The sequence below is a fragment of the Atractosteus spatula genome, chromosome 21 (assembly GCF_055471065.1).
Source record: "Atractosteus spatula isolate fAtrSpa1 chromosome 21, fAtrSpa1.hap1, whole genome shotgun sequence".
Taxonomy (NCBI): Eukaryota; Metazoa; Chordata; class Actinopteri; order Semionotiformes; family Lepisosteidae; genus Atractosteus; species Atractosteus spatula.
The window spans coordinates 3,070,125-3,197,799 of record NC_142726.1 but is presented as its reverse complement, the minus strand read 5'-3'; the positions used below and the strand labels follow the sequence as shown (position 1 = coordinate 3,197,799).

Sequence of the window (127,675 nt, the reverse complement as noted above, 5' to 3'; positions counted from 1 at the left end):
AACTGCTACAGGAAAGCACAGTTCCAATAACACAAAGGGCATTGAAAACTAAGAAGCTAAAGGCTTGGTGATCATGTGTCATGAGCTCTAATATCAGTCACTATTGTTGTCCCCTTATTTTTTATCATCTCTGTGTTGGTGAGCTGTTCAAGGTAGGGACTTAAAAGATGTCACCAATGTCCTCTCCAGTTAAGAAAAAACTAAATCCTTTTCACCTCTTCAGAGCTAGAAAAACTTTGTTTTATTTGCTAACGAGTTAATGGAGCATTGCACATTGCTTGTTACAACACAGGTGGCAGGAGTTTTTTAACTCAATTGAATAGAACAACAGGCATACACTGAAACCGTAAGATGTGAACTATTGAGCAACTTAATTCAGAAACTGGAACTGGTTTCCGATTAGCAGATAAAAGTGCAGAGCACTCAAACTGAAACTGGAGCGTTGGGAACTCAGGACTGCATAGCTGGAGAATGGCTCCCAACATAACATCCAAACTGTGAGCCTGCCAGGGAGATCTGAGAGGAAAGATCCAGATGGACTCTTGAAAAGAACGATTCCTACATAGTTCCCAACTTTGGCACTGGGACTGGGAAGTGGAGAGTGAACACAGAATCTGTTTTGCTCTTCTGGAAGTCATGACAACCCCTGACTGTTAATTTCAGACTTCACTATACTGACAAACAACCTCTTGTGAAGAAACACAGGTGATCTGGGCTTGTTTATTATAGTCCAGCGACTGTCTTGACGTCTGAAGGCACAGTTGAGAGGGTCTTTGTGAACTTTGTATATATTTTTTCTGCTGATGCTGCGATATTTTATAAGGTGGACATACAGAACTGGTTTGAACCAGAATGGGAGAATTCTGGACACAAGGGCTACTACGTAATTCAATACTGTGTTATATAGGAACACTGTGCTATGTAACTAAGTAGCCAATTGTGTTAAAATAAGTTATTTTTGGCAAATAGGGAAGAGGAAGATGAGCGTGATCCTGGAATGCTGCCAATCTGATCAGCACAGGGAAGCATGATAGGTAACAGAAAAATATTTAACACATTTAAAAATATTTAAGCACTGCTCTAGTTCAATTGCTTTGAGAAAAATACACTGAGCATGAAATAAAAACTTCTTTTAACTTCTGAGACAGACTCCTGTCTGTCTTTTAAGGGGAAGCGGAAGCTTGTTCTTTGGTCATTCCAGGATTTATCATCTCAGTACAAGTTACCCAGCTCTTCGTTCTTTTGTTACTTACAGTACATTCTGTTCTGCAATGGGTGTCGATGGCACCGCTGGAGAACAATTACATCTGTATACTCAGTGTGCAATTACTTCACAATTGTTCCACCACTCTAAAACACTATTATAAACACATATTACTTGCCCTTCCCTAAACCAAAATATTGGTCTCTTTTCACAGTAGAAATATATCTGTTGGCTGGTCTCTCCACAGCCATAAAGAGGTAGGTGGTGCACTGTGAGTTTCAGCGTTTCTCTCTCCTGGCAGCAGCAGATTCTGTCCTCTCATCTTGACATTAGTCAAAAGGCTCCCCCTACTACTTGGATGCTGAAACCTACACAAGTGTGGATGGTGAAAGCTTGGAGCTCTGCTGCTGGCACTGTTCTTTGATTAGATGCCCAACTTATTTTCAGAGGTCTGTTAGTAAGAAACTCAAGAATGGAGTAAAGCTGTTCTCCCATGCAAAAAATTAAAATGAACAAAAAAAATGTTTGAAAAACAGAAGCAGAGGACTTTCTACCTTAACCTCTATGTAATGACAATCCTCACATCAAGAGCTACATTTCCCATCGCCAAGTTAATTTTGTGGTGCAAATAACAACAGGCATTTACACCCTTTTAGGAACATTTACTGTATGCCCAAAGGACAAAGACCAACTCCTAGGAATCCTTAAAGCAATGATTAAATTTTGATAGCTCAGAAATAGATGAGCATGTCTATCTTAGACAATCTCATCTGTATTGTAATTACTTCAACGTCACTGTAGCGGCGAGGCTTAATAATAAGGCAGAATTAAGTGTTTCTGAGCTTCCCAAATGAGGCCCCATTTCTCTGTTCATCTCTGTGGTGCAGCCACAGAGAAACTATTCATGCAAGATGATTTAAGGTTTCCTAGGACAGCTCCCAAAGGGGGATGCACTTAGCTAAGTCTGGCTATCATGATCAATGGTCATCCACTGGCGCCTATCAGTCTAGGGAGTGCCGGATGGACATCTGGACTGCATTACTAAGTGTCAGGACTAAGTGACTCATATCTCACCTTGATCAACCAATCAGGGACTGGTAGGGCTGAGTAACCCACGTGGGACTCTGATGCCCATGGAACTTTCAGCCAATCAACGAGCTGAAGTTCCTCCAGGTAAAAACAGGCAACACAGAGAGCCTGAGAGATTCAACAAGAGATTCAACAAGATTCAGATTCGGGAGATTCAGTAAGATTCTGGAGAGGATTCTGTGGACTGTTCTAAAGGGAATTCAAAGGAGAATTCCAGGGCAGGACGGCCCAGGAGCAGAAGGCTCCCAAGGGCAGGACGTTCTCGCAGCGCGCCTCCTGACCATCCCGAGACTCAGCCCGGACAACCACGGAACGGCCAGTGTGTCCGAGTGCCAGAACTTTCCTTTGTTCTAAGAGTCTAGAGTGGAGGTTGCCAGAGAGTAACCAGCAGCAGGCCTCGTGAACAGATCGGAACTGTGGACAGCTGAATCACTATTCAGAACTAGTCTTCATCAGGAACGAACCGGTCCTCTTCCTGACTTGCTGGGACCCACAGTCATCTTTTCTCCTGTGCACAAACTTTGCTAGTTAAAGCCAACACTAACTAGCCGGTCAGTGAGCATCAGCAGCGCACCGTCGCAAGCCGCACAGCACAGCCTGGCACGGAGCCAGAGAGCGCGGATTGGACAGCAACAGCCTGCAACTGTTTCTTTGTGCCCGCAGGAGATCTGAATCCCCAGAAATTGGATGAGTATTCAACTTCAATGCATTACAGCTCGAGAATTCAATTGTTATCCAAACCAGTTGATATCAGTTTAATTCCTAAGAGTTATGTACTTGTTTTGAGTATCTAATGTAGAAGTTGTAACCAAGTTCATCTATGAAACACTACATTTATATGGCGTCCCTGGGTGGGCGTGGCAAGACTGAAATGAATCAACCAAGCGGAATAATTCATATAAAACGCCGCGGGTTTCATACACGATAATACAGTGTGCTGAAAGCCGAAAGAAAAAGTTCCCCTTGCTCTTTAAGCAGTGCTTGATTGTTTTGTGATCTTTTGCAATCTACCAGGTTGATTGCATACCTGATCTTGTGGTTTTCTGTGGTAAAACTGTGATTTCGTACTTAAAAGTAATACTCTTTAAGTTTAACGATGGTTGCTAAAAGGTCTGAATTCGAGTCGCTATTAAGCACTCTCTCTAGCAGCGACAAGTCTGACCACGATCTCTTCCATATCTCCGTCAGCGGAGAAGCTAGAAGGATAAATCTCCATTCTCTGAGAGAGCTAGCGAAGGACATAGAGAGATTTGACCCCGCAGTGTCAGAGAATAATATCGAGAGTTATATTCAGGACCTCAGGTATACCCTGCAGTACCTGCCAAACGCCACAGAACAGGAGAAAGTGTTTCTGGTCAGGAAAACTACCAGCAGAGCTGTACATGAGTGGATGGCTAGGCAGATGAAAGAAGTCTGTAATGACTTTGAGCAGCTATGTCAAGCACTTATCGAAGAATACAGTGCGTTTATTGACCCGACTGCCGCGATAGCCGCCGCCCTTAACATTAAGCACGAGAGAGCAGAGTCCCCTCGCGAATATTACGAGAGACTTAGACGAACTTATTTTGCAGGGCGAAATTATGAGGGTTGCGAAGAGAACACACATTTCAAGGGTTTATTCATTGCGAATCTCCACCCGTCAGTCAGAAAGATGATCTTAATGCATACAGATGCACAGACCATGAAAATGACTGATATTAAGAGATTCGCGCAGAAAGCCTGGGAGTATGATGTCCAAAGTCGCTCTGAGCAAAAAGCTGCTAAAGCGACTGTGTTCGCCGTCAGAGCCAGCAGGGTTAATTCCCCCCTGCTCGAAGGAGCACAGGCTCCTGAGCTGGCTAAGCCCCGTTCCAAAGCACTCACACAGGACCGCACCCAGCGTCCTAAGTGCCATGAGAACACCGGGGAAGGGAAAGGGCTAGAAAAGGCTGAACAAAAGGATTCAGTAGCCGCCCGCCTGGCCAGGCTTGAACAAGCTTTATTAGGACAGGGACAACCGCTCCCCAAGGCTGCCGGAAGCGTGAATGAGCTGATACTCTCCACTGGAGGAGGCGGAGACCCGCCCCCTCCCACTCCCTCAGTCTATCTGATTGAGCGGAAGGGTTCCTGCCTGGATGAGGTCAGCCACTCCCAAGTGAGTGCTGACTCCACCCCTGAAGTCACAGAGCAGGCAGTAAAACACAGAGGAAAAGCAGGAAGCTTTTACCTCAAGGCTGCCATGGGAGATGTCTTACCCAGTGAGACACTGATTGACACTGAGGTTGAAAGGTGTTTGATGTCACACGGCAAGCTCAAACGGGTTGAAAAAGAAAAGGGCATGCGACTCAGAGTGGAACCTTTGGTGGATCACCAGAAAGGCAAAGTGTGGAAACAGGTCAAGGCTCCTAAGCCTTCTGTACAGAAGGAAAGGGGGGCCAAGAGGCAGACTGTGCTCACACAGTGCCCACCGAACACAGAAGCCTATGCGGAGATTCCTTCTGTTCCCTCTGGACAAGAAATAAAAATATTATCTTGTTTCCCAGATATACAGGGAAGTCGTGCCCTGGCCAAGGTCACAACAGCCTCCATGCCACAGGAGCGGTGCTCCAAGCAGCCGCCTGATCCACCAGGTAAAGCACACCCCTTTTACATCCCTAAAGAGGAGCAGATCTCCCCACCTGGCGATGAAAAGGAGCTTTCCCTGTGCACCCTGGCACCCAAGAGGGGTCAGGACCACCACCCTGCAGTGGTGGAAGGGATCCAGATGGCAGGAGAGCAGGTTGGTGATGTAGCCCTCACCCTTAGCCCTGAGAGGTCCTCTATCAGTGAGGATCTGCTTGAGCAGCTGTCACGGGGCCACCGCCAGGTGCCCCTGGTGCAACATTCACAGGTTAGACAGGAGGTCCAGCTGGACGCTGAGATTACTGCGCTGTGGACACACCTGATCCCAGATGCCGATTCCCTCTGCTGTGACCCAGGGAACCTGCAGTCAGGTAACATTATTTCTCACAACTACCAGGTAGTGAGTGAGACTGACCTGATTGTTCCTGCCTCAACGGCAGGGTTTCCAACACACCCAGTCCCCCAGAAGGGACAGGGAATGAAAGCCGAGCCGGTTTTCTTACAGCCACCAGCTCAGTCTGTCAGTCTGAGTCTGACCAACAGTGGTTCACCCAGACTGGAGCTGGATGGTCAAGCCACCCGCCTGCCAGTGCAGGACATCGCAAAGAGGGGTATCAGAATCCCCGCCTGCACTGACATGGGCCTGGTGGGTGATAGCGAGTTCGAAGACAGTGAACTAGCTATCCCAGTGCTGGGGCAGCTCCCTGAACCCCTAGCGAGGGAAGGGGGGAGCGAGCAGGTGTCCTACACCCACGCCCAGCTAACGATTGTAAACATGCCGATAGAGGGATTCCTCAATCAGGAAGTGTGCAGGGTGGACCTGAACAGTGAGAATGGGATAACAATCCCAGATCACTCAGGTGCTCCAGATGACCACTCAGCCGAGGGTCAGGCATGCTCCACCGCTGCACCGCCCCCTGCAGGTTTCCTAGAGCACAGGCATGAACAAATCGAAAAAGTAGATGCCCTGGAAAAGGAGGAGCAGCATCAGCAGCTGCGTCAGATCTCCCCAGATTTCCAGGATGTTGGTGCCCAAGATGCCACATGGCATACTGAGAAAGACACCATGTACACGCTGCGCCAGCTTAGAAAGGCAACAGTCACTCAGAAGGAGATGACTGGGATCAGCCACCCTAAAAGACTTTTGGGAGGACTGATTGCTGCCACCACTGTTGTGCATTTGCTCTTTTTGGTAGGTTTGTGTGCTACTGGCACTCTCACCCTGACTGCCCCAAGAAGGCAGGTGTCAGAGAGGCCAGAGGGTAGTGACAGACTGTATCGACAGCAGCAAAAGTTGGAAAGCTTAGGGAAAATCCTACAGGCAACCTCCTATGCAACAGGGTTAAACCTTATTCCCCAACCAGTGGACATGATTGTTGGTGTTATACAGTGGGTTTATGCTTGTGTGCAACAGGCCAGAATGTTGACACAAGACCTGTTAAGGGAGTTTAGTGCCACTGTAGCCAGTCTAGCTACGGCACAAATCCCAACCCACTTGATTCCACTCTTCTCAGTAGAGGAGTATGTGACATTAACCCCATCGCTCATAGCTCACCCAGAAGGCAATCCAAGATTGAATTCGGTTCCAAATCTTGAGATGGGTATGGCTACCAAAGCTATCCATTGGCTGTGTCTAAACGATTCACCAATGAAGGGTGTAAAGCTACTAATGGGCAGAGGGAGGTTAATGAACCCCATGAAGAGCAGGTGGGACGTAAATGGCTGGTCAGCACACCACGTTTAACTGACACTGTGACTTGTGACAGGCATGATGCAGCTACCTAATAAAACAGTTCCTTTAAGTTCCTGAGAAGGCCATAGTACAGCATGGTAACTTAACACTGTACGGTCTAGAACCAGACAACATAAGACCAAACTTGAGGTCATGGATGCCTTCAGGTGCCACACTAAGGAATTGGATAGAAATCCAAGAAACAGTAAGCCCTGAAGAGGTACAGGTAGTTAGTTTGCTTTAATGGAACAAACCTCCAAACCACCCTAGCAGATACCCAACACAGGTGTTCTGGTTTATCGGGGGGCTGGGAACAGGAACTGGTGTTATTGTAACACTGCTGCCGGGTAGCTGGATCATGACTGACAGTGTACTCTGAATGATGTACTCTTACATCAAGATGTACTCCGGGTAGCATGAATGAGTCAAAGGTAGCATGCCAAAAGAAAGGAAGTGACTTCTCCCCAAATATCTACCACAGAGGTATCAGATATTGACAGTGAACTTCCTGATGTGTAATTCCTAGACTTAGATAATGTCTCCTACCGTGTTTATACATACTCCAGATGTTATTCATCCTGTTTGTATCCAATGCTGGTTCCGGTATGAATTCTCGAGGAGTAATGTAGACATTTAAGATTAATGTTCTAATGGCAAGGGACATCACTTAACTCTGTTTTGTTTTGAAGGCAACAACGCCTCAGGACCTCGTGACCTTCAAAAAGGGGGGATATGTAGCGGCGAGGCTTAATAATAAGGCAGAATTAAGTGTTTCTGAGCTTCCCAAATGAGGCCCCATTTCTCTGTTCATCTCTGTGGTGCAGCCACAGAGAAACTATTCATGCAAGATGATTTAAGGTTTCCTAGGACAGCTCCCAAAGGGGGATGCACTTAGCTAAGTCTGGCTATCATGATCAATGGTCATCCACTGGCGCCTATCAGTCTAGGGAGTGCCGGATGGACATCTGGACTGCATTACTAAGTGTCAGGACTAAGTGACTCATATCTCACCTTGATCAACCAATCAGGGACTGGTAGGGCTGAGTAACCCACGTGGGACTCTGATGCCCATGGAACTTTCAGCCAATCAACGAGCTGAAGTTCCTCCAGGTAAAAACAGGCAACACAGAGAGCCTGAGAGATTCAACAAGAGATTCAACAAGATTCAGATTCGGGAGATTCAGTAAGATTCTGGAGAGGATTCTGTGGACTGTTCTAAAGGGAATTCAAAGGAGAATTCCAGGGCAGGACGGCCCAGGAGCAGAAGGCTCCCAAGGGCAGGACGTTCTCGCAGCGCGCCTCCTGACCATCCCGAGACTCAGCCCGGACAACCACGGAACGGCCAGTGTGTCCGAGTGCCAGAACTTTCCTTTGTTCTAAGAGTCTAGAGTGGAGGTTGCCAGAGAGTAACCAGCAGCAGGCCTCGTGAACAGATCGGAACTGTGGACAGCTGAATCACTATTCAGAACTAGTCTTCATCAGGAACGAACCGGTCCTCTTCCTGACTTGCTGGGACCCACAGTCATCTTTTCTCCTGTGCACAAACTTTGCTAGTTAAAGCCAACACTAACTAGCCGGTCAGTGAGCATCAGCAGCGCACCGTCGCAAGCCGCACAGCACAGCCTGGCACGGAGCCAGAGAGCGCGGATTGGACAGCAACAGCCTGCAACTGTTTCTTTGTGCCCGCAGGAGATCTGAATCCCCAGAAATTGGATGAGTATTCAACTTCAATGCATTACAGCTCGAGAATTCAATTGTTATCCAAACCAGTTGATATCAGTTTAATTCCTAAGAGTTATGTACTTGTTTTGAGTATCTAATGTAGAAGTTGTAACCAAGTTCATCTATGAAACACTACATCACTGTCTTCCTTTCAGGAACTGGAAAACATTTCCTGGAAATGACATAAGTAATGCGACATTATGTGCTGCCGTGCATGTAACAGCATGGTGTCTCAGTGTATTTTCCATCCCCATTTACAGTGGGGGCTTAACCAGTTTGCTGACTTCTTAGGGTGGCAAAAGCTGAGAGTTAGCCTGGCACAATTACCTAGCCTACCTTAATTTAGAGATAAACTGCAATTACTGCCTTTGCTACAGAGCCGATTGATCAAGGAACTGCAACATTAAAAGCAAGAGATGGAGCATATGGGTTTTTAATACCTCGCAGGAATGGCAGAAGGACAGTCATCGGTGCATTAATCTGAAGTATTTTAATAGGGGAGTTGTTGTCTTCAAGAATTATAGCTTGTGCTGCTACAATAGGCTCAAGGCATTTAGGGACCAAATATTTCATGCTAATTTTATACTATTAAACATGAGATCATATTTACGTATTAATTTAATTCCTTGCAATGGATGAAAAAAAGAGAATTAGTGTCGAAAAGAAAATCAAGCCAAGTGACAATCTGGTTTATATTTTTCTGAAAGGTTCACAGCTCACAGCAGAAGAAATATACAGGGGTGGAGTTTTGTCATGTTTCTATTGACCTTGTTTTTTCATGAAGATTGGGAGATTTATTGGCTATTTAATATTAAAAACATTATGCTTTACAAATAGTAGGATTTAAACAAACCTCAGTTCATGAAGTTTATATTTCTCAAATGTGTGAATACCACCTTGGACCTCAATAACACTACCATGTATGTCAAGGGTTTCTAAAGGCTTATTGGCTCTAAACATTTTTTTTCATTCTCAGTCATGATTGAATGGAGCTTGGTTATAAGTACCACCCTCAGAAAGCCAATAGCAGCATTAAAGAAATGCGATTGAAGGCTTTAGAATACCTTATTCACTTTAAAACACCTAATTCACTCAAGCTTTCTTCATTTTAAAGGGGAACAGCAGTGCTATTTTTATATTTCGAGGTTAAAAAGAATCAGCATTGATTAATGCATTTTAAACCACAAAAACAGTAAAAAGTACACAGTAATGTGTAAAACCTACAATTCACATCACAACAAAGACAAAAGTTCCAAATAAGTACTGGACAATATTCTGCAATTCAGAACTGGACAACAAAACTTACAGTGAAGTGATGTGGACTTATTTCATCGTAAACAAGCAGGATTGTGAATACTGTACATCTCTTTTAATCAAATAGAAATATTGCTCTCGATTTCCAGATAGTTTTGCTGACAAATACAACTTATTTGTACCTCTGCATACAGATCAGATTGGAACATCTCTGCGGTACTTACTCGCTCGTACATCACATTACATTCGTCATTACAGTGACCAGTGAGCAGGAAGGGTCCGCATCATGCCGCAGTTCGTGGGAACTCTCACTCTCTCCTGTGACGAGACCAGTGGTTTGCAACAACATGACGGCTATCCAGTACTTTCACAAAGTTCATGATTTTATGTTTAATTTGAATTTGTAAAATGTTTCTGTATCGTCAATGAATTTATTTTGTTTTCAAGATTTAATAACGGGTCTGGGCATTGGCTTTTCCACATACAGTTCAATAGAAAAATGTAAAAGTTGAACCACAATGTATTGTACAGGACAATGGAACTGTGGAACTGTGCTACTCTGTCAATGACATTTTCACTGGATCAAGGATCTCAGTAAACCTGTACTGGTAAACAGCTATTACCAATCACAGTGTACTTCTGCGATGGATTCAGTATTCCAGAGAATAATCCCCAGCACCTGGACCAGCGCTTTATGCAGCTGGAGTTACCAATTGGTAAACAGAGCTCTGAGTGGAGGTTTTCTCCATGGTAAAGTAACATAATTAGTGTTTTCAGGTCATTTTAACTATTAAATTGAGTAGCCATTATGATGAACATAATTGTGAAAATTATATGTTTCCTCCATTTAGTGCCAACTGTTTTGATGGAATTCATTAGTTGACCCTGAATAAGTAAATTATATATATATATTAATTTGAACCAACTCACATTTGGGAAACTGTGGACAGAAGAAAAGAAAGTAAAGGGCAAAATAATTATTGATTCAGACAGTATCAGTCATTGGACATTTCCTCAGTAGGAATCTCATTAAATATTTTTGATGTGTCAGATTTCACTTTCAAAGCCAAAGGAAGGTAAGAAGACACAGGCAGCGAGGATTCAAATACGTCTTGTTCGCAAATACGAATGCAGCACACCAACCTCCTGCTAGTAAGCCAGATATCATGTATTTTGGCGAACGAAGTAGTTCTTGTAAGTGTATTGTAGAAGGTCTGAGTGTTTATAGATAAAAAACACCACAGGCCTTTAGCCAGCCACATTATCTGTTGTTCTTTCCCTGTAATTGCACTAGAGAACCTGCTGGAAATCCCTCTAATCTAATTTCCTAGGTTAGCAATTAGTTTTGTAGAGCTGTTACAGAAATACTGTACATAGTTCAAGTAGAAGCTACTGTGAGAAGATCTGGGTGTTATACAATTATGAGTATTCAATATTTCCACCTCTTCCTGATAACAATCTCTATTAGTGAGTTCACCATGCAAGCAAGAGCTTTTTCTGCTATGGAAGGAATTAGCAAAGTGATTAGACAACCAAATATCACATCAGAGATCAAATTCAACCCACTATAAGGAATGGGACACAGATGATGAAGACAATGGATATGAATGAACCTACACACGGCACAAGGTGTAATCCAATAGATACTGTACAGCATACAGTGAACAGCTAAACTATATAAAAAATAAATCGAAGATAGGATTACTATCACTCATCTTAAAGTTCACTTGGGCCCCAAAACACAGCATTGAGCAGAAAAAAAATGTCTAAGTAGTGTGGGAATGCTAACCCTAACCCTAGCCGGGGTTTTCAGATGAGCAGTTCTACAACCTGTCACTGAAGAGCTCTAATCAAAATGGAATTCAAAATGTTCCCAAAACCACAAAATATTGGCCTGAAACAATCTAAATCATTACTGAAGCTCTTGGACCTTTATCTTCTTCAGTAATTCTTTTCCGTTTTGGTTGAATCTGCTGTATCTGCTTAGCAGCCTGACCACTACATCCTACAATATCTCTTCCTGCTTCTACTCACCCCTTCACACCTCATGCATCCTCCACCTCCTCTGCATGTTCTGAAACACTCACTTTTCAGCACATTTGACAGCAAATCTGGTTTTATAACACCCATCCGTCTCCTAACAGTTCCATCCAATTCAGGGTCGTGGGGGTGCCGGAGCCTGTCCCAGCAAACAAGGGGTGCACTGGACGCCAGTCCATTGCAAGACAGACACACAGACACACCAGGGGCAATTTTCCCAGAACCAGTTAACCTACCAGTATGTGTCTGGGAAGGAAAGTATGTGGGAGCACCTGGAGGACACTCATGCAAAGACAGGGAGAACATACAAACTCCATGCAGAGGACACCCCACATCCTGAATTGAACCCAGGTCCCCAGTGCTGCGAGGCAGCAATCCTAACCACTGCACCACCATGCCACCTACAGTGTGTTTTATAACATTATAAAGCAAAAAAAATGTTTTTTTCTATTAAATAAAAAAAATGAATATTCCATGGACTGTAAAAGATCACAAGAAAAAAAGGCAATACAGCACTGCATAAATAGCACACACTTGTACCGAAGGATCAAGGAAGTCTTATCACTACATATTTTAATTCTGAATCTCAAAACTAAGAACTCATACTTTAACAGCAGATAAAAATGATGGATTATTTTAGTATTTTGCTTTGGATATTTATTTACAACAATCCACATTTTAGAAGAACACTCAATGTGTAAGCTAGTACACCTACCCATTGTCATAAGCATCAGTAATGATGTGTGAATTTTATCACATAAAATCATAAGGGGACAGACTGTTTGGATTCCAGGTTAATTGCAGGAGCTACTTAATTAGCCCTGTCTTCAGAAGCAACTACAACACTCCCATTTATACATTTTCCCCATTGCGATCACCAGCAAAGCAACTCCATGTGTGAAATCGGCCTTAGAACCCCTTGTAAACAAAATGGCAAGGGGTCTCCCAGGTCAAACATTTCAATCAAATAAAAAGTAAGAATCCTGTCTGTAATGGTGGGAGTAGGTATTTAATCCCTGAACTTCTTGGCTCCCATCCACTAAGGGCCTTTGCAAAGTTCCCCCCTGCAAAGAGAACATTAAACGGTCCCTGTGGTAAAATGGGATGCTGATAATTGAAGGGCTTTAACTTCACTTGAATAATTGAAATTGTCTGCGTCTGAAACAAAATTTAATAAGAATAAAAAAATCAACGTATAAACACTACTCTGTAAAAAGGAACAGTATCACACGGTTTTTATGCCTGTTCTTTGTACTTTTCCTAAAGAGTAGATAACTTTTAATGCTGTATCATTTGATTACATTTCACATATTATATATATATATCATATTATTTGTAGCATAGCAACAGCTTATGAAGTCCTGCAAAAAACTGAGGAGCAAGGAAAGAGGAGTGAATGTGAATCATACTGGGGACACAGAACTTTCTGTCATTTTAAAACCATTTTGACTTTCAAGAAACATGTATTTTGCATGAGTTTATATCAATCATAGGATATAAAAAGTTATGCTTTTTAAAGAAATAATAATATGTAAGAAAACTACTTCAAGAGCTACTTCAGTAAAGATACTAAGACTATTGTAGCTTCAGCTATACAGTTTTGTTTTATGTCTGCATTGCAGACACATGAATATGACTTTTTATGTAAATGTCTTAAGTACAAAATGACTTATTTAGTATAAGCCATTCATACATTAATAGGGATATGTCTGTATGATTCCATTTAGCTTAAAAATTAACTAGACCCTGCACTAGGAATTAAACTCCCCATTGATTTTTTTAATTTGCCTTCTTCCTCATTGATGAATGGGATCAAATAAAGAATGTATCTGTTGACAGAAATTAACTGCCTTACAAACACAAACTGGAGAAGTACTCATTAAAATAAAATTCTAACATTAAAATTGGATAAAAAATACATTCATAACTGTGATTATTTTACAGTCATATTATCATTTGCTCCAAGGCAGTGTTTTAAATATTGCAAAAGATTAACGTTTCAACACCTTTAAAATAATACTAAAAGTGGTAGTATAGGTTTGCCCTCTCTTGGTGGGAGATGGTAGAGGTTTTTTTCTAGGGCAATGTCCAACATAGATACAAGAAAGCTAGTTTTAAACAATAAAAAATAAATTAAAGAAGTTCATAAAGAACAGAAACATGTGAAAATGTTAAAAATGACACCATTTTAAAAAAATCATGTGGCTAATACAATTTGATGTGTTTATTTTAAGGGACTTAGCATCTGGTACCTGTGCTAGTGTCCATTATTCCATACTGACTGTGAACAGTAGAATAATTAGACATTAGATAACAGTTAATTAATAGCTACCTACTATGATAATTAAGGATTTGGTCAAGTGTTTTTTAGGGGGTGGTGTGGAGAGGATGTTTGGAAACCAGCCATATATACTGTACATTGCTTTGCATATTGTATTTAAAAGAACATGTCAATTTATTGAGCATTACATAACGTTCACAGGAGAAAGTGTTGTAGTTTCACACTGACATTTTTTATAAGTTCTACAGGCTTTAGTTTATTAGTGTTTATTATGTAAAATTTATTTGGCACTTTTGTTAGGAATGATACTGAAGAGCTGCCATGAAAATGTTTTAACTGAACTCTTTAAACATGTTATTCCAAGAAACATAATATGCTACATTATTTTTCAGGGCATGTTTTGGAGTGTGTTTCTTGGCATAGTGATTCCAATTACAGTTTTAAAAATCACACTTCTGTCCATTTACTGCAAAATTATTTTCAGTCTCTTTTTTGCCTCTAATTGATATTTTTACTAATTTATAAAGAACATATTTAAATACTGCTTTAGCACATTTAGAAAAGTACATGAACATAAAAATAAATATACTTGCTTAGTCTTTATGTGGGAACAATGTGTTAGCATTTTTAGGAAAAAAAAATTCCTTGGTTAATGGGCATTTTCTTTCACAGACACACAGTAGTTGCTGAATCATAAATGCATTAGCTATTGGTCTTTGTGTTAATATGGCATATCTGAATCACAAACCATTTAACATGGTATTTACAAATATGAATAAGGGGAACATATCCTGTAGGTCAATGAAAAGATATAAATAATACGCAATTAAATAAATAACTGAAGAGGGCTTAATTTAAGCCCAGAATATATTTCCATTTGAGTACATGAAGAGTTGCGATTGTATTTAGAGTTCAGTCTCCAAAGAAAGCACCCACAAACCCTCTTTTTAATATGAAGTTACATAGAAAAGGGCATAACAACCCTATTTAATGAACTCGTGAAATGTTATCTGAAATGCCTCCTGTATTTCTGTTGAGAAATACAATTTTAATTCAATGCAATTAAAAAAAAATAACCATGATGGAGGGGTGGCAGTTTCAGTTTGTTTTTTATAAGTCTGAAAAAATATTATAGAAGTAACAGCTTGTCTGTGCAAAAAGAAGGCAATAGCAAACCTTAACTCATCCATCCTCGGCTGCCTTAATGTGCAAAGCTCGCGTTTACAGTGTGCTTGGAAATATTGTCATTTCAAGAAAAAAAATACATTTGTTCAGGCTCTGTTCTCTAAGCATGGAGGCCTGCAGTCATGCTTAATTCTTGAGAGGCTTTCATTTTTGTTTTTCGAAAAGGTGTTAATGAAAACAACCGAGCTACCTCATTTGAATGAACTAATAAACACACAAGGTACAGTCCCACTTAAAATATTATCCAAATCCTTTAAAACTGACAGAAGGCTTTTTCATCATACTGTGATGAAGGAGGGTGATGAGCACTATATTGTATGTAGATCAGATCGCTGTTATCTGTGATTTATTAGGATCTGCTTGATTTTTTCATGGATTAAAAAGTCCTTCTTAATATTCAATGTTACATTAAGGTTTTTTGTGTTCTTGTGTAAAAATATAAATGACAGAACCTCTTCTTCAAGCCTTATAAATTACCGAGTTGCTGAAGAATGGTGTTGAGAAACAATATACGTCTCTACAATGCAGAATAGCACTCACATATCACATTCCAAATGGCACTGTTAAAAGATTTCAGGGCCCTAAATTGTACCTTAGGAATTTGATGCCATAGCAACCATGCCCCTGACTAAAATAATGACCTGCTCTTCATTATGACAGTCTACAAAAAATGAAGGAAGCTCAATTCCGCAACATCTGTAACTCAACTTTTGAGAAATGGTTTAAGGAATCTTTCTGACCTGAATCTAATCATATTCAAGTGAAAAGAAATTCAGAGAATCCCTTCACAAAGCTAATAGGGGCATATATTTCTGAACAGAAAGTTTTAGTTTTAAACTTGAATCTCTGTTCAATGTTTGAAGATGTATTAAATTCACATTCTTTTCATTTCTTTGCTTTCTGGAAAAAAGAAAAAAAAACGAGCAGATTGCATTCAGTTATTTGGAAATGGACAGTTTTCCAGCCTAAGAAACACTGCAGATTGGACAGTAATACCGCTTCAGACGAAGTTTAGTTTTAAAGACAAGGAGAGAATATTAAATGGGAAGACAGGCTTATGTGATTTTGACTTTCTGTCTCAATGTTGCATCACGGCTATTTATTTTAATTTTCAGGGCATATTTGAGCTTTTATTTCTCAGTGCCACTAAACAAAACAAAGAACAAAATTATGGGTATTTTCCTTGCAAATCTAAATAATTCTGTCCTTGACCTTTTAATCAGATCCATCAGTGTCACATTTCTTTTAGTCCTGTTAATTTCCTAATGCCAATCTTCTGGAAAATACATGGTGATCTATACATATCCTGGGTTATAAAGGAATGCCACTGTGAGCTATTTCAATTATCAAAGCCACAAGCAATTTGTTGGTTTCTCAGGGGAAATTTGCATCTCAGAGTAAATGGCAGAAAGTCATCAAACTTAAATATGAAGATAATAAGTGGAAATTACTTGAAAAAGGATGATAATGAGCATTTAGCGTGCATTCTTCTCTTGAGATTTTAATTTAAAGAGCTTTCTATAATTTAACAAAAAACAAGGATAACTGTGAAAAACGAGAAACTACACTACAACAGTGAAAAAGGGCCTTCCTTTAAATTCACACCTCGATTATCAGTAAGTGCGGGGGCAAGCTGGAGTTCATTTGGATCAAGATGGATCTAAGAGCAAAAAACCAGCCACCCACTTGATCGGGGGACCAGGCCAGGGCAGGACAACAGAGATGGGGCAATTTAAAATATCCATGTCTTTTGGTAGTGAAAAGAAACTGGAACACTCTGCATAAGAAAAAATGCTAATCATCTCGCCTCTGTGCTCCCCTTTCACCAACTTCAATAACTGTACATCTACACCATGTTTCAAAACTTATGTTGGATAAATCAGCCTGTTAAGTTTTTAAATTGAAAGTCCTTCCTCTCGTGTCCTACAAAATGAAGCTGTTCTATATTTTACCACCTTAATAAAAGCAACTCTGCCATTTCAGTTCAAAATTATAATGCTACAGCATTTCTAATCACCACACTAACTGTGAAGTTTCCCACCAGTCTTGTTCGGCTTTCAACAAGCCTCACTTTAAAGAAAGCGCCTTCCCTTCATCTTTAAGTAATTTAGTAATGACTGGCTGCTCAATTACAGCTTCATGTCTGTGCCTCAAATTTGAATTTAAAAAAGTAAATTTATAAGTTTTTTAAGAGAAGACCAAATCAATGAATTCTTTGTTCTTGATTGTGCTATTGATTGTGACGTATTAAGTAAATAAAAAATAGGATTAAGAGAACTGAAGGATTGGATTTTTTTTAAGGATGCAATTATTTATAATGCAAATTCCTCTTCAACAATGTTATCACACACACAAGGGCCTCAAAGGTTATATGAACCAGAGAAAAATTTAATGCAGATGAATGTAATACAAATTTAATAAGAGGAAAGCAAAAATAAATTATTTGTTTGCTGTAAATAATCATTTCTTTGTTGAACAGTATTGTTAATTGATAACATGAATACTCACTTTAAAACTAAACTCATCTCATACAAGAGTGAGCTCAAGGTGGGATAGGACAACAATAAAATAGTCAGATTTCATATACTTACCATAGGTTTTGATTTCTTTTATGAAAAACTTTTCACTAGTTTCTGTAAATACGTCTCTTACGCAAATTTGCCCTAAAAATATCCATACACTTTGAAGACCTCAAAATGACAAATGAATTCTTGGCAAACAGCTCGCAGTCTAAGCGATCTTTTCTGAAACTACAACATGATGGGCTTCTTATCAGTAATATCCTGTTTGAGAAGACAAGTACTTTGCAAATTTACATAGCAGATGCAAACTTGTTGTGCTAATAAAAGCCCTTTCACTTTGTAATTAAGACATCCAGCAGCTCAGAAAAAACGTAATGGAAATTAAAATTCCACAGGCCTTTCACCCATACCTCATTCGACCTACACATTATTGTAGATCTGTTCAACACAACACAGATAAAATATGTCTGATGACAGGAATATATTTTAACCTATAAGATTCTACTTACCAAGTTCTTATCTTTCAAAATCTGACCTGCTCGTCTAAAGGTTACATCATTAGATGTGCTCTGCTGTACAGATCGTTGATGTTTTGAATGGTTCTACTGTTTTCATTCAATGATTTTCCATCTTCATGCAGAAACACGTCCATGGCAATCGTCTAGTGAAATTTTAGTCTGTCTTTTCAGATACAACTATATGTATTTTATGTTATAAAAGTAGTCATTTAGTTTGACAGGTATACAGATTGGAACAAATGATGCTAATGATGAGCAACACCTGATAATTAAGTCACTTACAGTAGATGCGATTAGTAAATGCCTTGAGTTTACTACAACACTTCATACTAGCTGCTCATATTAGCTTCACCTTGATTTGTTATTATTAACGTTTTGCAGAATTTGATCAATGTGAATTAAAAACAAAACTTAGATGACAAGCTTGGTGTCTTCAAATCGAAACTAAAATATATTAACAAAACTCTGCAAGGGAACAGGTAACAGGTTTATTCCATCCTGAGAAGAAAAGAAAGGAAACACAACGTTTCGGATGTGGAGCCTTCTTCAGGTCGGGAGGTAGCAGCGAGGCTGTGGCCAGGCCTAGAATTAATGGTTCAGGAACTAACAGAATAATATTTCTCGTGCCTTGGAAATCCATTAACTAGTCCACTGTTCTGATCCTCCTTAGGAATGTTTTGGAGACTGGGCTTGGATAACAAAAATGCCCCGGCATTTCAACACCCAAACCAGGACAGCGTGAACTGACATCGCCAGGGTTGACAACCGATGCTCGCTCTGCGGTTCTAAGCGGAAAGAACACTTGTACCCAAACTCCACTGGGTGTCACCTGTTATAAATCTGCTGGAAAGGCAGGACTAACCAATGAGGAATGAGATGCATGGGTTTGTCAATATCCTTACAACATCTCGACCAATCACCGTTTGTGATTTTGCACCATTCGTGATGTTCTGCTCTTGGTCTCCGAGATCCTGGCAACCTGACAATAAATCCAGTTAAGACCACTGCTGTCCAAGCCAAACCAGTAAGCTAGAAGAACTGTAGCTGGGAGGAATTGCCAGGCCAGAAGAGAGACAACGGAAAATGGAATTCTGCCCAAACCTTCCCCGGCAGTGCAAAATGGTGGCACAGTAGTTAGCATGGCTGCCTCGCAGCTCTGGGGACCTGGGTTCAATTCGTGGGGCTCTATCTGTGTGGAGTTCTACATACTCCCTGTGTCCGCATGGGTTTCCAGCAGGTGCTCTAGTTTCCATCCACAGTGCAAAGACATGCTGGTAAGTTAATGGGCTTTTCAAAACGTTGGCTCTGGTATGAGTGTGTGTTTGTGTCTGTGTGTTCCCTGCCACGGACTGGCGTCCCATCCATGGTGTATCCTGCCTTGTACCCCTTGCTTGCCAGGAAAGGCCCTGACTCCCCCACGACTCTGAAATGGATAAAGCGGTAGGAAAATGGATGGATAGACCTGCTCTGCAGGTTTGCAGTACTCTCCCATCTGTGATTTTGTCTGATCCCCTAAATAACACACTGGGACATTTGTTGACATGACTGAATATCAACACATACTGTACCCACTTTGTAACAGGTACAAAGTAAAAGCATGTCTACTGTCCAAGTTTCTCCCCAACCGTGTCCCAGTCAGGGACCAGATTATGAAGTGATCTGACATTCTGCCTGTGCTCCACTGGTGTTGAGTAATCTTCTAATCTCATTTTCTTTTTTAATCTCATCTTTCATTCCCCTCTCCACAGGACTTTCAGACCTCATCAGGAAACAGATGTTGATTGAGACAGGTACAGAACATTTAACATTCACACTTTAACACTAAAGAATTAAACTATTATTTTAAATGAGTAGAAAATTTGCCAAACTTGTGAATATGCAAATTTGTGAAAGTAATTAAACATTTGCTTGCTGTCTTTGAGTTTCTGAACGGCGACGTTTATGTTTTAAGGTTGACTTTATGAGGTTCAGCTACACTCTTCAGAGTTTTAACCCTGTATTCGTCAGATCTTAAGATCCCTAAGTCACTGAACAGTCAGTAGTGTATTAACAGTTTTCTTTTTTGGAATTTTTTATTACTCTGTTAATAAGTACTGTATCCTGTACTCTTTGAAACTGTGTGCACATCACAAATTGTTCCCATTGATTCCTAGTAGTCATAACAGTGCTCTGAATTTACTGATGCACTTTCTACTTTCTTATGTAAATTCTAACCATTACATTTGTGAATAAATCCAATAATCTGTTTACTACAAAATAAAACAATATGATCAGACACTCTAAAAACTAAGTGGTACAAAATCGTGAAAAGACAGGGATACTCTAAATCCCATCAGCATAGCCTTTTTTAACCTTGGGAAAGCCATTAATGGCTTCTTCCCTGATGACTAACAATTTACTATGACAGTCATGTTTGTAAGATTATTTATTTCATTAAGAACCTGAATCTGACTTATTTTTCCTATCAACATTATCATGTCTCAGTGACAGCACCCAAGAACCTGATTAGCTTTTGTGAGGCTCGGTACAAGTAATTAAAATTATTGTATAACTCCAAGCGAACACTGATCTTAAAAGGTTTGGGTTCTGCGATTTAGCATCACAGGAGTCATCTGCACTTGACATTTATATTTCATAATGCTGCCATAATTATATCATTTTGCTTTTAATGGTAGTCAATTATGCTTTTTGAGTGGATCACAGTTACAAATAACTTGCAGTGGTTTGACGGCCTCATTATGCACGACATTTAATTGGCAGAAAAGATCGTTCTGCCACGCGAAGTGATGATTTCTGAATTGAGGCATTTTCTAAGTCTTTCTAATATGCACAACACATTTAGAATGAGATATAATAAAATCAATTTTGTCCTATTAAATAACTTTCATTGGTTGCCAAATAGCTCTAATGGGCTAGGTTCCATTTGTCAAACCCAAGACTTGCAATGTCTCTCCATTTTTGGGAAAATTGTACTTAGTATAACAGAACTGAATAGAGCTTGCAAGCATGACTGAAATGTAGAGCTTGTTGGTTTTAATTATCAAAATCTAAAAAGCCCAGGTTCCAGTCCAATGCTTGACAAACTTTATATTAATTACATTTTTGTGATCGTAAATATTCATGCTGCTGAAATTCAACTATCCTTTGTAAACAGCAAACAGAATTGACATTGGTTTGTGTTTAATGATTTCTGAAAAGCACGCCTTTAATGAATGAGTGGATTATAGTTGTGCACAGAGGTGATTCTGACCTTCACTACACTACACTAGGTGAAAAGTTCTGTCCAAGTATCACAGATTTGATTATCGCCAACCTGAATTACAGTGTACAGGAGACACACATTAAGACCTGAAATAAGCTTAATATGAATTTATTTTCATTTGAACGTCATTTTTTTATTCTCATTCTTTACTCAATTTGTCATTCAGTTATAATTTCTTGTGTTGTTATAGTATTTTAAAATTTAAGAAGCAATGGAAGTTAACCTACACCCTGTTTTAGAAGGGGCATCTGTCTGCTATATGTCCAAAAATGAACTGCTGAAAAGTTTGCAAATTATCATATTTTTTGACAATTTAATGCCACATTTAGGTTTTAATTTAGGTCTCGGCAATTAATGTTTAATAACATAGGACTTGAAAAAACTTTACGTAGAAGGGACCCAATTGTGAGGTTACCAAATGAAACAATGCAAAGAAAAGTTTAATCTAGAAGGAAAGGCTGTTGGGAGAAGAGAATGTAGATACTAATGTTATCAACACACCAAAGACAGTAGGTATCACTGCAAAAGAGGATACTACTAAAGAAAATATAGAAATAGTGTATCTCTTCCTTGCAGTAGAAGACTGAGAACATCCTTTCTAATGTACCGTATAGAGAATTATGACAAACATCCATCCATCCATTTTTAACAACTTCTTCCGATTCAGGGTCACAGGGGAACCAGAACCTATCCTGGCAAGCAAAGAGTGCAAGGTCACCAGTCCGCTGCAGAGCAAATATCGGGATATACATACAGTACATTTGCACCAGGGCCAATTTTCTCAGAAGCCAATTAACCTACCAGCATGTTTTGGGCATGTGGGAGAAATCCTGAGCACCCACAGGAAACCCACGTGAACACAGGGGGAACAGAGTCGGGAACCCAGGTCCCCATCACCACAAGGTAGCAGTGCTAACCACTGCCACCCCTGAGATAAACATGCACTGGTCAAAATAATAGAAAAGCCTTCAGAATAATGTTTGAGGCTCCTGTCGAGCGACTAGAACAGTTTGAACAGGAATGGCACATATGCTACAGGGCTCAGAAATCTTTGCACCTTTGCACATCAGTTCCATTCCATTCTTCCAGCAGAGTTCTCTCAGTGGCGGAGGTGATCGGGGTAATGGTGTGTGGGATTGAACTGCACATCCCACTGCTTCGACCAGTTTTTCCAATTGGATTAAAATCTGGGGATTATTCCGGCCATGGATCACCTGCCACTGAGAAAGGCTATTTATTGGACTGTGAATTTCTAATATATTGGCCAGTGACTGTAGCTAATCCCCTAGTGAAGACTCACGCACCACCCATTACTGCATTCTTGGGCAATTGTTTCAAAGGAGCATTGCAATATTAAATCTTTGGATTATCAGATATTTGAGAGCTGGAATTTTTTTTAAATCATTTACATTATGCACAGTAGACTAAATTAAACTTAGATGGAATTAAATAGGAAGATACTCAATACTTTAGGTTTGTGGCTCATCTAAATATATAAAATTAACTAGTGAAGTGGCTCTGTAGTGCATAATCATTTAATATAATTATATGTATTTTACATTTTGGGGAGTGAAAGCACAGGGAATGTTTTGAAAATGTAGTTTTATTCTCCATTATGTCCTGCATTGGAGAAATGGTTGTTCAGACAGCAAGGGCGTCTAGCTCCTGACCGGAAGGTCTCGGGTTCAATCCCAGGTAGGAGCAAGCAGTGTAGCGTGCTCTAATTCCTTCCAGACAGCTCCCAGGTCCCCTCAGCCTGCTTTCCAAGTGAGTACCGAATGTTAATCCTTCTGGGGGTAACAGGCCGGCCGGAGCGTGATGCTGCCCACATCACCTCCACCTGAAGTGTTGGATGGCCAAGAAAAATGGTGCCCCCCCCCCCCCCATTCCCCCATGGGCCTTTATGGCCTGAAAAGGGGACCTAACCTACCTACAGTACCTACCTATTATGTCCTGCATTTCTGCATTTCTTAAGGTATGATAAAAAATTTTACAAGACAAGATAAACAAAAAAATGCAGTGTCCTGAAACAATAATAAAGTGGGTGAATATTTATTCAATTAACATACTTTTATAATATAAAAAAGTGTTCATTTTGAACATTCAAGTGTTGCATAAAAACTTTAAAGACACAATACATTTGTAATTCATCTAATTAAGAATGATTAGAAGGGAGTCAGTACCCGAACAAGACACGCTAAGTCAGTACATTAGTGAGTGTCCAAATGTGATTACTGAGCTGGCACTCAAAGGGGAATATTGCCTTTGTCATATTACTACAGCATAGTTCGCTAACTTATTATTGGGAGAGAGGAACGTGTGGAAGACTGGTCATACCGAATGCCTCCTCTTTTACAGCCAAAGAATTTACCTGTAACTAGATAGTCACATCTAGCCATCTTGGAAAAATGCAAGTGAATAGACTGAATACTTGCAAGGAACTGTACAGTGTGTTCCTCACTAGTACAAGTTCTGTTACTGCATTTGTAGTCTACCAGGGTTTGGACCTTTCAGTAACAGAGATACTGGGCGGGTAAGAATTTGGTGGTGAAGGTATAGTTTAGAAATAAAAATTCAGATATAACCTGGTAACAGTTCTGATTAATGACAGTAGCACATGAAGACTAAAATTGATTAATTTATTGTAAAATAGAATGTTAAACTTTCCAGATTTGTAGATTCATTGTCAAATAAAATGTATATACAAGTGACAAATTTCAATACAATTTTAGTCATGCAATATAATTTATATTAAAATCAAGCCATCATTTATTTTCCATTTCTGGATGAAGTTGAAAAAACATGAATGTATGAATGGTATGTCATTGGAGTAAAGAATAACAAAAGAATTAAAAATGAAAGTACTTGTAATCTTGAAGAGAAAGGACAAAAATATTTAAACCTCATCTTTCAGAATGTTATTTTGAAACCTCATCTTTCAAAATGATAAATTCTTAATCTAGGAAAGCTCTAATCATTTCACTGACACATGCATTTTCTAAGTGCTTAACAGCAAAATACACTCTGTCTATGGACTACCTTTTTAACAAACCTCCATTCTAAAACATCTGAAAGAGAATAAACATTTCCTGACATTTGAAGACAATTTCTTGATTTGTCAAATGTCACTCAGCACGATCTGTAGAAAGATACTTTACTAAGGCAAATTATTTTCTTCTTCAACTCAGTCTCTTTATGGTGTAGCAATTCAATTTTGTTATCAGTAGGTGCAGAAGGAGTATAAAGAAATGCATTTTTAAACCGATTTTAGACTCTTTTTAATATTCTCAATACATTATAAAAGACAGAAAAGACATTCAGTTACGATATCCAACCTTGAATTATCTTACGTGCTTCAAATTTGAACAAAACCATTTGCTGATGTGTCAAATATAGGAGAAAATATAAGGTGACAATATTTCACTGAGGCAAATAAAATGAACATCTAAAACAATGCTGTCTGTATAGTGTATCATAACCATAAATACTGAGCACAGATTTTACTTCTTTTCATCACCACAATATTTCACTCGAAAATATTTGTAAATATTCTCTGTTTGGACAACTGGCCAACAGGCAGTATTTATTCGCTTTGTTGTTTAAACTAGCTCAAGCCGGGGGCAATTCATCTCTTTACAAACAACTCTTGAGATTCGCCTTGATTATAAAAAGTAGCAGTCCCAACATTAGTCCACCTTCCAAACCACTGCTTTCCCCCAGTGTGTTGTGTGCAAGAAAAACCTTGAGATACGAGTGTGTTACAAAACTGACAATGCATCATTTAGATTCTTACTACTGCACTGTAAAGAATACTGTTAATTGCACTTAAGCCTTGTAAGGAGATACTGGAATAGAATTATTACATAGTATTTGGATTGCTGACAGAGACTTAAACTGATACTTTATGTAGCAAGGGCTGAACTCTTTCCTGGAAACTGAATTGACTCAATACGAACTTTAGCAGACATCAAAAGAGGAGCCCTAAGAGATCAATGGTGCACCCTCAGATCAAATATGTGATGAAGGGTAGATTGAGCTAAAGGAATGTTCCATAAGTAGAAAACTGACCTCGTGTTGACCAGATGTCTCACCATAAAACCTACAAAACATTTGTCCATGATCTGGTTAAAAAAAAAAATTGCTGTGCAATTGAATCCACCATCTTGTGCAGGCAGACAATTATCCAGTAAGCCGCTAGAAAAAACAGTTTAAGAACAAATTACAGATTACAGAGCGCTGAGAGAGAACCTGGAGATGACCCAGAGGACGTCTGGGAAGACCCAGATATGTATAAGGGAACTAAATAACAAGGAGAGGAAACCAGTGAGCCCAACTGCTCGCGAGCAGCTAACCGAGCCGAAAATCTCGGGCGTTTCTTGCCAAAAACCTGTGTAATCACTGTGAACATACTGTAGCGACCTGTAGGCAGCTTGTTCCATGCTCCCCAATCGTTTGTGTAAAGAAGCTCCTCCTGCTCTTGGTTTTAAATTTGTTTTCCCATAAGAAGGTAACTGCATGTGGTGACATTCACTATCCTGAACATTAATTAGCTTTCCGCCGTATATAATCCATTTGGGTAGTATTGTTTCCGTGTTACATTATAATCAGCTACCTCATACAATTAACTACATCCACTGTAATGTAATACATCTATATGATAGGCTGCAGGTTGGAAATCATATTTATTATAGCGTAAGCAGTAGGTATACCCTACAATTTGAATATATTTGAATATATTTTCCTGCTTTTTGCTAAAAGGATATCTGTGATATTAATGCTTTTCTAAACTGCGCTTGTTTAAATAACACATAGCCTATATAAAGGACAGGCCAATTTAAAGTTTGTTTTAAAATATATTACAAGGCTTAACAAAACAGAAGGAAACGTTGCTTTGTACGCACCTGGTGTCTCATCTTTAACAAACATTTAAAAAATGTCAGAAAACAAATAAAACAATTTTTTAGATCAATTAGCTACTATCAAACCGGCTAGACGGACCAAGGTTTATTTATTATTATTCTTCTGTAAGAGGTCCAGATTGGAGTCATCCTCCAAGACAGTGGAGCAGTACATGTAAACAGGGAATATTTCTATTTTACATAAGAGGGCAAGCACAAAAAGAGTCCCATTTCCAAAACACAGGAAATGTGCTCCCCAGACACAGAGAACTGGAATCTGTGTTCACAAGATGCCGTCTTTATGAGGTCAAATCCACCTGACTGTGAGGAGGCAGGATGTGCACTATCCTAAATACAGTCCAGCAGATGGCCTCATCAGCAACGTTTATGTTCCTGTTCCTAACAGTAATTGCCTCTAACGGTTTATATGACGCCTGGAATAGAAATAACCAGTCCCTCTGCATTGCCATGGGTATTGAACAGATAATGTCATAGTTGTACAGACAATCTCGCCTCTCAAGGGTCATGTTGCAGTATTAAAAGGAAATCGGACCCAGAAGCTCAAAGGTCATCCTCATTGAAAACACCTGTGAGAATATGAATCTCTTTGTCACTCCTAAGTAAAAAAAAAAGAGAAAAAATGTTTCGCCTATAAGGAGTTTGATTGTGAAAAATAAGAAAATGGGCATGTCGTGTATTTCAGCATTTTGTTAGACTTTCAATGGAAAGGCAAGGCCTTATTGTGCAATTATGGGGTCAAAATGTGGCCTACTGTGTCATGTCGAAGAGTGAAAATCAGACCTTGAAATCTGTATTGTTAATACCAGGCTTTCAAGTGAACACCCAGATACAGCAAAGCCATTGAACCAAACAGATAATGAATGCAAGCAAGCACACAAATAAAACTGAAAATTTAGCATAGACCGGTCGGTCTCCTGCAGATTTTTATGCTCTAGAGAGGAAAGCTGAATACATATTTGCATGCCATTGCACAAAAATGAGAAACTCTAAAATGCAACCTTTCCCTGCAGCCCAAGGTGGTAGGAGGATGGCGCGTTGTTGAACAAAAATATTTAAGCAAATGTTCATTTTTATCACGGAGCCGTGAGCTTTGGGAGAAAAGTGGAATTGAGTCCATCTGTTCATGTCTGCATCTGCAGGCTTCAAAAAAATATATAACAAATGTTTATCATGATGGCACATAAATTGAAACACCAAAGTATCTAGAGTGTCTTATAGATGCAGCACAGATGAATGTAGGAAAACTTTGCATTACTGTCACTGAACTCAACAGTAGGGAGAGTTGGACCAGTTAATATTACACCCTGATAAAGCAGCAAAACCATCGAAAACAGCAGAAGACGCAAGAACTGAGAAACATTGTCTGCATATAACATCTGCTATACTATACTGATATAGTATAACAAATTGCAATGCTATACTGTTTATCATTCATGACAATAGATGTGAAAATGTTAGATCAAACTACAGTACACTGAACTACAGGTTCCAAAGACAAAATAAAAAATAAAGGTGTAAGTGGCCATCACTTCACAGAACACAAAATCGTAGATTTAGATAGATAGATAAGACTTTATTGATCCCGAAGGGAAATTGATGAAATTGATTTTACCCCATGGATGAAATCTGATACCCAGGACCACATAATTAAGAACTCAATATAGATATTCTCACTGAAACCAAACACAAGCCGTTTCTGTTCCCTAATGAAATAATGGCAGAGGGGGAGAGAACCTTCTCTTTAACAAAACCTGTCTGATCACTTTGACCTCCAAGCAGCATGATAGTCCTCAGCATACAGCTTGGCTCCCAAGCATCCTATGCGTAGCACCAAGTGTGAGATCTTCAAAGATTTAAAGGAAGTATTAACATACTTCCTCTTCTGCACTGGCCATGTGTATCATTTCAAGTAAAACAGGACATAACTGGGGTTAAAATGTCAGATGAAACCCAGGAGGGAGGGAGGCCAGTGCCAGGTCATTTACCCTTTGACAGCTGTCTCTGCAGGAGAAAGACTAAGTAAATTAAGAGATTGAAGAAACCTTCTATGTCTCCCCTGATCATTTGGAATGTCCTAACTGTATAATGTAGAATAAAACATGCAAAATGTGGAGTTCTCTACCTGTACAGCATCTGCCAGTAATTCCCCCTGTACCTGCCTAATGGCATGAATATCTGCCAAATGCTCATTACTACAGAGTTAGCGTTTGCTAACTATGAAACGGGCTTAAACGGGGTGATTGGCCTTCTTTCACTTGTAACCTCTCTTACTGTATATTCTATTGTTCACTCCTAAAGAGAAAACCCCATGGAGAGAAAGGGGAAGACCAGTGACTTAAACTTAAACTGCATAAAGACTGTAGCTAATTCACCTCATTTAAAATCTTCAAACTTCTCATAACTTCTTCTGCTTACATTGTACCAGACCTACCAAATGCAGAGGTACTCTGTAAATGAACACAGAAAACACCAAGTCTTTCAAGTCATTTGTGAGTATTGTATCTGAAGAGGCGTCATGGTTGCGCAGCGGTTAGCTGGTTCAGATCCTGCCGGGAGTTTGTATGTTCGCGTAGGTCTCGTCTGGGCACTCCAGTTTCTTTCCCCAGTCCAAAGACACAGTTAATGGACTTCTGCAAAACTGGGCCCTGGCGTGAGTGTGTGGGAGTCTGTCTGCCCCACGAGGGGCTGGAGTCCTGTCCGGGGTGTACCCAGCCTTGCTCCTGTTGCTGGCCTGGAGAGGATCCGGCTGCTCTGCGGCCCTGTTTGGATAAAGCTATTTATTTGGATTATAAGCTTTCTAAAGGTTAGGAAATGGATGGATCTGCAGGAATGGCCAGGAACTGAACAGTCAAAAACACTTTAGTTTTATCACAGAGCTCTTCATGTAACACTTCCTGGACCACAAGATGATTTGAAACGTTCCAACATCCTGTAAGGCAGCTATTGCCTTGAAGATGCAGTTCATATTGTGTTCATATAAGTTCCTCTCACACTGTTCAATACTAAAATCTTTACTAGAGTAAATGCAGAGAGATCAACACCAGAGAAATCAACAGATACCAGTAGCAATGCAGGAAGAAGTGTGTCAAAGCAGCATGTGGTTATCTGCCTATAAATGGACATGAACAGGAACTATAAAACATGTTAATTTCACACACATTACTTGGCAAAATAAGAAATACCAGATCCATTATATTTAACAGCCATAGTAAAGTTCTATGGAAAAACATCCATTGGAGACAAAATGAACAGGAAAAAAACAAAATGGATCACACTGCAGTAGGAAGAGTTTTTGCCCTTCAAACTATCACACACAAGCTCATTCACTCTATAGGAGTCATTCAGCACAGTTCAACCATTCCATTGCTGTAACCAAGTACGCATTAAAAAATGAATCTGGTTACAGCCTATGCAATACTTAACAGTTGCTCTCATATCAGATTTGCTAAATAAAGCACTTCTGGGAATTAGTTAAGGTCTGATTGCCATCAGTGTAACTCATACCCAAATAGAGGCCCACAGATGTTAACACAGAAACGGAAAAGCCACAGTGTCAGGAGCACCTGTTTTCTAGAATTAAATTAGCTCTGTTTTCACTCAAAATAATGATATTCTATTACAAAATTGGTGCTGTTCCCTGGTCGAGCAGTGTTTATCATCCCATCATACCATCAGGAACCAGAACAATTCACTTCTGAATTACATTACTGAGAAGAGCACTTTCTCGTATTATTCAATAATTCTGATACTGGTTCTGCTCTCTGCAGGCGCTCAGCAATTACACAACACATGAAGCGCAGTATCGTCTTTCTTCAAAGCCGCTAGAAATAGCGCCTGAAAACTGCAGCTTTTAAATATTTCATTTAATTGTTATACTTCTCAAGAAGCCAACACTTTCTTCGCACATTCTGCTGTCTTCAGCAGGAGAACAATCCCAGTATCTCTTACCACAGGCACTTTCCCACTAGGAGAGAATCATTCATCAGAAATGTGGGGCTGACAATGTGCAAGACGGGCCGCATTCAGTAGTCTCGGAATATTACTGAAATGGTCCGCATTCTCAAGCCTCATTTCTGCGTTTTTGGTTTTCCCTGAAATGTGAGTTGAGGATCAAACCTGTTATCATTCTATTTCTTAACCTAAAGAAAATTGCTCAAGATGGATATCCATTCAATCTGCAACACAACATTCAAAGAGAGAGCTGGCTGAAATGTAATAGTCGTGTAGATTAATGATAGAAGGAGCAAAATCCATCTGTGCTCGAAATGCACAAATACTTAAGCAACATGGATATTTCAGCTCATGTGTTATTTTGATGTACAAAGAGGTCTGACATCCAGTCTACAGAGATTAAACATTATACTAGTGGAATGTACTGAAATTATAAGGTATGTCAATGGAACTGTATTATCTCTACACTTGTAATTCTGTTTGTTCTCTGCTTCTGATCATTTTTAAACAGGAATGTTTGTGTTCTGTAAACATTTTTCATTCCTGTTTTATTCATTTTGCTCAGGTGCAACCACAATTACCTCACAATTACAAGATGCTTTTCAAACGGCTCATGGCTGATAAACCCACACTTCCCCAGTCCTTCTAGTCTACCAAGAGCACAGAATGCCGCAGAAAGATCACATATCTATCCTGTGTTCCTTAAGATCTGGTTTTATTTCAGGAATTTATTGCTGTCACTGGAGTTTCTGGCTCTGAGGGATCAAACTGTGAAATAATTTTACTAGAGGGGGTAGAAAAGACTGCGACATCTTACCACTTCATTCTCTCTCGTACTGTAGCGAATGTACCAAAATCATCGTTTCTACCTGCAGTGCATTGAATTCCCTTTTAATAATCCAGACAATCCACAGCACACTGTAGATATAACCTAATTCAGAAAAAGACAAAACAACTCTTCTCATGCTATTGGCATCCTTTTATCAAAATAAAACTTACTACAATACTTACAATATGTATAGTACTAACAACATCATTTCTGCAATGTCAGGCTGAAGGAACTGGACCTTTTTAGTCTTGAGCAGACATTACAGGCAGATCTGACACAAGGCACTTAAAAAGTTAGCCCAGCGGGATTTATTCAGAATAGATCATGAAAATCGAGCCAGAGGGCACAAGTGTAAACTACATGAGTGGAAACTACATACAGAAACATTTAAAACCAAAAACACTTCTTTACCCGAAGGGTTTTGAGAGTGTGGCACAAGCGACACAGCCATGGTGTTGGGTAGTACTGGTGCACTCTGGCTGCCATTGCATCATCCAGCTGCTACACACTGATGGTGGTGGAGGGGATCCCCATTATCTGTAAAGCGCTTTGAGTGGAAACTACATGCAGAAACATTTAAAACCAAAAACACTTCTTTACCCGAAGGGTTTTGAGAGTGTGGCACAAGCGACACAGCCATGGTGTTGGGTAGTACTGGTGCACTCTGGCTGCCATTGCATCATCCAGCTGCTACACACTGATGGTAGTGGAGGGGATCCCCATTATCTGTAAAGCGCTTTGAGTGGAAACTACATGCAGAAACATTTAAAACCAAAAACACTTCTTTACCCGAAGGGTTTTGAGAGTGTGGCACAAGCGACACAGCCATGGTGTTGGGTAGTACTGGTGCACTCTGGCTGCCATTGCATCATCCAGCTGCTACACACTGATGGTGGTGGAGGGGATCCCCATTATCTGTAAAGCGCTTTGAGTGGAAACTACATGCAGAAACATTTAAAACCAAAAACACTTCTTTACCCAAAGGGTTTTGGGAGTGTGGCACAAGCGACACAGCCATGGTGTCGGGTAGTACCCTGGCTTCTTTGAAGAAAGGGTTGGATAAGATCCCTGGATCAATCAGCTACAAGCTACCAAACAAGCTAGCTGGCAGTAACAGCCTCTTCTCATTTGCAATCTCTTATGTTCTCCACGTTTTGAAGCAGAGGAACAACAGAAAGAGGAGTATTGTCTTTTCTCTGTTCTCTCTGCTGCTCCTTTTGTTCAGCCAAGAGAAGCTCCTGCTACACCAACACTGTCCCTAGTTTACGGTATAAGATATTATACATCTTTCATGTCACATACAGTGATCAGTCAACCATTGCAACTTTTGTTCTTTCTCAGGAGTGTACACAACAGCAGAGCATACAACTGAGATCAGTTTAAAATTTGCTGTTCGCAGTGTTCATTATTTAAAAATTAGGTCAAAATAGATTTTTAATCTAGTGTGGACAAGGAAAAAGGCACAAGACTATTATATTCTCTTCACAGAAAATATTAAAAAAGACGCTCAATTTAACAGCTCGGTTTATAGTTGCCTTTTAATAATAGCTTTCATTTGAGATCATGGGTCAGACCGATACACCAGTGTCTGCAGCACTATGGATCCCTGAGGTTTCACTAGCAGTGATAGCTGAGGCAGGCTGAGCAGGGACTGTAATGCAGAAAAGAGAACCCAAGCTGTTACGTTTTTGTATGTTTTCCTATCTTTAAGGTCATCCTTTGAAAGCTGTATCACGCACCATTTCTGCTTGACTGCTTAACACAGGCTTAACTTCTCACACTATCCCAATCTCTAGTCCTATTCACAATAAGAGCTCATTTTTAATACATTCTTTCACTTATTTCAGTGATGTACAGTACTTCTTAGCCATGGTAGCTCAGATGACAAGGGCAACTTGCTCGAATTCCTTCCACATGGCTCCCAGGTCCACTCAGCCTGCTTTCCAAATGAGTACTGGGGGTTAATCCTTCTGGGGAAACAGGAGTGTGGCCGGAGCGTGATGCTGACCACATCACCTCCACTTCCAGTGTTGGATGGTTGAGGAAAATGGTGGCCCTTGCCCCCCATCCCCCCTGGGCCTTGATGGCCTGAAAAGGGGACCTAACCTACCTACCTACAGTACATCTCGCTCAAGGTGGTTAGCATTGATGCAATTTAAAGAGCTGTCTTGACCAGAATTTATTTTTGTGAGACACACAGTAATTATTGTGAGCCACTAACCCAAAATTCCACGTTCTTCTCAGTGCCTGTTGTCAACAATGAAAATTGCCACTTATAACATTGTGAATATCTCTTATTGCACCTTGAAATTGTTCTTTGCAAACCCATCAGTATAATGTTTAAACTGAGAGAGAAAGGTAACTCAAACTATGTCAAGTAAAAGGAAACGATTAAGCTTGCAATCAAATATTTATGCAAAACTATTTTGCAAAAATAAGACCAATAGAGGTTCATAACCTTTATAATGTTTTAACATTTCCAAGTTTCTATTGCATAACATAGAATAATTATGCCTTTTAAATATATCTAAATATTAATTCAGACTACAGGTTGTTAACCTCCATGGAGCCAATTAATTCAAACAAGTTAGAAACAGCATCAGCCATTAATGGTACATAAGCTTGTTATAACATCCCACTCTGGGGAAGCCACACTGTGTCTGCCACTTGTCTCGAGACCAAGCACAGGAATGTTGAAACCTACAGTAATGAGGGTTTGGAGTTTTGGAGCTAATATTCTACAGCAGGCTAGTCTGCATATGTATCCTACCTACTGATCTCTTTCCTCCGCTACAGTGTCAAGCAGACAGCCCTGTAAAAATACCCTTTGGGCTGCTGGCAACTTCCAAGGGCTCCGATTAAAGTAAGTTAGAAATATCTTTCCCTGAGTCCCTCTCTGAGATGCCCTTTCATTACAATACAGGGGGAATAAGAGCAGGAAAACCACCTGAGAAAGAAAATTGCCTCCAGTATTCCATATACCTCTCTAATAGACCTAATAAAACCAAATTAAAGAAAAGGAATGTCCACAGCCTCTCCAGGCTCTCTCATTGGTATTTTGTCTCTTACCACAAATTTCACTGGCCTCATCAGGACCTCCAATGCATTTTTGTAAAACCACAACTCTTTTTCATCCACTGGGATTCCACAGAAAGCTATGTGTAGCTTTCTGTGGCTTGTAGCTTGTAAAAGCTGCTGAACAGCAGCCATATCACCCTGCAACTCACAGCTAGCAGCCCCCTGAAGCTCAACGGGTGTGAGCCTGGTCAGTACCTGGATGGGAGACCTCCTGGGAAAAACTAAAGTTGCTGCTGGAAGTCCTGATGCTCCAGTATAGTGATGGGGACACTATGGTGTAAAAAGATGCTGTCCTTCAGATGAGATGTAGAACTGAGGTCTTGACTCTCCCTGGTCATTAAAAATCCCAGGGTGTTTCTTGGCCTCCTAATAATCCCCATCTTTAAACTGCTTCATCACTCTGCTCTCCTCCCCACTGAGAGCTGGTGTGTGGGGAGAGTACTGGTGCATTCTGGCTGCCATCACATCATCCAGGTGCTGCACACTGATGGTGGTGGAGGGGATCCCCATTATCTGTAAAGCACTGTGAGTGGAGTGTCCAGAAAAGTCCCATATACTGTAAGTGTAAGCTATTAATTATTATTATTATTATTATTATTATTATTACCTAGAATTTGAAGTTGGGAGCTGTGTCAGCGTACAAGTGGCAAATGGACAAGCACAGGTAAATTCCACACAGGAGAGCAAGTTTTTTCTTTCTCTTTAGTGTTCAGAATGATAGAAACCTCTACCTGTTACGTGTAGGTATCATCAATCTGCTATATCTGAGCTCCTTCAGTTTAACAGCATCATGATTCAGCTGCTCCACTACCTTTAATTGATATTTCTAGCCAATTGAACAAATAATTGAATCACTCGCTTCACAAACGGGCACTTTCTAATGAAAAGAAGCCTCATGGGATGTAAATGTAGTGAGAACATAAACGAGAAGAGAAGAAGGGAGAAGAGCTTGTTTTTTTCAGTACCTAATCAATGAAAGCCACAGTAACAACAAAGGCTGGGCAGCTTGTTTCATACTCCCACAACACTTTGTGTAAACAAGAGTCCCTCCTGTTCTCAGTTCAAAACATACATCTGCCTGCTTTCCACCTGTGCCCACTGGTTCATGACTCCCTTTTCATTATGATTTTGAAAATGTCAAGACCTTCGAGGATGTGGAATGTTTGTATCAGGTTCTCTCATACTCATCTCTGTTAATAAAAATCCAGAACAACAGTATCTCTTATATCCTGGTGCCTACAATTATACATCATATTCTAATGAGGTCTTACTAATTCTTTGCACAGTTTTATGTTTAGAGAATGTAATAATTCCTTACTCTTAAATAGTGCTTTTCTGGACTCTCCACTAAAATTGCTTTACAGGTAATGGGGACTCCCCACTGGTGCAGCCCCACCTGGATGATGTGACGGCAGCCAGAGTGCACCAGTACGCTCCCCACACACCAGCTCTCAGTGGGGAGGAGAGCAGAGTGATGAAGCAGTTTAAAGATGGGGATTATTATGAGACCAGGGGGAAATTTGGCCAGGACACCAGGGTTATCGCCCCTGCTCTTTTCAAGAAACACCCTGGGATTTTTAATGACCACGGAGAGTCAGGACCTCAGTTTTACATCTTATCTGAAATATGGTGCATTTTTTACAGTATAGTGTAACCCATCACTATACTGGGGCATTAAGACCCACACTGACCACAGGATGAGCATCCCCTACTGTTCCCACTAGCAACTCTTCCAGCAGCCTTTGCTTTCCCAGGAGTCTCCCATCCAGGTACTAGCCAGGCTCACACCTGCTTAGCTTCAGTGGTTAGCCGGTTGTGAGTTGCAGGGCGATATAGCTGCTGGATGTATGCAGGATTCACTGTATACTTACTGAATTGACTGGGATGAGGGATGATTTTTGCATTGCAGTAAGATTTGGCCTGCAGATCTAAGAAGTGCTAAAAGCTGCTGAACAGGCAATAGCTTAGCAACGGCAGCCCCCACATACAGATATTATCCCAAGATGAGTGTCAGATGGGCCAGAGAGGCAATGCTTCAGAGCTAGAGTGAAACACAAACCAGAGGACACAAGTGGAAACCATGTGGAAGTACATTTAAACCTGAGAATAGGAGGCACTTCTTTACACAAAGGCTTGTGGGAGTATGGAACAAGCTACCCACCCACAGTTGCAGAAGCCGGAGTGAGAGAGAAAAGGAAAAGGAATGAGAGTAAGGCAAACTGACTAGCTGTGGAGAAGGGTTAAGGTGAATGTAGCACTACTGGTGTGGATACAGGATCCGAAAGGGGAAGGGATCTTCCTAGCACAGATGAAAATGGCACACAGCACCCGTGCCTTCCCAACTTCATAACATGACTTGAGTGGGTCCCTTCAGACCAACTTTGTAGAGGGTTTCAGGTTTCATCAGGAACAAGGCTCTTCTCACTAGTAATGTCTGCTTTCCAAATTGCAAATGAACCTTATTTTCTATCAATTTTTCCTTTTTTTCCCCACAGCTTTGTACTGTTGCCTATCCACTCTGAACTACCTGTAGGGTTTCCAAATGCACAAATTCACACACTGTACATACACTATTCAATTAAAAGTGTAATAATTAAAACTTTTAAAAATCTCTAAATGCTGGCACACACAATGGCCTGTGGCTTTTTGAATAGGCAATTTTTAACAGCCTGTAAGGAAAACTCAACTGTGACATTCATTCGACATGATTGTTATTATTTGTGAGCTGCTGCTATTAACATGTCACTCACTTCACAATGTTATAGATTGGCAACAGGTGCCTGAAACAAATTATACTGGAATTCACAAAAAACAGGCAAACCAAAACATGTTTAGCACAGGTGGACAGAAGCAGGAAACCCTTAGAGCCTCCGTCTGACCTCATTTTCAACTATTCAGAAGTTCCTATTATTTTTTTGCATTTTCTCTTTTGCTCAATTTCAGCTGCAAAGTAAACATTTAATCACCATGCAAGCACTGCAGCCCTTCACATGTAAACGCAGGAACAAACAATCTGTCATTCATATTTCCATTAATCCCTTTACAGCAGGTCTAAAGTACCTACATTTATAAAAGTCATACACAGAAAAAAAATTATAGACTAACCTAAGGGACTGCACTGTAATTTCAGGAGACAACAGGCTGAAATGTCATTTCTTTGCTGTCAGCTGCTATCCATTAAGTAATATTGCTTCTAACACCCTGCATTTGAGATAGAAAGGGGTGTTTAGTGGCACTTTATGTTAGCATGCAGTACTTTAAAATATTTTAATTCTACTGCAAGCCTCTCTGTTGAACAGAAACCAGAAGCTTCAGTGTCCTTAAAATCCTGTGCACCAGGAGAGAAACGGGCTAATTCATCCAACAAAAAAATCTAGAAACAGTTTTCTTCAAGGCATACTGACAAATACTCTACAACGATTCCAAATCTACTTGTCATGCATTGAAAGCCAAGACCCATAACGTTTGTATATATTTGGTATTGTATTGTCATATCTTCATTCTTCCAGAGCGGTTAAAGAAAGCAATTTCATTGCTAGCGCCAGAGATTTAAACACACCCTTCAGCTTTCATCTGGAGAATCTGTAAATTTTAGTTTTTTTTAACATGGCATCTATTCACGCATCTGTTTATCAGAACTTTGAATGGAGAAGCATCGGGCAGGAACAATCCTTAAAATCCATTACAAATCACCACTTTCCTCTTCACTAATCAGCCATTGTGATTCCAGGGGCTGGAAGGCATTTCCATACTAATGAGTGCGAGCACCATTTGCAGTCGTGTAAACTATTAGAATTGTATTACTACCCCCCTTTAAGTTAAAAGATAAGACTAATTCAATGATTAGTTCATTTCAGTTGTGCTGTAACGGAAGGTTTTGTTCTTGGCAGCCTGTCAATCATTTTTCCATGAGGATTCTTATTAAAAAAAACTTTGCAATCCAACTGATCAAAAAATTGAAGCATGTCATCTGTTTGAAGCAGTCTCAGATTGCTATTTAACTATTTTCCTCAGAACCAATTTTTTCTGATCACATCAATTGGCAGAATGTAAATTTAGACTCAATCCACTGACATATTATACATCATAGATCCCACTTTAAACAGGTATCCAAATATTAGTAAAGGAACAAGTAATAGGTTTATTCCATGCTGAAAAAAAGAAGAAAGAGAACACAACGTTTCGGCCGTGGAGCCTTCTTCAGGTGTCACCTGAAGAAGGCTCCACGGCCGAAACGTTGTGTTCTCTTTCTTCTTTTTTTCAGCATGGAATAAACCTATTACTTGTTCCTTTGCAGCCTACGCATGCTGACGCAGCTACCCACCTCAAATATTAGTAATATCATTCTACACCTCCAAAACTCAGGAATAAAACTTGAGATGCTAAAGTTCAAGGCACTTTAAAATGCACAAAGGATTCAAGCACAGAAAACATATCTCCAGGAGACGGAACACCTGATTAAAATATTTTTCATGCTTGAGTGCACATGACCGTCATTTTGATTCAGCACCTTTGATCAATGTATGGAAAATCAATGTTGTCCTACATTACGAATGGATACTTCATGCCAAAAGGAGAATAAAGCCCCTTCACACATACATTCAAAATGATGTTGTGATTTTCAACACCAAGCCACAAATTAGAAGCTTTTTTAATATGATGGAGAGGGATAAGGAAGAAAATTCACATTCAAAAGGAGCAGCACACTGGGGAAAAAAAGTTTTCTACCAATGTATGTAAATGTAAGCCCATTAGTTATTCCCAAGAAAGCAGTGGATATGAAAAGAGAAATTTGCCCCAACAGGAAATGTTTTTTAAACAACTGAATAATTTTAATTTGGTATAATTTCAGAAGAAAGATCTGTAAACTAATCTTTTCTTCACTTGGTTCTTCCAACAATGTATTCAAGGAAAACATTTACAAAAATATTTTTAGGAAGTCGAGGTAAATATCACAATGGAACATTTGAACCTGTAGCAGGAATACAAGGCAAAAACATTTGCTATTCCTCCAACAAGTTTTGAGCAACAAGTTGGGCACCTCACATGTCTAAGACTAATAGCTTCCCAAAAGAGTCCTAGAAAATCCAGTGTAGAGCAACAAGACTCAAACTGGGGAGTAAGGATTTGAAATTATAAGCACAGGTTGAAAGAACATAATCGGGTTTTTTTGCCTCAGTAAAAGAGGAGATAGGAAATTAAAATTTCCTTAAATTCTTAAAAATGAAAAAAAACCAATCCATAGGGCAGCACCCAAAAGTTATTTCAAGCTCAGCTCAGAGAACAGAACACAGGGACACAAGAGGAAACTGAAAGCCATTTTCCCCCAATACTTTTTAACACCGAGCCGTATCACAGACTCTGTGAACATTCAAGTCTAGGCTTAATGCTGTGATAGAATCACTTACTGTATAGAGAAATGAGTACTCATGGGCTGAACAGCCTGTTCCTGCCATTATGTTTTTATGTACTACGATCTTAAGCAAGATTGCACTTAGGATATTAGGGGAGAGCAGGTATCTGCACTGAGACGCTGCAGCCTCCAAAGGGAAATGTACATCAGAAAAGGAGAAAGATGCTAAAGTGTCACTGCAGTTCTCACTGGGCAAAATGTGGAATGGGCCTGTACCTGAAACTATGGTTAAATTCCCTACAAGATAAAAAAACAGTCTCTCCAAGAAGTTTGTCTCATCTTTATTTATTAATTACAGTATTCTTTCGCAAAACAAACAGTGCATTCACCCTTTCCATACAAAACTTGACAAACATCTCCACAGAATGCATAGAAATATGAAATATTCATTCACTCAGTCATACATTTCACACTACAAATTTCAGGACATTGACAGTCCAGTGTTTTGGGTTTTTTTTGTATTAATACAACATTCTATTTAATCTGCAGATCTCCGAGTACATAGTACCTTCTTCAAAGGTTAAATTAGAAAAAAGTGAAGACAATGTTTACAAATTCACAAAAAAGAACATGCAGCAACATACAAAACATCACTGTCCTTCAGGGGGGAAAGGAATTATTTAAGTGGACTCTGGGGTAAACAAATCAATTTATTTTTGCCTGGCAGCTAAGTATTAATAATAGAAGTCCTCACAACAACACCAAAACAATAATAAATTGGAATCTTATATTCACATATTGATTCAAGTGGTATAAGTGTTGCCAATAAAGACATAAGATGGCATTGCATTCAGACCACAAAAAAGTGGTCTTCAGTTTCACTTTTATGATGCAATGCTCTTTGTTTTGGATTAAAAAGGATATCCTGCTCCATTTCATTCTTTAATTGAATTTGCCTGGCACTCTACTAATCTTGTAACAAAAACTAAACCCATGAGGTTTAAAGCTGAACTCTTAACTCATCTTACTGCTCCTTCCAAAGTTATTACATGACAGATGGTTTTATTTCTCCAAGCAATCTCCAATCAAAATAATGATAATTTATTGCACTCCTGTGTTCACAGTCATTCTATCCGCAGTGATGAAAGTTTCTGAAAAGATCAAGGAATCTTCCTGTGGTTAATTAATCCAGCATGACTGTTATGGAGGCGGTGAACCACGACTTTTTGGTTTCATCTCCTCAGTAAAACACTAGCATATCCCAGCTTGGAGACTTATTAGTAAATGAGCAGCTTACACATTATAGCAACTAATAAGTCTGTGGGGGCATAATTTTCTGTGATGTGTTGCACAACTAAGTGTCATCTAGAACCAGTGACACTGATTAATTACCCAACAAAGTTCCAACACAACAACCAGGAGATCAGTTGTCAGGTCTTGACTTGTATGTCTTTTTTTTGTTGTTGTTGATGTTGTTACTTTCTGGATATTAAGGGTAAACCCCACAGAGACTAACGAATTTGTGTTCAAGAGAAAATGTGAAAGAAATGCATTGGAGAGCACAAATAAACTCTTTTTCAGGACCTTGATTTTCTGACATCTCTAAAGAGTAAATTGTCTGTCTCACCTACTTCTTAGTGCTGACTCAATGGTCTTACCAGGGTTTTTAACTTTCTTTAAAAAGATTAGAAGCAAAAACCCTGCAGTATTCAGCCTACAGTACTGTACATCCCTGATTAGAAAAGCTTTCAGAAAATGGAACCCCAAGCTCTTCATGTAGGAGGATGGCCTAAAATGTTTTACCTGTTTTTCTGCATGCATTAAATAGCTAAATTTGTATTTTTACATCATCATATTCATGTTATGAGTTGAAACAAGATATGCAGTATGGTAGTGTAATCAGGCATGCCAAACATAAATCAAACAACCTAAAAAGTTCCTATTAATATATTAATACAAAACAGTATTTCCTTTCATTATGGCTTAACATACCATAAAATAAAGTACATTACACACAATCCATTGAAGCCTTCCAAAGCATTCATGTTTTATGCATAAGCCATGGAGCCTACTCTGGAGACAAAAAGGCAACACACAAGCACTATCATAGACACAGAATCAATATTTCTTACTTAATGAAGGAGATATGACCCACAGAAGACAAATACCAGCTATATTTGCACTTACACATTATTAACAGATCTGTGCACAGATATCAGAACCACTTATTAATAATGGTTTGGGAACTGCAGACAAGAATTCCAAGAATCATGCTGCCAAATGAGGTCATGAGTATCATGTTGTGGTAATGAAAATGTCACTTAATTAGGAAGATTTTCCAGGCTGTCAAACTCCAGCATGCTCTTCCATCATTTAATGTCTCAAATCCAGAATCTTAAAAATTAAAAAGCTGCAAGACATCTAAGACATATATGTATATGGATAAATTGGAGTCTAGAGTGACTAAATGGCAAAGTAAAATTACTGTATAGCATAAACTGGGAAATTATTTAAAGGTGAACTGCAGACCCAATTTCTCAGACCGGTTATGAAATCTCTGCAACAAAATAAACTCATTGATGTTATACAAATTTTTTTACACATTTTGAATTAAGCACAAAATCGTGAACTTTATGCAAGTACTGTAAGGCGCCATGTTGTTGCAAACTCGCATTCAAGTTCCTATGAATAGCAATGTGAATCGGCCCTTCCTGCTCACTAGTCAGTGTAATGACTGTATTGACTAATGTATTGCGATATATGAGCAAATAAGTACAGGTTGTGCAGCAGACACGTCACCACAGAAATGTTCCAACATCATCTGCATAAAGAGTTAACAAGTAAGTAGTATTTGTCTCGTAGAGAAATATTTCTATTGGATTTAAAAAAAATGTTTGCACAGGCCTGCTTTTTTACAATGTAACAAGGTTGCATCGTGTCACCAGAGGTTTTGTTGCCTCATTCTGAATCGCAAAACATGGTGTTGCCACATACCTGGAAATGTATTCTATTTTGAGATGTAATTTGGAGATTTTATAAGTGACTGTGTACATTTACGTTTATTGTGGCTTGAAATGCACTTATTGAAACTGATTCTTTCTAACCCTGAAATATAAAAATAGCACTGCAGTTCCCCTTTAATACATATTTATGCCAATTTGTATCCAAAAGCTTTGGTCAATAAACTCACACTTATCGTGAAATTGTTTATTTAGCTTGTACAGTATATGCTTATCCATGATACATGCAATTTTGCACTCATTTGGCTTTAGCTCATGTTTTTTTAAATGTTCAATTTTATGTACATAAAACTACCAGTAATGGGACCTGGTAGTTTTGGGACAACAATTTTCAACTCATTACATGACCTACAGTATGATTTAATGTTTTTTTTCCAGAACTTATATTTTTTTTATGTTACCATGGAGCACCGAAGAAGTTATTCTATTCAAAATATTAGGTAAAGTAATTACTCCAAGGCTGGCCACATTTCCCCAAGAAAAAAATGATTAAATATCCCAAACAAAGCAATATTCAAAGACAACTTTATGAAACAATTTACAAACTCTTAGATTTATCTCACCCTCTTTCCACTTAAAAAACAAATACATTCGTCATCACAGTCTTAACAGTATCCAATAACCTCTTTTGCTCTCCCTGCTTCTACTGGGAAATAATGAGCTTGCTAAAGTTACATGCTTTGTGCCACCAGAGAGAACAAAATAATAAAAGATAAGGTTTTATCACTGATTTGTTCAGCATTATATGCAATGTAAATCTAATGAGGCCCTCCGAGAGTGAAAAAGTCTGCTTAAACTTTGTACTGGCTTTAAATTTGCACCTGAAAATGAACTTAAATTTGAAAAAGAGCAAGTAAATAATTCGGTCTTAACTGAGTATACACTACAAGATCACAGTGCCCAAAACTGTGCGTGAGTATTTTGTGTCAGAGAATTGGCCTCAATTCCAAATTACTGACTTTAAGCTAGTCTAATGTTTGATCTGCAAAAAATAAAGCACATCACCTGGCTACAACCTATGGCAAGCAAGAAAGTAATTTGGGAAAATGGCAACAAAATCCAGAATTGTACATGTTTACTGGAGAGATGATCAGTTAGACAAACAGTACAGATTTTAATGTGCATGTAAAATGCATAATGCATGTTAACAGTACTAAACAGTACTAAAACTACCAAACCACTATATCATGTGTTTATCAGATCTCACAGAGGAGAGTAGAAGTGTTCTTCTTCTTTCATGCTTATCCAGAAAATAGTTAGGGCGCCCTGCTAAGGAAGGATTTCATTCAACACAGCATGAGGTCTCACATCCATAATGTGGTCCTGTCTCTTTCCTGTCATTAACTGAAATTTGCCTACAGCAGGGGACCCAAACTCAAATCCTGGAGGACTGCAGTGTCTTCTTGCTCACTGCTCACTCAAGGTCCCAGTTACTTGTTTGGTTTAATTGTTTGGTTAAGTGAATACATGCAACATGTCTCTCCTAATGTTCAAAGGTATTGCACCTGAAATGAGCCACACGTTTTATGTAATCAAAACAAAATATTTGGCTGAGAAAATAATTCGAATAAGGTAACTGAGAACACGGGTTAGAACTAAACCTAAGAGAAACTGTATCCCTCCAGGAACCGAGTCTGAGAAGTTCTGGCCTTTGAACCAGAGGACTGCTAGACCCTGGTTCTGAAATGAATGTCATTTAGACAGACATAACCTCATCATTCATCCATCCATCCATTTTCTAAACTCCTTATCCCATACAGGGTCGCAGGCAACAAGGCAGGACCCACCCTGGGTGGGACACCAGGCCATCACAGTACAGTACACGCACGCACTCACACCAGAGGCAATTGATATACCAGTATATCTTTGGACTGAGAGAGGAAACTGGAGCGCCGAGAGGAAACCCACACAAAGACAGGGAGAACGTACAAACTCCACACAGACAGCCGCTCAGGAACCGAGCCCAGGGCCCAGCGCTGCATGGCAGCTGTGGTAACCACTGCGTAACCCTGCCGCCTGTTCCCATCACTCACACACACCAAAATATTTCTCCTTAATTAACTGGACAGGTCTCTACAGTCATTTCTGGATCCATTCGTATTGACTTGAAAGTTCTCCAAGGGAATATAGAGATGGTAAATAATTTTACAATTTCTGAAATGTTGAAAGCCCTTGCCTAGGTCATTCCTATAAATTTAGATCACATTAAAAGGCACTGATCCTTAGCTGTTTGACTGCATTCTTGCTCTCAGGTGCAAAGTCTTTACAATAATGCTGAACCTGAATTTATGTAGCTTTTGGGACAAATACATCTGTTGGACACAGTCCCTTCCGTGATGCTTGAGAATTAACCAATAAAAGAACTAAATAAACAAATATGTACTATGACAGCATCAAGCATAGAGACTTGGAGATTAAAGGAGAAATAAATATCCTTACACTTCATGAAAGTGGAGTATTTCATCCAGACTGTAAGAATACTATGTGCTATAAATCTGGAGAGCTCACAAGGAACCATCCAGCTCACCTCTTCAGCTCATTAATGATACTCACTTTCCTGACATATCATAAATATCTGGTTTGCAAAAAGGTTGATAGTGTATTGGAAATTAGTACAGGATAAATGTTTTCATACATACAAGACACATCCAATCACAATAACTGTCACAAACCCTAGACATGATGTGCAGATCACAGGTGACAGGTTTATTTATTCTTTATTCTCTGTACATCAGATTCTTTACTTATCACTAATTCTGTTTGCCATAATACTTTAACTGAGCATTTGTTTTCTCTTTGTAGGTAAAGCAAGTCAATATGTTTGTCATTAGCCTTATTTTGGTTGAATCTGCAAGAAAGTTGCTCTCCAGCTATAAAGAAATTAAAGATGGAAGAAATCTTTTTTTCACTGCACTGCAAAAGCCTCCCACCTCTCAAATGTTTCAAATACAGCCACTCTAACCATTATCTCAGGAAGTGCTCATCCATTACTACAAGCATGCTCTCTAACAGAATGTCTAATAATTCTAAAAGCAGTCTCATTTGGAGATAAACATTTTATCAGTAAGTGCTAACAAATGCTAACTTTAATCAAGACAAATGTGGAAAAGACCTTTGGTTTTTTTTAATCTGTCTAAACTGATATATGCTGATATATGTTGCTGATATATGCTCAGGCATTTTAATTTCAGAACAATGTGCCCTATTAACTTTCCAGTATGATGGTTTTCTATGCCTTGGTTCCTGCATTTATTTTCCAAAAGCACTAAAAACCTAGCAATTAGTGAATAAAACAAAACTTTTTCCATTGACAAAGTTGTAAAATTTGGCTTTCCAAAAGATTCTTTTCTGTAAGCTTCCTCTAGGGACTAGCTCAGATTCAAAGCTCCACCTCGACATTTCAATTACACAGATGGATATCTACCTAACACCCTCTCCTTCCAAACCTAGTCTTGGCATTTGTTTTGGTTTTGCTATCCTGCAGTTTAGAAGGACTTCATGAATGACTGAACAAAAGCAATCTGCATTTCTGGAACACTCTTTCTAACCAGAATCAAATAGCAACTAAAAAACACTAATACAGCATCTCTGTAAAAGGCACTGTAGTGATCCCTCCTGCTGTGCAAACTGCCACCCAAGATGCACTATCATAATAGCATGACAGCTTTAATTAATTTGTACCATCAATTTGAAATAAGTAAATAGAAAGGGATATAATATCAGGAAACAAAACCAAGCTCCGCAGTTTGTCCTTCCTGCTCAACATGCCCTACAAATAGCTGACAATGAATACCTCTGGAAACAAGGGATCTAGTTGGTCATAACATTATGATAACACTTCAGATTTGACCTAATACTACCGGAAAATACCCTTCTTTCAGTGGTACAGAAGAAACCCAAGTGTTATTTTAAAATGAGGTACTGTACACATACTTGCACAAATACACCTCTTAATGAAAAGTTAATTTGTAACAGAAGGCTCCAGTATATATACTGTATATACCACATATGAAATATCCAGAATTCAATGTATTTTAAGGAAGACCATAATTGATTCCTATTTTACATAAAGAATGCCTGTGAAAATTTAAAATACACAACCCCTTTTACATTCACATACATATCAAAGCATGATTGATTTACTGTAGGATTAGGGTTTCCCATATGTTTATTTTTATACTTTTAACCAATGCAGTCTGAACCCACTAACGTCTGGTTATGGATAGAGTATGTATACGTAGAGCTCTAACCACTACTCTACACTGCTGCCTGCTGTCCAAAAAGAGAAGTGCTACACCTCACTACTGTGACCCAAAAGGGATGGTGAGCTGAGATTTACTGTATCAGGTAATGGATGCTGTATCTTAAAGGTGACAGTATCGGTCTAAAACAAATTGACCCACTTAGCAGCACATTAATTCCTTCCTTTACTGCACTGTGTCACCACGGGATACTACAGAGATGACCTGTAAGCCTGTTAGCATTTGAGCAAAGGGAGAATTTCAGGGGATGTCTAAGTGGCTCAGCAAATAAAAATGACTGCTCCAAACACAGGTTGTTTCCTATCCAGGTGTGTCAAGATCGAATTTGAATCTTGCCTCTAGATCGCTGTGACCAGGATCCCACAAGAGATGCCACATAATTGGCTCAGCAGTATAAGGGGCAGGATTGGCCACAGCCACTCGGGGATTTCTCTGTCACAGGTTTTTCTGGGAGATTCTCAGGCCCTGCAGGCACACCGTGACATCGATGCAGAGCTTGCAAGCACGTAGCTTATCAAAAGATGGGTGGGAACATCAGAGAAGCCTGTCTGTATAACTTCCCCAAGTAGGTAGAGAGTCGATCATTGTGAGCCAAGACACAGAGACACATTTAGCAACTCCAGACCGAGTGGGTAAATTCCAAAAACTTTGTCTGAAGACAAAAAATCCACTTCAGAATCTGACAATCTCATATTGCACTGGGGTTCCTGAGAAAAACACACGAAGCTGATCAAGTCAGAGCACATGATACAGAAAGCATTCAGGTACAAGCAAGACAGCTTTACACAGCATAGACTGTAATATTGTTAATGCAAATATCACTAACAGTGCCTCCTGCAGGCCCCCTAGACTCCACTTAATCAGTGTGATTACAAACCTGTGCTCCTGTTAGGATGGAAAACTGTGGTAAAATGTATGCAGGAGTCATTCTAGCTCCCACTGAAGTCTAAGAAAGTAGAGATTTGTAAGATCACGCTTGAAACATGTTGTCTTAATTTGTTAGCACTTTAAGAGGAAACAAAGAGCACTGACTTCTTTAACTCTCCCCTTTGGCTTTAAGTAACTTTGTTCTGGTGCGATTACACATTTTTAGATCAGGGACATTCAAATTCTCTTCACCTCAGAAAAACAAAGGTAACTTCAAGGCAAAGATGAAGGTTTATATCAGGCATATACCATAGGCTTTATTTATGGTTATCTGTGATTAATTATCTATAATCAATGCAAAAGAAAAGCTGCACATCTTCAAGACACCCTACAGCCTCATTTCCTGAAGAATCTGAATTTTTACTGTTCAGGAGAATGATGCTGATTCTGCTTCTTCTCTGTAAAACTACGTTATCTGATATCTTAAACCCCTGTTGCTATTACTAATTGAAACGGATGTCTGGGGTGTAAACTGTCATTAGCAATTGGACTGGCTTAATTAAAGCTGATAACCAGAAATAGCCAGTCTGTCAATCTTTGTTTCCACAAGCTGAATGTTTTAAGAGTAGAAGGAATGGCTGTAAATAGTGGTCTATTAATCATAATAGCCTACCATATGGACACATGGGCTTTTGCGTTTGTGTGAAATATATCCGTTTTTAGAAGATTATTTTCCGTGTGTAAGTAGCGCCCTCTATGGTCCTTTAAGTGCAAGCATAAAAACACAACCCTGTGGGACAGGGACAGCACCTTTTAAACACCATGCAGTGGTTCTGCAATTATTTGGGGAGTGAAGACTGATGGACTGGAAGAGTGTTACAGTGGAGATTAGGAAGATGCAGCAAATCGATTTTTTTACCAGTTTTCCAGTAAGACATTTTGATAATTTGCCATGCAACACTGTGCACTAGCTGAAACCTGTTTAACAAGCACTAAGCTGCTTATGATGCTGTGGAAGAAGTTCATACCGCCTGATGTCCATCCACTAAATTAAAGCGGTTTTGACTTAATGTGATTGGACAGCAAGGTGTTGAGAAGGTGTAGAAAGATTCAGAGTAAAAATATCTGTATGCAAAATCACAAGTAAAATTGAGCAAATATGGCTTAAGCAGCGAGACAATAATTGGGCTAGTCTTTTAATACTAAGTCAATATTGCAATATTGCATTTTGGACATACAATTACCTACTTAATTGCCACACTGAGTTTAGTCCAAATATTCACAAACTCTCAAAAGGTTGGCTATTCCGAATCTCTTACTTTCCAACATCATTGGTCAGTGTAGGCATTTCCCCTTTTTCTTGTCCACCTTGCAGCAATAAAGGGACTGACATTCCAGCAGGTTATTTTTAACGAGGATGGTTTTCACTTCAGAACTTGCGAACTCAATGCAAGGTTCTTGGCTCCTGTGGCTTTTTCTGCTTACCCATACACCTCTGTTCTGCAATGTGTCTCTATGGCTCCCCCTGGTGGTTGAGGTTGTCTGCACATACACAATGCACAATTCATCTTTCAAATGCAAAATGAAGAGATTAGCCTCCTCTATTTATGTTGTCCTGTTAGAGGCTCAGGCGGCACGTGGTGGGTGTGATTCTGGACTTTGAAGTCTTCTGTGTGGAGTTTGCATGTTCTCTCAAGGTTCCATAGACATGCTAGCAAGGTGGACTGGTGTCTCTAAATTATGTTTGCGTGTCCCATAATGGGCTAGCATTTCACACCATACGCTTCTGTGCTTCAGCTCCAGGTTATAAGGTTTTGACCCTCATCAAAAATAAGAGGCGTTCAGATAAAACATGAAGGATGACTGTCAAGAACTGCATGAAAACCTTTAACAGTTATTATTCGGAATTTGGATTCAAAAAATTACAGATGAATTCCAACCATGGTTCTGACTTTTCTTCACAGAACCCTGTGCTAATACTGTACATAAATTAAATCTACCCTTGGGTTCAAAATGAATAAAAATGTAGAGAAGTTGAAAAACTGTTGTAAAGCCTGCTTGATTCCATATTATACTGAAACATTTCATCAAAGACAGTGTCACTCAAGCCTTTTTTCTCAAAAAAATAACTGCAAAATTTTAAAAACTGTGAATCACACATCTCTTTGATTATACAACTTAAAACCACACATTTTGCCTTTTTAGTACCTTAATCTAAACATTTAAAGAACATAACTCTTTTGCACAGGTAAAATTGAACAACATTTAAAGCACATATTGACCTTGAAAATATTGTACACATTTGTTATCCTCGACATTCCACAACAAGCTCTAAGTTATTAATATTTCTTTCCAAGAAAATGCACCGAAGTAACCTGGAAATAATTTGTTTACAGTTTCCTCAGAGCTGATTAAATTTAGGTACTAAATAAAAGGCAATCTTTCACATCTTATGAAGCCTCCAACACTAATTTTGCTCATAAAAAAAATCTTTAATTTTTTTTAAGAAACAGTGATTATCACAAAGATTGAATATAAAGGTGTTTTTTTTACCTGAACCATGTGAAACAGCTTTGATCTAATGAATTTTGAAAGGTTTAGGTGCTTCAAAGTTTCCCTATGGGAGTGATTAAACCACTTTAATGCAAACTATATATATATATCAATCAAAGAAAGCACAAAGAAAAAGTATATAACCAAATCTTTAGGTTAAATATTCATGCATACTTAGATACAATGCTTAGGAAAACAATGGTTTTAAAATTAATTAAACTTCATAACCTGAGGATAAAACTGTTCAAAGCTTTACAATACTTTACCTCTTCAGAACTGAAAAATAAATATGCCCTTCTTCCACATATTAATTCATGCATAATATCCAATCAAATATTGTCCTCAGTCTACATTGACTGGTCAATACATGGTCACCCTGTCTTTGTATTTCCTATCAATACACACAAAATCAGTCTACTGCATATAGCTTGTGTGAAGCTCTTAGTTCATTTTAAAGTCTTTTCTCTGCCCAATGTAGTCAAATGCATTGGCTGTGAGTTAGTCTATGTCTAGTTCTGTGTCATAAAAAGTTAATATCCTCTTTATTTTCTTGTTATTTCATTTCTTGCTCATTGCACATTCTATTAAATGTGTTCTGCATCATTCCCTGAGGTTGTTTCTGCTTAGATTTGTATTAGCTGTGTTAAGTAACTTTCCTAGACAACAAAATACTTAAGAGGCATCTTAATGTGATCACAAAAATGTAAAGAAGGGAAAAACTCTTACAGCATCAGGCAAAAGACTCTGAGATCTTTTGCCAAAGCTTGTGCATCACTGTAATTTTTCTCTACTTCTCTACTTCCTCCCATTCAGGCTACCAGAATAGTTGGGGCACATGATCGACTGTCTAAACAATTGACAACTAATCAAGATAAGTGACGTACAGAAAGTTAGACAACACTGATTGCATAAATGGGAGCAATGCAAGTGAAGAACTACATAACAGTAAACAGTATGAGTTTGAAAAGTTCCAGAATATTTCTAAAAAAAATTAGGCAGTCAAACAAGCTAAGCAACGAATGCTACAGCATGATCGCAAAATGAAATCAATGGGGGAAAACAATTTCTAACCTTTAAGGAAATAAAAGGCTTCCACAGTGATCAAGATTAATCCTGTGCTTCCTTCCAGACTCCCACCAGGCTTCCAGTCTACATGACCCCAGTGTCTTCTGGCCTGTGAGCCAGCCGAGCTCTCTGCTACTTAATACAGCCCTTTATTGAACTAATCAATAGCTTAATTAGGACTATTAAACCAGTTTCAGGGAGAACATTTGGAGATTTTGGCTTGACTACTAATTCCTATAAGAAAATGTGACCTCAACTTTATAGCAACTGCAAAAAACAGTAAGCATCTGAATACACTAACTACTCATTTAAGGGTTGAATTAAGTCTTGGAGAAATCAGCTTGAATAGAAATACAAATGGGGTTATGGGGGCAACCAGGATGGGCAAGTGCTATATTCCTACATGCCCCTCTAATGTGTTGTACCCTTTGTCCCACAGAGCTTCTGAAGCACTGAGAAGCAGCTAGCTCTGAAATGCATCGCATTGTTTGAGATACGTAAGGGAAAATAATCCCCTTCAAACATAAATTAGCCAACTGGTCTGTGACCATATTTCTATAAACTTCGGTGCAGCTCAAGGAATTAATATGAATGGGATTATAAACCTCATTTAACAAGAAGGGTACTGTAATCACAGAGGCTGTGCATTGAAAGACATTGCTAGGTCTAATAAATGAGTTGATCAGGCAGGTCACGGGTATTGCTAGCCCAGACTGCAACAGATTATTTTTCACTTATTTATTTTTATCCTGTTTCAGAACTAAATTGGAAAAGAATGGAATGCATTTAAATTGCTCATTGCTGAAAGACTATCATCAAATTTCTTAAAATCATTAGGTCCCCAGTGCTGCACAGTAATGTGTTTTCCCGAGTATTGAAATGATCTAATAAACTTTTTAAATATATGCAAAAGCAAAAATGCTATGGTAACCCACAAATCACTAAGACTACATTTTTCAACAAGGGCCTTCTTCTTTAGCATGTTTTGCACAAGGCAGGTTAAGATGTTAATTGTTTCAGTTATGCTGTATCATGCTAACCACATTTAAAATGCAGGACACAGTAAATACAGTAATTATTTATAACCCTGTTCATATAGTGAGGTTATTTATGTTTTTAAATCTTTGGCTGTCAAATTCTCTCCCCCAGTAATTCAGGAGTTAATACACAAGCTGTACCAATATGCTTACTACCTGTACTGGTTGTACATCTGAAGTACATTAGTGCTACATAAGCAATACAGTGTTATACCCATTGCTAAAAAACTATTACAGAGTTGCTTGAAGGACCTCTTTTATCTGGATCACAAGACTTACAAAAGATAATTTAAGAATAGAAAATGCAGAAAGCAAAACCAAAAATTAGTCATTTAAATGAGTGTACTTTCCTCAAGGTCTTAACTTGCAAATTAAATTCTTGAACACCTTTCTGGTTTCATCAATTCCAGTCTCTCAAATTTAACTTGAGATGTGTAAATGGTAATTGTGCCTTCATAATGCTAATTGAAACTTTGATAAAACTATATTCTCATCTTACACCAGCTGTACCAATAGTACAGTTTGTATAACAGTTTTAAGACAGGGCTTGAAAGTGCACATGGACCTGCAAGACCTGAGAGGGGCTGGGAAACTATTCAACATCTCTGAAGAAACAGAATCGGAACCGCAAGAAGACTGGAGTCCAGATGAGACGAAAGTGTATAACACAACAGCTCACTGATGCAGTAAGGAGCTAAACCATTCAAGCAGTAGTGAATGAGTTTTGAATTCTCAGCTCCACAGGGAATCGGTGCAATTAAGCAAAAACAGGCAATAAATGCATTTTAGTTTCGCTTTAAAAACTTAACAAACCACCAGTAAGAAATGCATGGCAATAACCAAGCCTGGAAAAGACAAAAGAATTCATTAGCTTTCTTGCATCAGACCTGGAGGAGAGAGATCTCTCACCAAGAGCCCTACATGCCTAGGAGCAAATGGGAGACTGCAGGGGTCGCTCTGTCACTGAGAGGCTCAAACCCACAGCCAGACAAGTCCATCTGCATTCGGGCAAACACCTTTTCCAGTTGAGCTACTCGGTAAACAGCCTAGGGCTGTCACATTTGCAAAGATACTAAGGAGATCCAACTGACAAAACTTCAGTCTGGCAAGAGTTTAGAAGTAAAAGTGCATCTATTTTTCACATGATCTAAGCCATAGGACAAAACAGACTGTGCTTGATTAATGTCGGGTTTCATCAGCATAGAAATAACAGCTGCTGCCACATCTTCAATGAATCTGACCCAGTGGAGGTTCATTCAAGTGTAGCACTAGCAAGTAATGTAACAAGACATATTTTACAAATGTCTGACACATAAACAATTAAGCTTTCTATTCAGTAACTCAATGCTGCACTTAACTCTGATCACAGTACTCTAAATTAAACTCTAAAAAACACTCATAAAACAGCTTTTAGCTCCTAAGGGCATGGTATGACAGTAACATTAAAATGTAAGACATAAATCATAATTTCTTCTTGTATGCTGTCAACAATTTTTACGGAGAACCCAAATGTCTCACCCAGCGAAGGCACTTGCTCCACTTAATGGCTAATGTCTGTATTGCATGCATCCCAAGTTCAACCCTGAGTCGTGCCGTATCACCAGCAGTGAAGGCGGCGAGGTGGGACACATCCGGCAATGGGCAGGATCGTTCTGGGATCTGTACACTGGCGGCACAGTGGTTAGAATTTGTGCCTCAAGCGCTGGGGCTTTGGGTACAGTTTCAGACCTGAGGTGCCGTCTGTGTGGCGTTTGTACAGTATGTTCTCCCTGTGTTTAAATGGGTTCCCTCTGGGTGCTCCGGTTTCCCCACAGTACAAAAACATACCGGTAGGCTAATTGGTCTGACATCCCAACCGGGAAGTACCCCGCCTTGCACCTGCTGTTTGTCGGAATAGGCTCCAGCTCTCCCGCAGCTCTGAACTGGAAGAAGGGTTAGAAAGTGGATGTCTCTCTCAACTTTCCAGTAAACAGCGGCGACTTAGTCTCCCCTCAAGCCTTATTCGTTATAATGCACAGTCCACGAATCACTGTGTTTTTTAATCAGTTGGGTTAAAAAAAAAGTAACTGATCCCAAAATATCTGATCAAAATGATGTCCAGCCCGGACATCCACTGAGTGAAACACCAGTTAAAGCATATTTTCCTAGTTATCACATCAAGTATCCCATTCCTCATCTTTCATTCATTATTTGCTTACAGCCTCAGTACAAATGATACACAATTTTGCATAAACTGCACAAGAGGTGGCTTTTGTCGAGTTCTCACTAGCAATTGATATTTACATAATGCAAAAGGCTTTTATGTCTATGGTTTCTCAGTGATATTTCTTCTCAGATGACTATTAATTGACATTTGCAATAAAGAAATACTCAAACTGCACTATGCGGTATTTAAAGTGATTTTCACACTGGCCCTAAGGCCGATTCTGCTTACTTGCACTTTTTTTCTCCTGTTTGATCAACAGTAATGAAAGACAAGTGGGCGGTGGAGCACAATGATATTTGTTCCTAATAATCAGTTTTATTCTGCTGTATAGCAACACCCCGGTAATTACTTGCACCAGTGGTAGAAGTATAGCCATTAAACGCGCAGTTCGTGTAGCTGAATACCCAATTCATCATCACCGGACAACCACATTTCTACGTGGGCGCCGATATTTTTAAAATTAGGAAATTACGCTCGCTTCACGTGTTAAACTGTGTTTTTCCTCTTTAAAGAAGTACAAGAAGTAATAAAAAGCGAAACAGTTTTTTCGCTGTTTCAGGTTAAATTCAGTTTAGTCATTTTTCAAGAAAAAACGCGTGACAATGCAGTGTCTGAATAGCATCTCCTTTATTAACAAAGTGTGAGCTACGCCGTTTTCTTCGTTTTTGCTTGTGTTTACTTCGTGGCATCATAATCTGGTTGAAAAACTGTTAAAAAAATCCATCAAAACCACAAAATACCGAACAACATCATGCGAGAAGAGAAATGGTTTGACGTGTCAAACATGATTTCCTGCTCTGCGTGTACTAAACTCGGATCTCTGAAGTGCAGGCCGCCGAAGTTTATTCATCTTCGCTGCTATGACAGGTAAGAAAATTAGAACTAGTCAAAAACAAATTTCATTGTAAGTGGTTCTGCTTCGCGGGCTTTCGGAAAATAACGCAAGCACACCTGATTGCATCAAGAACAGCAAAGTTCTGCTCAATCAAAGGGATTGCCGGGCAAGCGCTGGAATTCATAAAACACACACCAAACAGGGGGGAAATGGGAGCATATTAAATTTGTTCCCAGATCATAACATGAATAAACCATTTGTTATGTATATCCTCTCATGCGTAGCTGCGGCTCTCAATAAAATACAAGCTGCGCTCGTGTTCCGCGGAGAATAGCTCAAATGGTCTCACAGGTGTTCTTGAAGGAATTTAAAAGTCATACAACCTTTGAGAGAAAACGTATTTTAATTTTGTATCCACGGGCTATAGGAACATCGCTGATATAGACAGATCAACCAGACTCAGATCTTGATAGATGCTGGCAAACAGAAACGAATATACACAACTTTTCGTGCTTTTCTGAAATTATCATCATGATACAATATGAAGTGTGGAGGGACTCATCTACGCTAATAAAGGATATGTAGAAAGTGATGTTAAAATTAATGTTACATTCGGAATATTTAATGAAAGTACATAAATTTCCCTATAGGTATTGGTGAGTTATAGTCTTCTCCCCCAAGGAAAAGGGTGTCAATGTTTCAAGTGTTGAGCGTTATTCAATAATTCTTTACCTGGAAACCAGGCGAACCATTCCACTGGCTTAAAAAATCCACTTTCAGCTCACCTCCACAGGACTCTTCTACGATATGTGTCCTAGAGCTGACTGTAAAAGAAGACGGTATTTCCAGCAGTAGACCAACGCGTAGTCGTTCTCGGGCTTCAATCGCTTTAAAATCCCAGTTGAGGCGCTTTCGGTTGACGAGTTCAGCGCTCGCAGTCCCGCCGGCCCTGTAAACAAAAAAAAAAATCGCTGCTGAATTGGAATGACTGAATCTCTCGATTTTTTTTCTTGCTCGATCTTCTGTCAGAAACTGTTTAGTCCTGGTCAGGAGAACGCACCCCAGCGATCCCTACGTGGCTGAAACAAGGCGCAAAGTGAGGGTACCCCCTCCCCCCCCCGGACAGATGTACACACTCGCGTGTCTCTGGCGGGGAAACTTTGGCCAAGTAGGAAAGCCAGCAGCCACATCACCCTGCAACTTCCCCCACTGGAGCACAGCAGGTGTGGGCCTGGTCAGTACCTGGATGAGAGACTCCTGGGAAAGCTAAGGTTGCTGCTGGAAGAGGTGTTAGTGGGGCCAGCAGGGGGCGCTCACCCTGCGGTCTGTGTGGGTCCTAATACCCCAGTATAGTGATGGGGACACTGTACTGTAAACAGGCGTAAAACCGGGGTCCTGACTCTCGGTGGTCATTAAAAATCCCAGGGTGTTTCTCATCCTGGCTACATTTCTCTCCGGCCTTTACCAATTATGGCCTCCTAATAATCCCCATCTCTGAACTGGTTTCATCACTCTGCTCTCCTCCCACCGAGAGCTGGTGTGTGGGGAGCGGACTGGTGCACTATAGCTGCTGGTGCACTTGCATCATCTAGGTGGGGGCTGCACACTGGTGGTGGAGGAGGAGAGTCCCCGTTACCTATAAATCGCTTTGAGTGGAGGGTCTAAAAAAGCACTTTATAATTGTAAGGAAGTATTATTATCGGGAAAGAACACGTAAACTCCTCACAGAAGGAGCCCCGGCCCGGCCTCAAATCCGAATGCACAGCATCAGTTCTTAACCGTGATTATATAGATCCATTTACGTGTATAATAAATATATACATTTATCATGTAATATTTATAAAACTGGTCTAAACCGGGCACTCGGATTAGATTTCGTCCATCTTGCTGCGACCGTTTTGTAATAGGCGACAATTGCAAATGCATGGTTCAACACTTTGTCTATGGTCAGCAACAGCGGCGGAGTGGGAACACGTGTAGCTAATGTGTTACGAAGAGGTAACTCTGAATCGGTGATCCATTGGCCTGGGCTTGCGGAGGGGGGCTGCATCGGCAGATGGATTGATACTGTCTCGATCAGTGTACTGCAGCGTGCTCCTCTCCGCTGTCTGGAGGCTTAGCATTAGTCTGAGTAACGTAGGGTTGATATTTTTAGAAAACATTAGATTTTTACTTTGCCGAACTCGGTGGTCGAAATGGCAAGCGATGGTACCGCGAAGCTGTCCAAGAACCTCTTACGAATGAAGGTAATGTGCTGTAGTGTGGCGTCTCAGGACTCCTGATCGTTTTGGTATCGGGCCTTTTTTTCCCCGTGTGTTAAATGTTGAAAATTGCAAGCTCCTCTCCCAAGAGATTCTTGTTTATAAACTGTAAAATCATGCACGAGTTTATAGTAAGATATTAAGGACGTCTGTCATGAAAACCTGAATACTTATTAAGAGAGTACTCCATTAATATACAACGAAGTGAGTGCTTTTGAAGCACGTTGAGAGGGCTATGAACGTAACTTTTAGCCCATGCGTTTGATAAAAGTGCACTCGATTTTCATAATGTAGTAGTTTATAACCAGAAGTACAACAGTCAGGTAGTTGTCTTTCATTTGTTTAAGTATCTACTATTATCAGTAATGTAAATATCCTGTCTGTCTCTGTATTTAATCCGTGTGTGATGGTACCATTAAGAACTGTTGAAGATCAGTAGAATGTCCTCTGCATTCCTCGGGTTTCATTTCCTATTCTGCCTACAGAATCCACAGAAATGTTAACTACTGCCGCTGAGGAGTTTTTTTTTTTCTCTTTCACAAGTTGCTTCTTTTTGGTGACATTTGCAAATGTACATATCATGGTATGGCACACCTCTTGTGTTCCTCTGCTGCTGATCCTAATGGAGAGGCTGAACCCACAGCAGCCTGGCGAGTTTCTTTGCCGGCTACTGGGCACGACTGCAGAAATGTACTGTAACAATTTTTCTCAGCTCATCGAATACCCTGATGTGCGAAAGGAACAGAAAAGACCGATAAGAAGATGTAATACTGTTATACGCTGTGAAAGAAACTGTATTATCTTCTGTTTCATAGTAGCATAATGTATCACTACGCACAGCATGACAATTCGGCCTCCGTGAGAAAGCACGGAGATGAAGGAGCGGTTTTGGGTTAGAAACACAGTAAGCTCCTTTTTAACCAAAGGGCTGTGGGAGTGTGCAGCTGCACAGCCACGCTGACAAGGCTGATACCCTGGCTTCTGTCAGGAATCAGCTGGATGAGATCCTACGATCAATTGAGTACTGAGCTGGACACATGGGGCCTGATGGCTTCCTCTCATCTGTTACTGTTCTTAGTTATACATAGCATAGAGTACAACATATCAAAAAGGGTGAGCTTATATAATTTAAAGAGATAATGTGAAAGTTTTCAAATGACTTCATTTTGAAGCTTTCTGTAGAAGGAAGATAAAATAACCCACCAGGTTTACAGATAATCGCACTGAAAGCCAGTGGCTTGATTTTTGTCATCTCTGTTCAGTCACTGGAACATTTGTCCTTGAGCAGTCTAAGAACTCTGTATTCCTGTCTCTCTTGCCTGTTTTCTTTTTTTTCCTTTCTGCACTGAATTTGTCATCACGGTGAGGCCTTGTAAATAATGGGGTGAAAAATAAAGCCCTTTCAAAATTTCCCGACACGCCGCTTCTCGAGAATTGTCTCAGGGCCTCGTGCATCATTCGGTCTGCTTGCCGCACCTCGTTAACGCGTGAGAGATCTAGCACGGCGCTTCTTTTCATTTGGAAGAGCCGAGCTGCGCAGGTTGTCCCCGGGTTAGAATTGCTTTTAATATTCCTGTGAAATGGTAGAGTGCCCAGTAATTGCCTCCTGCTCTGTATCCCAAGCCTAAGAAAAGCTTGAGATGTTAAGATTACCGGAGACATGAAAAGAATATTGGTGTTGTCAGGAAAGAGCACGCTTCACAGATCCTGCCGTTAATCACCAAAGCACATGAAAGACAAAAGTATCAACAGCTCACTATGCTCTGCCAGTTTTCAAGATAGTGGGTTTACAGGTGCAGGTTTCTTTTTTTTCCCCTCTTTTCCAGTGATAGTGTTTGCTGAGCTCACAGATCTCCCTGGTATTTTCCCAATGAGTTATACTTTTGTGTCCTCTCCTCCCACACTTGGAAGGTATATCCGACTAATTTCTCAGACATCTGCCGTTTCTGTCCAGAAATCAACATTGTGAAGAGCTTTAGATTCGGCGTGTTTAAACACGACTCGGGGCTCAAAGCACACGATGCACAATGTGCTGCTCAGCAAAGAGATGTGGACAGAAATGTTTTCTTTTTCTGATAAAAAAAATCTTGGCCTTTGCTAGGTTCTTAGCTTTGAGGGAAAACACAATCACACAGGGAGGGAACTCTCTGGCTCACTTTTATTAAATAGTATGTCTGGCCTTAACCCCTGGAGCTCAGCCTCTTGAGTGACAGCAGCTCAGACGTGCAAACAGGGCAGGATTACAGCTGGTTAATATAGGATCCTGCAGATATGTGCTGTGCTTTTTCTATAGCCCTCACTACCCCATGCTCACTCGAGCAGCAGGACTTTGTGCAATATGACTACTTAACTGGGAAAAGGAAGTTAATGTTTAGTGCCAACCGTTTAATATTCAGTATTTACCGGTTTTTGTGTGTGACATTCCCTGACCACCCTCTTCAGCCTACTCAATGATGAATTGTTCTTTTTATACCACATGTGTGTTCTCTGCGGCCTACAAGTATTCCCAAGCCTCTCATGAGTTGTTGCCAGCAGAACATTCAGCTGAACAGCTGCGTATGAGCTGGTTTCCCAGCCCCTGTCTTGTAACTCTGTGAGCAATGGCAGGCCTGGAGCTGTGGTTTGTTTGACTGAAGCACGATGCTCGTCTTTCCCAGTTCATGCAACGCGGCCTGGACGCAGAAGTCAAGAAGCAGCTGGAGGAGGAAGAAAAGAGGATAATCAGCGATGAACACTGGTACCTCGATTTGCCAGAGCTCAAGGCCAAGGAGTAAGTCCAGCTTTTCACCTGTCGCGCGGTTTTCAGTTCGGGAGCTCTGGATCCTTATCCTCGGTGCCCGAGGACCGTTTGATACGTCGGTAAAATGAAATATTCGGAGGAGGGGGTCCTGCGTGGCTCAGCGAGTAAAAGCTCAAACTCCAGGCTTCGGCTGAGCCCTCCAGCCCAGGAGTGTTCATTCGAGCCCGGCTCAAGTCAGTAGCCGATGGTGACATGGGGATCTCTCCGAGCGGCAGGGCACTGTTGGTTGAGCCCCGTGGGTGTGGGGTTAGGATCAGTGTATTGGGGGTCCTCTCGGCGGAACAGCTCTTGGGCTCTCCTGCGCCTTGCCAGTACCCTGGTGACTCACTCCTCTACGTCCACTGCCAGGCACTGTGACACTTACAGCCGATCAGGTGCCAGTCAGCTCTGACGGATAAGCATGCTGGAAGAGCAAACCTAAATGTCTCATTCTCTCCCAAGTTGGCTACAGGAGTCTGAGCCAGTGTGGCTGGGTGGGGGGGGGTATAATAATTGTCAATCACACATTTTTAAAAAAGTATAACATCACTTTATTATTCCTGTACAATTTCTTGCATTAGGAATTTCTTTTCGCATACCCCAGCTTGCTCTCCATGAGACACACAGACAGGGAGAGAAGCTGGGGGTCAGAGCGCAGGGTCAGCCATTTATACAGCACCCCTGGAGTAGCTGGGGTGAAGGGGCCTTGCTCAGGGCCCAACAGAGTAGGATTCCTCTTCCAGCTGTCGGATATGAACTGGCAACCTTCCAGAATATATATTGCTACAGGGAATACTCAACTTCCAAGCTGGGTATTTTAAAAACTGAGATTATTTATATATTATGTGATTAAGGATGTACAAGTAAAACCTGATGTATTTTTTTCTGTAGTAACCATCACATGTGTCCTTGAAACTCGTGCACAGGTACCTGAATTACATCTCTTAATACAGCCTCAGCAAGCAAATGTGGTGCTTTTGATTTCAGGACCTGCATGTAAAGGGGCATTTCAACTTTCATTTCAGAATCTGTGAGACATGAGAGAGTTACATTAGGAATTGACATTTTTATTTTATTTCTTAATTCATTCAAAAAAAATGTACCTCATGTAATTCAAGCAACAGAGCTGTTACGAGGTAGTTTGTGGCGCAGTTTTTGTACTAAATTCCAAACCAGGTTTGTGCTGAACATAAAATAGACTTTCATCTGCAGTGTTACAATATGCAGATGCATTTAATACTTTAAAAAGTTATCTAATATCTAAATAAAGATTTGAGTAAATTTGTAAGTCTGTGTTCCAACTTGAGCATGTACTGTTTTTGTAGGAATTTCATCATAGAAGAAAGAAGTTTTGTGCCCTGTGAAGAGCTGATATATGGCAGAATGTCATTCGGAGGCTTCAATCCAGAAGTTGAGGTAAACCTAAACTTATCTAAAAAAATATTTGCAACATGTTAGTAGTTTATTTGAACACCTGAAGAAGGCTCCATGGCCGAAACATTGTTTTCTTTCTTCTTTTTTTTCAGCATGGAATAAACGTATTACTTGTTTTATTTGTAATATGATGCTAATTGTGTTAATTCCAAAGATCTTTTTGTTTTCACACCCGTGTCAGTAAAGTAAATTTAACCCCCATTTGTTTTCTCCCAGAAACTCATGGCAGCGATGAAGTCCCGGAGCACAACGGAGGAGGAAGAAGAAGGTGACAAAATGGAGGCTGACGTCTCCGACGAGGAGATGGCTAGGAGGTAAGGAGGGCGCCAGAACATCTTAATCCTTGTTTTCAGATGTTATTTCCGAGAGATTTTTCTATTTTACACCAGCCCGATGTTGGAATTACTTCTTGTTTTAAGGCTGAACCCCCTGTAGCACACAGAAACAGACAGACCCAGGGACGGTGCTTCTCTGGCACGTCTTCTCTGCCCGTCTCTAATAGGAGCCTGTTATCCTCAAGGGCTTAAGCTGGAAGATACATCTTTGGGGTTTTGCTAAATTCAGCTTAGAATGGGTATGTAAAAGCAGTCAAGTACCTCGCTCATGGTACAAGAGCAGTGTCTGCAACAGGGACTCGAACCCACAACCTGCCAGTTATGGGCACAAAGGGTACCCACTATACTATACTATACTGCCCTAATGGAATGGGTATGAAAAAGGAAAAATATAATTGGCAGTATCAAAAAAAAAAAAGTAAGATAAAAAGCAGACAAAAATGTGAATCTTAAGTGAAAAGAAAATGACCAGTGATGTTTGTTTATAGTTAAATACTGGTAAAATAGTAGTTCCATTTTATACCTGCCAGGTTTTACTTTCTGCACAGCAAACAGCTGGAGCTGTATACATGCATCTGTACGCACTTGCTGTAATGTATGTAGACTACAGGGCTGGATTTATTTAACTTCCAAAGGTTTAGCTCTCCTGAATAGATATTCAAGTCAGAGCACAATGGAATCACAAAAAACAAAAGGGGGATTTCCGGTGTATTTAAAGAAAAGGGTTGGTGTTCATAAATGCCAGTTTAACCTTTTTTTTTTGTCTTTGATAAACCTGCACGTTGTTTACATAAGTTATTGTAAGCAGTTGCTTTACTGTCTCCTGCCCTGCAGATATGAGACGTTGGTGGGCAGCATAAAAAGAAAATTCACTAAAAAGAGAGACCGATCAATGATGCCAGAAGACGGAACCAAAAACATCAGCGAGCCCAGAGCCAAGAAGACTTTCCTAAAACCCCAAGACTGAGGCTTTTCCTTCTCATTTTTTATTTAGATATTCACAAGCAGAATTGCTAAGAGATGTTTGTACAAGTCAGTTTCTGTGCAGTACTGATCAAAGGAAGCAGGAGAGAGCCTTGTTTTTTATAGAAGTGTACAGTTTAATCTGAATCGGGTATTTGAGTTATGATTGAGCACTGTTGTTGCAGCAACAGATGGGGTGCTTGTTTGCTGTTTTTAAAAATGGATGTTATACATCCTACTTGTCAAAATATAGAACCCATGAGTCATTAATGTTTGTACAACACTTGTAAGTTCTTGCATCATATAAAGACCTTTTATAAAGGTCTTTAGGACCATCATCTTCAGTACGTTCTTGAATAATTTGCTCACATGGCTGTCTGTGATTAACAGGTTCCTTGTGTATTTTAATACGAAAGTTTCTGACTGTTTTTCAGTCTGTTTTTTTTTCCTTTGTGACATTGCCTTTTAGGACTTTGAACATTGACACCTTCATGAGTTCTCTGTGCATTTGTTAATTATTAAAGGAATATGGAATTGGAATATGAACTTCAGACAAACTTTTCTTTTAAAGCAGTATTTTTAGTAAAAGAACTTTACAAATGTTAAAGCCCACAAAGTGGTAGTTTTTTTGTGCCTTCTAAAATTTTATTAGAGACTTAGTGTTTATTCTGTCTGTCCAAAAATATTCTTTAAAAATAAATTTACATATTCTAGATAATTCATTTCTTTCTTGTTTATCACATTGTCATCATAAAGGATTTTTTTATTTTTTGCTTTTCTAAACTCCAGTTTACAAATATACTGGACTTTTAAGAGAAGGATTTTTTTCTTTATAGACAGCAGTTGTTCCATAATTTTTATTGTTTTACTTAAATCCTTTTTTAATAGTTACAGCCTAAAAGGTTTTTATAATTGTATCTTTTTAATCAAAAGCAGGAGAATAAAGTACAATATTGTATAGTACAATTAGCATTAGCCTGATTGTAATAGACAGTTGGTAATCTACGAACCATCGGCCTTTAGATCTCAGAACCTAAGCAAGGTTCGATCTGGAATCTGGGATCACTGCAATGGAAGTGGTGTTGATGAACCAATGGTTCACTCTTCCCTCTGTGTGAGAATTTGCAGAGCAGAGGGACACTGTGCTGCAGGAGGTGTCGTCCTTCGGATGTGATGTTAAACCAAGGTCATGACTCTTGTCCATTAAAAATCCCATGGTGACTTCTTGAATGGGGAGGAGGTGTTGATCCTGTTGTCCAGATAAAAATTTAGCCAGGACTTATACAGTCTACCCTTGCAAGAGTTCCCGGTTAATTGAGGCTGTGAGTAAACTTCTCATTTCTGTGCCTGTTCTGGCATGCACCCAGACGACTGCTGTGCTTAAGGTGAGGATGAAGAGGGTCTGTGTGAAGCACTTTCAGATCCTTTTGAGATAAATCGCTACTGGTCCTTCTTTCCCTGTAGTGAGGGAGACTCCTAAGTCTCAACAGAGACATGAAACTTCTATATAACTGTTACACAAGCAGTGGCTAAAGGAAAGGCCTTCTAGGAATAATTATTGGTATAATTCTGGTCTATGGAACTTTTAAGGGAAGGAAATTAAGTGCATGTGCTAGGCTCAGAGTAATTTAGCATCTTGCACTGAATGATAACATTTGTACAATAGCAGTGCTTTAACTTGCACTAAATATACAAATTATGCTGTTCCGAAGCAGACTATAAGAAAGGGACCATTTAAAAGCAGACAGCATGGACCATTTTTCCCATGACAAGTTTAAGCAAACTAAAAGTGATTATGCCAGTATACCATTAGCCCTAGTTAATCATGGCAAATGTTGATCATTACCCCCAGATGTGAATTTGCAGTGACCTAATGCTTAATCTGTTCTTGCTGCTCTTGAAGCAAACACCTATACTAGTGGAGACACCAAGAAGCTCTGTATTAAAAATGTGATTGTTAGTGTCAAAATCGATTTTCAGAATTTAACTCGAAGACGGCTATTTTTTTCCATCCACAGTTTTTTTTTTTATCTTGAAATGTGTTTGAAGACCGTCATGCTCACTTCTATTGTACCTCTTAGAGAGTGTAACATAATTTGTTGTTGACTGAAGCCAGTTTGTGTTCCAGAGCCACACCAAACTTTTCTTTTAGTACTTCTTCCACTTCTTTATCTGGGATGGTGGACATCTCATAAAGGTCATGCCCTTCCTGGTAGTTATAGGTGACCTCACTGTATGTCCAGCCAATCACAGCTCGAAACCCAGTGTCTGTCTGCAGGGAGCAGATGGACTTGTTGGTGAACAAAGAATCTGGGGAGGTCTGGAGCTGTTCGGTCGTTTGCACAAAGTAATCGATACGGCGAGGTGCCAAGGTGAAGCAATAGATTGTCTTTGTCAGAGCCTTGTCTATTAAGGAGGAGCTGAAAAAACTTTTGTTTGGTATAAGAATTTTTCTTCCAGTTTTAATCAAGACCCAGGTACCTTCATGCTCTACAAGTTGAAAAAGACCAGGAAGCTGAGGCTGCTCTTTTCCTGAAATCAGTTCGAGTGGCTCCCGGATTTGGCAGGACACACCAAAGCTCACATCTGCTATGTAAGGCTTCCCAGCAATGATCACTTTGTTAATGAGGTGTGACTCCGTGGGGCTGTATTCTTTGGTTAAGCTGTTAAACACCTTTGCTCCGAGCATCGTGGTGTCATATCCCAGCTCTTTCAAGACCCAGGAGAAGAGCAGGTTATTCTCACAGCACCAGCCCCCTCGACCTCTTCTCACAATCTTGTTGAAGATGGTGTCCAGGTCCGTGGTGATCTTCTCCCCACAGTGAATGCTGAGGTTTTCAAATGGGACGGACAGGATGTGGCACCTGTGAATGGTGTTCAGTGTCTCCAGGTCTGGTTTTTTGAAGGGACCACTGTAGCCAATCCTCTCGAAGTACTCCCTCAGATTCATCATGTCGTGCTGAGAAAATGAGTGTTAAAACTACAGTGTTAAAAGACAGTACCTGGTAAGACTGATATTTTTGGTGATCTCATTTAGTTCTGCTTTGAAGTTTGACTACAATGCGCTGGAAATCGATGCTCATGCCTAACCTGTTGCCATATATAAAAACTGAAAAAATGAAAATTTAATCGGCTGCACATTCAAATTATCCAACTGCAAACTAAGTTAAGACCTGTCAAAAACTGTATATAGTTTTATCTAATAACAGTTTGACAGACCCATAGAACAGTCCATAAAGGGCAGTATTGGTAGAAGGATGGGGTTATGAAGAGGATTATATGGGAGGGCACAGTACTTTGATTCAAATCCAGTCAGTAGGAAAAATTCCTTTCATAAACATTTGTTATAAAAGAGGTTAACAGAGCAATCAGCAGCTCTATAATTATTTTTCATCTTGCTAGATATTAACCTTTATATTTGCACATTGAATTTAAGGGAATGGGTGGTGAAATTGTGCTCTAAATCATTAAGGTTGTAATTGTTTATAATGACTTATTTTTTTCTGCAAAGCTACTGAAGTTTTTAGCATGACACGACATCACTGTCATGTTCTCCCCAGCAGCTGCACTGTGGGCAGCGCTAATAGTGTGACATCACAGCCGGCTGCGTTTTGGCTGTCGGGCATCCATGGAAGCGAATTGCCTGGAGTCCCTGAGCAGGTGGAACAGGTTTACGGCCGTGCCCCGGCGAGGTGTGGTGTACTGTAAAGACGGACCCGAGAAGGCTTGGGCTTCGGGCCTTGTGTTTTGACATGGAGCCCCTTCAGATCTGTTTCCCTGGTTTCTTCCAGTGTTACGCTTGCTCTGCTCTTTTGTAGCTTCCCATGTCTCTTGGATTCCCTTCAGCTTGGTATTCCCATGTCTCTCGTATTCCCACATCTCTCAGATTCCCTATGACTTGGTATACCTACGTGTCTGATTCCCTACAGTTTGGTATTCCCATGTCTCTCGGATTCCCTACATCTTAGTATTCCCAAACCTATTGGATTCCTTACGGTTGGGTAGTTCCAAGTCTCTCAGATTCCCTATGGCTTGGAATTCTCCCTCAGAACTAGGCAGGATGCCTGGATTAAAAGCCCCTCATACATCCCGAGCTCCCAGGCTTGCCTGCCGGGGCGTGGCGCCTGTCCGTGTGCGTGGCGGCCTGCCGCTGTCCCACCGCGCGCGTGAAGCGCTGGATCAGCCCCTGTTCTTGCAAGCGGGCTGAGCGGTCGGGCGGCCGGCTGGGGAGCCCGGCTCAACTGGACTCTTTCTCATTCCTGAATCGCAATCCAAGTTGCTCCTCGGGTGCGAGTCATTACGATTAATATTTAAATCTGCCATTATTTAAAGTTGCATTTCGAATACATTCATGCAGTTTGATAGAAAATACTTGTAATAATAGTTCTCATTAACTTTTATGTAATTGTGCATTATAATACTATATATAGGATTAGATCAGATTAAGTACTAATGAGTACTGGCTTTGTCCCACAATTTTTTAATGCAACTGCATGTTTACTGTGTAAACCACAGTCGAAGATATCGGTCTGAAAACAGCACAGATTTGTTGAGTAACTAGAACTATCATGACTACAGATTGCAGCCAATATATGGAGTAAAATAACAAAGCCCTGTATGTTCAGAACCATTATCTCCTTCACTGCCTGAGCTGTAAAGTGTTTAAACTGCTGCTTATAAAAGTGTTGAATTTCTGAGTACTTAACAGTTCTCCTGGCAGCTGATGATTATAAACTTCAAGACTCTAGAAGTTGCTGTCTTTTGTGTCAGAGTTTTAAAGTATAGCTTTGAAATCCTTATACAGAAGTACTTAAACTATCACACAGTATTCACACACAAGAATGCTTTTACTTCCAGTAGAAACAGAAAGGTAAACCACGTACTGTACATACTTTGTAATTTGAACGTGTTCTGAGGATCCACTTACCAAGGGTAGCAGTCAATCTTTCCACTGTTGGCTTGTCTGTAAATTCGAGGATTTCACAAAGTGCTATAAGATCATTACAGGAGAAGGACGTTAAACACTTTTACAAGTGAGGTGGAGCTATCTTTCTTAAAGGGATCACACAGTATTCATTGGACCTTCCACCCTCTGCACAAGAGCAGTAAATCAGTATCGCAGCAAAGCCATACTCACAGGTTAGCTAGGGCCAGGAAACTAAGATAAAAGGCAGGTCAGAATAAGCAAGGAGAGTCCAAGTTCATGAAAATAAAAAAGTACACACCCTTGGCTCTGGAGGTCAGAAACACTAACCAGTGAGCTCAATGTCCCTCCCTATTCCTCAGTATGTTTCACTTTCCATAGTTCTCAGGAAATAAAAAGTAATTATTTTCTGTTTGATGCATATTAGATTTTATAAGCCACAAGAAACATTCTATTTAATATCTGAATGCCACTTAAGTTCATCTTTAAATATCCATCACTCTCTGCTGTTTTTTTTAAAAGAGCTCATTGGTTGCAATAGAAATGGCCCTAAATGGTTTACACTGCCAAACGTTAAGTGGCATTTCTGAGGGACACTTTTATTTGTACAGCCCTTTTAGTAAACAGAACAATTCTGTTACAATACCAATAAGCTGCTGAATTGAAAAGAAGCAAATAGCCGATTGTCAGAAAGTGGAAAAATGGGTGAGGTAGCAACAGGTGTAGGGGATTCTGTTGCCTTCCATAAGGGCATTTGTCCTTGTTCTTCGAGCTTCCTTGTGATCAAAGCTCCTGTTTGTGTCGACGCTTGTTAATTACCACACGGTTCAGAGGTGATGGGTCCCAGCTAGCTCTGTTGGTAGGACATGAGACTCATCATCTCAGGGTAGTGGGTTCGTGTCCCATGTCAGGCACCAGGTCCTCCATGGTGGAGGCTGGGCACAAGGCTAACAACCCTGTCCTGTAAAAAAACAAATGTTATGGTTTTGGGATGGTATAGTACTCCGATTCAAGAAAACAGGAAAAAATTACTGCCATGAAAAATTGGCATTAGAAGGGAGCTTGACAAAATAATGAGCAACTGTCTAACTCATTTATTATACTTTCACATTGAACTGAAAAAAACATGCAACACGTTTTTCTCTAAATCAAAGTTTTAGTCATTTATAATCAGGATAGATTCCACTCTGCAAAATTGGTTTTGTTTACATAACATCCATCTATTTTCTCACCACTTCTTCCAAATCGGTCACATCTTACAATTGCTGGTTCCTCCACATCTGCAGTTTCAGCGGTCAGGCTCTTGCCCAGGCTGTATGTCCTCGTCTCCCTTTTCCTACTCTTTCTGCATCACGCCACTCAAATGACTATTGATTCATCTCACCGCTCCAAATAAATCTCCCTTTTGTGGGCAACAAAAAAAGAAAATTCACTTTAAAAAGAGACCAATCAATGCCAGATAAAAACAGGACCAGAAACATCAGAAAGCCCAGAGCCAAGAGACTTTCTTAAGACCCCAGGCCTAAGAAGGATCTTCCTTGTCATGTTGCTCAGATATTCACAAGCCTAATCACTGGACAAGAGCTGTTTGTAAAAGTCTGTTTCTGTGACGGAAAGCAGGATGGAGACTTGTTTTTTTTATAGAAGTGTAAATTTTAATCTGAATCGAGTATGTGAGTTATGATTGAACACTGTAATTGCAGCAAAAGACGGAGTTCTTGTTTCATGTATTTTAAAAGATTCGCTTTCTGTAATACTCCTTGATGCATGTTAGATTTTTCAAGCCACAGAGAAACATTCTGTTTAATATTTGAATTCTACATTTATGTATTTGCAGACTACTATCCATCCATCTTCTAACCATTTCATCCAATTCAGGGTTGCAGGGGACTGTAAAACTATCTTGGCAAGCAAAGGGCAAGGCAGGAACCTGCTGGACAGGACACACCCACACAAACACAAGGGGAACCTACAAAACTCCTCACAGACAGCACCCCAGGTCAGGAATTAGACCCATTGCTGCACTGCTAGCAACTGTCACCATGCTGCTTTATTTGCAGACTTACTTATGTGCTCAAGGTTGTACCATTTGTTGGTAATTTTAATTCAACTGAAAATCCCACACACTCGGCACCCAGCTTTTTTATGAAATCATACAACCTGAGGTCACTATGTTACATTATGTGTGCCCTATGAGTTCTTGATGCAATACTAACTTTGTGTTTTTCGTGGTGCATCAGTATATTAGGTCTTATAAGTAAAATAAGACCTAAAATAAGATGTTATAAAAAACATTTTGCATTTCCCACTGGGTGGCAGTAGTTTACAAGATTTGTGCTGTTTCACAGTTCTCCATTTTTAATCATAGTATGAGAAAATGACATTCAGTAACTTTGCTTTAAATCATGTTCTTTTTTCATTTGCAATTGCACAGGACACCTTAAGCCTAGCCCTACCAAAGCTGCAAAAATAAGGAAATGCTACACGTTATTTTTTTACCACGTAACTAGCTATAGAAGTCAAATGAGAGCAAAAATGATTTTCAGATATGACTATCTCCCCTTAATCAAACCATAGGCAAGAATAACATGTTGTTGCCTGGCCTAAGACCAAAATTTAATTCCATCTCTCACAAAAAGAAAGCCAACTTTGTTATAACAATACACGAACGTCTGAGGACACCTTTTTTTCTCCTGTAACTATGCCAAAACATGTTTTTGAGCACACTGTGCCTGCCAGATCACCTCTAGGAACATTCCACAGAAATCTTTATTATGATTATGACTTATTTTCACTGAAGCGACACTTAGAATCATAAAAAAAAGACATTGATACTTGAAAATGAAGTACAGTACAGCTGTAAGCTCTTAATTAATCAGTATTTGTCTAATCAGACAGTAAAGGCATTCTCCACAGATACTGAGGTTTTCAGGTTTTGTTTGCATATTGCATATCTGAAATAACCTTACAACCAGTATCAGGGGCCCATTTATACTTGACCAGACACTATTTCTTTCCAGTAAAATCAAAACTATTTAAAAAAATGTATCCTTAGTTGAACGTGACCAAAAAAGGTCACTTTCTCAGGTAATTTATTATTGGTGTACTTATTTTTTAAGATATACTGTTTACGAAATGGTCAGAAAATAGTGAAGGCTAAGGTGCAGATGGAAGGACTAAGTTCGTATGAAACTGACCAACAAGAATGACGCTCACCTCCAGGCACATAGAATCGACTTTTCGATTAATTTTCTGTCCCAGGGGAGTTCTCCACACATCAGCCACTAATCAACAGATTTTCCCCCATCTGCACCCTGTTGTGAAAACCCAGACCAAGCTTTACACACCACAGACAAAAATGAATGAAGTTGCCTTTCTGGAAAGTCCAGCTCCACGTTCTTCGGAACAGTTCGGGCCGATCTGCCCTTATTCTCAGTTTGCGTGTCACACTTCAATCATTTTCACCCTCCTTGAAAGGACAAATATGACTTTTCATTCAATGTTATCAGTATTAAATTCTCATTAAATCTCTGTGAAGAAGAAAAGCAAAAAAAAATGTGACCTTGAATGTGGAGATAAAACTTTTTTTATTTCATCATGAAAGCATAAACAAGGTAAAAATATTTCCAAATGACACAAATAAAGCACGTCTTCTATTTCAGAAATGCATACACACCAACCAGGAACAAATAATCCCTAAGTTACTAGAAACAAAGAGGTGTTGTTTATCAAGGAAGATTGTAACAAAATATATTAATATTTTTAAATCTAATCTAAATCAAATAATTATGAAAATTAGTTTTCAAATTATTATTATTATTGATTTGCTGTTCTGCTTTATATTGCTTATTTATGCCATAATTGCTCATGGTATATAGAACATTTTAGTTTTCTTTTAATTAAAATTCTAAATAACTTGAATTACTGTCTAGTTAATTGTTTCCCAAATAATTTTCTTTCCAGGCCATTCTCTTTAACAATTTGTTAAAAGTTATTTTACTAAATATTTATAAATCAATCAACACATTTTTTTTTTAATCTTACTCAGTGAATGAATAAAAATTCCTACAAGAAAATTGAGAGAATTATAGAGGATTTGCACTTTCAATTTGAAACTTTATGCAAGATGCAGTATCTTAATAAAACAATTACAATTAAATTATTAAATGTATTATTATTAAATATGATGTAATGATATCAGGAGTAGTAGAGGGTATTTCTTGGCGTTAATAGTGTCCTATCAATGGCATCTGTGGTTGGGCAGCTCTTGCCCTCAAGACTTCTATCTTCATTGTTTGGGAATCTCAGATCCTTCACAAACACCAAATCATTCTGGTATAACAGAAATGTAATTATTGTTGCAATAAAAACAATCATGGGATACAAGTGCTATTCAACATTAATTTTATTTATTATTGCAACATAGACAAGCAGAAACAAAAATTCATTCTCCAGAACCAAGCCCATGATCCTCCTTTCAGACAGCTGTTCCATTTGAAGCACTAGTCTTTGGGATGCTGCTAACTTAAAAGTGCTCTCTCACAGTGTGGACTGACCCACTGGTAAAGAGATGGGTAAAGACTTAAGGTTTTAATGGGTGGAGTTAGACTTGGACCAAGTGATAGTATTAGGACAGAAGACAGATTTAATGTAGGAGCCATTTGGGCCACGTGCTTTAGGACAGTAGTGAAGCCTGTGCTCTTTGTGAAAGCAAACCTTATTCTGAAAAGTCATAGTTAAACAGGTTAATTACAGGTTAATTAAGGTGTTAATTACTTAATAGCTGGACCAAATGGTAAATAAAAAAATAAGACCCTGAGGTCTTCAGGTCTCCCTACCAGCGTTCTGGAAGGCGTGTTCAATCAGATGAGGTGACAAATCAAAGGATTATGCAGCTTGAATGGTTCGCTTGCACTGCAGGCAAATGAAGGGAAAGCATTATTTCACAGCACTGGGGAAGGTACAGTATTATGTTACCTGAGAGAATAAAAAACAAGCAGTAGACGAAGTCTAGATCCTCAATGGAGATGGCGGGTCACAGACTCCTCTGTAGAGTTAGCATCTATCTTTTGATCGCACTGGCTTCATGCTGATTAGCAATCTTATGGCAAGAACAGAACGGCTGCAAGAATGTAAACTTACACAGGCACAACCATTTCCACCACCTGATTAACAATGAACTGAGCCTGGAAGACTGAAGAAACTCTTTTTGAAACAACAGTTAAAACAGATCATGTGCAAACAGAACAGAACTGTCAAGGATGCATACAGTGCTTACGAAATGTAGAAAATACCAAATGCTCCATGTGCCATCACTAGAATTATATTCCTTAGGGTTTCTACTATTGTGGGAGGGGTTTATAAAAGTAGATAGAAGTCCCTTAAATATTTTTATATTTACGAAAAGAAAACAGGACATGTGGATGATATGACATAAGAAAATTAGTCTTGGGAATCCTTGTAGAAAGAGCACCAGCTAGTTGTGCTCTTGTTCCCCCTTGGCTGATCCGGTGCTCCTCTGGAGGCGTGCCGGAGCATTCTTGTGGAACGTAAAGAGAACTCCGACGAGGAGGTCGAAGACGCCGGCGGGGAAGAAGCTGTGGACGAATGGGATGATGCACGCCAGCCTGCCAGGAGCGTAGACGTGCTGGGGGCGCACCGCCAGCAGGGCATGGCAGATGTTGTGGAGCACAGGCTGCAGATCCACCGAGGAGGCCGCAGACATCTTGGGCAGGCGCTTCTGAAAGGAGGAGATGTACTCTTCCCCGTAGTCCTCTTTAACGTCCTGCGGAACCTGGGAGAGAATCTCTTCGTGATAGGAGCTCCATTCCTCTCTTGTGCCAAAGATGTCTGAAAGAGAATAAAAATAAATCCAATAGATACTAGTAATGTAAACGCAGATCAGGATACGACTGTCAAAGAGAAAATGCAGAACAATCAATGTGTGCATTTCTTGGATTCCTGACCAACAAAAACATTCTGGGTTTAAGTGCATCTGTCTCATATTTAGACAATGGACAATAGTTTTTGTTTTCCATTGATCTGATGATGTTGCCATGTAAGTCTTGCAGAACTTTATCTCTTAGTCTTTTTTCTCCATTTCAATACCATTACAGTTGCTGGGAAAGATTTGCCAATTATTATGTGCAAGCCATGAGGTCACCAGAGTGGTGGCCAGGTGTAATTAGTTTAATTAGTAATTTTTTTAGCCTCTGCAACGAGCTGCTTTTACTCTGCTCCAGATATCCTCAGTTTGTAGAAATACCCACTTGTTCTGAAACCTCCAGGCTGGATAACAGAGACTCTGACGCCCCATCTGGATAGTTCTTGTCTCATCACTTCAGAAAACATGCTCAGGGCTGCTTTGGAGGCACAATAGGCAGAGAACATAGGGACTGGAACCTTGGCTGCAACACAAATATACAGGTAAGCGGATCACTCCGGCTCATTTCGGGAAACAACTGGACCAGATCCTCAAATCAGTTATCTGCTGCGTTAAATTCTAAATTTTGTCAGCTGCTGTGTTACATTTCCCAATGCTACACATTTGTCATCTAGACGACACATATGGACCAATAGTGGAAACTGTCAAAAATCTATAATAAATATGTCTCCCGTTGTCTCACCTGCCATACTTGAAACATTGACCATCCTGCCTCTGGCTCTGCGCAGCAGGGGCAGGAATGTCTGGGACAGCTCCACAGCACCCAGGAAGTTGACTGCCATGCACTTTTTAAACACTGTCATGGGAAGAATTTCTCCATCTGCTAAATATCCCAGGATTCCTGCATTATTCACTATTGCCCAAAGTCCTACAATGAGAACGCAACAAAAAAAAGTCATCATTAACTAAACAGTCTTCCTACTGAGAAGCTATTAACACTTTCCAACAAGATTTAAATTCTCAGACTTATTAAGTGACTATTATGAAGTGGTTGAGACAATATGAGTTTGATTAGCTTCAATGGGCATTAATTGGTGGAAATGAGACTGGCAGGGTTACATTGATGAACAGGTATAAGCAAAGCATTAGAATGCATTAAAACTGTTCACCATTAAAGTTCTGGATGGTTTGAAAAGAGTTTATTTTACTGAGGGTTTGACACAGAATTTCCTTGTTAAACAAGAGAGGGTGACGAAGTGGTCCAATCTCTGTCCTGAGTCTCACACTGCCTATCTCAACCCACCATACTGATCTTAAGAATTCTGATCAACATGCCTGTAAAAACATTTACAAGGACAGAATAAGACTTACCTGTAAGTACATGCACATAACATTCCAATCCTTGCAACACAAATGATTTTATTTTGACACCGAGGAGCCAGTAACATAACTGCCTCATTTGTAGCATTCTTTCATATTGGGCCAGCAGACCCTAAGTATATCTGATATGGGTCTATTTTCCACATAGAATGTCAGTATATTGAATGTAGTATGTTTAAAATTTTTATTGCATGATTCAGATGAGGCTATCACAATACATGCTTCAAGAAGTCTAACATAGAATTAATAGGCCCATCCACCAAGAGCTTGACTTGACTCATCTGTGCAGAGCAAACTCACAATAATGTGATATCCTATTCTATGGCCCATCCCATTGAGAAGCACCACAGCATACCTGTTTCACCCACTTCAGCTTTAATTTGCTGGTAGGCCTTCCTGATCTGTGCACTGTTGGTCACATCCAGCTGCAGCACAAGAAGTCTCTTTGAGCTGCACCTCCTCAGTTCATCAGAGCCGGGACTCTGCTCATTTAAGACCCCAGCAAACACGGTCAGCCCCAGGCTGTCCAAGTGCTTAGCCAAGGCATGACCAAAACCTGAATCACAGCCTGAGTGGGATAAGCAAAGAAATGCCCCAATTAATTTTTTCAGAAATACTCTTTGACGGTACAAACCTACTTCCAGTTTCAACATTTTTAAGGTGACCTGCAATCATCCTGGTGTCCACGTTATCAGATTAATATGTGGAAGCTTGATAGTCTCCAATGTTTGCTCCATAGTAAAATATGTCAGGCACAACACAAGAGCCTTTCATCCACAGTTGCAGTTTTTGCAATGGTGGTGGAGGCAAGATAGTGATTTTTTTAAATCTAATAATGACCAAAGAGGTAATCCCAAATTATTTTAAGAATGCCAAGAACTTCAAATGTCTTGAAATTTGAAGAGTAGACAAATCTCTTTGCTGTCAATAGCAGGCAAGATCATAAGAAACTGTCAGACCTTTCTCATCTCATCAATTAATCATTAGATTTTACTGGAAATTACTTGTGGATTATTTAATGGATTACTTTGATCTAATTTTCTAAACATTTCCTGTGATTAATGTGACTTAAAATGACAAAATTAAGATTAAAAATACATATCACAGTTTATCCTCATCCAAACCAAGATGTACTAACAAGATAGATGTTATAATAGTAAAAAGACTAGTAAACATTGAGTAAATTGTTGATGCTCATAACATAATTGACATTATAGACATATATTAAAACTCCTTATTGCATCTAAGAATTTTGTTCAGCAATATATGAAGATTTTATCTATGGAGTGTAGAAAATGTAACTTTCCTACATGCTCTTTGTTGAATCAAACTACTACAACAGTCTGTGACATCAACCTGTCTCATATACCGTATGTAATATTAATATTGAAAAAGATGAAAACAGACATTCAAAGTCCAAGCTAAAGTTATGTCACTAGCCAAATGTGGCCAGAATTCCACCAGTGCATAACTGGGACAGTTGAGATGGTTAGTTGGCCAGAACACGCTTGGATCCCTGCAAAATTGAGAGCCCTGCAGCGATCTGGGCACCTGTAGGTTGACAGTGACATCAGGGAGGGAAATGCCTCTCCTTCCGTTGGCTCGTGACCCGCCGGTACGTCCCTGCAGAACTTGTAGGGCATAAAAAGATGAATGGTTCTGATAGCCATGCAAGTCAGAGGATTTGTTCCTGCATTTCCTCATTCTCCCCTTGTGTTGCGACAAGGGTGTTCACTGCGAGCTCAAACCTGAAGGCACACTTGGCAGGTATACTGAAAGCTAATGATGACTAAGCACTGATCACACAAGATGATCATGGCAAAGGCAAAGTCTGAAGACCTACCAATGAGACATGCATCAGGCTTCCAGTTTCAATTCGATAGCCTTAGTCCACCAGCGCACCACACAGCAAAACCGATGTAAAACCTGAGGCTGCCAGAGCCTGTCTGGTATGACTCCGATATTTGTCCATGTGTAACAGAGCAGCCGCATCCGCAGTGCTGGAATTGGGTTAGGATGCCAGGAGGTGGCATCGAGACAGCGAGATTCTTGGCTAGCAGTCTCACAGGGAGACTGCTGGTTATTATCCGATTATTAGTCTTGCAGCGAGGTGCCAGGTAATTGAAAAGGTTACTGATGGCAGGGGGAAGACTCTTGACAAGTAGCAGCCTATAGTGGAGTGTGTTCAGCCAAACGTGATTCACCCAGCTGAGGGAGAATTCCACCGGTGCCACTCGTGAGGGACAAGGTGACAGGCACGCTAGCGCCAGACCAGTTACAGGTTAAAAAGAAACAAAGCAGGTCCAGTTTCTGCTAAATCCCAGTGATAAAAAGGGGATTCATGTGTGCAGATCTATGCCTGGCTAACAAGTTAAGGGGGATCTGTCGCACTATGGCACTACACGAACTGTGGTCCGAGAGTCACAGGACTGAAAATCTGCTTGGAGAGAGCCCCAGGACGGCTTCAGGATCCAGTTAATGTCTACTGTTGTTCGCCACTTCCCAGCTAAACTGAATACATGCCCTTTTCACTTCACAAGCAAGATTACAAACGAGAGTGTATTCAGCCCATCGAACCTATTGGGCAGTTAGTAGTTAATTGGTGCAGGGATCTGATCCAGCTGTTCCTTGGTTCTGACTTCCGATTGGAGAGTTCATTTCTGCCTGAGTGCTGGAATGTGCCCATACTAGATTGTGAATTCTATCTGTCTAAGAGAATAGCATACTGCAACCCACCATGACAAAAATCCAAAGGCGACGTTAAAAAAAAAGAATAAATGAATTGACTGGCCAACTTTGGAAATCAAGCGCTGAGAACAGATGGCCTCACAGCTCCCTTTGGCTTCTTTTGTTTGTCTCTAAAAAAAAGCCCAAAACCACAGGTATATGTGTCCCATTTGCATGTGAATACTAATCAGATGTGATTTCCTTAAGAACAAAGGTAATACCTTTAAATCCACTCAACACTGGTGAATCAATAAAACTATTTCTTTAAAAATATGTTTCTGAGATTTGAGAAAAGTACTTTTTTTTATTTTGGGGAGTACATCAGAAATTTACCATGAAAATAAAAATAAATCCCACAACATTTTTATATGTGACAGAGATGGTACAAATCTTGGAAAGTTAAATGAAAAATGACTTTTGAATAACTAGAACAGCACCGTCAGTGCAAACGTTGAGACAACATCAATTTGGCCAAAAGAAATGCAAATTTCCTTTTTAAAAATGTGCAAATATAAATCCTAAAGCACTTGTTTGTCTTCAATATTTCAATGGCGTGCAGGGAAAAGGGGGTTAACTCTGAAAAGAAAAAAGCTCATTCTTCTTACCTGTAATCAGCACACTCTTATTGTTCACAGGTAGCAGCTTCTGCGATTTTCCCAGGAGTGACAACGAGATGTAGTAGAGCAAGGAGAGCAGGAGCAGCCCAGCATAACCCGGGACCTTCAGAAAGCACAGGGGCTCCACCAGGACAGCCAAGAGAAGGCACCAGATCAAAGACCAAGACCCCAGTTTCAGACCCCCTTTCACTCTCAATATTACTGCCCCTGCATACAATGTTGTAATAGAAGCATACAGCATCAGGAAGTACAAAGATTCACTGAAAGATTTATCCATTATGACTGATTCTCAATGCACAGATGGGTCTCTTCTCCTTCTTTTGGATTTTCATATGGTTTCTGATGGGTTGTTTTTTTTAATCGTTACTCTGCTTCCTCTTCCTTGTACAGCCAGTCATCAGGGTCTCTCTTTGAAGACCAGTTTCCAAGTGGTTAACTATAAACTATAAAAAAAAACAACCCACTGCACCCTCACTTGGGAAAAGCAACAGAATAAACCACACCTCCCCAACTCCCTCCCCCTCCCTCCCACTTCAGTTTATAATAACTGATGTTATCCATAACTGCAGATACATACAGTGCTGAATCAACAGCTACTGCTCACTGAACGCGATGGGATGGTAATGCTCTGCAGTGTACTTTGTCACAACACAGTAACAAGACCTAGACACACTAGCTCTAAGCGAACAAAAAGGAAATGTGCGCAGTCTTGTTAGGAATGTTTGGTATCAAAAACAAAATAATTTCAGAATTTAAAAAAAATACAGGCGAGGGTGTTCTTTAAAATATACTAGCATGCAGCTCTAGCCAAAGTGGGGAAAAAAAAAGATAAATACTTGTTCAGATAATAGAACAATGCACGGTGTTAAAAATTTAACTATACTTTTTTTTTTCCTAACAAAAATGTCTGAACATGTTTTAAATGTTCAACTATTTGAAATAAACCTGTTTTGTGCTTACCATCCAAGTGAATCTTCTAAAAAGCGTAGAAGGCATGGAATCCTTTTAGCATGTGAAGAAAGATGTGAAGACGGGGGTTTGAATTTAATCCTTTCTGTATGTGGTTTAGACTTCTAAGTCACAAGCTGGGGTTTATGGCAGGAAAGGGGGTTAACTGATAAGGATTGCAGATGCAAGCTAGGAACCCCCCTGGGTGTAATCTTAAACTGACCATTTGGTCAGGACATCGTAAACTGGCCAAATACCATGAACCCCCCTCTTTACCATCAGACCGAGTGATGTCAGAAACGGAGAAGAAGACACTATATAACCCAAAAGTTTGTACCAGTACAGGGAACAATACTTCGGTTTTGTTGTTTCTTGCGGGAAACAAGACTTCGGCTTTATTGTTCCTTGCATGCAATAAACTCATCTGTTTTACTTCATCTTGGGATCAAGAAACTTATTCTTTCTGTTACAACACATGCTTCTCATGTTATTTTATCTGCCGCAATCAATGGAAAGAGTGGAAATACAGCAAGGAAGCCAATTGCCATTGGAGCTCCTTGCATTTGCACGGACAAGACTTTACACATTACTAAGGAATGTTTCTACTTGTCCAGTGTATTTTGTTATTGCTGATTTGGATTTTTTTTAAAGATGTCTCATCCTGGTTCTTAAGTCACTCTGCACATCGGTTGGGTTTAAAAGACTTTTATTCAAATGGTTAAGAAAAAAAAAGAAAGAAAATCCAAATAACAGATTTGTGCAGTCAAAACCCCAGACAGACTAAAAACAATGGACAAATAGTGGGTGTGGACTGTAATTAGTCATGTAAAAGAAGAGCCAAAAATTGACTTTTGGCACTTGAGATTTTTTGGCATGTATTTTTTTAGGAGCGAAGAAATTAGATGAGGTGTCATGAAAACCCTGCTGACGGTCATTTAATAACAGAAAGCCCTTTCGGCAGCTGCTGGACATTTTGGCACTCCACAGAGGCCTGGACAAGCACAGCACTGACACAGAGGATACGAGTGGTTCGAGAAATAGCATATCATCACATTTATTGAATGCGTTACACTGACAGTGAACGCCAAGGAGGAAGGACAAGGTGAAAACTGGACACAAAATGAGTCGTCAGATCCAGATTTAAGCAGGCCCATCCCCAGACGGTGAAACAAGTTCTTCTTGTGGAACAAACGCTGCATAGAGAGGCTGTAGACTCTGTTAAAATGGACAAAAACAGGCCCTAGGCAGCATTACAAGTGGAGCTGCGTTCGTTTTACAAATAGGAAAGTTTAATGGACGTGGTGATCGGACAACATAAACTCGACATGTTGGCATATTATTCTCATGTTTCACCTACTTGTGGACACCCAGTGCACATTTCTGGTCCTAAGGTTTTTCCCTTTTCAAGAAGGAAGAGGGCTGAAGGTAAAGACCTCTGTGAGTGGGGAAGTAAGAGCTACCAAGAGTGCCAAAGACTCTCCTTGGAAACAATCATCTACCCTTTTTTTTATGTTGATGTGTTCATTTTTATTACATTAGTCTTCCAACAAACATCCTATTACATGCTGTAATATTTTTAACCCTGTAACACACAATGAATTCTGGCTCATGTTCTGAACAGCAAGAAGTAGCTAGGTTTCCAGCCAAACTTCTACCAGTCTAAATCTACCAGACAAAATTAAGATAAAACAGACTTTAATCACATGATTTTGACATTTCGTGGTTCAAATGTGGTTCACTGATTTCCCAACCTTGACTCAGGACTTCATCAGTAATTTCAAAGATCAGTATATCAATCTCGGACCCAGCTACTCTCTAATGTAGACTGACTTTGGTCAGAGCTTGGTTGTGCTCCATGTCACCTTCAGGCACATGCTAGTGACTGAGAAGGGTGGCGATCACTGCACTGTCCATGTGTTCCCATGTTGTATTGTAAAACACAAGATTGAAAACCCTAACTAAAAAGAACTGTGGTTAGAGAGTGGATACTGTGAACAGGGTAGCAAGCTTAAAAAGTATGATAATAAGGGTTAATACTAATTACTTCTTCTAGTGTTCAACTAATCTGGTTCACCATACTGTGCAAGGAACGTTCCACTAGAATCAACACTTTTAACTGCCAATCATAAGCGTAAACTACATGTATACTACCTAATAACAATGAAGTCAGACAGCTCTGCTGTCTGAAAGAGTGTCTTACCTGATTCAGATATGTCTGAGTCTCGTTGGCCTTTTTCAAGTCCTCCTGGCTCTGCAGTAATGTGGCTACAGCAGATTCTGAAACATTACAAATAGTCATTAGTATGGAGTGGGTCTAAAACATGCATGAACAGAGGGTAAGCCTTGTTTATATTGTGATGTGTGTGCAGCAGCTGCAGCGATTTACGGTACACCTGGTGAACAATTCCACAGATTTGTGCAATTTATTTATCACCACTGTCTGAAACGTCTGTTGTTCCAGACCCGTGCAATAATGTAACGTGTAGCACCCAAGCTAAAAAACGATGTTGCTTTCTGCTGTAAACCCTAACTCCTGTATCGTAAAATCATTCAATCGTTTTTGTGTACCTATTACCTGACTTAAAAAGTTAAAAGTGTTTAAAAAAAAGTGACAAAGCTGCAGTGGAGTGGCTCTCCGGTGTTTGTTATGGGGGGTTTAAAAACCGTGAAATTCAAGCTTTAAAAAATAATGTTACAACTTAATGTATAGTCTTTAAAGAGTGCATTCAGCAACTACTGTTCACATTATACCTACGACTACAAAAAGGCTGTAGAATATATCGTTGCACTAGGTCATAGCGGGTACCAAGTGTACAGTTCCTCACTTTTCCGACCACAGCCAGTCACTAAAGTGAATTTAGGTGGCATTTTAATGATGACACGTACCTAAAGAATTGCTGATAGCGTTCAGCCGACTTATAACATCTCTCATTTCATCGGGTTTCAGTTTCCCCGCCATTTCTGCTCTCCGCAAATGAAACCAAAACAACATGCGACTGTACTCAAATTACGTAAGCAGTTTCAGACCCCCCCGCCCACTGCGGGGTTTTAATAGGTGTCGGGGGGGTAAATACGGGAAAAAAACTACGTAGTTTGGTCCGGGAATCCTGGGGAGCTCCGCCTACATTGTTCCCGCAGGAAGTTGTCGCTGTTTTAATGCGCCGCTTGCGCGCATGCGTGCTGCGAGGTTTAGGAAAAGCCGGAGGTATGTGTTGAGTGGTGTCCTTCCGTAAATAAAGTCATTTCTGTTTGTAAATCAGAATATGTTCAAATCCCTAGTACAAATCTAACTAAATGACATGTACATACTGCGGTCTTGTGTTAATTTCACAGTTAGCTGCTCAACGTAGTATTATTATAAAGAAATACTGAGTTCAATTGGACGAGCCCCATTCATCTAAAATTTGAAATAATCCCACAGCTGTTACCAAAAATTTTTAAGACATCGATTGTGATTATTTAATGATGTAGAGCATCTAAATTCCTACAAGATAAATATATAGATAGATAATACTTTATTAATCCCGTAGGGAAATTGATGTGTTACAGCAGTCCAGCCCAAGACAAGTATATATATATATCTTCTTAATTAAAAACAGACTTTGCTTACACTTTAAATATTGAATTGGAATAATGCATAACAGAATAATGTTCTGTTGTTAAAAGTTATCTCAATTTGTTCCTTAAAGGTATGGAACAGCTTAACCAGGGCAAAACAAAAGAGATGTTTCTCATCACAGGAGGAGGAGGCTATTTTGGTTTCCGGTAAGTTGTCACATGAAGTTGTGCCCAAATGAAGCTGTTCGATCTGAGCTCATATTTCAGTCTGAACTCATGTGGCCTGGAGGCGCAGTGGTTAGTGGCGCTGGGGCCCCGGGTAGTTTTCAGGTAGTTCATGCATTAGGGTATAGCTGTCAAGATGTGTGACTTAAAGGTCTGCAGAATACAAAGAAAAGTACGTTCGTGTAATAAATAGTTATTTGTCAGGTTGGCATCAATGTTGTATAATGGAATTATGGTTTCAATGCCAGGATGATTCACATTTTTACTCCTCCTCTAGTCTACTGCAGATGTGATGAAAGACATTGTAGAATTACCTCGTGGTTAGTTCCATAAGTTAAAACAAAAACATGATTAAACTTTTTTTTTCTTCCTACTTTTCATTGTGAAATTAACTTCTACTTTTTGCTGACTAAGCTCCCTACTTGATTCTGGTCCACTTTTTTTTTTTTATTCTTCATCGTATAATGTAGATTTTCAGTATTAAATAGTCCACAAAATTCATCTTTCCAGTCCAGCCCTGGAGCACTTTGGAGAGTTCAAGCCCAGAGGAATTACAACAGGACCTGAAGTTCCTCTAGGAGGCAGCCTTGCACCAACTATCTGGTGTTTTTGTAAATGTTTCCACTTGTATTTCATACTTATTCTCAGTCATTGACTTGCTTGCATAGACCTTAGTCTAAGGTTGTGTAAGCTATTGTGGTCTTCAGAAAGTAAATTTGTTGTAATGTAACAAATTTGTATTTAACTCTTTAAATTCAATGCATTTATCTCCTTCCTAATTGCAGAAATTACACACTTTTGATGCTTTTCTTATTGATCAAAGGAACTGTTATGTTTATGTAAACTATAGTTTTTTTAAACAATCAGATGTGATAAGCACCTGAAAAATATTATGTATTAGATTTTTTAACATGTTTTTTGTGTACTGATGCTGAATAACCTTTATAGTTACAAATGAAAAATCTCTTGAAATAATCTCTTCCCCTATACTCATTTTTATTGCAAATCAATGAAAATAGATTTTGATGGGAACAATAAAAAGCACCTTATCAGACTGTAGATCAAAAACCCGATGACATGAATCCATACCACCCCCGAGCGTTGAAGCAAAAAAATATCTTTTGCCTGTTGTAAACAATGCCACTGAGATAACTGCATGTACAAAGAGCTCTTAAGGATTAACCAACTCCATAGCCTAATTTTAGCCTCTTACATTTTGCTGCAGGACGTCTGGATTACATTTTCCTCATTTTTATCATCTGTACAGCACCACTCCTGGGGCAGTGCTCTTGTGTATTGCAGGGTGCATCATGTTGGCTTTGACACGCCAGGCCACTGCTGTGTTTTCTTGTTCAAATGCATTATTAATGCCAGAGTTTGAATATTAATTTCTCTGCTCTGTGCGTAACGCCAGTCCGGTTGAAAGGCTTGTGCAGATTGATAACCCATGCTTATCTTTCCTCCTCAGCCTTGCATGCGCTCTGCATGAAGCGGGGGCATTAGTTACTCTCTTCGATGTCCAGCCACCGAGCGAGGCCATTCCAGATGGCATGGCGTTCCTGCGGGGAGACGTCAGGGAATACTGGGAGGTGGAGAGGGCAACGCGGGGGGTCGACTGCGTCTTCCACACCGCGTCCTACGGGATGTCGGGGAGAGAGCAGCTGAACCGCGCCCTGATCGAGGAGGTGAACGTGTGGGGCACGGAGCACGTGATCCGAGCCTGCGTGGGAAACGCCGTCCCCAGGCTGGTCTACACGAGCACCTTTAACGTGGTGTTCGGAGGGCAGGTGATCGAAAATGGAGACGAGTCCCTTCCCTATCTGCCGCTCCATCTCCATCCTGACCACTACTCCAGGACCAAGTCCCTAGCCGAAATGGCGGTGCTGAGGGCAAATGGCACAGCCTTGCGAGGCGGGGCAGGCCTCTTGAGAACCTGTGCCCTGCGTCCAGCAGGGATCTACGGGCCTGGAGAGCGGAGGCACCTGCCGCGAATCGTCCGCTACATCGAAAGCGGGATCTTCAGGTTTGTTTACGGGGACGCCGGGAGCTTGGTGGAGTTCGTCCATGTGGACAACCTGGCGGCCGCGCACGTGCTGGCAGCCGAGGCCCTGACTGCTGCAAAACGGCACCGAGCAGCGGGCCAGGCCTACTTCATATCCGACGGCAGGCCCGTTAACAACTTCGAGTTTTTCCGGCCTTTGGTGGAAGGCCTTGGCTACCCTTTCCCAAGGCTCCGCCTCCCGGTCTCCCTCGTCTACTTCTTTGCGTTCCTCACTGAGATGGTTCACTTCCTCGTTGGCCGACTGTATAACTTCCAGCCTCTGCTCACGCGGACGGAGGTCTACAAGACGGGCGTCACCCATTACTTTAGCATGGCCAAGGCCGAGGAGGAGCTGGGCTACGAGCCCCGGCGTTACAGCCTGGATGACGTCGTGCAGTGGTTTAAAGACAAGGGCCACGGAAGAAAGCCATATTCCCCCTCGTTCAAACAGCTGCTCCGGGACGTGTTTCTCATGGCTATGTTAGTTGCTGTTATCTTTTCCTACATTCCAGTTGTTGGCACGTAACTGCACTGAACTAACCAAGAGATCTAAACTGATAAGAAGGAATTTCTAATATATTATTAAACGTGGCATTATAAAATGCAGTATACTTAGTAGGGATTTACTACATTGTGTGCTGTTAGAGCTCTAACAAGCTCTAAGCTCGCGCTCTAAAACAAGATCAGGAATTGATGTCATTGTTTTAAACCTTATGTTTGCTGTAAAAGCTGTCAGAGGTTGGACAGACAGTGTTGTGTGGACTGATGTGTTTCTGTCAGAGATGTATAACATTCCACAAAGAAAGAAGGAGTGCTCACAACACAAAATTCTTTCCTACTTGTGATGTTGAATGCATTTGTTTAAATTACTATACAGTAAATACCTAATCCTGGTGTCTGTAGCACTAAGCAAACTAAGGGTATGTGTCTTTCTCCTGGTGTAGGTGCTAGTCAGTTTGGGGTTACTCTTGGCAGTGCTGGTACAGGTTTGCACAGCTGGTAGGACTGGACCAATTGAGGGGAAGTGTCCTGCTCAAGTGTACAATAGGACTTCAGCAGGGACTTGAACCCACAATCGTCCAGCTGGCAGCCCAGATTTCTAACCTCTAATAGTCTTGTCCTGGTCTTTAACACTTCAGTGTTTACAGTTCAAGATCTCAACTAGATCCTTTTTTGTAAAAGCCTCTTTAAACAAATACATGAAATAAAAGTTTTTGAACTTTCTCCTGTCTATTTTTTCCATCTGCTTGTATCACTGCCTTGTGATTATCATTACTGCAGTCATACAAAAAGTCAGAGAGGTGCATTATAAATGAAAGAAGAACAAGCTGTGTAAGAATTCACACTTGCTTGTTTTGTCCTTGGAACTAAATTAAGATTGTTATTTCTACAGGGTAAATTAAGCTTGCAGAAATAATGCAATATATATACCTTACTCCACTGTATTATACAGATATTTTTAAAACCAAATTAATTGTTAATGGAAATGGTGAGCAGTCCAACATAAACTATTTCATATTTGAATATAGAGTATTGGGAAATTAATCACCTGATCCAGCTTGTCTTTGTTGAATATCTTCATGCCAAAAAAACTCTGTAAAATGTAATTCTAGTTTGAAAAGTGTAAGTGTTATTTTTTGGAGCTCCCTAGCAATACTTGTTTTTGCACAGAATGTCATGTGTTTCCACAAGCACAGAAATATGCAATGTGATAGTGAAACCTGGTACATCAGGAAATATTTTCATTACTGACATTTTTCTGTCAATGGAATTCAACAGCAAATATTTAACCCTTTCGGGCACAACTGAATCCAAAAGACTGGGTTAAATTAACTTGTTTATTGCCATACCTGTACAACAGATTACATGAGCAGGTTTTCATGACATTTGTGGAGTTGTTGATCACGTTCTTCCTATTTTCTCAGAGGGAACACTGTTCCAAACATCATTCAGCAAGTGTCTATCCATTGTATAATCTTGCGCCACAACTGGGAACCTGATTTTAAGATACATTACCTTCTTAAAAAAGTAATTTGTGCATTACCCCACTGCGGATCCTGAAAGGTAAGGGTTTTAACAAGTGATTTTTAGTGCTGGACTCTCTCTGCCATGCTGCAGTGTCTCCGGTTTGTCACTAGATGGCCTGACATAACGATTTCTTCAGCTGTGGTTCAGCGGGTATATGCAGCCATTATGAACCATTGAGAGGTTATTTTCTGATACAGAACAATGAGAAATGTTGGGCCCATATAGCTTGTTTGCTAGTAAGGAATTGATCTAACAATGCCATCCACCCTTACGTGAAGCCTGGTATCCGCTTTAACAACATGGGTGGGTACCATATTCTGGGCTCCCACAATAGTTTGTGTAAAGTGCTTCCTACACACAAATAGTTGTAGAATTCTGGAAAAATGTATACTTTGCTTGTGTTAACAAAAACATAAACCTCCATACGCATACACACTTGCGTCAGAAAATGTTGTTAAATTCCAAAACAAGCCAGAACTGAGCTAAAGAGACCTGAACCGTCAGAATTTGTAATGTGATCCAAAGTGGTGTACTTGAGACCAGAGGGTTCCTCTTTGCCTGTGCCCTCAGACTCTTCAATCAAGTCTCCAGAAAAGCGACCGGGACAGAGGGCAGATTCTTCACATGCAAGTGAATTAACCCCTTATGCAAACTAGAAACATTACAGAATTGTGCGTAGTTGCAGACAATATTGACACCCTTCACCTGAAACAGTGATGCAGAACTATTATCTATGGATTAGCAGACAGATATTGGTGCACTCTATCTGAACCCAGTGGTAGAGACATCATGAAAATTAACAGTTTGCTAGGGTGAATTATTGCCAGTACGGAGTCTTTATCTGTGAAGTAGTTATAAGATACACGGTTAGGGCTGTTCAAATATAAACGTTCTAATAGAGAAATGTTATATACATTGCTCTCACGAAAGTTTTAAATTGACTTTGTTGGAATGAGCAAATAAATCTCCACATATATTTGATATTTTCTGAAAAATCAACGTTATTTCCAAATACCGACCCAAGGATACAAGGGGGGAGAGTGTTTAGTATTATGGAAAATTGACTTTGCAGTTCGCTGCCTAGAGAAATGCAGTGTATCTAAAGCTGAATACATACTGCATTATCAGATTTTAACTAAGGCAGACTTTGTACTTTGTATTTAGATGGATATAAATACTGTATTGTAGATGTACTGTATGTTGTATTTTGACGTTCACCGCAGCATCAGGTAGTGTTTATGTCAGAAGTAACAAAGACGATGTCTCCCTATTTGATATCCTCAAGTATTTTAAACGTTAATATTTACGAAAAAAAACAAATATTGAATATTTTATTTCCTCTCACAAAATGGGGGGGGGAGGGTAACATTTCTCAGGTCTCGTGTTGAATTGATATACTGGTCACAAGTGGACGCATTAAAAGAACAGGGACCGCTGTTTTTGGGGATAAGTGTAGACAGAGGAGAGCTAACTATTTTTAATTTGGCACAGAGCCTGGGGCAAATGGTACCGCGGCGCTTTCCGGCGTCCTCCCCCCCCCCCCCTTTTTTTTTTCTTCCCTTCATTTGTTTTGTGATGCCGTGGTGCCTCGCTTTATTTCACTCTTTGCGCTGCAAGAGCTCCGTGGCCAAACTCGGCGACGAGACGGGCAGGTAATGCCTGCGCTTCGGGGGCTCTAAACCGACTGTCTGCGAGGGGCCGAGCGGGCGGTCGGAAGAGAACAGACGCTTTCGGAAACGTGTGAAGTAACTCTGCGCTCGCCGAGCTTGGAACCCCCCTCGCTGGTTACAATCATTGTTTCTCTCCGGCATTAACTACATTCCAGAGAGGCGCAGCGCAGCCCCGTCTCCGTCCACGCATTCCTTCCACAGAAAACAGTTCCTCTTTCAGTTTCTCCCACACCGCTGCCTCGGCTCCCGGGCACGGTTCGGCCCAGCGACGCGGGGCGCCTCGGAACCTCGCGTCAGCGATTTACTGGCGTCGTCTGGGGGGCAGGCTGCGAGCTCCGGGTGGGGAAAGTGGAAAATGTGCACGGGAAAATTCCTCCGCGCAGCGCGCCATTGACTGTACGGACCCTTCAACTTCGCAAAAGCCTGGAATTGACAAACGTCGTCTTTTCGGATGGGGGGGCTGATTTCTTTTCGGTAAAAAAGTGCTTTTTTAAAAAAATATCTCCGAAGGATCTGGTCGAGCAGCATGCTGAGAGTACGAGAACGGGAGTTTCCTCGGTGAAACAAGGGCTGATTGTTGGATTTAAAAAAAAAAGGTTTTTTTTTGTTGTTGGAATTTATATGTGAAGTGGAATTTGCTTTCTCTCACTCGGCAGTTCTCAAGCTAACTTGATCCCCCCCCTCCCGTAGCCACAACCATGGATAAGTATGAGGACGATGTGGGACACAGAGCGAGTAAGTTGATAGAGGATCTTTCTTTGTATGAATCTTGCAAGGACGGGATTTACAGTGGGAGAGCCGACATGGTCATCAACCCCGACTTGGAGTTTTCTGCGCGCAGTGAAAGGATGAATGGTGATTCCGTGCCTCACCCCCAGCTACCGGGTTTTGAAAATTACCCGTCGGGGAGTAAAGTTTACGGCACGGCCCCCCTGAGACCCGTGAATGGCAACCGAGTGGTCCCGTTGGACTTCTGCAGCCCACAGAGAGACGCGGTTTACGGCGAGGATGGCCACTGCACCAAATCCGAAGTTGCCCTGCCTTGCTATAGCGGCGCTTCCGAGCGGCACCGGAGGTACTCTTTGGAGGTGCAGGGGCATAGGTACAGCACCGGGAGTGCCTATGACGGAGTGGTGTTGAACAAACAACCTTTCCCCCCCTACCCGGGCAGCCGGGGCAACAGTGTCTGCGTTAGCACCAGTCACGACGGCCGGTACTGTGCCACCAGCCCCCGGTCCAGCCTGCCGTCCTCCCTGCCCTCTCAGGAGCAGAGCAAGCACCCCAGCCCCCGGTCCAGCGTCAGCAGCCCCCGCTCCAGCCTGGTGGTGCCCGGGCAGGACAAGTACACCAGCCCCCGGTGCAGCCTGGTGCAGTACGACGGGAGCAGCGCGCTGAGCCCCCGGTCCAGCTATGCCAGCACCGCCAGCGACACCAGCAAGCACTCCAGCCCGCGGGCCAGCTTGAACAGCTACGACTGCGGCAGCAAGCCCAGCAGCAACCGCACCAGCGGCATCAGCATGGGCTACGACCAAAGGCACATCAGCCCCAGGTCCAGCACGGCCAGCCAGTACTCCTGCACCACCAGCCCCCGGTCCAGCTACTCCGACTCGCGGTACGTGCCGGCGGGGAACCCGGAGCATGAGGGCGCCGTGGTCCACGGCGTGCCGGTGGCCAGCCCCCGGTCCAGCATCTGCAGCCAGGACGGCAGCGGCAGAGCCGGGGTGTCCAACTGCGTGGCCAGCCCCCGGTCCAGCATCTCCAGCCACAGCTCCCGGAGTTCGCGCAGTTCTCGGGGCTCCATGAGCACCTACCCGGACCTCCAGCTGCCCTCGCCCCGGTCGTCCATGCTGGGGCCGGGCTTGCAGGAGGATACGGTGGTGCAGGATTTCGGGGACGCCGGCGCTCTCCACCCCAGGGGCCACCTTCAGTCGTCCCCTGCCAGGCAAGAGCTGCAGCTGCAGCAGCAGCAACAAGCCCAGCCGGCAGGATTGAACCCAGAAGCCGGCCAGGGCGCTCCGCCACCGTTTAACTATGGCAGCCCGGCGAAAGGCTCGCCGGCGGCGCAGAAGTTGAAGCTGCCGTACCACGTCACCCCGAGCCGGGAGAGCGGCCCTAGCCAAGCGGAGAGGAGGCTAGAGGCGCTCACTTTGGAGCTGGAGAAGGAGCTGGAAATGCACATGAAAAAGGAGTATTTTGGTGAGTGTTATTAACGCGGGGGCCCTTACGGTTACTCACGGGACCCACGCAAGTCCCGGGTCCAGTTTTGGGTGGTGACTTGCGTGGCACAACTTTATTTCTGACACTTTCCGTGGTCTGCGGCCGCTTGCCAGGCTCTGCATTTCCTGGATTATGCTCCATAATGCAGTTAGACACCCACTGCGACTGTTAAATATATTGCGAGGCGTGCAGCCCTGGAGCTTTCTGAATTGGTTTTAAATGCTTTTTGTAGCTCCCCTTTAAGCTGAATAACTGTAATTTGCGTACACGCAGCGTGAAGAGTGTGTTTGCATTAAACAGACACAGGTTATTAAATAAAAAGTGTGCCTGATTTCGTGAGCTGTGTCGTGAAGGATGGAGACAGTGAAGCGTAGACTTGGTTAATTAAAAGTGAATGAACGTTTCCTACAAATACACACACCTCTCCCGTTTAGTGGAAAAAAAATCCCCACTTTGACATGAAACTTAAAATAATCATATTGTTTTATTATGAAACATATAAACACATAAATGTTTTATTACATGTGTGATTGGATACTTTGGTTCTGAACTGGCGATGCTGAGCCTCGGCAGTTACTGTATAAAGCGCGTCTTCAGAGTGCAGGACGAGAAGATCCGTCCTCAGGCTTGTCTTCCCGAACGATATGAAGCAAATGCGTGTTTCACTAAGCCTTCTGGGACATTGAACGCCTCCTTTCGCCTCTCTCCGTCCTGCCGCCGTCTGCTAACACACCCGGGCCCTCTGTAGTAACACCTGCCGCCGTAGCGGGCGGACCGAGCAGAAAGAAACAGCTATTTGAAAGCTTAGACCGCCCCCCATCTAAGACCCTTCCCCCCGCCTCAAACAAAGAGGAGTCTTCATGGCCAACCTGTGGTAGCCCAGACAACCTGACAGCCCGCCCCGTCTTTGCATACTTTTTAGTAACTGCAGGATTAAGGGAACACGTTTTATTTCCTGCTTCATGATCATGTCCGTGTTTTACGCCCCTCACTGCACTGATACTCAAGGGTTCAGCCCCACACCGAGGTTTTCAGTATGCTGCGAGTCCAATACAATGGCAGAAGCTGTGCGGTATAGGTGCTTAGTACAGCCCTCCCAGCGGTTTTAGAGCCAGGTACCGATACTGTGCTCTCCGTACAGCATCTTGTCTCGGTTAAGAACTACTCTCCTCAAAGGCTCCCCGTCAAATGCCTCCTTCAGCTGTCATAAGGGGCATTTCGGAGAAGGGATTCAGGCCTGTGCTCATGTCTGTAAGAAACCTGTGGGGGAAAAGAAATCTGTGTAGTGCAAGAGTAAACAGAAGCACATGTGCAGGTTCTGCAGGAGGAGCTCCAGGGAAGAGAGGGTAATTCATTTTAAACTCTTAGCTCAGCACTGCCTGGGGATTCGTCTTCTCTGCTGAAGCAATTAATGGTAGCCATCCTGCTGATAAAGATTGCTGTGCAGTATGGGCCTGTTGGAACCAGCATGAGCTGTTTGATAACTGATTTACCCTTTTAGCTAGAAAGGCATGATGCACGAAACAGCTGTCTTTCGCGAACATAGATCAAGCCCGTGGCTCTTTACCGGTCTTCTTTTATTTTAAAGGCCTAGCTGGTGAACTCCCATCTTCTTGTTTTCTGTGGGATACAGTCCACCCTGTGCTTGAGAATGGAATCCGACTGGAACCCCAATCAGTCACAGAGTTGTTGCAGTTTATGATTGGGATGTAAATGTGTGTGTGTGTGCGCGCATTAGGGAGTAAATTTGAAGTTACTGTATCAACAGTGAGTTGATTTCAGTTTTACAGGAGCAATCTGAAACACTTCAAAAATAGATTAGCAGGGGCATGCCATGTTTATCTTTAATACGTATATAAATTATATTGAAATTACTGTGATGTAAAAGATAGGGAAGCTTACAGAGGCTAAGAGTAACGACAGAAAGGTTCCAGAGTCTCTCCATTCACCTAAATGTTCTTTAATCTCTTTGGAGATTTAACATCTAAATGATTGTAGTTTGTATGGAGGCTCAGTTTGAGGACGGCAATCCTTAGGCTAATTATTTGAATTAATCACGGGTCCCACAAGCACAGCACATTGTGTCTTCTCTAGAATCCCCTTGCAAGCATCGAAAGACCCAGATTCAGGCACTGTGTGAAAGAGGTGGGCTGTTTGATTGCAGCACCATAACAGCTCTGTCACTAAAACTGAAGCTTTAGTTTAGCAGGGCTGAGCAGAGCTGAAGGAAAGAACATGGCAGACAGGTCCGGGAGATGTTAGTGTAGACCAGAAATGTTGCGACTGACTCATGCTTTTATGCAGAGCCGATCAGCGATCAGGGAAATCGGGTACCTGTTTACAGCTGCCAAGTAATTGCCACATGGCCCTGGCATCACAGGGCAGCAAAGCCTGAGACCGCAGGAGCCACGTCCGGGGCGCGGTGGTGAGAGAGGGCACTCTGTGGGCCTTCTCCCGGAGCTCTGATGTTCCGGCACGCAAGGCCAGCGGTTCAAGCTTGCACTGTACTGCGGTGATGTGGACAGAGCCCCGTTTCTGCCAAAGCTGGTGATGGAGAGGGTTAATGAAGGTGTAGTGGCACAAACCTGAACAGGGGGTTTCACGTGACTGCCCCTGTCTGCGTGTGTGTGGTTTCACCCAGTTCTGTGACCCATGCTCAAGTATGGCATAAAATTAAATAGAAACATTGAATATATAAGTCCTGATGTATAAAAAAGTAGTTGCATATAAAGGAGTTTACATTTTAAGGTGGGAGGGGGTTGTGTTGTATTTTCAGCCTCCTCGGGGTTAAGTCACTTGGTTTGCTTGTCTGTTTCTAGTGTGTGTGGTAAAGACCCATGTGTTTCACGAAATGAGACCACTACTCTGTTTTTGAAGGACAGTCTCTTTTTGAACTCGAAACGTTTAAAAAGTTACGCTAGGAAGCCATTCAACCTGTCTAGCTCATCTGTACCTAATTGATCAAAGGATCTCATCAAGCTGTTTGTTGGTAGAAAGCACAGCATCAGCTTAAACAACATGCCTGGGTAGCTTGTTCCATACTCCTGCTACCCTTTGTGTAAAGAGTTTAAGAGCGCTTCTATATAGTTTCCACTTGTGTTCTCTGGTTTGTGTTTCAGTATTCATTCTGAAGAAGTCTTTGTCAAGGTCTTATCATCTTTTCTGTTCAAGACTAAAAAGGTTCAGTTCCTATAGCCTGTCAGAGCAGGACATCCTCTTAAGCCCCAGAAAATATCTTGCTGCTCCTCTGTGGCCTGATTCCAGAACAAGCAGTATCTTTTCTATAACAGGGTAACCAGTCAGTCTGATTATTGTTCCCCCACAAGTCCTTGAGGGTGTGATGACATGCTGAGATTTCATGGTGCTTGTACAAAAAGTCACCTGCAGTAAATATTACAAATTGTGTTTGGAGGTTTGAATTAATTCAGTGGTTTGAATTATTTTTCCGATCCTTTTTAGGTTGTGCTTTAAAGGTTGTGCTGATAAACCTCACAACTTAAGTATTTTAATTCTTTCACACATCAAAAACTCCTCTCCAAGAGCATTTTAATGCTGTCACATTAAAATAGCACAATTAAATTATTTTTTAAATATTTTAAATACCATTGTTAAAATATTAACAAAATATCATCTGATCCATAGGAAATTTATAATTACCGATCTCTTCAGTTAATTGCTAAAATCAGTTAAAAAGCTGGGTTACTTGCCCTTATTCATCCATCCGTCCATCCATTTCCTAATTGCTTAATGCAGTTCAGGGTCACGGAGAAGCCGGAGCCTATCCCAGCAAGCAGTGGGTGCAAGGCAGGATACACCGTGGGCAGGACGCCGGTGCATTGCAGAACACAAACTTCCACACCAGGGCCAATTTTCCCGGAAACCAATTAAGAAAGTAGTATGACTTCGGACTGTGGGAGGAAATTGGAGCACCTGGAGAAAGCCCATGTCAACCCGAGGAGAACATACAGGCTCCATTCGGATAGCACCTCAGATCTGGAATTGAACCCAGGGCTCCAGAGCAGTGCTAACCGCTGTGCCACCATGCCACCCACCCTTATTCATCTAAGAAAAAATGGCAGTGACTTGGTGCTTCTGTCATTGAATACCCTCAGGTGGTTACCTATCTGTAGGTTGCTGTGGTGCTGACAAGTGAAAATGGAAGCTTAGTCTTTTAGTGAAGGAGCTTCCCAAGCTCTCAGTCAGTGTCTTTAATTGTATCTCATTCCTGGCACAAGCTGTTGTCCTCTAATGAAAATGAGCGGAGCAGTTCCTATTTGCACAGTGAGTTAGTGGCGCTTAAGCATGAGTGTTTCTAGCAGACTTTCACTAATACAGGCACCCTAAGATTATTGGCTGTTGAAGTCCTCAATGCTACTGGCATTTATAAAGTCATGACTCAGCTCACAGGATTTCCCAGTAGGGGACTTTTAGCAGTCTGCCTAGATAACCTATCTTGCCTTTTAGCTTCTGTGTGCTTTTTGATAGGAATAAATCTTAACTGTATGGAACCACTTAAACATCAGAGTTAGATAGATTCAGTGCTCTAGAAACTGCCTTCCAATATATAGAGGTGGGTTTGAGATAGGACTTTAGGTCTTAGTAGGCATACTGATCCCACAGGACTGTAAAATAACTTTTACAGAATACACAACACTTTATTTTTTTAACCTGGCAAAAGCAGTGAAACGCAGCTATTCATGTGTCAGTGAAATCATTTTTTTAGCTATGACCCCTGGTCAATACTTTTTTTCTTACAAACAAACACCGTTGTTGTCTAGTTTGTTATTTTCGTGTTGTAGCCTGACAGTGGTGAAAGACAAAATGTTCAGAACTGTTTTTTTTTTGGCATTCTAAGATCGGTAACGACTTAACCCTGTGCATAAAATCTTGTTTTCTGTCGTTTGTCCACACACACACACAAAAAGGCACAGGCCGGTAGCCCAGAGGGAAAAGGCCTCGCAAGGCCTGCCTGGAGTGCGGTGTCCAGAGGGACACCGCCGTTTCCATGGCGACGGGAGCGCTCCGTCAGTAGGGCGTTGAGGCCTGGTGTACCAGGCAGCCGGCTCTGCCAGACATTGCCGCTGTGTGTTGTTGTTCTTGTCACTGTTGCTGTTGTGTAAATGTATTTCTAATACACAACCCGTCTGAATCGAGCCAAAGCTGAAATTAAGCTCCCCGCCCCCCCCCCCCAGCCCACTCCCCTCCTTCCACCCCCACCCCAAGTCTCTTCATTAGCCAGCCAGCGGGGCGGCAGGCTGCTCCAGACAGCTGGCATGGGCGCTTGGCGCGGTGGCCAGACAGGACTGGTGGGGGTCAAGTCTAATCACCTGCTCGGAATAATAATCGCCACAGCCGCGTCGAGCGGGTAGGGGCGAGGGAGGGTGGCGCAGGAGCGCGCTGGTCGGGAGGGTGGCGCCGGAGCGCGGAGTGGGGAGCACGTTTCCCGTGTTTTCCCGCAAGGCGAAAGGGACAATGCCAGAGCTCTCTGAGGAATGTTGGGCGTTTTGTTTTCTTACCCCCCTCACTCCCAAAAAAATAAACCACTCGCTGAAAGGGGGCACAGAGTGTTACAGGTATGTAGTTGTACAGTTTCGTAACGGTGGGGGTCACCTGCAGCTTGTTGTAGAGTTTGCACTAAATCAGCACTCTCATGAATGAACTCGTGTTGTACTCCCGGTGGACCCAAACGGGTCTCATCGGCATTGAGCTGTGGGCTCTCTTCTTAACTGAAACCAATACATTCTTCCAGGGCCTGGCACAGTTCAGTGAGCCGTGGCTGTCCCCCTGCAGACCCTCATTTTTTACTGTCAGTTTGTTTTCTAGATGCAACGTTGCACCACCAAAATACTGGTCTTTATTATCATCACTAGGGAACTTATAAATGCATTCCAGGAAAGGGCCGATGAAGGAGAAGAGAGCTGAGCCGTATTCCCTCATTCATGAAGGCAATTAATTTGTTCGTTGAAAGGTTCCAGTGAACCGCAGTCTTTCAGAAGCAGTGTCCTGTTATCTAGAGCCAGTGTGGTTTCACAGTGTAACGCTGGAGTTAGGAAAGGCACCTTGGTTGTTGAGTAAATGGATTGCCAAGTTTATTAGTGCAAAGTGACACCTATAATATTGGGCAGAAACTCAGGAGTTTTTGTCCCTTTCACTAAAATTGTCTTTGTCTCCGCAGTAGAGCCTAAGATTAGATAGTAAAAGAGCAATTTTTGACCTTGTGATTAATCCCCACTCTGGGCCCCATTCAGACTGTACTTCCAGGATTCATTAACCCGCAGTGACAAGTGGTCTGGCAGAAATAAGGGGAAAAAACAAGAAGTTTCCATCTTGGCCTTTCACCCTGTCATATTTATACACTGACCGCTTCCTTAGGAGAAGACCTTGGCATTTTTAGATCTTTTCCTTGAGCTTGGCTGGGAATGGTTGTGCTTGAGCAATATTTCCATTCCCAGGATGAGCACATCCAGCGTCACCTCCTCGTGGTTTTTTTTCCAAATGTTTTGCACTGTGTGGTGCATAACGGTTTCGGTAGTACCCGGCAGGCATCAGCAAGAGGTTTCCTGCTTCTCCACATTTGAGTTGAATCGACCATTACCCCCATTGCTTTTACACGAGAGATCAGACAGCCCAGCACTGGAAGGCTTCTTGTGTTGGAGGGCTATTGGATCGTCTTCAAGTTCTTTCCAGATCAAGCCCTCGGTTGTCCACTCCACTTAACCCTCATGATTTAGGCTGTAAAGCAGTTGAGGATGTAAAGATGCTGGCAAACCCCCCCTCCGCCAGTCCCACACCAGGCATTGGAAGAATTTGTTTCAGTTAAGAAGAGAGCCCACAGCTCTAACATATTTTTCCCCCCAATGCTGATTAGACCCGTTCAGCTCTACCGGGCGTACAGCACGAGTTCATTCATGAGCGCCTGTCCTGCTCCAGAGACGCTGGGTCTGGACTGCGCTGCAAGCTCCTGTGGGAGCGCTTGCCACCCGCTCCTATTACACTCGTCTCATTACAGCTCTTAGTCCTCCGCACCGTGAGTCATACCTTCAGGCCCTTGGCTGTTCTCGGCTTCATTTGTACTGACTTGCTGAGTTTGGCTTTGAACTTGTTGGTAGCACAACAGCGTGACTCTCCAGATGGCTGAGGGTTGATTCACTAGGTCCTTGGTAGCTTAGTACCTTGTGGTAAGGGGGAGTACAGTTCACCAGAAGAAGGCAGTCACCTGAGTACACTCACTGGCCTTCAGTCTTCCAGACCTAGACGCTATGATTCATGGTGTTTCATGTATAGGATCAACATGAGCAAAACTGCGGTATTTACCTTAACATACTGTAACTATAGATACCTGTAGTGATGCATGTCGTTATTGAATAGGTTCATCGATACAGAAGTGCAGCTTTGCAGCATGTGGAAGTGCAATTTTCAGAATTACACCAGAAATCACTTCTGTCAGATAAAGTACAGAAGGTGCACCAGCCAGAAGATAATCTTCAAAGTGCCACTGTGTGAAGTTTGAGCGCAGCTGTTCATGAGATTCTCTGAAATGTTTGTCAGTCATTTTTTTTTTATCTGAGAGTGCTAAGTGCATGTAATTATTGCTCAAAAAACTCGTAGAACTTCCTTGGCTTCACATTTTTTTTACATATTTTAGAATTACAGTTAAATTACTTGCGTGCTGAGACTGCTGTTTACCACCCAGTGAAATTAATCAGTGCTTTCGGCACTAGCATGGAAAAGTCATGAACAGATTACTCTTTCTTACCTGGTGTCATCTTCCAGATTCGCATAGCAGTGAATACAGGTAGCAGCTACCATTGCATGAAGGGATACCTCAAAGTTTGAAATTTTCCACATTTTCTTCTGTGTTATCATCTACCGGTGGAGAATTTCAGTTTTAGAAATGATAGGACACCTTGTCAGAAAAGAATTTAAGAGTGTCAGGTGTTGTTTCCTCTGTGCAATCAGACTAAGAACTGTGCATGTGAATACTTTGCTGAAGGGGATGGATATTAATACAGCCGAGAGTGGTTTTCTAATGAAGGGTCTAAGCAGGACCTGATAAGAGTTAGCAAGCGCAAGGTAAGCCAGCTGAAAAGGGGACAGAGCAGACACAATCCTACCTTGACAAGTGTTCATGATGTTCTTTTCCTTGGTTATCGGTGACGCCAAGTGTGGTGCGTCACGTTCTTCCCCGGGGTATATGGCAGAGCCATACTCGGATGATAGAGGAAGGACATTTTTTCAAAAGTAATGTCGCTCTGCCGTTGTTGCAGACATCTTATTTGTTTGTTTTCCGCCAGTCTAAGGAAGGAAAGAGCTTGTTAGTGGGAGAGAGAGTGAAATGTCCACCCCACAGCGTTTAGGACACATTGTTCTGTACACGAAATTTGCTGTGCTTCTTGGAGAAAGGTTGCACAAGATCAGTAGTGCATGCCCTTGAGTTTCCTTAAATCATTCATTTTGTGGTCCCCTAAAGTAATATTAACTCCCAAGGGGTTTAAAATCTGCTGTCTTTTGTTGCCATTGTGTTCTACCACTGTTACTCTGTTCATTAAATAAAACCTGGGTATAATACCAGGGTACAGCTTCCATCAGTCAACCACACGGGTTCATTTGCAGCTGGGCCCCTCTGCGGTGGGTTTCAATGGAAAGCCGGCTGGGCGTGCTGTGGGATGAGGTGGCATTATCCTAAGGTGTCCCTGCCCATCCTGAATTCCATTACCCCACACCCCCACCTCAAGTACACTGCCCTTCTGAGTTTGCAGTGCTAATCAGGCTGTGCATTTATTGACTTGTGTGAGATAGGGCAACTGCTGACCTTGCTGTAATCACAGGAGGAACTTCAGGTGAAGTCAGGATTTGCAAATTGCTCTATTATGCCCGTTATTAGGGCGGCAAAGAAAAGCAGCCTTTGATTTGGTAAGCAAGAAACGAGGGCTCACAGGGCCCACGTGTGCCGGGCATTGTCTTAAAATCAAGACCTCCTCCTTTCCTTGGGACACTGTGTGAAAAACACGCTTATTCTAGCGACCGGTCTGTGCCAAGTTTTTTTTTAAAAGAAAAAATAACAAGAAATGTAGTCTCTAAACATGAGATCTAAAAACTTTCAGGAATCTAACCAGGATGTCTACTTTTTTTTTGAACATAAAGCCTTTCAGCTTGTGTTTTTTGACATGTATGTCCACTAAAGAATTTGGTCATGGTCACATGGTCTGTGACAGCCAGCCAGTGTAGTTCAGGGTTACATTTTCTTTGCATGAATCTGACCAGCAGTTTTAAATCATTGATAATATTGCAAGGCATGTTGAACCTCCGATATAGAGGGGAATGTTTGCCATTAATTCCTAAGTGTTAAATAGGCAGCACTCTGAGAGAATAGCCCGACCCTGGACTGGAGGGCTTGGACCCCAATGTGATTGGGATGTTGCTGTTGAGCTTTTGAGCTCCACTGAACACCTTGCTCTATAAATGGGTCATCACTGTAAATGAGAATTTGTTCTCAATTGGTGTACTTGGTAAAAAAGTGGAATAAAAATATCAAGAAATATGCCGTCTTTGGGTGTCACATACACACTATGATGTTTATTAACATGCTTTTTCGTCTATGGATTTTTCTTTCCCAAGCTAGTCCTTCACCGTGGATTAGAAGAAAGAAGAAAGCAGGAAAGAGACTGCAAATTGTTTAACAATTGTTCTGGCTCTTAGTGATTGTGGCCTCTGAGAAAAATCCGCAGTTGGATTTTATTAGCTAGAGACACTCTGGATTATATCCGATGCCTGTTTTTAATGATTACTCCACAAGTGAAACAGATTGTTGTTCACTGGTGCTTAGAGGGACTCGGGTTCATGTGCTGGAATATTACCCAGTAGTCTCTTGCCCATTCGGTGGGGTTTTTAATTAACAGATCACCACCTTTCTCCGTCTCCTTGATGTGAAGTGGCATCTTCATCTGGATTTCCATGTGGGAATCATTTGACATGTATTATAGCGCTTCTCACCCTAGGCAACACTTATCAACACTTACCCTTTTTTAAAAAAATGGTTTCCATCTCCATGCTGCTGTGCCAGTTGTGGGAAAAGGCAACCCAGTTCTCAATAATGATATTTGTCCTAGAACTAGCATAACATGAAGTATTAATAATGTTTCACTGAGCAAAAACAAGCCTGCTAAATTAGCAATGTCCCAAGGGCACTAAAGGCGCTGACATTCTGTGTACATTAGCACACTCTTTGTGCTTCTTTGCTACCTTTTGTATTTGCGTTTGTTTGGATTGTCTTTTCCTTTATGTGTGCTGCTTGGTTTCTCTTGCAGTGTCTTTAAAAACGAGATTTGATCCCTTGAGAAACAAGGTCATTTTTCATATCGGCAGCCAGGTGGCTTGGTGCTCGGAACACCTGCTTCAGGTGGGAAATATGAGGTGGTTTTGAACGGTTGGATGGACGAGGCTTGCGGAGAATCCCGTTTGTCTTGTCTAGTATTTCGCGTGGGACTCCGTACTCCGCTCTCTCATGAGATTTACAATTATAACTCATTTCATGGCTGGAGTTAGGAGTTATAGCTAATTTCTTGTTTCTTCTAGAATGATTTGTTTTAATTCAGCTCTCTGAAGCAGGATCAAGGTTTAACGCAGAGGGCCATATGGCAGGGGTCTTGTGCCTGTACATACATTGGGGGACCTCTGCAGATTTTTCAAAGGGGACTCAAAAATGCTGGGCAGTTACAAATTGACTCAGATGTTTTTGTGGCGACAGATATTTTAGACCAGTCCACGCTGTTACAAGCATAGACATTCCCTTGATTTCCCTGCCAGAGAAGATGTTCCTGTTACATTGCTGAGGGCGACTGGTTCTTGTTTAGTATCCCTAATTATTGTCAGGCACCTGGTTAAAAGCAATATTACCTGTTTATTTTGACAGTTGTCATTTGATGTATTTCACATTAGGGCGGTCTGTTATTTGGCGACAGATTGTTTCGTTACTGTGTAAAAAGTGCAGTGTAATGAGTCTTCATCCTGTAGTGGAAGCTGTTGCACAGAGCTGGCGCCATGCGGTGGTTAAGTGTGTTGTGGGTTTGAGTCCCAACTACAGACACTGCTGTTGTCCCGTTGAGCAACGTCATTTAGCCCAGTTCCTCCAGTCTCTGCAACAGACTGGTGTCCCATCCGGGGGAGGGGGGGGTCACAGGCTCTCTAACACAGAAACCAGGAAGTACCACACAGTACTTGTGCCAAATCCAAAACCATCCCAGCCCTTCTTCACCCTTTTTTTGTTTCTTTATTCTGTTCTTAAAAACTGGGAAGTGTGCTTTTTCACTAAACCCATTAGCACGTATTCACACCAGAGCTTCTACATCAGCTAAGAACTGGAATCTGTGGCATGTTATTTTGTGGTATCGATTGTGTAACCGCCTGGAACAGCTTTGTGGTCATTTTCCCCCTGCTGTTAGTCTCCGTAATAATTAGGTTGACTCAGCGGAAAGGAGCCTGCAGTATGAGAACTCTGCTCTAGAGACAGCAGTGTAGGAGAGGGTCAGAAAGCCTTGTGTATTAGCATTGGTCTTCATCAGCATGGAAAATAATAGCAGCAGCAGTATTTAGTCTTAATATTCAATTGCATACATTTTAAAATTCTTTAAGTTCCTGGGTGAATCGGAAAAATGGAGTGTGAAAAAGGCACAAGGTTCACCTGTGAAATAAGACATGTTTCCGTACCGCAGTTGATTTGCATCAAAGAAAACATCGTAGGTGCAACAAGAAGAAAGATTCTTGAATTTCTGGTTTAGTACATAATGAGAAGAGTCTTTACCACTCTCTCCTGTAAAGTTCTGATGTCTGTGTGACGCTAGATGGCACGGGCTGTGATGAATTTGTGACATTTTCTCTGCTTTGCAGTGTATTGCACTGCAGAAAGGCCAAATCCTTTCTTCCTTTTCTACAGTGAATAACATTATTAGAAATATTTTTTCTGATACAGCAGTATGTTGCCAAACAAGTGTCTTTAGGTATTGTTAATGAGTCCCTTGGAAATGTACCAAAGATCTGTGAGAACATTAAAAAGTTATTTCTCTTTCTACAGGAAGCTCATCTGAGCTCAGATCAATTCCCTGCTAGGAAGTTGCATCCTGTGGGCTTATGTGTTGCATCTTTGCCAGGGCTTCATCACGATATGCAGCACCACCCTGGAGCTGCTGCAGTACATGTTTCATGAGAGTCTGAACCTGTTGGTTATTAAACTGAGAAACTCTGTGAACCCTGCAGAAGTCTTAGCATGGCCCTGAGGAATGGGATAGTTCGTAATTTGCCCTGATTCATATTTAAATCATTCTTTGTATGATTTAGCCTGCTGCTGCCAACCTGCCTACCAGCACTCAAGTCTGAATCACTGACACAAACCTGCAATTCTCTGGCCGCTTCGAGATGAATAGCTTCACTTTCTGTACAAGCAGACTTGCAAAGGAGGTTATTTTGCTGGCACTGGGGGAAAAAAAAACGTATATGTCAAGGTCATGATCAAATCTAAAGGTTTCTAGATTTTTTTCCTGAGCTGGAAGTCTGCAACAGGAGGCTCAGAAATGTTTCATCTTGCAGATTGTGCAAAGGCAGTGCGTAAGAGCTGTGATCACATGAGACGGCCAAGCGCGGACTGTCACCCAGCCAGCGTCGGAACTGTGGCTCTTGCTTCTTTGTGCTTGGGGGCTGCGTGAGGTATTTGTGTGTTGCCACCCAGAGCCCAAATCACCAGCGTGCCGTCCGTCTCTCTGGGCCGCTTGAATGGAAAAAGTCTTGTTCTTTAGTGGGGTCGGTTTATTGTGCTTCAGCAACACCGCCATCTCATCCACCTTGATTTCCGCTGTCGGTCAGAGGTCCGAGATGCAGAGGTTCACCCCGGCTGCTGGGAAGCGACGGGGAGAGGCTGCTGACGCTAACGTTTTATGTGGAGTTGACCTTTCGACATAACAGGGGTATCAAGTCGGATAAGGAATACCAGAAGGAAAAGGGAGGGCAAGCAAAATCCCAGACATTTTATTCCTTTTCCCAAAAGTCAACTGGGAACTTACCCAGGGCTAAAACCACATCTGTGGTAATCCTGTACGTAGACGTGTTTCCTGACGCAGTTTCTCTTCCCCAGGTATCTGTATAAAATGTGGGAAGGGGGTGTATGGAGCCAGTCAAGCCTGCCAGGCCATGGGCAACCTGTACCACACCAACTGCTTCACCTGCTGCTCCTGCGGTAAGTGCCTGTCTCCCTGTTTGCCAAGTGAAAGAGACGTTTCCAGAGCCTAGGACCTGTTTAGAGACCGGGGGCTTTGTCGTTAACGGTTTGTGACGGGGGCTGCGCTTGCTAATCGGAGCGCTGCGTAATGCTCACTGCAGTGCCAGCTGGGTGGACTGAGCAACGATGGCTAGCAGCCTGACGAGATGAGGGCAGGCTGGTCGAGTCGAGGCTGGAAAAGGCCACGGACATTGGCGTTTAAAACTTAAACTGTCCTTAAACGTTATGTTAGTTGTACGTGGTCCAAGTGTCCATTTCACTGTCTGCTGGTGCTCATGTCTTCACACCTACACCTTCAATTCTGCACAGCCCTATAGAAACCTCCTGTGTCTGAAAGTGCTCTACCATAGCCCCGTTCCTGAGGAATGCTGCTTGCTGAATGCACCCCAGGATTCCTCATCCAGAGAGAAACTGTGGCACGGGCTTGAACTGGGAAGGATATCATCCGAGCTGCGTGTCTCCTCCAAGCAAAACGAAATCTGTGAAGTAACAAATGGACCGACTGGCGAAGCGTGTGCTGGGAGGAAGCATGTGTCATCCTCACTCATTGCTCGAGTAGAAGGGTCGTGGTATGATGATGCACTGAAAATAAAGACCTGTGTAAGAATAATGTATGTGAAAGTCATATACACATCCCTGAGACTAATCAGACCAGTCACCGTTTCCTCCAATAACTTGATGTCTTTAAAGTCATCGTCCTATTATATACATTATCTTTAGAAAACAGTAAAACATTGTTGGGTAACATGATTTGCCTCTTTGCACACATTTTTAAGTCATGTTTTTCCTTGACTCAAAGTCAGTTAACTTGCTGTGCAGTTTGAAACTGCATTCTGAACTATGTCTTAATGAATTGTGATGCATTTTTCTCAGGAATTAAAAAACCTGAACAGTAAGAACAAGAAACCTGCATTTTGAATTTTGCAACCTGCAGCCTGTCTTGGGCATTATGTCTGCAGCAATAAGGTGCAAAGAGTGCTTTTTAAAAAAACAAGTGTGGGTCGTTCTTGTTTTAATGTAAAAAGTTGCACTGTGCATAGTGTCAGATTACGTGGGAGGCACATTTGCATGGCTGACAGAGCTGCTGCCTAGCGAGATTTTGAGCCCTGTGTTCGAGTCCACGCCTTCTGTTTGGAGTCTGTGTGAGTGTTCCAGGTGCACCACCTTCTGAAGACGTGCTGGCTAGGGAGAGCGATGGCTCTAAATGGTTCCTGTATGTCCTGCTATAAACTGGCATCCAATCCAGGTAACGTTTTGAGGGAATAGTCCCACCTTGGAGCTTTGAGCTTCCAGGATAGGTTCCAGGTTCATACAGTTCATACAGACTTGCTCATGACGGTTGGGTGGATAGTTTTTGGTTGCCCTGTTCTGATTCTGAGTGCCTTTGTTCCTTCCATCAGCTGGTAGCTCAGTCTGTCGCTTGAAAACAGTCCATTTTCTTTCTGAAAAGCTTTTAAAAACTCCATAAGCACAGAAAAGCCACCCCTGTGCTGGGAATAAGACAGCCAGCTGGCGTTCTGTGCTCGTATGTCTGACAAGCAGCTCGCTCCTTCCTGAGTGGCTGTGCCTCAGAAGGCGACAGCAGTCGGCTACGGTTTCGTGCTCAGAGCTGGACGGACCCTGCGTTCTGGTCAGCATGCGTAATGGAAGTCAGGACAAAAAAGGTTAACTATACAAAGAGAACCACTGCTGCAGAAATATATGAAAAGGTTTGAAAATCAGCGTGGTACTGCCTTTTTTCTGAGAGCAAAGAGGCTTGCTGTTACTGAAAGAGCATTCTGCATGGTTGTACACGAGAGCACGTACAGTAACTACCTGTGGGTGAGTGCACTGTGCAGCAGTTGTGTTCTGGATTAGTAGAAGTGAGGGAGTCATTGACATGTGTCATTTACATGTGAATAATTGCTCCTGCCCATTAAAATAGTTTTGTTTTGAGCAGGTGGAAACAATATAAGATATTATCTGGATAGTGCATTACGCCGCTCTGTCCAACAGCCAAGAACTGTTTTTTGAAACAGCTCTTTGTTTTGTCTTGTTCTGCCTGATTAAATACTGAAATCGTACACGCGGAAAGAATGGCCGACCCACCGGACAGTGAAGCCCCTGGCTGGCGGTGGGATCGCGCTGTTGTGTCCAGGGTCCTTCAGTGTCTTAAAAGCCTCAACTCCCCTCCGTCAGTGACTTGAAGAAAGCGTTTCAGTACGTGATTGATGAGAGGGGTGTGTAATTCACCTGATTTCAGATTAACAGCTCCGAGGCTGGCAGCGGTTTTATTCAAGGCCTTCTTTATTATGTCTTTAACCTTGCAGCGTGGCATGCCCCCCCTACAGACACCCCCCCCCCCCCGGCTGTGTTCCCGACAGCCTGTCTGGGCCCTAATGACCAGACTGTGCTTTGTTTATGTTGCTGCTTTCTCTCAGGCAGCGGGACCCAGAGCTCTACGCGGTGTTTGAACTGCCCGCGATAGCTATGCCAGGAATGCTGTCCCCCCCATCTCCCGCCCCCATCACCCTCCCATGGGGGTCTTAAATCAGGCCGGAGACACAAATTGTACCCGGGCCACTTATCACCGAGGCAGACCTGGCGTGGCTGCTGTGTAAACACGCGCGCATTCCTTCACGTTCCGCACGGAGGGGCCCCCTGGCTGGGGCTGGCCGGTGAGCAGGGAGCGCCCCCGCGCCGTCCAGCCCTGTCCAGCCCCCGCGCCGTCCAGCCCTGTCCAGCCCCCGCGCCGTCCAGCCCCCGCGCCGTCCAGCCCCCGCGCCGTCCAGCCCTGTCCAGCCCCCGCGCCGTCCAGCCCCCGCGCCGTCCAGCCCTGTCCAGCCCCCGCGCCGTCCAGCCCCCGCGCCGTCCAGCCCTGTCCAGCCCCCGCGCCGTCCAGCCCCCGCGCCGTCCAGCCCTGTCCACCTCCCGTGCCGTCCAGCCCTGTCCTGCCCCCGTGCCGTCCAGCCCCCACTCCGTCCAGCCCTGTCCAGCCCCCGCGCCGTCCAGCCCTGTCCAGCCCCTTTGTCACACAGGTTGAAACTGCTGCCCGACAAAATGATCATGGTGTTGGCTGGATTGCTCACAGCCGCTTTCTGCAGTCCGGTTCAGATGCCTAACAATCAGAATGTTTAAATAAGTTCATGATGAGAGACGCAGCCTGGATGGCATGGTGGCACAGTGGTTAACGCTGTTACCTCGAGGCGCAGGGGTCCCGGGATCGATTCCCGACCTGGGGTGCTGTCTGTGTGGAGTTGGTAGCCCCTTCTGTGTTCCTGTGGGTTTCTTCCCACAGGCCAGACCCCGAGTTGCAAGAAGCAATGAGGTGATTAGAAAATGGACGGGTGGATGGAACGAAATGAAATGTAAAAATATTTTCAAAGACCATTTTGTTTCATTTTTAACGTATGGGAAAGCTTGTTTTTGTTTACTGTAGTTATGTCCGAGTCACTGTGAGTGTGTGCGTTTTCAAAACTGACATTAAAAAGGGTAATGCTGTTTATTAGAGACGTATCAAGGGACGTGCCTGGTAAGATCGCAAGGCTTTTGCTTATGTGCAACAGAACCTGATGCAGAGTTCCTCCAGTGTTTAAAATAGTCTTCTTCAGATTGCTTAAACTTTTAACAAGTCAAATTCCAGAGGGCAGAGGCCAATACTGCAGATTTAACTAATGTCTGGTTCTCTACAGAATATAATGTTCTACACAGAATATAAAGTCTGTGATGTCCGTGAGGTCTTTCATGCAAAGTACCCAGTGAATCAGTAGGCAGTAGGAATGTCTCATTCCTTACAGCAGCCACTCCCTGAACTCCATCACTCGGCTCGGATTTTATGTTTTGTGTCATTTTCCAGATGCTCTCCCCACTCCTGTCAGAAGCGCTGAACTTGTTGGGTAGACTGGCGGCAGATCTGGCCAGCCTGCCTCCCCCCTCGTTCAGTTGTGCAAGTCATTCCTCAGGCTGGGTGGATGCTGAGATAAGTAGGGAGAGGGAAGATGTTTTATCTTATGAGTTACGACAGGAAAGGCCCAGCAAGCCCCTGCTTGCTCACCACACAGGATCTGAAATTCCCTCTGCAAAGGAAGCCGCAAGCTCAGTGAATCATTTTCATCAGCATCCCATACCAGGCATTTGGCGTTTGGCGGGCTGTCTGCAGGTGATAAAGGCTTGTTTGTTCAGGGGAGAGGGCGGACAGTGGTGATTAGAGGCCTTGAAAGGGAATTTCTTTCAGGGACTGGGAGAAGATATTTCTGTGGCTGCTCCAGGAACGGCCTGAAAACTGCATTGATAAAAGAGCCAGAGTCGTGGACAGATACAAGGGGCTGTTCATTTGTAGCCCTGTTCTGTAGCCCACTGTCCTGTTTGATTGGATGTGTGTGTATTTTAGTGAATATCCCAGACTTACAATTAGATTAGAGTACGTGATTTCTAGGCAAATCTCATATACTGGAGCTCAGTTATAAAGAGAATTGTAAAAAAAAAACTCCAGTAGTTAACTTGGACCCCAAGTAGTGATTAAGATCTCATAACCTGCACCTCTTCTTCGTGTGCATCTGTCTGAGGAAAGAAGCAGCAGACTGTCTGGAAAAAAGCAGCCTTGAGTCTAGAGTCTTCTTTGGTAAACATTGGTTACACCTCGGAAACAACAGGCAGTGAAATTAGTTTTTTTTTAAATAAAGCAGAATCAGTGGCTTTCTGTTAACAGTTGCAGAAACGAGTTGATGTATTTGTGTCATTTTCTGAAGGATTCTCAGGTTTCCAATTTTAAAATAAAACAGTGGATAGATGTGCCTGTTTAATTTTTATAGGCAGAGATTCAAGGTTTGGCACTGTTAGTTAATACAAGACACATGTTTGGTGTATCCATCTTCAAGGAAGTCAAAGAAACATTGACATACGTGAACTCTGGATCTTGAAAAGCCTCCCTTTTTCTGAGTCTTCTAGCCAGTGGCACTGGAAGCCAGCTCTTTAAAAGACCTTGTTGTGTCTTGGTTAAGCCCTTCTGTTTATTCTCTAGCACAAATGAGCACACCAGATATGTGGCCTTCACATGCGTTTATCAGCAACAGTGGTATTCAGAGTTGGTCCAGCTTGCTTTCACACTAGAGTGTTTTAGCTGGTTAGAGAACTATAGGTCACATTTCCTACGTCATTATCAAACTGCAAACACAGATGAGACAGGACAGGGTTAAAGATACATTTTGCCATAGGTGACACAACCTGATGACCTCCAAAGTCTGTTGACATGGACTTTGTTTCAACGTCCCTCTGCTGGCTCAACTGCATGGTGGGATTTTTTTCATGTCCGATATTTCCGTGCACTTTGAGCAACTCGGGTGGTTTCCCCCCACCGGTTCACACATTAAATAGTAACTGCAGTTATCATTTTTATTTCTTTAAAACCGCTATTTTTGTGTTATGACCACTTTGTTGTGTTATTTGCGTGAAGCGTTTATTTTGGGGAAGTGAAAGTCAGGAGTGAGCTCCAGCAGCTGGAAGCAGAAATCAAGAAAGAAAGGCAGGAGTTACATCCACCGGCACTCGGTGACACATCACATCGTAATGCAGCTAAATCTGTGTTTGCTCAGGGAGACTGGAATCTCTGGTGAACTGTACACCAGCAAATGTTCAGAAGAAGGAACAGAACAAACTACAGAAAGATGGTGAGCTTTAAGATTTCAAATCCCCCTGCAGAATTTGGATAATAATTTTCACAAACCAGAGACAGAGTGCAAATTCTACTTCTGCAAATTATTCTGCTTGTAAAAAGACTACACTTACTGGTGTTTTATTACAATAGGGAATTTATCGCATAGATTCTGCTTCTAGTGATGCTGTCCATCAGGTCAATCCCATTTGACCTCTGTAGTGTGTGTGGCAAGAAGACAAGGGTTCGAATGCATTTGTACTCGCTTCTTAGTTTAAGATTACATTGTCTTATTAATAATTTAATTAATCTGCATTCATCAGCGTGAGGCCATTCATTCACCTGATTAAAAATGATGTTCTCAGTGGATATTAAACTGACCATGAACAGGTGAGTGTGATTGAGTTCAACGGATGGTGTCACCTGGACAAACGGGGATGGATACAGTTCTAAATGATTGGCCTTCTCGGGTACATTCGAACCCCTGACCGCTGGTCAGACGAGGGTTTCAGACTGTTGTCCTAGGCAGGCCTCCAAACCACCCAGTGAACCCAGGACAAAATGAACATCGAACTTGTTAAATCATAGGCTTGGGAGTGTTTATGCTTTGATTTTCCTGTGCGTTACTTATCAGATTATTCCAATTACACTGTCAAGTTTTGATTCGTTCAGCTCTGCATTTAATTAGGACCAATGATCTACAACCAATAAATCTCCAAAACAGAATCCTGGCTATATGGAGAATTACTTTTGTGTGAATCATTTAATTTCTCTCGACAGGGTGCTGGATAAGCAATTCAGCCTTGCAGCCGGTTTTAAGCTTTAATCTTTGAAGCGTTAATCACCTCAGCCAGAGCGTTTTCGATCCTTCCCAGATAACACCAGTGATCGAATAATCGTTTCCTGTGTCTCAAGCCTCCATATCGAAGGCAGGCAGCCCTCTGGCTTAAGGGATTTTTGTACACCTGGGAGTCCAAGGGACTAATGTTGCTCCAGCAGGGTCATCGTACACTTGGACAGTTTAAGTGTTGTGTTCCAAAACAGACTGTTATTTTCACTGTGAGTTACTACTGAAAATTTACTGTGACCCTGAGTGTTTTCTGTGTGGGAGGGGAATGCACAGGCTTTTGAGTTGAGTGGGGTTAGCAGGGGAGGTATCTGTGAAAAGAAAATAACATTTTTTTCCCCCATGTAGCATGTGAAACCCTTGAAACAGAGGAGTGTCCAGGATAGTATCGGACTTACTGTATACCTGGTCAATTGTGGGTCCTGGTTAGATCTCTTCCCAGTGTGCAGGATCTGAAGAAGCCATTTTGAGTTGCTAGTTTATTAGCAGATTTTGTTTTAAACAAACAGAACATAGTAGGAAAAGATGTGTACCAGGATGGTACGTGAGTGTGTGTTGTGGCGAGAGAGGTTTTTGTTCTGTATCAAAGGAAATATTTTCTCTTCAAGTTCAGTTAATAAAAAAAATTAAAAAGTCACTCACCCAAGCGTCACATGAGCAACATTTTTGATGTTTCGACAGGATAAGGAATTATTTTGTTTGTCAATCTTCTTTTTTGCTGTGGTTCTGGCAACTGGGTATGCAGTATATAACATAATATGATATCTGATAGGGTTGATGTATAACAAGCCTCTTCAGTATCAAAGTCGGTAAAGCAAAATAAATCAGGAAGTGGCGTTCAGGGATAGCATCAAGAGGTAATATTGAACAACCTTAAAATCAGGACTGGTTTCCCAGAAGCCAGCCGAGAGTCTGTCCCTCAACTAGGATTCCATGGACGTTGTGGTAAGAGGCTGTTATTCCTGGTCATTCATGAGAAACGGCACAAGATGCAGCAAACCAGTACTGTGGAATAAACAAGGGTTGTTTTCTCTGGGCACAGGGTTGCGACTAGCTGAGAGTAAAAGAGCTACTGTAGCAAGATGATAGAACTGGAAACTTTAATCTTAGCTTAGTAAAAATAATATGATGTGTTGATGCATACTCCCCCCAGTAAGGCTCATATTTTTTAGAGTTGTCAAAAAATGTCAGCATGTTTAGGACAGATCTTTACCCAGACATGTCGTGTTTATTCCCAGTCTTTATAATTATATTCTTATAATCTGTAAATCCAAAAGGGGTTTCTTTCCAAATCATGTTCAATGGTTCATTTTAAATTTTCAAAAGAAGAATTGGAAAAACAAACTCAGTCTGTCAATTCTGCCTCCATCTCTTCTATCAATTATATCAATTTCTCTTAACAAGATACCAAGATACCATATAAAAATTGGCATAGTCTGCTGCCACAGATAAACACATGACAGTGCATTTGATTTTGGAGCAATTAAGGCTTCCTCTCATGTGGAATACTGTCAGTTAAGGAATGTTTGGTTATATAAGATCTTTGTCTAACCAGTGTGTGTCCCGATGAAGGCCTGAGTACCTCAGAAAAATGACAAGTTTTAATAAAGAGTTCTTAGTGTTTTTATTGATTTTCATTGAACCTCAATTCATGTAGGTGTGCATTCTTCATTTCTCTCATTTGAGAATAAAAACCGAAGAAGGGTTTTCCCTGTTCCTGAGTTTCTCAACCAACACCTAAAAATGTGTCCATTTTGCATAGGTATGCAGGCTGCACTGGACGTCTCTGGACTTGAGCTTTAAGGGTCACTGTGGGAGACCTGCTAGAATAAAGAGCGCTTTCGTGCCAGCCTTCGTGCCTTGTGTAACGATGGCCTCTGATCAAGTGCTGCTCTTCTCCTGGCAAGTTTTCCTCGCTGCGCGCGAAGTTCTGTTGTACGTGGCGGGGGCTCAGTGAGGCTCGTTTCGAAGAATGACCTGGCCAGTGTGGGTTTGCTCTGAAACGGGCCCTCTCGGCCTGGCTCAGCTTGCAGCCTTTTCTCTGAGTCTGCAGCAGGAGGGTCCAGACAACGGGAAAGGTGATGCAGAGCCCTTCCAAGCCCCTAACACTGCAGGCGACGGTTCTCGGGGCGAAAGAAAAGTGGGGAATGTGGTGAAGGCAATGGGCTTGTTCCCAGGCCCCAGACATGCATGTCGCTCTGGGCCAGTCGTCTCGCGTGCCATCTGTTGAGCCCCGGCCCAGCAGGCCCCCCGAGGGCTCCCCGTTACACACAGAGCGGGCTTCGGAGCCCAGGGTGACTCATGGCTGTTTCATGACGTTTCAGACGCACTTTAAACGCATCGTGTAAACGGATACAGTACCTCTGCTTTCCTTTCAGCCTGAAGTACGGAATATGGGATGCCTAGAGGGATGTTTTTTTTTTTTTCAAGCCTGTCTGTGACGTAAAACACAATTTGTTGGTTAAGAATAAAGACTATTTCATGAACAGGGAAGAAAATGATGTTCAGCATGGGCGTTTCCTGAAAGTTGACTATTGCTTAACTCTGTCAAATAATTTGAGTAAATAATGTAAATAATGTCAGGGGGAGTAGTTTAGTGTTTTAGAGCAGCGAGTTACAACTATTTGACCACCCCCCCCCCCCATACATACATACACACAGTCATCTTTTGAGAAATAGTTTCCCAGGCTGGTAGGTTCTGAAAAAAAATGCTTCTGAAAATGTTTCCCCTAGTTTCTGAAAACTTGGCAAACAACCGTCAACGCAAGAGCAACAACAAAATAGCGCCAGGCACACAAGAGGAAATGAAACTCCTGAAGGCCCAGAATTCCACGACAGGGAAAACGTTTCAGTTCTGGGGAGTGGGGGGGGCTGAGCTGCCCTCCCCAGGAGAAGTTTTATTCTTACTCGGCCCTCTCCTGGGACAAAGGAGAAGGAGAGCAGCGGCAGCGGCGCAGACAGGCCCCTCCCAGATCCCAAAGCCAGGGCCGCGCGCGGCGCGGAGACGAGGGATGAATAGGACAAGCCAGTGACCTCAGGCAGAAGGAATGTCCCTGTTTGTACAGGCCTCCCGGTCCTTTAGGAGCAAGCTGCCGCTGGAACGGGGGATTGTGTGCAGCTTGCTGTTTGTCTTCCAGCCCCTGACTTTGTCCATTTGACGTTTTGGGGGGTCTGTAAGAAGCCGCTAGCACACGGGAAACCGAGAGGCTGCCACACGTTACAGACCTCAGCGTTTCCTTCGTCACTCTCCGTTTTTCTTTTCAGCTGTTTCTGAAACAGAAATCCCTTTGTTTCTCTTGCGCAAGATAGAGAGGTAACAGAGCAACGACATTGCTTATAGAAAAACTGGCTCTGAAATGATTTTTCTTCAGCACCTAATGTCTTGCATGATCTTTTACACAAAAGCAAATCTTTCTTTAACTTATGTATTTCTACATATTCTAATCTGTTTGCAAAGTGTACGGTAACTCAAGATGACATTTAGGCCTTTAAAAAATCCACTGTGATCCTTGAACAACTAATATGTATTAGTAGTGAATCTACTTTTTGCTTACTGTATAATGAGTAAGTGTCTAAACATGTTTAGACACCACAAAAATGCATTCGTCATCTCCGTATGCATATGGTGTTGTATTGGGAGAAACAGAATTCAGATTCAGAATGGCAGTGGAAATGATAGTGATCTCACCGTTTCCTTCAGCAGTCTAGCTGTGTTATATGTTCAGTAGCCATGGCGATGCTCAGAATTTATTGACTCCACCTTAGTGCAGTGCAGACACCACTTCCCTTTATCTGCATAGTTGGAGAAATTGGCAGTGCAAACACAGCATCTGAAAGTAGCATTCCTTTCTGACAATAAAAAGGAACAGTCATGATCTCAATAAGGATGCCCCAGGTATTGTTATCTAACCCGGCCCAATTTATCTGCTGTGCGTTTAAGTCCTGCGCTGTGACAGGATGAACTGTTAGCATTTTTTGGATGCTGGTCACCCTAGGCTGTATTGGACATTTGAGACATTTGACTGGGGATCTTGTGCGGATCGATGAAGATTGTAATTAAAAGTGTCTCGGCACCTCTGGTGCCAGCTCCATCTTGCGCTGGTTTAGTGGGTCACTCAAAGGTGTTGAACACTCTTACTTACAGGCCCGCACACTAGGGCTTGGCATGTGGGGAGGAGCTCCATGTAATCCACCCATGGAGACGAGGGCGTTTCGGACTGGAAGAAGGATTCTGATCCAAGCTAGATCACGAGATACTCCTTGGAGACTGTAAAGAGGAGTAAGCAGGCTATATCAGCGGGGAACCTGCGAGACCAAAAAATAGCCTGGAAAGTAAAACTTCTCCAAGCTGCTTGAGTGGTGTAGCAGTGGCATGATCACCGCAGCCGATGCCCTGCTCCCACACCCCGCACATTTGCTTACGAATTTGCACACAGCTAATGTTGAGATCATCGTTGAGATTACTTGACTCGACTTGCTTCTCAACGCGTTTGAGACTGTTTAGTCAGCTTTACTGGAAGTGCAGAAGACTCTGAAGTAAATGGAGTTCAAAGTCCTTTCATATAGATGCCAGCCTGAGGTGGCAGACTGTCAGTAACGTTCTCCTACCAAGCCCTTTCATGTTAGAGCAAAACCTGGTCACTGTAATATACATAATGGATGAAAACACAGGAGGTCCAGCGGCCCCATGCCTCTGTTTATTTTTGACTCTAAGGTGTAATGATTTAGGTGCTGTTTTACTATCAAAACTACAGAGATATGACGATGCGGGGCGGCTCATTTTCCTGTCCTTCATCTTCTCAATTTATGTTCCCAGGGAGGAGATTGAGGGGGAAGGCCTTCTACAACGTCAATGGCAAAGTCTACTGCGAGGAAGATTTCTTGGTAAGTTGTGTCCTTTTCGGTGGCTAGGCCTTAGTCTGTTCTTCACTGGCTGCCTGTCAGTGTAAATAATCCTGGTGGAAGTGTGCAGCGTTGCACAAGAAAACAGTAACAGAGAGATCATTTGAGCACCCCTCTTACCAACTGTGTTTCAGCAAAGCATTCTTGCCCTTCACAGTGAGCCCAACATTGTTCTTGTACGTGAGAGTTTGCTTTGATGATAAAAATCAAAACGGGAAATGAATGCTATTAAATCGCATTATTAATCTAACTAATGTTTCCCTCCCAGAGGGAAGTAATTATCCCATTATTCGTCAGAGTTGGAAACAATGAGATGTGGTGGGAAACCACAGCAAGAGGGTTTTGTAGCGATACTGTACATCCTTCCAGTGCTGTGGAAGCTGGTTTTCAAGTGACACGTACACACACGCAGGATTGCAAACGAGATCTAGAGCTCTGTAAGAGTTTGTACTGGTCTGTGCCACGCAATTAGAACCACAACCAGCGTGTCCTACAGCAGTCATTTTTTAGCCCCCCAGAATGTTTCAATCAGAGTTATCTAGTAAAACATTAATAGCAAGAGCTTTTAAAACACGATCTCTGAATAAACCTTTTGTGAGTGAATTTTGGCTTCATTTTGGAATTGTAGTTAATACAACATGTGTGTGTCATACACAACCATTAATAATTGTGGATCTTGTATAATGAAGCTGATAGTTCAAATTTCAGTGTGCAAGATTTCATTATCTTGAACAGACAGATCAACTTGATGTGGTTTGAAATCTTTAATTCTTTTTCATATATAACATGTACAGCTGTGGGTTGCCCCAGGATGTAGACCTGATATACAGTGAGGTTGGGCAATATTAGTGTTGTGAAATACTTTTTTAATAGTTGTAGATTCTGGAAGCTTTTACCATGTATGTATGAATAAGTTGTGCACTGTAGTTACCTCCAGATTACGTCAGACTTGCCTTGTTCTCTAATATCAGTGGTTTTTTTACAGTAACCTACATCTTACCTCACCAGTTGATACAAATGTCCTTTTTGATTTAAATTTGCGTTCTAATGAAGGACTTGTGATGAAAAGGAGTTTATCGTCTGCGCGACTGATCTTATGTATCGAATAATATCGATGTGGTGTGTTTTCGGAGGCCATGGAGACAGCTTACTTTAGATTATTAGACCCCGTGTCTGCTGGATATACAATCTACAGGGACTGGATGAAAAAGCATTGTTTCCCCTGCTAATTAGTGAGTATCCAGCCCAACCCCATTATCACATGCAAGCCAGATGGCGTGTCTGTGGGGCTCTGTGTAACAGGATTGCTGAATTAGCCGTCATAGGAGCTGCTGCTTTTAATCAGGCAGTGCTGTCCACTTAAACAGGATGTCCACCTGCTCCCCCAGCTCCGACAGGTTGTGACCTTAGTAGTAAGCTGTCCAGATGGCTGGCCTCACTGCTAAGCCCAGCAATTGGCCAGCTTGCTCTGCCCATAACCATGGGATGCAATGTCCGTGCTTGACAGGGGTTGGAGCTGGGAGGTGGCGGTGATGGTGGGGGGAGGGGGTGCTTTTGGCTCTTTGTCTGCTCCCGGTCAGGGTAGGTTTGCACAGGTGGCAGGGCCTCTTCCCACACTTGCAGTGGCTTATCTCTGGAAGACAAGCAAGGGGAGCTCAGCTGTGAGGAGATGAAAGGGGTGTCTCGTTGTGCGTCAGGCTGAGGTCGTGGTTCTGGGTACCTCCGCTTTGAAGAAGATGAGTCAAATCGTGTGTGTTTTCTGCCAGATGTAGACAGAAGGAAATGTCAGGCAATGTCTTCGACGTTTGCAGAGTATCACATTATACACTGGACAGTAGCACCCCCTGTAGGTGCTGTGTTATATAGGGGATTCTAATGTAGTCAAGACTGACTACAGGTTGACCGTTGCCTCAGAAAAGTTTAGTATGCCTGTGCTTTCACTACCCAGCAGTATCGCCATTCTCATCCATAACAAGTTGAGGGACAAATGTAAAATAGGACAGAACACACTATACCTTACCCTAATAGGGGTGTAAAATACTACCAGGTGGTCATGTATGCACTTGCTTTGTGACATCTTACAACTTTATTTCAGTCAGAACCCGAGTATCGGTGTAATACTCTTTAAAGACCCACACAGGAAATCTCATTAAGGACTGGATTCAGGAAGTAAAGCACTTGGCATCTTTTTCTACAAAAAAGTGAGTTTTAAAGAATAAAATAAAGGAGTCTTATTAGCCGATACTGTGTTCACACACCAGTTTGACAATGATTGGGTTTGCTGTGCTTTTACACCGTGATCTTCTCTGCTACTGTGTTCAACCTGTGTTATACACAGGCACAGCGCAGCTCCTCGGTTCTCTCCACAGTCCAGGCCTCTGGTGGGCATCGCTGAAAGGTCTACAGATACTTGAACTCAATGTAATGAGTAATAGTAATGTAAATTTATGCATTATCTTAATTAAACAAAAAAACTGCGGCCGATTACACGCTGATCCTAATTTTCTTTTTTTTTCTCCTGCAGTATTCTGGGTTTCAGCAAACAGCAGACAAGTGCTTCGTGTGTGGCCACCTCATCATGGAAATGGTAAGAGCCATAAAACAAGACAGTGTTTAATAGCCCACAGCTCACAGTTTAGTGCACCCCTTGGCTTTTTGACCTGTCAGATGGGGCACTCCAGCATTGGAAAGATCCCAAGTATAACACAGTATTGGGAAGAAAGTCATCTGCAGCACGTAATTAGTTTTCCCTATTGCTTTGTGTTCGGTTTGATCTGTGTGAAGCATAGATGAAAATATGCAAGTCATTAAATCAGTTGTGTTCAGTAGCAGTAGATCAGTGGTTCAGTCAGTCAAGTGATGTTTTAACTGCTTTCCTCCGCCAGTAATCTGATACACTGCCCTTTGCACTCGGGCCTCCTGTGCCGAACAGCACCCTGTCTTCAGGGATGGGCAGTGAGCAAGAATAATGGAGTCTGCCCCGCTGGGAGCTAACTCCGGCTTCTCTCCACAGATCCTGCAGGCGCTGGGCAAGGCCTATCACCCTGGCTGCTTCCGCTGCGTGGTCTGTAACGAGTGTCTCGATGGAGTCCCCTTCACCGTCGACGTGGACAACAATATCTACTGTGTCAAGGACTACCACACGTAAGGCTAGAGGGCAGCTCACCGCAGCAGCTTAGCGATCTGGAAAGTCCTGCAGCGTTTCGTGACCTTTAAAAGAAACCCAGAGATTGACTCGCAGAACATTTTGTTCCTAGAAATAAATGCTTCTGTTGGTTTTATTTTTGACCCTGTGGACAAAAGCCGAGAAAAGCATCAGTACTTGCCACAAACCAAATAATTACGTTTTGTGCAAGGTTTTAAGGATCTCTTGTTAGATATACACCACGGTACATAGCTTGGCTCAGCCTTATCTCTCTGTGCTGTTATTTCCATATTCCCTTGGCTGTTCATTATGTTCTCAGGACTTAGGACTTGTGGCTGCTCCTAGAGTCTGGGTGAAACCAGTAAGCAATAGGTCTTTAGCTAACAACTGCTTGACTTGAGAATCTTCCTCTTGAATTGCATCTGAGAACCTGAAAGTGTATAGTGTATACTGCCTTTTCATTTTGTCAGTGTCGGAAAAGCAAGTGGTTTCTTTGGCTTTAAGAAGCTGCAATAGGATTGTGTGCTCTGGAGAAAGGTTCCCAGAACAGCTGCGTGTTAATGGAATGCACAGACACAGAGGTGCTGTTCACCGCACTTGACACTAGACATGAACCAGCCTGCAGTGGGAATGGAATGATGAATTAACATTCTCTCAAAACTCTCATCCCACACTTGCTTGTATATCTAATCATGATGTCCTTTTTCTTTCTCTCTTCAGGGTTTTTGCTCCGAAATGCGCATCCTGCAACCAGCCTATTCTTCCTGCACAGGTACTGTGCCTTGCCTGTATCATGCTGTGCAGTTACAGGCACGACTACTGCTCAGTGCCTGATAAATCCCAATAGTCGGGTCTGTTTGCTCTTTTGCCTTATTTCACACGTGCTTAAATGACAGTGACATCCTAATAGCATGCCACTCAGGTCCTAAACAACACATATGCTTTCCAAAAGTAACTTTTATTCTAAAGGCATTACCCTGATGAGAATAAATCTATTTTCTCCCCTTTAATTGTAGAAACAGTAGTCTCTGAAACTGATGTGGTATAGCAGAATCAATGAATACATATCATATCCAGGCTGAACCACACATCCATGAACTCGTAACAGCTGTCCCACTGGAAATGGAGTCACTGATATTTCGAGGCTAAAGCTCTACCTTATTGGCTGGAGCCCATGGTTGGCATTAATGGGTGGTGTTGGTATTGCCTTGCAGGGCTCTGAGGAGACGATTCGGGTGGTGTCGATGGACAGGGATTACCACGTAGAATGCTATCACTGTGAGGTAAACCACCGAGTTCCGCGCTTCCTGCAGGGAGTGTCCTTCTCCAAGCCTTGCGAGACGCCCGTCGCATCTCGAGTGAGCTGTGTTGTCTGTTTACACTCTCCTGTTGTCACGGAGAAAGCAGCCCGCGGCTCCGGTGGGTGGCACACACGGACGCCCGGCGTCTGACAGCACAATTCCCTGGAGTGCGAGGAGAAACAAACTTTTACCGGATGGCTTCGGTTTTTGTTTCTTAGGCGTTTGAAGCCAGAGAGTTTTGTTAATCATTAAATGAATGCCTGCTAGTCAGCTTTGCGTGAGTGGGGATTTCATTGTTGGAAGTAGGGGCCATCTTCCACCTGTCTGGACCAGGAGCTGTACTCGCTATCGGTGCAGAAATCAGCTGGCCTCCTTCTTTCTGTCTCCTTTCTTCGGTTCTGATCCAAAAAAGCTATGATTAAGGGTTCAGCATGTTTTAAAACTGTTCTAATGGCAATCTGAGTTCTAAAACTGCTGTCTCTTATGCTTCAGCAGCCCTTTTTCTAATAAGACCTGCTGTTTTTAAAATAGTCACCTTCGCCTAGAAACAATCTGATAATTCATAAGTAATTTTTTTTGTCCATGGAGTGGGCAGAAGACTTTTCGAGGTGAAAACCTGGTAAAAAATACTCCTCTCTAGCCAGGTCACATGATTGCATGACATCTGCCTGGCCTCTTCACAGGCATTTTGTGAAGTCAATTTTAATTTACTGCCAAGATGTCCAACATGAACACTAATTCATCCATCCTAACATGTGTGGCCGCACAGGGTGAAGTGTAGAAATTCTAAGGTGGTTTGCTTGCAGCCATTAGCTCTGAAACTGTATCCAGATGACATTTAAATGAACTGTAAGTTTGAGTGAAGAGTGAGCAGAATAACATTAACTTGTCAGGTTGCATTGCGTGTTGATCAGTGAGCAGGATAAATGAACTACGTACACGCCAAACTTTGGCAGCCCAGCCTGACTTCTCTGTTGTGATGCCAGAAGGCTTTGCGTTACAGGCACTGTTTGGAGTTCCCCCCTCTTCTGCTACACCCGGAGGTGTGAGAGGTGCTTAATTCATGAAATTAGGTAGAAAAAAACAGGAAAGCGATCCAACCACAAGCCCCAAAGGTGCTGCAGAATTTGATTTGATGCTTCAGAAACCTCTTGAATAGATGAGTGCATGCGAATAAACTGTGTTTCCAGTTTTAATTATGATCATATGAGGTCATTAGCAGCTGTGTCAGCCCTCATGTCCAAGTGGACATTTTTAGTACTTGAAACTCAGACGGTCCTGTTCTCAATATGTTTTTCAGCCACCTCTGAATTACCAATATCACTTGGAACAGTATTAGGACCATTGCTTTTCCTAATTTATATCCGCATTCTGGTGTAGTTAGTAAACTAATCAGGTTTGCAGAGGATAGCAAGATAGGAGGATTATCAGGCACTGAGGACTTGCAAGAAGATTTAGACTAAATTATAGATTGGGCGAACATCTGGCAGATGACATTCAAAATACACAGCTGCAGTGCGGTACATGCAGGTAGGAAAATATCAACTGTAAATATGAGATAGGAAACACTGAGCTTGAAGAAGCTGCAGAGGAATAAGACAGGCATTGATGTTCAAACGTCGTCTACATCTTCTGTAAAACCTGGAGAAGCAAAAAAATAGCAAACTGTGCTAAGATATAGATTTGAAATGTAGAATTGAAATCGGGGAATTTAAAATTAAAATTATTCAATGCGCTAGTTAGATCTAATTTAGAATTTTGTGTACAATCGTGGTACCCATGCATGAAGATATGTTCTGCACTGATGGACTAAAATAATTGAGTGTTTTTCATCTTTAAACAGACAAGAGTATATGGGGGATACTGATTCAAGTTTTCAGAAACCACAAAAGTATTGACTGGGTCAAACCAGAGGTGACAATATTGAAACTGAAAAGAGGACGAACACTAAGGGTTCAGAGCCTCTGGAGCATGTTGCTAAATCTGACGCTCTGACCTCTTCCAGGCGCTATGAGCTCCTGAGATCCATTAACAACACTGGCTGGGCTGAATGCCCTCCTCTCACTTATCTCTCATATCTCCAGCCCCAGCTCTCACCACCCTTTTCATGGACACTTTTACAGAAGCAAAAATAGTGAGAGAACCTGACAGTATTTATAGTTACAGGACCACTAAGAAATTGTACATGAACCCCACTGCAGTAGAGGCTGCCGTCTAGGTGAAAGAATGGGTGCCTTTTTTTAGTTGTTTTTGCCTGAGAGAAACACACAGAGAATAGTACAGTATTGCAAACTCCTGTCTTCTAGCTGGAGACAGGCTTGCGTTTCACTAAGAGGACTGTTACACTGAGTGAACAGCTTTTCTTGGACTACTGCATACAGCTTGTCATCTGCACCAGTTTTCTATGCCTGTAATCCTGTCTGTCAGTACTCTCCTAATTAGCAATAAAGTGCTGGCCTCGGCAAGCTAGGCACTACATTTTTGTGCAAAGAATTCATCACAAGGTGTGTAAAACCAAGCCTCTTTCACTTCAAAGGAAGTGAAAAGTATATTTGGAAGTTAGCCAACGCCAAAGTGTCAGAAACATTTTTCAACACACTTGAGACGGCAAAAAGCAAGAAAAACACTTGAAACTGTTCCGCCCCGAATGCAGTACGAAGTAATTAATCCCACAGATATATGAAGCCAGTAGGTTTCCCATCATTCCAGTGGAGGTACTGGTGCTGCTCCAGCTCTGTTCACGCTGTATCGGTCACATGACCCTGCTCACAGGGGGTCAGAGCCCTCATCTGGAACCGGGAAAGAGGACGTCATGGGCTGGAATGTGGGGGATGTGAGTGGGCCGCCACAAAGCTCTGAGACAGACATCAAGCAAAGACAAGAGTCCTGAGACCAGACTCTCGCTGTCCATGACTGAGGAGTTCCTGCCCGAGGTACGTGCTGGTGGTCTCTGACGATCGGTCTCCTGTTGCTGTTCTTCAGGACTGCGGGCTCCAGCTGAACGACGAAGAAGGCCATCGCTGCTACCCGCTGGAGGGCCACCTGCTGTGCCACAGCTGCCACATCCGCAGGCTGAAGGTCCAGGCGCCAGCCCACCTGCCGCCCAGCTACCCCCTGCATGTGACCGAGCTGTGAAGCGGGCGGGCAGAGCCGGGCGCCCAGGCCCCCTCCCGGGCCCGGAGAGCAAGAGCCGAGAAGGACGAAAAGGGAAAGCGATGCCGGGCATCACGCGGCGCCGAAAAGAGTGCAACGAGCAGCCTTGTCTCTCGGCGGGGGGGCGGGGGGGGGCACGCCGTGGAGAAAGCCTCGGCTCCTGGACCTCTAGAGGGGCACGGGGCGCTCTGACCGCCTTCACGGCCGGAGAGGGGAGGGGAGGAGGCTGCAGAGATTCTCCCTCCTTTTCCAGACTTTTGTTTTTCTCTGAATAATAGTGACCCACGTGCCCCCCCCCCCCCCCCGAAAGGATGTGACCGCCTTCGGGCTGATATCTGCGCTTGTGTGCTCTTCCAGCACGATTCGGGGGGGCCTCACTTTAAGCCCACTCATCCCCAGTCTGTAACAGGACGGGGGGCGGAGTGGAGTGGAGTGGAGTGGAGGGGGACCTTGTTTTTCCTATTCCTTCATGACTGAAGATTTACGCCATGAAGCATATGCTGCTTTTATGTGTAATCTTACTGTATCTGATGCACAACATGGCTCCGGTTAGCCATGCCCTGACAGCTGCCTTACAACTCTCGCCAAGAGGAACCGCTGTAACTTCAAAGTAGCCATTGTTCAGGAGTCTCGCACTTGGAGACCTGCTTCTCATTCCTTGTCTCTGTAGTACATTGTAGTCCAGATACTGTCCTATTGGCTATGCAAGGGAACTGTACGTCTGTATGTTACTGTGCAACATTCCACTGTTTGTCGACTTTTGTTTTATAAGGGGGCCACAGCCCTGCATTGTGTTGCCTGTCCCGTTTAATACGGGACAATTGTATTAATTCCAGTTACCTTGACTTCAGCAGAACAGTGGTTTTAGCATATATTATCTAAAAGATTTACATGCAGTGTCTTAATAATGATATTGTAACAAGAGTTAGATGTACATAGACTGTACAATTGTTTTTATATATATTTTGCAGAAACTTTTACAGAAATTCAAGTTAGGAATCTAGAACCATAGTTTTTTATGTTGTTGCAGCACAATTACTTATTACAGCAGAGTCAGAGGCCAAATGACGTGTATTGATGAGCTGTAAATGTAACACATAGTCTTAATCTACTGTATGTTAGCGGACAAGAGTATTGCTTTTTTTTAATCCTAAGCCATGTTAGGCTTCCTTAAATTCCTGGGCATTTTCTATGGCAATCTGCAGGCCTCGGAGACTATTTGTTCACGCATAAGTATTTTCAATGCACTGGTTTGTAACAGGAGAGAACCCAAATTTACACAAGACATGTGCCCTTCAAGGTTTCTCTTCCTTAAATGGCACAAAGATGGCTATCGACGTCAGCAGTTTTGGAATGTCCCTGTATAAGACACACAGGAGACATGAATTGTAGTGCTCTACCTTGGCTGGGCCCTGAGGATGTTCAGTATTTAATTTAATAGTAATCTAATTTATTAATTCCTCCGAGACGTGTGTCGTAGAGTGGTGGGGCCCAGGCCGATACTCCCTCCTGCTTGCAGTCAGTTCCCACGTCTCCCCCTTCTTTTTACAAAAATAACAAATCGCTTGCTCTCTTTCATCCTCAATCAGACCATAAATGTGGATTCTGGCAAGCAACTCTTTTTGTGTCCAGTAAAAGGTTGTTTATCTTGAGAGTGCTTCTCAGTACTACTGAATTGTGACATTGAACTGCTACACCGATTACAGGAGCCTTTAGAGGAAAGAAAGGTAAAGGAAAAAAAGCACTTTTATTTCTGACTTCTCTATAACAGATTTTCATTTTCTTACTTGTTGTGTGTAAGTGGGGCCCACACACGTTCACCATGATTGGCAGTTTAAAGCGTCATCGCATTTACAAATCCATGTTTTATTTCTGCATTAATTATATTAAACCCCAGTATTAAGGTCTCGTGGCCATGATTTTCAACAACAGACAATTCAGTTTTACTTTTATTCAATTCGCAGCTGCCTCTTAAAGTTCAAGCAGTTTTGTTGAAATCATTTAATTAAGCACACTTAAAACACAGCTATGCCACTCTTCTTTTTAAATGGTATAATGAAAGGTAAAATTTAAGATGCTGTGGTTGTTGTAAAAAGGCACAATATCCTATTCTGTCTTATCTGTCAAAAATCAAATGTCTTTCTTCAAATGCAGAACAGAAAAACAAAGACAATTTTATAAAGCATTCCACTCCTATTAAAGAATAATGGACCAATTTTAACTCTACAGTATAGGAAATATTTTGATTCCCTATTTGTATATCATGTAACTAGTTTACCTGTACAGAAATGTAAGTTAGCTTGTTTTACTGTACCGTCAAAAAATCCATTTCAGGCAAACAAAATGTAGCTGTTTTCTCTCCTGTAAAGTAGTTCTCAAAAAAAAACACACGTGTGACAAACTATTTTGCTGTTCGGTGTTATATCCTAGATGGCTCACAGAAAAGAGACGGGAATTGTAGATTTATTTATCTAAATATGAAAAATCTAAAGTTATTTAATGTGTTAAAAGTCAGAAGTGTCATTTAACCTTAGATGATATAATCTGCTTTTTTTCAATAAAGAGGTTTTGTAGTTAAATTATATTTTTGTGATTTGTCTGGTGTCTTCAGCAGACCTCATACTTCTGTGTCAGATGCTTACAGTCTGTGTGTGGCCACAGGTTCGAGCAAGGGTTATGTCCCTAGTAGTTGCACACAGCTGGCAGAGCACTGTCCAGGAGGGGGGCTGGAAATTGCCACTCAGTGTTCGCTTGGCGGGCGGCACGCTGGCGTGGTGCACAACACGGGCCTGGGTTCAATTCCAGACCTGGGGTGCTGTCTGTGTGGAGTTTGTATGTTCTCCCTGTGTTCGCGTGGGTTTCCTGTGGGTGCACCAGTTTCCTTCCAGTCCAAAGACATCCTAGTAGGTTAAGTAACTGCTTGGGAAATTGGCCCTAGTATGTCTGCGTCTGTGCCTCGAGATAGACTGGGGTCCCATCCATGGGCCTGTTGCATGCTGGGATAGGCTCCCACTTCCTTGCCACCCTGAACTGGACGAAGTATTTAGTTGTCTTGGGTCTTGATGAAACTTCTGTGGCTTCTGCAGTCCTGGACTGCAAGAGACCGAGGTACACCTCTCCTCCAGCTAGTACCCCGATCTGTTGTGGAGCTCACAATCAGGATTGTTCTTAGTCTTCTCTTTCCAGGACTAAATTGTTCTATTTCTTTTAGCCTATCAGTGTAGGACATTCATTTGAGCACTTCTGATTAGTGCTCTTCTCTGAACTGATTTCAATATCTTTCTTGTATATTGATAACCAAAATACACACGTTATTCTAAATGATGTCATACTAGTGCATTGTATAATTTTATTGTTACATCTCTTGATTTAAATTCACTTTTTAACATGTTATACATTCTAACATTTATTCTGATTGCCTTTTTTCCCAACATTGGCAGATGAAAATATTGTCAACATAAACAACTACTCTTCATATAACAGTGTTGCCCATTTTACATCAGTAATTTGTTTCTGCTGCCTGCAACCTACAGCCTGCAGCTGCCCAGTTTTGAATTTCATGTAATACTTATTTTTTAGCAGCTTCTACAGTGTTTGTTATTCATCCTAGTTAGGTTTCAACTGTACTTTGCTAGTATACCAGAATGCAAAGCATTGGAATAAACCAGGAAGAGCAGATACCTGAGGTAATCTACTAATTTAATCCCCAGTTTGAGCATTTAAACCTTGCCTGAACTCTGCATTTCCAGTTTTTAATCCAGGTAAATTTATTATCTTGACCACCTAAAACTAAGCATCTTAATGAGAAACTTTATCAGAAGTCTTCTGGAAATGTAAATATGCCGTTCCATATTGTCCAAAGAACTCAGCTAAGCTTGAGTTTTAGTTTTCTTCTAAATCAATGTTGATTACCCCCTACAGTTACCATACAGATGATCCACTGACTTCTGCCTATTACTTCCATAACCTTGCATGTAGTCGAAGTAAGACCACTGCCAGACCTCTATAGTTACTTAGTAATTCTAGAATAAACATCTCAAAACACTGCTGGAAGT

The 127,675-nt window shown here is 41.8% G+C and overlaps 5 protein-coding genes and 1 long non-coding RNA gene across 10 annotated transcripts; 3 read left to right on the top strand and 3 right to left on the bottom strand.

Annotated features, from left to right (window-relative positions):
• Positions 1-57,432: 57,432 nt before the first annotated feature.
• Positions 57,433-63,870, top strand: mphosph6 (M-phase phosphoprotein 6). The gene is made up of 5 exons (XM_088939281.1): positions 57,433-57,631; positions 60,304-60,416; positions 61,751-61,841; positions 62,076-62,173; positions 63,029-63,870. Exons 1-5 carry the CDS (start codon positions 57,581-57,583, stop codon positions 63,159-63,161), a joined length of 486 nt encoding a protein of 161 aa, XP_088795407.1. The 5' UTR covers positions 57,433-57,580; the 3' UTR covers positions 63,162-63,870.
• LOC148817006 (arylamine N-acetyltransferase, pineal gland isozyme NAT-10-like) lies at positions 63,716-66,110 on the bottom strand. The gene has a single exon (XM_088939280.1). The coding sequence runs from the start codon at positions 66,108-66,110 to the stop codon at positions 65,235-65,237; it is 876 nt and encodes a 291-aa protein (XP_088795406.1). The 3' UTR covers positions 63,716-65,234.
• hsd17b2 (hydroxysteroid (17-beta) dehydrogenase 2) lies at positions 64,001-79,153 on the bottom strand. 5 transcript variants are annotated; one of them, XR_016094629.1, is made up of 10 exons: positions 78,678-79,132; positions 75,701-78,203; positions 74,708-74,893; positions 74,351-74,488; positions 72,920-73,931; positions 71,429-71,611; positions 69,314-69,483; positions 68,901-69,042; positions 68,085-68,147; positions 64,001-66,116 (listed from the first exon to the last, which is right to left on the bottom strand). XR_016094629.1 is itself a non-coding variant. In XM_088939279.1 (5 exons), exons 1-5 carry the CDS (start codon positions 78,964-78,966, stop codon positions 73,558-73,560), a joined length of 1,200 nt encoding a protein of 399 aa, XP_088795405.1. In that variant the 5' UTR covers positions 78,967-79,153; the 3' UTR covers positions 71,652-73,557. The 5 variants fall into 5 exon arrangements, 1 of the variants encoding a protein (XP_088795405.1); XR_016094626.1 differs by having other exon boundaries at positions 75,701-75,913; positions 78,678-79,131; XR_016094627.1 differs by lacking the exon at positions 64,001-66,116 and having other exon boundaries at positions 67,989-69,042; positions 71,429-71,550; positions 75,701-75,913; positions 78,678-79,131.
• A 1,510-nt stretch (positions 79,154-80,663) lies between these two features.
• Positions 80,664-82,624, bottom strand: LOC148817004 (uncharacterized). The gene is made up of 3 exons (XR_016094624.1): positions 82,524-82,624; positions 81,838-81,914; positions 80,664-80,852 (listed from the first exon to the last, which is right to left on the bottom strand). It is a non-coding gene; the product is annotated as an uncharacterized LOC148817004 (long non-coding RNA).
• A 169-nt stretch (positions 82,625-82,793) lies between these two features.
• sdr42e1 (short chain dehydrogenase/reductase family 42E, member 1) lies at positions 82,794-86,682 on the top strand. Its single transcript, XM_088938855.1, has 3 exons — positions 82,794-82,842; positions 83,327-83,402; positions 84,889-86,682. Exons 1-3 carry the CDS (start codon positions 82,794-82,796, stop codon positions 85,985-85,987), a joined length of 1,224 nt encoding a protein of 407 aa, XP_088794981.1. The 3' UTR covers positions 85,988-86,682.
• Positions 86,683-89,033: 2,351 nt separating this feature from the next.
• On the top strand, positions 89,034-126,199 carry wtip (WT1 interacting protein). Its single transcript, XM_088938550.1, has 8 exons — positions 89,034-91,355; positions 104,500-104,601; positions 115,936-116,003; positions 118,546-118,608; positions 119,035-119,165; positions 119,887-119,938; positions 120,381-120,449; positions 123,450-126,199. Exons 1-8 carry the CDS (start codon positions 89,858-89,860, stop codon positions 123,600-123,602), a joined length of 2,136 nt encoding a protein of 711 aa, XP_088794676.1. The 5' UTR covers positions 89,034-89,857; the 3' UTR covers positions 123,603-126,199.
• Positions 126,200-127,675: the final 1,476 nt, after the last annotated feature.

Excerpts from the sequence above, each read along its gene's own strand:
- mphosph6 (XM_088939281.1), top strand. The coding sequence starts at position 57,581 with ATGGCAAGCGATGGTACCGCGAAGCTGTCCAAGAACCTCTTACGAATG. Across the intron at positions 60,417-61,750 it reads CCAGAGCTCAAGGCCAAGGA|GAATTTCATCATAGAAGAAA; the intron begins GTAAGTCCAGCT and ends CTGTTTTTGTAG. Across the intron at positions 61,842-62,075 it reads GCTTCAATCCAGAAGTTGAG|AAACTCATGGCAGCGATGAA; the intron begins GTAAACCTAAAC and ends GTTTTCTCCCAG.
- wtip (XM_088938550.1), top strand. The coding sequence starts at position 89,858 with ATGGATAAGTATGAGGACGATGTGGGACACAGAGCGAGTAAGTTGATA. Across the intron at positions 119,166-119,886 it reads TGTGTCAAGGACTACCACAC|GGTTTTTGCTCCGAAATGCG; the intron begins GTAAGGCTAGAG and ends TTCTCTCTTCAG. Across the intron at positions 119,939-120,380 it reads AGCCTATTCTTCCTGCACAG|GGCTCTGAGGAGACGATTCG; the intron begins GTACTGTGCCTT and ends ATTGCCTTGCAG.
- sdr42e1 (XM_088938855.1), top strand. The coding sequence starts at position 82,794 with ATGCGCCGCTTGCGCGCATGCGTGCTGCGAGGTTTAGGAAAAGCCGGA. Across the intron at positions 82,843-83,326 it reads AGGTTTAGGAAAAGCCGGAG|GTATGGAACAGCTTAACCAG; the intron begins GTATGTGTTGAG and ends TGTTCCTTAAAG. Across the intron at positions 83,403-84,888 it reads GGAGGCTATTTTGGTTTCCG|CCTTGCATGCGCTCTGCATG; the intron begins GTAAGTTGTCAC and ends TTTCCTCCTCAG.
- hsd17b2 (XM_088939279.1), bottom strand. The coding sequence starts at position 78,966 with ATGGATAAATCTTTCAGTGAATCTTTGTACTTCCTGATGCTGTATGCT. Across the intron at positions 74,894-75,700 it reads AGCTGAAGTGGGTGAAACAG|GACTTTGGGCAATAGTGAAT; the intron begins GTATGCTGTGGT and ends TTCTCATTGTAG. Across the intron at positions 73,932-74,350 it reads GCCTGGAGGTTTCAGAACAA|ACATCTTTGGCACAAGAGAG; the intron begins GTGGGTATTTCT and ends ATTCTCTTTCAG.
- LOC148817006 (XM_088939280.1), bottom strand. The coding sequence starts at position 66,110 with ATGATGAATCTGAGGGAGTACTTCGAGAGGATTGGCTACAGTGGTCCC.